The sequence below is a fragment of the Metopolophium dirhodum genome, chromosome 8, assembly GCF_019925205.1.
Source record: "Metopolophium dirhodum isolate CAU chromosome 8, ASM1992520v1, whole genome shotgun sequence".
In the NCBI taxonomy this organism is placed as follows: Eukaryota; Metazoa; Arthropoda; class Insecta; order Hemiptera; family Aphididae; genus Metopolophium; species Metopolophium dirhodum.
Window position 1 is genome coordinate 15909965 of NC_083567.1, and position 144179 is coordinate 16054143.

General features: G+C 29.6%; 2 protein-coding genes, 1 long non-coding RNA gene and 1 pseudogene across 5 annotated transcripts; 1 reads left to right on the plus strand and 3 right to left on the minus strand.

Annotated features, from left to right (window-relative positions):
• Positions 1-16962: 16962 nt before the first annotated feature.
• On the minus strand, positions 16963-68690 carry LOC132950115 (nuclear receptor-binding protein). The gene is made up of 10 exons (XM_061021346.1): positions 67697-68690; positions 24549-24773; positions 23717-23847; positions 22313-22407; positions 21752-21835; positions 21103-21387; positions 20578-20731; positions 19545-19752; positions 19152-19271; positions 16963-18422 (listed from the first exon to the last, which is right to left on the minus strand). Exons 1-10 carry the CDS (start codon positions 67859-67861, stop codon positions 18216-18218), a joined length of 1674 nt encoding a protein of 557 aa, XP_060877329.1. The 5' UTR covers positions 67862-68690; the 3' UTR covers positions 16963-18215.
• Positions 68691-75893: 7203 nt separating this feature from the next.
• On the plus strand, positions 75894-79570 carry LOC132951329 (cytochrome P450 9e2-like; annotated as a pseudogene).
• A 5043-nt stretch (positions 79571-84613) lies between these two features.
• LOC132950543 (uncharacterized) lies at positions 84614-111127 on the minus strand. 3 transcript variants are annotated; one of them, XR_009665218.1, is made up of 7 exons: positions 110930-111127; positions 108805-108888; positions 105076-105198; positions 86084-86162; positions 85505-85616; positions 85292-85413; positions 84614-85238 (listed from the first exon to the last, which is right to left on the minus strand). XR_009665218.1 is itself a non-coding variant. In XM_061022050.1 (6 exons), exons 1-5 carry the CDS (start codon positions 111002-111004, stop codon positions 85597-85599), a joined length of 381 nt encoding a protein of 126 aa, XP_060878033.1. In that variant the 5' UTR covers positions 111005-111127; the 3' UTR covers positions 84614-85238; positions 85292-85596. The 3 variants fall into 3 exon arrangements, 2 of the variants coding, with proteins under 2 accessions (XP_060878033.1, XP_060878032.1); XM_061022050.1 differs by having other exon boundaries at positions 85292-85616; XM_061022049.1 differs by lacking the exons at positions 84614-85238; positions 85292-85413; positions 85505-85616 and having other exon boundaries at positions 85947-86162.
• A 1694-nt stretch (positions 111128-112821) lies between these two features.
• On the minus strand, positions 112822-115534 carry LOC132950979 (uncharacterized). The gene is made up of 3 exons (XR_009665273.1): positions 115341-115534; positions 115162-115251; positions 112822-114622 (listed from the first exon to the last, which is right to left on the minus strand). It is a non-coding gene; the product is annotated as an uncharacterized LOC132950979 (long non-coding RNA).
• Between the last annotated feature and the right edge of the window lie 28645 nt (positions 115535-144179).

Here is a 144179-nt window from a genome sequence, read left to right on the forward strand (position 1 = left end):
AATATTTTAACTCTTTTTGAGAACTTTAGAAATTTTAAATTTTCGAATTTTTTTGTTGTTTTTTTAATAATTGTTGATAAAAAACTTTTGCTTCGTCAAAAACATTGAACATTTAATACAAAGTGTAACATTAGTTCTTATTACTGGAAGAAAAAAAAAGTTGAGGGTTCCTCATATGTTTTTTGTGAGTGTTTTAAGTTTTTTACAATTATTGTTCATATTTTTAAAATTAAGTTCATAATTCATATTCAATGGTATTATTTAATTAATTGGTCATTACAATAAAACAAACATTGACACTGACTATTACAGACACCATGTCATGTTTTGAATTTATTAAAGCTATTATTTTTGTAAAATAGAAAAATAAGATAAAACAAACTGATAATTTAGTTTTTAGATTCTGAGTGGAACGATGAATGTATTGATTTTAAAATGATGTGTTTTTTAAAAAATTTTTTTTTGTCTATGTACACAATAAGTATTCGAAATAATGCTTCGATTTTCAACTTCAGTATCTTGTTCGATTAGAAAGTGAATATTGTTGGCGGTTAAGCATTTAAAGTTCAAAAATTGACAAAAATCACGAAAATTAGCAAATTATTTTGAGTTAAGAAAAAACTTAGAATATTTTTTCGGTTATTTTGTTGAGATTGTATAATATTATTCGTGGGTACTTGAAACTTCTAAAGTATACTAATATATTATATCTATGATAGTATCATGGTTTTTTGTTGATGTATAACGCGTTATAAGTACCTAATGGATATTGTGATATGATTAATTTGGAATTTATTATAGGTCAATTATTTTTTTTAATACTATAGATAAGTACCTATAAAATGTCTTAAACCTAGACTGACATACCGTCTCCGCTCAGAATCGTTTTTCTTACACAATGATATTATATCATTGAATTCAAATTTAATCGCATCCATTATACAGTGATCCACTTGTAACCTACTGTACAGCAGAGCGACATCCACTAGCCTACCTTTTTTATTATTAATACTTCAATGTTGTACTGAATGACAAAAAAAAATGCATGTATAAATAATATTTTTTGTAAGTTAATTTGTTCAAGGTTTATTCGGTAATTACTTATTACAAATGTAAAGATTATCTAAATGATCTTTAATCTTAATGATATCTTACAAAATAATAAATAACTACCTAAACATATTTGGCAGTATTTGTGTATTATTTATGTTTTTATGTAAAAGGTTCATAATAATAATAATAATAATACTGCTGTATGCATAATACATAATAATAGTATTGGAAACATTCATAAACACAACATATTTGGAAAAATAATAATATTTTATTTGGTTAGATACTAAGTGTAAAATGTTTAAGTATATATTACACATTATACGTTTGTCTATTAGATTTAATAAAGATTTATAAAAGTATAGAATAAATATATTGAGTATTAATGTACAAAACTACAAAAGTATATGAGAACATAAAAAATTAATTGACACTATTGGCTTTAGCCAAATTACCAAAACACCAACTAATACTTCATATTCGACTTCATATTATAAATAAACACACAAAATTGTGTTTCTATAAAAAAAAAATATCTATGCATAATTAATTTTAAGATAAAAAAAAATCCTTAAAATTACATAATATAAATAAAATCACAAAATTCGAACTAGGATCAGACATACTGTACTAAATAAAATCATATAACTAAAAAAAAAATTGAAGGATGGTGTTGGCGCCCGCAGGCAAATGCAGTTTAGAAAACAAAAAAAAATTTAAAAAAAAATATTATTGTAGGAATGCACATTTCAAAGTCTATACAAAAACTTCAACTAGTCACATAACAAAAAAAAAAAATTGAAGGAGGGTGTTGGCACCCGAAGGCAAAAGAATTTTAGAAAATAAAAAAAAATTGAAATTAAAAACTTCAAACTAAAATGTCCAGAATCTTAAACAGAAAAAAACTATTCAAAATATTTAGTTCATTAACGATGGATTATTCAAAGTGCACCAGGTTATCAATGTTCAAAAAGTATATACAAAAAATTCAACTAGAGTTACATAACAAAAATAAAAACTGAAGGAGGGTGTTGGCACCCGCAAGCAAATGCATTTTAGAAAACAAAAAAAAATTTTTAAAAAAATTTACATTAGAAACACACATTACGAATTTCAAACTAAAATGTCCTAACCAAATCTTAAACAGAAAAAACTATTCAAAATATTTAGTTCATTGAAGAATGATTATTCATGGGGCACCAAGTTATCAATTTTCAAGTCAATACAAAATATTCAACTAGAGTTACAGTACTAAAAAAAAAAATTGAAGGGAGGGGTTGGCGCCCGCAGGCAAATCGATTTTAGAAAACAAAAAAGAAATTTGGAAAAAAATTTAGAAAAAACTATTCAAAATATTTAGTTCATTAAAGAATGATTATTCAAAGTGCACCAGGTTATCAATGTTCAAAAAGTATATACAAAAAATTCAACTAGTCAAATAACTAAAAAAAAATTGAAGGAGGGTGTTGGCGCCCGCAGGCAAAAGCATTTTAGAAAACAAAAAAAAATTAAAAAAAAAATATTATTGTAGGAATGAACATTTCAAAGTCTATACAAAAAATTCAACTAGTCACATAACAAAAAAAAAAATTGAAGGAGGGTGTTGGCGCCCGCAGGCAAATGCAGTTTAGAAAACAAAAAAAAATTAAAAAAAAATATTATTGTAGGAAGACACATTACAAAGTCTATACAAAAAATTCAACTAGAGTTACATAACAAAAAAAAAATTGAAAGAGGGTGTTGGCGCCCACAGGCAAATAGATTTTAGAAAACAAAAAAAAAATTTGGATAAAAATTTAGAAAAAACTATTCAAAATCTTTAGTTCATTAAAGAATTACTCAAAGGGTACCAGATTGTTTAAAAAATTTGGCTAGAGTTAAAATCATAAAACAAAAATTGAAGGGAGGTGTTGGCGCCCGCAGGCAAATCGATTTTAGAAAACAAAAAAAAAATTTGGAAAAAAATTTACATTAGAAACACATTACGAAGTTCAAACTAAAATGTCCTAACCAAATCTTAAACAGAAAAAACTATTCAAAATATTTAGTTCATTGAAGAATGATTATTCATGGGGCACCAAGTTATCAATTTTCAAGTCAATACAAAATATTCAACTAGAGTTACAGTACTAAAAAAAAAAAATTGAAGGGAGGGGTTGGCGCCCGCAGGCAAATCAATTTTAGAAAACAAAAAAGAAATTTGGAAAAAAATTTAGAAAAAACTATTCAAAATATTTAGTTCATTAAAGAATTACTCAAAGGGTACCAGATTTGCAATGTTTAAAAAATTTGGCTAGAGTTAAAATCATAAAAAAAAAATTGAAGGGAGGTGCTGGCGCCCGCAGGCAAATCGATTTTAGAAAACAAAAAAAAAATTTGGAAAAAAATTTAGAAAAAACTATTCAAAATCTTTAGTTCATTAAAGAATTACTCAAAGGGTACCAGATTGTTTAAAAAATTTGGCTAGAGTTAAAATCATAAAACAAAAATTGAAGGGAGGTGTTGGCGCCCGCAGGCAAATCGATTTTAGAAAACAAAAAAAAAATTTGGAAAAAAATTTACATTAGAAACACACATTACGAAGTTCAAACTAAAATGTCCTAACCAAATATTAAACAGAAAATACTATTCAAAATATTTAGTTCATTGAAGAATGATTATTCATGGGGCACCAAGTTATCAATTTTCAAGTCAATACAAAATATTCATCTAGAGTTACAGTACTAAAAAAAAAAAAAATTGAAGAGAGGTGTTGGCGCCCGCAGGCAAATGGATTTTAGAAAACAAAAAAAAAATTTGGAAAAAAATTTATAAAAAACTATTCAAAATATTTAGTTCATTAAAGAATTACTCAAAGGGTACCAGATTTTCAATGTTTAAAAAATTTGGATAGAGTTAAAATCATAAAAAAAAAATTTAAGGGAAGTGTTGGCGCCCGCAGGCAAATCGATTTTAGAAAACAAAAAAAAAATTTGGAAAAAAATTTAGAAAAAACTATTCAAAATATTTAGTTCATTAAAGAATTATTATTCATGGGGCACCAAATTATCAATTTTCAAGTCAATACAAAATATTCAACTAGAGTTACAGTACTAAAAAAAAAATTAAAGGGAGGTGTTGGCGCCTGCAGGTAAATTGATTTTAGAAAACAAAAAAAAAATTGGAAAAAATTTGACTGTAGGAACACGCTTTATGAGTACACGGGTACTCAGCGTACTCCCAGGTATAGCCGGTTAATCTTGAAAAATATTTATACAAAAAAATCTACTAGAGTTCAATGAATTGAAAAAAAAATTGTTTGAGAAATCTGTGTGAAATAACACTAAACAAAAGAATACGCTGGAAGCTAAATACTGCAATACATATTAACTACAATCCAAAAACTAGGTATTGTTTACATTATAATAATACGAACAGTTATTATGATCAGAGGTGTATCACCGTAATATATGTATTAGAAAATGTATAAAAACGAATGTAATTTATAAAGGATGCAAAAAAATTAAATCAGAAAAAGGTCCTGCACGGACTCTATTATGTGATTGTAATTTATGAAGGACACAAAATAATGTTTAATTTAAAATAATATTGTGTTTGGCTAGGTCTACAGTCAATATTAAATAACAAACTATAAAGTCTAAATGCAAATAAAAACATAGTCAGATATCTGTTTTAGTCTTTGTAAATATGTGCGGAAAAAAATTAGATATAGTACAATGTAAAAAAATGTGGAAAGAAAACCCTGAGAATTCTTTGACAGTAGGATAATAAAACACAAAACTATATATTAAATTAAAACTATTGATTTTATACATTTTCTATTTACAAAAGCTCATAAGTATTGAAAACCTTATAAAATCCTAAAAAAAATTATATTTTGTTATATTTTAAAATACATTTTATAATTTGTTGTGTTAAAAAAATCATTATTTAATGTTGGCTGTATTTAAGTTTTTAATAACTGTACTGGTACAACTCTAGCTGACAGTCTTTAAGACCGTGTTAAAAACTATAATAATTAGTTAACGTCTAATTTACTGTCCTATCCTAACTTAACCTAACATAACCAAATTAATAATATTTAAATATTTTCTTTCATTGTTATGTTTACAATATCGAATACCTTTATAGTTAGTAGGAAAACATCATCGCAAAGCTCTCGACTAGTGATTGTAGTCGTCTATCATCATCATAGCTTCAACTAATCTTAGGTTTACCAAACTAGCTTCTTATGACTAATTACATTAGGACACTTTGAATAAAAAGTTCCTGAGTTGCAGGTTGCCGAACTTATAAGTGATTGATTATCAAGTTGATCCTTAGATTGTTGACACCTTAGTTCCCCTCGAAGACCGCTGGTAAGTCTATTATGTCCTATCCATTATTTTATATCTATATTATCTATGATGGAGCCATACCCAGCTCACTCGTGTAAACAATTTGAAGCACATAAAAGCGATTAACGAGTCTGATAATATGAAATCCCAGACCTGTCCCCCATACTCTGATATTAAGAGCCCTGCCCACCTTCATATTCTCTATGCAAATAGTAAATTTAAGACAAATTTGTAAATCAATGCACAGTCTCTCTATTGTACTAATATTTGTGATTTCATTAATTTTCAGTATTTTGTATAATTAGATTGGGAAAACATAAGACAATATCATTTACAAGACTGTGACTAACACAATCATACTTTGATAAAAGTATATGATATAAGTACCTTCTATATTTGAATTCTTCGTTTTTTTTCCGGTACTTTATTGGTGGACGGCACTTTAACAACGGTCCCTCGATCTACTAAGGCAACCTTGAGGCATTTCCTTTTAGGAAATTAATTAAATTCTCAAACATAACTCTTAATTCAAGAGTTTGTAACTAATATAATATATGTTATGATATTTATGGACGACACTTGCACCATGGCCCCTCGATATAGTAATGTGGCGACCCGGCACATCTCTTTTAGATAAATGATAATTTTAAATATTTATGTTTTGTAGATAATTTGAAGAAAAATTTAAAATTTAAGAGAGACTGTGTGAATTAACAAAATTTGTGGTATGAAATGTTTATTTGAACACCTGTTATAATGTATTATAATGAACTTAAGTTAATTTTTTATAATGTACTAAGTAAACATTTGAACGTTTATTACAATATATGTATATTATACATAGATTTCAAGTATGATTTTTTTTAGTTTTTTTTTTGATAGTTTCCTACCTACTACAATACAAGACACTTTATTTTTATATTTTGAAGCAACATTATATGTTTTGAATTATTTAGATCTATATAAACTAAATTTCAGACCCATAGTTTAGTATTTAAAGTTTGTATGATCAAAGTCGTGGAACCAAATTTTATCAGACTCTACTAGAATGTTGTAGTTAAATTAAACTATAATATAGGTATGTGGAATAACAGTACCTAACCTTCTATTATAATTTGTTATGAATATAATATTTTAAGTAATAACTCAAATTTAGCACTTTTACGGTACTTAATACATTTTCCTAATATTTTAACAGAAATTATGGAGCTAAAAATATAGAAATACCTATATTATGTCACGGTCCATAGTTGATAGTTTTGTTTCATTTATAATTATAATGCTTTTTAATATACTTTTTTATAAATTAATATTTATTACAGTTGGCTCTTATGATTTGTTTGAACTATTAGTACGTATTTTTTTGGGGAGATCCCTATTATTACAACACCGTTACCAATATGCGTTTTTTTCTGGTTAGTTAATATAATTGCATGTTTTCATGATTTCTTCGTATTTATGCTTATTTTCTTAAAATGTTTTTATATTTTCGGTTCATCCGTTACCTACCTACCAAGTGTGTAAATAAAGAATTTTTTTTGTAAACCAATTTGAATTATTATTTATTAATTTAAGAAAATTTTAATAAAAACGTTTTCATTCCGTATTTTTTTGAATATTTTATTATTTTTAATATTTTTGAATATTTCAGTGCATATATTTGCCTGTTTTTAGTGCATACATGCAGGCAAATATTTAACACTTAAGAGGATGTCAGATTTTTAGCGCACCATTTATTTCTCTCTCCGACCCACGCACAATCATTTTAGTGCTTTCTTAATCGTACATTTGGTATGCTACGCGTGGGTCAAAGATGGAAAACAAATAGTGCGCTGACATCCCAACTTACACGAGTGAGCTGGGTATGGCTCCATCATAGATAATAAAGATATGGATAGGACATAATGGTCTTATCAGCGGTCTTCGTCCTTCGAGGGGAACAATTGAGGCCAAATAAAGTATACTCATATCGAGTATCTACTATCAATATAAAGGAGCCTCAATTGCCTTCCCCTCCGGGAACGCGGCCTCAAATGTATTTAACATAGGCGTGGACTATCCATGGTGTCAACAATCAGAGGATCAACTTGATAATCAAACACGGCAACCAAGTTCGGCAACCTGCAGCAACTCAGTATCTTTTTATTCAAAGTGTACTAATGAGTCATAAGATGGTTAGTTAGGTAAACCTATGGTTAGTTGAAGCTAGTGGCCTTTGCAATTCAAGATCTTATCCTACGTATTCGGCATTGTTAACATAACTATTCTACCTTTACACTTTTTCTTCCCCCGTCTCTCACAGCTATATACAGGTTCAGCCAATCTCATTCCACACCTCCATATGATCGGTATTCTGTCTATCCATCTCTTCTTCAGTCTTCTCGCCCCTCATTTCCCACCTAAATTAACTAACTTCTATAGCCACTCTCACTATCTCTTATCATACAGTGGCCGAACCACCTAAACCTATTCTCTCTTGTTTTCACTACAATATGTACACTACCCTACACTACCCTTAATTAATTAATTTCTTATTCTATCCTCTTTTGTACCTTAACACCTTACTTATTATTCTCATATCTGCTACCCTCACTCCACTTACCTACCCTAACATTACATTTATTTTTCATCTTTCCCTTTCATACACCAAACATTCTGAAATCCTGTTGACCCATTTCCTTATCTTCGCCATATTACACACTACCTAATTCCTATTCACCCAGTTTCTAGTTACCTACAAGTCATCGTACTTGATTATCGGTGAAAATATTTAAATATCATTGAGCGAATTCCCTACTCGAAAGAATTGCTTAAAAAAATATCATACCTCACCAATTTTCTAATTTTGAACACGACTTTATTGATAGCCCGAATAGTGTTATACCGGTATAGTTACAATACAAATATTGAAAATTTTCGGGCAATACATCCCCTGATCAATTAACTATAATAAAAAAAAAAACCTACTGAGAAATAAGAAAATACATACCCCGTGACGTAATCGAAATCTGCTACGAAACTTAGTCTTCAAAACACTGAAACGTTCACAAATTTCAATCTGCTAATGATATATTATTCCCAGTTTGAAAATGTTCACTGACGAATACCATTTCTGAAATAACACGCATCTTATGCAGTAAAATGTTCTACAATATTCTAATGACCTAGTTACAGTCTACAGATATTATATAAACCTACCAATAAATACCTAATATTAATTTTTATTACACAGAGTTCGTATTTTTAAATGTTGTATTTAAGGATTTATTAGTTTTATTTTTATACCTAACAAAAATTACATTTATTCACAAGTCAGTTATCAAGTAGAACTCGACTACGAGTAAGACAGCGTTTGGATTGTTCGGACTGGCGTATAATTTATTATTATTATACATTGCGCCTTTGGTGGGCAGTAGTAAACGTATATGCTTCTACGTTACTTAGTTAACAGATTTTCCGCGACAATAAATATTTAATTCAAGTCTAAAAAGTAAATGTAAGACCAAAATAATATAAAAACTTATGCATAAACATCGACTCTTCCAGTGAAACCTAGCTGTACTGCAGCACACGCTGTCGTCGAAGAAACAGCTATCTTCATCCGTCTACATCTCGCTCCATCTCCATCTCTCTCTACATCTCGCTAATTGAAACTTATCTAGTATACAATACTAGTACCTTTATGATCTATAATATATTCTGGTGTTCGATGAAAAAGATTGAAATAAGATAAAAATACATATTTTTTTGGTTTTGAATATGAAAGCTGTGAGATGATCGATATGAATTTTGTGAGAAATCTAGAGGTACTAGAAAACTGAGACGAGTGTGTTGAATGAAATAAATTAAAAAATTGATTAACACAACAATCGGTTAAAAATTAATTTAATTCAAATAATGAGATAACCCTTATTAGATCATTTAAACTGTCCAGAACAAGCCCCCAGTTGTTGGTCGCATGCCAATTTTAACCATATTATACTAGACCACAAGTTTATAGACATTCTATAATGTATTCTCCTGCCGGTGACACTGTTAGGGAAAATATATTTTTTTAGTAATTAAATTACGATACGAATTATAAATTACGTAGGTACTTGTCCAATACTCGACTACCAGAATTAAAATTAAAGAATGTGATATACCTAGGTAACCTATTGATCGATTCTAAAACAGAAACTTAACCTAGGCACAAATAATATCACAATATCAAATAGTGAAATGTGAAAATTTGAAGAAAATTTCCCTTAGGTATATCCCGTAAACCCCCCCAAAAAAACGTACGTTTGAGGTGTTCTCTAGGTATGATCTGTAATGTACTTACAAATCATATTAAATAACATTAATCATTATGTATTTTCTTATTTTGTTAGGTAGGTATAAAAACCTACCTTCCTACTTATAAAAGCATTACCTAATCATTGATTTAAAATTTTAAAAATTATTTTACTATAACAATAAATTAACAGTTGTAGGTAAAGTATTATAATTTAAGGTATTTTTCATAATATCCTAATTTTTGTACACCTATAACAACTGGATTTTAAAAACTACTCTACGTCTAGCGGGTATATAAGTTTGTCTGACAATAAATATTTACATTAGGTCTACCGCCTCAACAGAATAGAAGGACAAGACTTACGTAATTATTTATTCTTCCGGCGAAACGCGTTCCCTTCGAGTGTATAATATTGTCTAGTGTCAGAGCTGTGCATCTCCGCCAAGGAAAATGCAGCGCGCGTCTTCATATCTCCAATCCAAAAGTTCAGTCTGGAAGTATTGAGATTAATGACATTTATAAAAATAGGCACCTAGTTTAATAACCAGAATGGAACGAAATATGTGAGTACGTATTGGAATCGCTGTTCGTCTCAGACGATTGTCATTTGCCATAGATTATTTATAATTATAACCTCACCGTCCTAATCATAGAAAATATATATATGGTCCTAACCGATGGATGATGGATATTTTTACATTATCTTCAAAAAAACATTTATTTGTTTCTACTAGACGCAAATGCGGTAAATTTAATTCAAATTTATAATATAGATAACGGTTTTTTTTACTTGGTAACCATTCATTTATTACTTGGTTTATTAACAAATTCTAATTGATATAAAATAGTAATTGAATAAAAATAGTTTTATTGATCCCAATATTTAAAAATAATGTTTCAAATAAAATAATAAAAAAAATTTAAGAAATACCTATTAATTAATATGTATTACCTAAATAACAAAATAACTAAATAAATTCGTAGCTTAATAAAATGTCCAGAAAAATTAAAAGTCCAACTTAAACGAATATAAAATATAATTTAGATAGGTGTATAGGTAGTGTATTCGTTATATTTTGAGTTTCATTATAGCACATCAGTCAATCAGATGCTATTTAATATTTTAAAATAAAAAACTTCGACAGTAATTCCATATTGGCAAGTGTTGTTTTCTATAACTGAAGACCTAAGTTATAGTATCGAGCATAATGGGTACGTAAAAAAATAGAAATATAATTTAAAAAAATTACCTTTATTTAATTGTATTTAATTTTTTTTTAATAAGTTTTTATAATATTGACTTCAACCCATATAAATGTTCTTATTTCATTTTTTCAATTCGTTGATAATATATGAAACGAATTCTTTGCTTGGAAAGCAATCTTTAGAAAATTCAGAAAATGCAGTTTATTTTTAAATCCGTGGCCTAATTATAAATAATAATTTCTGATGCATTGATGCTGAAGAGTGAGAGAGGTGCACAATCAGCCGAACCGAAATCTAACATCTTAAACACTTAATATACACAATTTTTCACACACGCGTCATGGTATGAAAATAAAAAATATTTATAATTAATATTTATACCGATTTTCTACCGATTTATACCGATCTTCTATATTAATAATAATTATAAATATATAGCAATAACAAATCATTCTTGAGTAGCGGCCAACCGGGAAAGTTCCCAGTATCCCGCCGGCCCAGTCCACTCCTGGTTAATATTGTAACCGAAAAATCTAAATAATCTATTATAATTTATAAACACAGTTACTTTTTACAGATATTATAAGTTAAAATTTGGACGAAATTACATATTAAAACCAAAAATAACGATTTTAGTTATTTTGTTGTAATTTAAAAATAGTAAGTATTCGCGGATTTATGAAACTTTTAGAGTATATTTAATATTATTATAATTTATAGACACGATGACACTTTCAAATGTTATTATTTGGTCAAAAATGACTTTAACCTACTATTGTAGGTGCTAATGTCTAATAGTAAAATAAATTACTTTAATCTCAATATTATTTATTAGTTAACGATGTCTTTGCTCAGAATCGTTTTTCGTTTGTTCGTTTTGTATTTTAAAAATTTATACATAGATATATTATTATAACTAATAATTATAGTAGGTGTGTTTGTTTTATTTCATTAATTAATTTAATACTATACCAATAAATTATATATTAATTAATAATTTTTGAAACATTGTGTTCGAAAAAATAAAAATAAATGTGATTTTAATTAGTCTTGTAATGTACCTACCTATATGTAAAAAATAAATAAATATAATAATAACTATTGAACTTTTAGGGACATAATAGGTAACACATTCGTGTATGTAGTATTACACTATTTATATAGGTATATTTATATACCTATACGAGTATATGAGTAGGTATGTTATTCATAAGTGCGCACACGTCAGGTTAAGCAGTTGACCATTCCGTGAATATTACTTTTATGTGTGCATGGTTTTACGGCCCTAATCCCTATGATATAGAATATAGATATTAGGTGAACAATAGAAGTTAAGTATGTGACACTAAATTAATAGCTACCTATAACTTATAACGTTGTATTTGGAAAAAAAAATACCAGTTATTAATTAAAATTGTATCTTATGACTATTATCAGTTATAAGTTATAACATATATTTCTATAAATTAAACCAAAACATATATATATATTTATATATATTGAGTACCCTATAAAGGTATGCACCTATTAATTATAATTATTCTACAAACAGGGACAGGAAAAACGACGACGACGTTTATATCTCACGTATTTTATACATTTCTAGTCCGGAACTAAAATATGCGCCTACAACACTTGGATAGCACATTTTTCGTGACATTAAATATTTGTTTTAAGTCTTAAAAGTAAATTTAAGCCCCAAAAGAATATAAAAACAAACTTACTTTAATTATCGACTCCTTCGGCGGAATCCGTGACGTGTGTGAATTGCGACGCCCATGAGGAAACGCTCCAGAATACAGCCAGAACTTAGAATATCTTCTTTGCTTATTGAAATTTTAGAATTTTTAGTCGAATGTGTCTTCTGCAACGACTCTGAGATTTGCCATAGATAAATAAATAAATGATAGATATTATACTAGGTACATCAATATGATGAATCCACGGATATAATATAATGCAACTTTTTGTATCAAAGAGTTCCGTGTTAAGGAACAATTTGTTCATTGAAATTTGATATGACAATAAACCAAAATAGTTTATAATTTTGATTATAATAATATGATATGGGTATTATTTAAATTATTATTTTCGTTTATCAATTTAATTTTTGATTAAGGTGGTGAATAGATATCAGAAGCACAATAATATTTTTTTAAGAGCATAATATTGTATTTTATGAATTATTAAATAAAAATGTGATTACTGGATTTTAGAGGTACAGTAAATTCATCAAATACTATAATACCAACTAGATTTCTAAGACTCCGAGTCCATAATTCTAGATTCTGAGCGGATCGATGACTGTATTAATTTTACAATGATGTGTTCTTTATTTTTTAATATTTTTAATTATTTTTCTTGGTGGTCTGTGTAAACGATAAGTATTCGTAATAAAGATTCAATTTTCATATATAATATTATTTTATAGGCACTCAGTATATGTAATCATATGTTTGTTTTTAGTTTAGTTTAGTTGTAGGTATTTAGTAAATAATAATAGGTATACGAAATTGTTTTTTCGAATAGCAATTTATTGTTTGTATTAGTACCTACACCATAATAGGGAACTAAAATTTTGTAAATGATGTACAAATGTATTTTTGGTGTTTTAAGGCTGCTGTAAGATCAATTTATGAGAATCCTTGCATTAAATTGTTAGGATTATTTGATATGAATAATTATTTTATTACATATAGGTAAGTCGATCAGAAACTATATTTACACTGAATGTTAATAGTAAAAAGCTATTAAAATATCTATTATTTGTATTTATTTATTAATAATAATTAAGACTTAAATATTAGCAGTAATCTTGTTCCTTTCACAAAATGTTTTTTAATTATTTTTAATTTAATTTACATTTATACGTTTGGCATTTATCCCAAAGTTATCTCTGAATAATAATTCAATGATTCAATTTAATAGTTACATTATATGGATTATAAAAACTACAGTTTCCAGCTTCTACTACAACATTGTTTTATGTTTTTAATTTTTTTAATTCAGTCTGCACCTTGTGTCGGTGATTTTACACGTAATATAATAAAATTGATACTAGTGATGAGTAGGTACCTGATTGTTTAATCAAATTATTTACACGATTTCAATAAAAAAATATCTATGAAGTATAAACATCCGCATTTCTATTAACTATAAATTCATAATTGTATGAGCTATACATGTTACATATATTTTTCTAAAAAATTATTTAAAAAAACAAGAATAATTCCTATTTTACGCCTAATTTAAGTCTAAAAAGTAAATGTAAAATAGTAGGTAATAATATGAAAACAAACTTACTCGTAAACATCCACTCTTCCGGTGAAACGTAGCTAGAGTGCCGCCACCGCCGAAGAAACAGCCATCTTCATCCATCTCCATCTAATCATCTCACTCCGATGAACTGAAACTTGAAAGTATCGAAATACTTTATGAAAATAACCCGATCATAATGAAATTTGCGAGTTTTTATTAAAACTTACATTATAATATGTACGGTTTAACGAACTGTCTGTTTATATTAGTGGCTTATTGTTTTTTTGTTCACTGAAATCAAAATATACAATATATTATATTTATAATACAATAGTATTTGCTGAAATTATTAGAATTGTTAACCATCGCCGACGAATTTCGACAATTGACGATTGCCATAGATATTATAAAATATATTGTTTATTATGATAAATCCATAGAACTTATATATTATAGTATTATCAAGTACTATCAGTATTATCAGTACCTATACGGTATATTGATAATTCGTATGTTCTTTTACAGAAATCTTTGTCATCTGCAATGCACCTATTCTGGTTTTCTATTTCAATTATAGTTCGCATGCCAAATTTAACTATACAAACTGGTGACCAATACCTACCGTGGTTGAACCTTCCTATATTTTTTGATGTGAAAACATCTTATAAGACGTTCAGATCTTTCCGCATATCAGTGGAAATTTTTGAGCGTTACCTTTTTCGTACCGAGTGAATTTTCTATGGAGGTAATATTTTCGGAATTGTGAATTTTTTCCAAATTTTTCGAAAAACTCCGACAATTATTTTGCCACTAACAATTTAATTCGATGTGGTTTTTAATTAAATTTGTTCGTAACTTTTATATAATATATACGTCATAATAAAACTATATTTCTAAGCTCATATATTATGTTTTCACATCTTCTGAGGGTCGCTTGAGACACACACATTTTTTAGTATCAGAATTTAGTGAAGACGATGATCAAACTTAAATTTTACTACTAAAAATACTTAATAACAAATATTAACATGTATTTATCATTATCACAATATCACAAACACATTGTAATTTATAATTAGAGCATGTAATCAGACTAGTAATAACATGATGTATAAATATGCTGAAATATTACAGTGAAATATAAATTAAATAAAAAAAAAAAAGTTTCTAGACTAGGCTCTTTAGGAATTTTGATTTAAAATTAGATGTGCTCAAAACAAATTGAAATATAATGCAATTATTTCATGGGATTTTCGAAAAAATTGACTTTCTAAAAAGCCTAGATATCTTGTAAAAGAGTTCGTATAAAAAATTAAAATCAGGCATTCCGAGGTATGTGTAATTTACCACTGATTATTGGTCTAAAATACGTGTGCATCGATAGTTGGATCCCCTTAATTAATCAGTATATTTTGTAATACTTACTTATAATCTGTAATTTGTTTGAGTAAAAGTTATTAAATCATCGAAAATATGTCGAAACTGTAGTATTTTTCGACAATTAATTAAATAATAATATTATGTCCGCGTAAATGTATTAAGCACAAGTCGTTTTCCTCAGAACCTATAAACACTTTAAAAATACGAAAATCGTAATCCGCAGTGCTGTCTAGCGACGATCATGGCTGTTACGACTGTCATGGCTCGGATCCTTCGAAATATTGATTGCGATGCCCGTAGATGCCGCTGCCATTATCATCTGCTAAAATAAAAAAATAATTTGTCGAAAAGATTGCAACGTTGCAACAATAATCAAAATAATATAATACGATCTTAATTCTTAATGATGGAAAATTGTTTATTTCTATGTTGTTGGTGGCATCGTAATAGTTATTTTTAAATGATTTTCCCGTATAAGCTTACATCATGGTAACTGGTAAGTCAATTCAGTTTTCTTGAAAACTATTAGCACAATAATATTGTCGTTTTTGTTTTTCGATGGGAATCAAATTATAACCGATATTATGTTTTTCTAACCAATAATATGGATTGTGCAACATAATATTCAAACCTATTCAAGTCAATTCATGTGATAACATTGCAGTTAGTTTAGCCATAATCTATGTGAGGATGTTATGTTTCAGTTAGGCATCATGTATTTATGTGAAAGAAAGGTTAGAGCCGTATTTATAGGTATAAGTGCTGTCGGTGCCGAGACTACTATAAATTATTATCAATGATCTGTAATATGACTATATATCTACTTAAAAACGGACCAAATGCAAATTGTCAACACAGAAACAATACGCATTACAGATAAATTTGGCTGTGTCAAAGATTTATCATTAATTTTAATAATCCCAATGGTAAATATTAAAAACATTTATAATTTGAATTACTTTTTATTAATACTGTAAATAATATTAACTGTGTTCTATAATCTTATCCATAATCCATAGTACATTGTTGCCTCCAAGTTTTGCCAGTTAACGACCTACTAGGTTCCGTCCCCATGTTAGTTACTAACCAACAAAGTGCCACAGATTGATATATGGTTAGGTAACTGGGATATTTTAAAAGTTAGAACTTATCAGTACCGTTGAAATTTTATACCGATTGATCTTAAAATAAAAGTATAATATACTTTACAATAACAATTTGTTGCTTTAGGTTTTACTACTTTCATGTCTCTATTTTTATTTTTTATTTAGTACTATGCTATGCAAGTCCAATATGGATTTGAATAATTGAGTTTCTCATCTAACTCCAATATATATTCAAATGTATTGATTGATGACAACTGCTTAAAAAGAAGGGTAGGTTCTTCATGAAACTATGAATTTAAAAATATAAAATAATCACGATAGTAATTAATAACACACAAAATAATTTAGTTGTAAGTATCACAGTTTTTAATTCATCATTAATAATTTACACGTAATATTCATCATAATATTCAAAAATCATACGTAAAATATAATAAAGCCTAAATCTAATATATTTTCTCTCCTTTTTTTTTTTTTTAAATTAAAAATATATCACATTTTGAACGCAACACACCGTACATTTGTTAGGCGAATGACATAAATTGGTACATAGTAAACGTGTTAAAATAGTTCTACATGTACACAGTGTAAATAGCGGAAGGTCATACGACTTTTGAGACCATACATAATATAATATAATATATAATTAGCCGAAAAAGACAGGTAGGTAACTGAACAACAAGTTTGAGAGAGAAGATAATAATAATATGTTTAAATGATGAATGTGAACAATAATAATAAATAGAGCACATTGAATAAAAGCATCGATAATAATAATAATTAAAAAATAAAAATAAAAATAAATAAAATAATTATATAAAAAATTACATTGAGCGATTCTTTTGAAATCTTTATTTTTTTTTGTTTTTTTTTTTTTTGTTGGAATGAATATGATGTGATTAACAATAAAAATTGTACGACGGATATTTAATAATTGAATATAATATAGAGTATAATATAATAATATGTATTATATAAAACAAATAATGTAGGTGTCTTTTCCCATATTCTAATTAAACATTATTTTATTATTATCGTTACCTTTATTATTATTATTATTATTATTATTATTATTTTTATTATTATATTATTAATATTCAGTAAAAAATATTAAGCTTATCGTAATCGAATATATAATAATATACTCTCGTACATACATACAAATATATATATATTATATACTTATAACAATATTATGACTCAAGTCTACGTTCTTACGTTCTATTATAATATATATTTATATACATAAACACTATACATAAATATGTGTGTGTGTGGGTGTGTATGTTTAACACTCGACGAGTTTGTATGACGTATAATATGCAAGGGGAGATTGTTGTTGTTGTTGTTGTTTTATTGAATTCGCTTTTGTTTCTCGCACGTTTTGTTTGATTTGAATTGACGCGGATGACCGGTTGGAGGAAATAAGGTCGACGTTATCGTAACGATGACGCACTGCAATGTGTTTTTTATACTTTTTAAACTTGGAAGAAGCGAATATAAACGGTACGCGGTTCGTGGCCGCGGGGTCGACGCCGACGGTCGACGGGTTGGACGAAACCGAGTGACCAACTCGCGTTGGCCACGTAGCTATCATTAACTGCCGTCGCGTTTCACGGGCGACCGTATGACGCTGGGCCTGGACGACGACGACGACGACGACGGGGTGGCCGTCGAACGTTTCTGCGACGGCGGCGGCGATTCGACGTCCACCGGTACGGACGAGTGGTCGTAGTCTTCTTTAAAGTGCGGGCCCTCGGACAGTGTCTCTTCGATGATCACGAATATCTTGTCCTTGTCCGACTGTGAGAGAAAAACAAAAAAAAAAAACAGCCGATTAATCGTTTTGCATAACCGCGATTTCATAACCGCATGGTATTAACGACAATCCATCCTCGTGCAGTGACGCAGAACGGGAAAAAAGAGTAGATAAAACGAAATTATCATATTCAGTCCATAACATTGCAGCATGTTTACTGCAGTGGGGTATGTCATATAGTATATATACTTACACCACTTATTACAAGGATTTATTTTATTCTACCTTAAGCTAGATCCACTCTAACTTCTAGGTTCGATTAGATAAAGAAATAACGAGTGTGTTGCGATAAACCATCATCCTGTTAGTACTAGAAATTTGTGAAAATAATTCTCAAAACATTATTTTTTAAGTACGCGTTACAAACAATTTAGAAATCACCACAGAAATCTTTCTGCTTCAAATATGACCGATAAGACATGAATTAAACAAACTTGTTTACGAATTACTTATCGGAGCAACATTTTCTACACGCAATAAACAATAAATCATGAAAATTTAATTTTTACAATGGGCTATGAAAAAAATGTTTGGTATCGACATTACTCGGTCTGTATACTACCCAGCAAAAACATTTTTAAGTTGGTGTGGAAAAATCTGTTTTTTCCCTGAAAAGGATTGTTGGGTAAAAATTAGATCAGGTTGTTTGTCATCACTCATCCTCCTCTCCTCTAAGAATGGTCATCATTGGTTCCATGTTGAATCAAACTCACCTCATTGATGAAGCCGAAGTGCACCAACTCCTGAGAGAGAGACAGCGCCGTGTCCGCGTCCGTTATGGAACACGTCAGTTGACGATTCATCTTGTCGTCCATCCGCAGTAGAATTGTCATCTGTATGGAATAAAATTGTATTATTAACGTTTCACTCTTCAGTTCGAGACCAATTTTACTAAGTATTTTATTCTACGGAATATATTAATAATATATTATATGATGTAGGTATATTACGTAAATCGGTTTATATAACTAATAACACGGACCGTCGTTATATAAACCGATATTTTTAAAATGTCTATACCGAAAGGCGAGGATCCTATATACCTAACAATAAGTTCGTGCGTGGGGAGATTATAATATATTAATATTATATAATAATATACCGACCATAAAGTCATTTTGAGCATCGTCTCGCGGTTTGATGTTACACATCGTGTTGACGATACGTCTGACTTCGACGTCGATCGGGCCGGAGCTGCTCCTATCCGACGGGATGGACTGGTCCATTGAACCGGTCGGACTCTGCGGCTGGTACGTGGTAAGCCGCACAGGTCCAGGTTCCAGGGCGTATGCAGTCAACGGGTAAATGCCAAATCTGAATTTATGATAGAAAAAAAAACAGAGACGAACGTTACACATTATGTTAAATAGACGGCACACGATTGGGGGGGTCAAGAGTAAGAAGTATTGTTGTGTTTGTGGGTGGCAAGTGCTATGAAGTGGCTTTGGTTAACGAATTCAATACAATTTTACCCATAATTCATAATTTGCATATAATATAATATAATATACGTCAAGTGTTTAATCAGTTTCGACGTCTTTAAAATGTCGACTGTAATATTCGGTATAATATGACGAGATGAAAAATTAATTTTTGAAATACGATCCTCAACGGTTCAAGTTAAATATAAATATATTATAATATATAAAATATAAACAACCGCTTGATTCAATAAATATAAATTTAAATAAATAATATGGATCGTCTGTCGTGGAATGATCAATTATGTTGGCTAACGTTGTCGAAAATATTATTTACCGTTTAATAATAAAATGTTTAAATTAAACGGTAAATAATATTTTCGACGTCATGATTTAATGCATACATAAATTGTCATAACTAAGAAATATGCAATGCGAAATCGGTGAAATGTGCCAAGTTAAATTTCGTTATTTTAACCTTATCGACTTATCTTTATATTCTACGAAGCGGAATTTGTACATTAGTTAATATATATTTATATCAATTATACAATAATAATATAATATATAAATCAGAATAGAAAATATGCAAATGTGGCAAATCCTATAACTTCCTTATAGTCCTAAATCAATAATAATGTTTAATGGATACAATTATATTATAATATTCTTATCTCACTATAGAATAATATAAATAATAACGTTAGGTATAACTCACTTGACGTCTTCGACGAACTTTTCGAGCTTGTTGCTCTCCGGAACATCGGACATTTTGAACTGGACCGATCGAGTTTCGTCGTCGGGATGGAGTATCTCAGCAATTACTTTTTCCTGAGGGTACACCTCATCGGACAGTCGGTCGGCAAAATGTTCTAAAAACAGAATAAATAAGATTAAAATTAGTGCCAAGAAGGGGGTGCTTTTATTTAGGTCGAATAGAAAAAAATGTAATTTGGTTGTAAGACTATATAATATAATATTATACAGGCGATTCACCAAGCATATGCTCACCCCACTTTTTCTTCTACAATAATGCAGTTATTTAAATTCTGATTTTTTGAATTTCTATAAATGCGTATACTTAAAAACCATGATATTTTCAAATTCTTGAGATTTTTTGTACTACTTATAAGATATGTCCATATATTTTACAGAGCCCATTTTAACACGCAATCCTTTATTTTCACAACCCTCGAGCAAACCCCGAGTACGAGACAGACCTTCGGAACCTACGATCGCTTACCAGTCTTGACCAGAGCGTACGCCGCGAGTAGTTTCAACGCGTGCACCTCATACAGTACGGGGTGGAAGAGCAACGTCCGGGCCGACGGACGTCTCTCAAAATCGGCCGTTAGACACTGGTAGATCAGGTCCTTTTGCAGTGGATCATCCAGCGACTCAATCGTGCGGTTGATGTGATCCTGCGTGACTAGCGTGCCGCTGTCGCCGTTGCCCTGTATCTCCAGCGTTGCCATTTCCAACGCACACATGCCAAACGCGTAAATGTCGATGGCGGGTGTCACGAAATCTGCAATCGAACGGTGATACTTTTAATACATTTTAAAAAAAGTAGAGGAAGAGACGTAGCGGCTGTCAGATCCTACGAATTTTATAGAAAAATTAATATTTTGACATACATTTTATTAATTATATAAATTATTATTGTTTTTAAACTTTTGCCTCATATTATTATAGTGTTTCCAAGAGAGCGTAGACTTAATTACTAACAATTAGGTACGTTTTAAATGCCTTAAGGCTTTAACTATATATTGAAATAACAAAAATACAACGTACCTAAGAAATTATATAAACATAACAAAAAGAACCATCACGCAGTGTGCATACCTATGTATATATTATAAATATTATTGAGACAAATTCATTTCACTCACTTCCGCATTCGGGCGCGATGAAATGCATGTTTTTCATGTTTTCCCGGCAAGTCTTGATGTGCACATGAATGGTGTCCGGAGCAACTATAGTTTTTTTTTTTTTTTAAAAAAAAAATTTCTATTAGTACCCTCACAATCACAGTCGTGCGTCAGCCCGATCCGACCGCACGTACGTTTGACCCAACCGTGTCCGGTCCTGGACAACCCACGCGGTCCTTAACGCCGGAACAATGTATACACCGCGAACGCGTTTACAATCCTACACAGAAACATGGGGCGGCCCTAGCATCGTCATTGCCTAGGACCGTCAGCCGGCGACAAAGTACAGTGCGGAACGTTTCGGAACATTGGCACTGAAAACAAGTTTTTTTTTTCCGTTTTTGTTTTTAAACCATGCTTAATATCGTAACAATTATCATCACCTTCCATAATAATTGCATACCACGGTATATATATTATAGGTACGTTATAATGTCTAATGTTTTTTTTTTTTTAGATATATATATATATTTTTTGGTAATGTTCCCTTACATGGCATGTTTCGCTCGTGCGGTACTTTACCTGATCCTATTTTCACGAGTCCATTGTGTTGGATAAATATCGTGTCACAGGTCAGATTCCCATGGATGATGGGCGGTGAACATGAATGCAAGTAACTGAAAAACAAACCACAACTTTTGTTTTTTTTTTTTGGTTTTTTTTTTGCTTTCGGGCAGCGGTGGTCTTTCAGACACACACACACACACACCACGGCCGGATAGCACAATTTTTTTGCCCCACTTTTTCAGACGTTCGTTATTCTACACAGAAAAAAAAACACCAGCTATCGGCGGTTGTCCGGTCGGACCGGCGGCGCTCGGGACCACTATATAAATTATTCGTTCTCATAATTATAAATATAGCTGCTAGTGCGCAATACAATACATATTATAAATATATATATGTATATATATTTGTTTAAATATATACAATATACATAGATAATATATATGTTAGTACACGTAACACAATAAAAAGTACAATAAAAAAAATAGTAAAAAAAAAGTATATATTACATATTTATGTTTATTATTGATATTATTAATTAATATTTGTGCGCCAAAGCAGCGGCAGGCGAATGTGGACGAAAGATTTTTGTCGAAGTAGCCATCGTATTGTTGCCTGAACGTGCGACGAGGACGCAAAACCACAACGACTATAACACTCTCCGACAACACGCACGACCCGCGACTATATTATATATATTATATTAATATATACTACGACTGTACAAATTATACACCAGGTAGGTACACCATATATATTATATTATATTATTAGTAGTTGTAGAAGTGTAGTATACTACTATACTATATATACAGGTTGAGTGTGGTGGTGTCGACCGCGCCAGCGGTGTAAGTTTGGCGGATCGATTTTCCATATCGATTATAATTTCGGTTTGTTTTTCTCTTATCGTTTTTCGATTTTTAATCCTTCTGAAAAAATACAATTATACACACACACACAAATAATAATTGGGCGTGCGCGTAAGACAGGAGATTATTGCCATCAGTCGCGATCTCGCTGTCCCGGAGGCGGTCTTCCACATCTTCTCCTGAGTAGTGATCTTAAGTTCTGCAATCAACGGCGGCTATGGCTATGGCGACAGTGACTCTTCCAGTTGTACCGGTGTGATATGTTATTATAATATTATATTATGTTTATCGAGCATTTACCACCGTGTTATTATTATATACTATATATTATACTCACAGATATTTGTTATATTATTATATACATACAATACCTAGCTATATATATTTATTATATATATATATTCGCTATTCTATAGAACATAATATCATATACGCTTTGCGCTGCTAACGGAAGAGCGCAACGGTAACGCGGCGATTTAAAAAAAAAAAAAAAAGAAAGTAGAATGATCCTAATACCAACAGGATCGGAGTGTCCAGTGCAAGCACATACCTTAGGGCCGATAGGATTTGCGTGCACCATCGTTTCCACGCGGTCAGTGAAATCTTCTTCACGTTGCGTTTGGTACGCTTTAGGAACTGTTTCAACGAGCCAGAAGACATGTATTCTGTGATGAATATGACCTGCGCAAACACACAATAGACGTATACGTCGAGGTTAACGGACCGCATATATGTATAAGCAATATTCAATAATATATTATTATGCACAAGGTGATTTTTTGTAGGCACTAGTTTTTTTTACTTTTTTTTAGATAAAGTAACATGGTGTATGATGATATTTATGTGATATGCAGCCGTTACGTAGTTTTGCAATGTTATCATAGCTATACATTTGCACAATTATATACATTTTATCAACCAATCAGAATAACCGCGATTTGTGTGCAAAGTCCATCAAATATACGGAAAAAAATTTTACCTAACCATGTTACTTTATGATGGCTTGTTTATTTTGTTAAAAACATCTACCGAAAAAATATTTCAGACCGTCTATTATACGTCAACAAAATCACCCTGTGAGCACAATGTGAAACTACAAAGTATACGTTATTGAGGGGCGACACGGGAAGAGTATATAATATACAGTAGAAATTGTTTGATACAACATCAAAGGGGCCACATAGTTTGTAGCATTGACTTGACAGGTTGTACAAAACGGTACGAAAAAAAAACATAGGTACCTAGTTAATTCAATTGAGACTTAAGATTTTGTACGTATCAACCGATGTCATGCCTACTAAACAATTTCTACCGTATATCGTTAAGTTTTTTTTTAAACTTTGTAGGAGGCAAAGGGTGATTTTTGATCATATAGTAATTACGCGTGGTTTGTCGTTATGCGTGTCCGTCCAATACCGATGGAAGTTCACGATGTTGGGGTGCTGGAGTTGAGTGAGACTTTCAAACACCTGCCGGATCTTGTCTTCTTGGGCCTTGTAGTTTTTACGCTCCGAGAACTGCACCTCGTTCCACACCACTTCCACTCCCTCTTCAGTGTCCATGGCCAAGTACGCGCAGTCGATTCCGGGAACATCTCGTTGCTCCACCTACGAGAACAAAACAGAAAGTACCAGCTTTAATTAGTATTACTGTCATGATTCTATATAATGGACACAAACACGTGTTTATTATAATATTGTGTGTTTTATATTAAGCGCTTCCTATGTAATTATATTGTCCACAATGTCCAATGGCACTATTACAAATATCAAACATTACGAAAATCAGTCGTTTTTAAAAAGTCTTGAAATTTAAATACTTGTATCGTACCACGTCGAGCATGAATACGCTGTGTGGTTTGCGATAAAATAGCACGAGTTAGGTGCAAAGTAGGATACACGAAATCGATGTTGATAAATATCAATTGCAATGCTGCAGTCTGCAGAGTATATCATCTATAGACTTAATAGTTAATATAGGTACATGTTAGGCGTGACGCAATAGCCCTCGATGCATCCCCGCAGAGACTCTCCAACACGATATTATATAGTGTACAGCAATCGAAACGATCTACATAGACCGCGAAATTTAACAGCCACGGTATATTAACGACGTTCCACCAATTGTTACAAGACGTGTTCTGACGCAATTATAGTGACGTAAACGGGCAGAACACGTCTGTCGTTAATATTATTAATGCATATTACATTATGCTTATCCGAACTCTTTCTCGCGAGACACTTTTCGACTACTAGAGGGTATATGACACACACCTTATCTGTGTCTCACATGAACTCTAGTACTTAACGCTAAGTATATATATCTAGTCGTGTAATTCTTAGTGCCTGGCCGCAAAGTGTCCCATGTAAAAGAGTTTTAAAATAGGACAAAAGTCGTCGAGCTACTCCGATGAGAATATAGGTAGGTAGTCAGTAGTTGATATGGGCCATGCGCGTACCGATATTATGTTTTATGGTTGTACACGTATTGTGCAGTTGTTCAGGGAAAACGTGGAATGAATTTTCGGGAACGATCAATATTATACCATCTGTATTATATATTACAAGTTGGAGTCGTAAAACTACATCGAGAACGCAGCAGCACCGCTGCACCACAAATCACATCACAATGTCGGATTATGTGAAACTATAATGAATGTTACATCAAGGATTTTACAATTTATCAGCAATATCGTAAATAACCGAAAGATTACAACGAGTGGTAGTGGTATACTGTTGTAAGAGCATTTTTATATCATAATAATTGGCATACTCATAAAATTTAAATATCGTAAAAACATAACAATCAGAAGGACGAACAAATTCGAAAATTAATCTTCTCGATACATTATATCATAGTATATTAGTGTCTACACACACAAGTAGGTAGGTTTATTCTTTAGAGGACGTCACACCCGCATATTTTATTAACGTATAACAAACGTACAACATGGCAAATTTTGATCTGAAGAATCAATTTTGTGTTGTTCGTTTCATTATCAAAGCTTTAAAATAACACTTTAAATAAGTGAATTTACCTATTATCAAATATAAAGGTGTAACATTAGCTGTTTTTGTACGGTGGTATTTTACGATGTTTTAATATTTAATCGAGTAATGCTGAACGCAAATTTGGTATGCTGTACGTTTGTAAGTCAGAGACAACACATATACGAATACGGTGACCTCTTAAAACATTTATAAGAAATTAACTCTATTGGATCAATATTAAGTATAGCTAATATTAATAAATGAACACACACATTTTCAGTAAAATCTTCATTATTAATATCTAGAATGCAAAAAATATAATATACAAAAAACTGTTAAAAATATATTTTACAAAGACATTTGGGTCGTTTAAATAATAAAGACCCAGGACATATAAAAAAAATCTTTCAATTTGAGTTCCCATATAAAAAATATTTTGATAGAAACCTCATTTGCTTCCACGAATACTAAAATAAAATCGAAATGAAATGCACTCAAAATCATTCCGTATATAGTAGTGCACTTACTGCATTATTAATTATTTTATATTATATACGGCCGCAATTACGAAATTGTTCTCTACACCGTAGGAGCTGGCACAACGACACGTGTACCGTCTTGCACAATGACAATATTTACTTATACAACAGAGAAACACATCCGCTCATGGCAGTTAAATTTGGCGTAAGTCGATATTATATTATAACGCGGCGACTAATGACTGCGACGGAAAACACCTTTGGGATATGGATAGGGTAAAACTGTAAGGAAAAGTCATTATTAAGTACCTATTTAATATTATATAATTGGACGAACTCAACGAACACGCTATATATGTTTAAGGTATAAGTCATCTATTGGGCAATAGAAAAACTAAAAACCAACGAGGAAACTGCGTTTTACGATATTCCGGCATAATAATTGTGTGAGAACGACGATATAAATAACAACAAAAACGAATGCAATAATCGAAGGTACATTACGATTAGTTATTTTTCCGAACGCCTGAACGAAAATAAAACCGAATAACAACGATCACGAAAATAAATTACTTTGTTTTGAGATATATTAATGTATGAAACACACGATACTATAAGTAGTACACACTTTTTCATTTACATATTATTATCGTTGTACACCCCGTTATTAATATAAGGCTTCTAATACAAAGGACACAGATTATATTGGCCTAATAATAGTCTACATAGATGAACATTAAAAAACAGTTTACATTATACAATGTATTTACATTACTAATGTTATGTTACATTATTTACATTTGCTGGATTGTATATAATATCATTATAAATAATTTATATTCAAGAAATATAATAAATTAAGTGACGTAGATTATTATTGTGTCATCACTTGTCCATGTAGCTAGTTAGGAGGCATTTGTAGTGTGGTTCGGACTCGTTTTGATAATAACAAATATAAATACCGGATACGACGTATTATTATATGAATATTATATTTGTACATTTAAGTCTTAGTACCATTACGCGCCATTATTCTTGTACTGTCGGAAATAAGACGGCGAGGATGATTTGCGTCACATAAACGGAAACGCGACGCCAGTAATCACTCTCAATGAGTGTTATTATTTGACACATTTCGCGGCTATAAGCTTTTCGGCGCCGTATCGCATAACTCAACTCTACTCGAGACAAGTAGACACATCTCGACAAGTTTTCTACAAAACCCGAACTTAACGATGGCCACTGGTCACATCGAATACAAAGGAAGGAAAACTCGAGAACGTTAGTTGGTTCTGGAATGTAATAAATTTGTATAGGTATACTGATATGAGTCTACGTGGATAAAGATAAAAATTGGTTTAATATTATAATATCTATTATTGTAAAATTGTACAATGCCTGTATTATTGAAAAAAGTATCCAACTCTATATAGTTGTTGTTGTCAGAGGTATAATAATGGTTGTAAGAAAAATAAGTCGATAAAATTCTAAAATACGACTTGGAAGTATTTTGGGTACGGTTGTGGAGGTTTAACACGAATGTTCGATACTTCGATCGCTGATGAAAGAAGGCGGGGGCATGCACTAAATTCCCGCCGGCAAATAAAACCAATTATGCTAGATTTTCGCAACGTTCCGCAAACGTCCATTTTCGACTAAACAACAACTCTTGACGATAATCGTATTTTTAAAAACACGACCATTAAAAACGCACATAGGCACGACAATTGTTATTTGTTGTCGACACTACGTCACTTCGGACGTGTAATTTGAACAACAATAATATTATTACATTTTAACGCAGAAACAGCGTAAACAACAATATTTTATACAATATATAATGCGACTGGTTTCGAAAGCAACTAAATATGAGTGAATTTATAATTCTATACAACCGTGAACAGGATTCGGAAGTAGCAATAAGATATTATATTTCTTATATCCTACGCAGTATCTGTTACATGATTCGCCAATATATTTGTCGACAATCCAGTGTACGTTACGATTTTTCAAGACACGGTTCATGTGTGGGGGTTCCTGATCCAGGGTCGCGGTCAGTACCCTGGAGCTATTTTGAAAAAAGAACCAATCATAGGCTCCGTGATAACCTTCACTACATTACCGAAATATCGTTGAAATAGGCGAATAAAATGAACACGTTATGTAGTACCTACTACGTCCTGTCTACCTACCCAAAAAGTTTTTAAAAAATTGATAAAATAAATAAAATAATGAATGTATAATATTATTCTACTATACAGTATAGTAGTATACAACTGGCTATACGTGAAATAGGTATATTGATTATTTATTTTTTATTAGGTAGTAAGAGTTATGTCGTGGATATTTGTTTATGGTGAAAATTATACAGTTTTAACAAACGTTCAAAACATTAAAAACTACATAATTTTCTTTTAAGCGTTTTTTTCGGTCATGTTTTGTTCCCGCCAACCCCGAAACCCGACCTCGCATACGCCTTGTTGTTGTTTTTACTTTGATCCCCTATTATAACGTTTATATAAATATGTATATTGTGTGCATACACGGTCCACCGGAGTCGGCCTCGTCACGATGATAATATATATACGGAGACGCTTTAAAATTCGAAAATAGACGTGTGAGCAATTTATTTTTTGCACAAAGCGTAATCGGCCAAAAACTTTTTTCTCTTACATAAAATCGTATTTTTTTTATTTTTATTTTATCTAACAGCACGCGATATTAACAGAGCGTCGTGATGGCGGCCTTAGGGCACATCCACTGCTGTAGTATGACGTCGTCGTCGTCGTCGTTACTATAATAATCATAAGGTATATAGAATCATACAGACGAACCGCACGCGAATTTCAGTGACAAGGGCACACATCGGAGGCAAAGGCATGTTTACAAACGGAAAATAAAAATATTTTCGTTCGTCTAATCGAGCGCGCAAGTTCATCTTAAATACGCGCGACGACGACACACCTCATCATGTACTATAATTTATATTGTAAATATACAGATCAAAATACTTGCCAAATAGTTGTTGTGCCGGTAAACGACGTACGCAACTACTGAACCCAAAAGCCTAAGAAAACGGTAAAAATATTAAAATACATACTTGACTGCTGCAGATATAATATACATTAGTGATACGTAAAATCGCCATCGCATATGACGTATGGATATTTTAGAGAAAAGCGAATTTTTCACAGGTCGTTTAATGCGATTAAGCACTGCTGCGTGTGGGTACCTCTACTAGAATTTGATTTTTCAGAAATTAATATATACGTACGTTTAACCTCAACCCTGAAATCTCGATGCCAGCAAAGGACGGACGATTAACATATTTTGCCAAAAATAATTTTGGACAACGGGTATGCTTAAATAATCCACGACCATCCGAATGAATAAAAATATAATAGTATAAAATGTAAATAAAAAAAAGGAATGCGCGAGCGACGAGACTTGGCGATTTCGAGAAAAACTCGCTACACATACGCGTGTATAATATACAAAAAAGTCGTTCTCGGTAAAACACTTTAATTTATAATAATATTATCATTATCGCGCACCCACACATCCCATCGTAAAAATAATTTATTATACCTAGATTATATTAATAAACAATACAATAATTATTTTAAGTGCTGGCATATTCCAACTGTCGAGTTATCAATGGAAAAATTAAAATTATTGCTCCCGGTGCTCGTCGTGTACCGTGGTTGCAGTGTTTTACTGTCAAGGAGCGATTTCGAAGAACCTATAATATTATACTATAACATAATACCTCTAGTCTCTATAGTATAACGTTTTAAATATATTCACACATTATATTCTTGAACCATTGTTTTTCGCAGAACGAAAATAAATTAAATTTTTACCATTCTATCTAAAGTCGTGGTGTAAATATAGGGTTCTTGGATATTGTAGTTATGAGTCTTCTCATTCGTGTCTTCTCGACGGCAGTGGCGGCGATATCTCATTACACGACGTGCACACGAATTATTTGAAAAAAATGTTTTAATAAACTGACAGATTATTATGCGTTTGATCTCGACAACCTTCCCGCGCGGTTATTATAGCCGACACCCGTCGTAACCATCTAACCGATTCGTTCGTTCGGTATACGAAATACCATACCGATAAACGGGTTATAACAAAAATATAAAATGTTTGTCGTCATTACGCGTACTTTTTATTGCCGTGGCATAAATGGTAAAAAAAGATATGGCATCGCCCTAGTCGAAACGCAGGGAAATCTCAGAAAACTCTTCTGGCCGATAAACCGTCTCCTCCACTCGTATACACTCGGTCTACATCCGTATCAGACGCCAAGCAGGTACATTATAATTAAATTCTCGATTATAATAGTCTGTTCTTTCGTATAATAATATATTATGTAGGTACAGTGGAGCGCCGCTACTCGAAATTTATTTACGCGATATCAGGTCATTTATTGCACCGATATATAGACAACTCGTGGGTACGGGCTTTCTATAGTATAATAGTATTAAAACCGAGAACACGCCACTCTCGCATAAATTACACGCCATAACAGAATACCAACGCCTGTAAACTACACGATATTAGGTGTATACTATAAATATTAACAGATCTACTTTTGGTAATTAATTTCAAACGAAAAACGCGCCGAAACATTATCCGCTGACCGGCTACGACTACAGGTTAGAGGCGCTGAAAAACTCACGCGGGAGATGCAGAAAAGAAGCAGAAGAAACCTGACACGGCGGTTGACAAAAACTACCAACGGGCCTAACCACCTATGGGGAGCGTATAATGACTAATATTTTCTATTCTCGGTCGTTATTTTTTCATTTCCGTCTCGTAATATAACACACACACACACGCATGCTAACACGAGCAATACAACACCTTATCGTATATAATATTATATATATATATTACACGGTCGTAAATAACGCGGGAGAAGGGTAGATAGGACCTTATGTAGTATAATAATATGTAATATACTGGCTGCAGTTTTGTCAATACGCTAGTAAGCTGCTACGCCGTCGTCACCACAATAACAAATAATAACATTATAGGTATATTGTGTAATGTACGACTGCGATAAAATCGTGGTACCTAGTCATGTTTACCCAACGAAAGGGGTCGAAAAACTCTTTAAAATTACGTCGAGTTAGGTCTATAATACACTAAAATATTCATTATCAAAATGCAGTAAAAAAAACTTCCTAATCTGCAGAGCAGTTATTATTATTATTTATTATACATTTATATATTATTTTTTGTCACAAGGATTCTTCGCAATAGACTTCATCTAAATCGAACATGTTTCATTATCACAAGTTACATTATAGCGGTGTATATAATACAATTAAATTAATATAACATTTTTATTTTTTATAATGCTACTAATTAAATTTATGTTTGCGGATGTTTTATATTTTTATCCACTTAATTAGATAAAATACTATTATATACTATGCATATTGTAATATATTTGTTTAAAATGCACCTACGACTTTAAGATTGTTATTTGATTTTTATAATGCAGTATCATCATCGATTCGCCGTATTTGTCAGTGTGATAACTTCTCTGCACTATACAATATAATACCTGACCCATAAGCAATAACTCAATAAGCATCAAAATAAATTATCATCAAATATTATTATTTAAATTTTTTTCGATAACGTATAATATTATTAGACATGAACAATGTTCAAAATAATATGCTCATTCCATTTGTCGATAAATCACCGGAATATAATACAATACTCATTAAAAAATGACAAAAAAATCTGTTTTTGCCTTTTCTGACGTTTGACAGAGTTTTATAAATAGTAAAAGAAAGGCTACTCAATATACGGTACAAGCTTACACAATGTAATAATGAAAAAAAAATTATACAACCCGACATCGTTTAACGGAACAGATTGCTTATGTTCGACTGCGTGTTCAATTGACGTTTATTAACAATTTACGATCTTGTTTGTTATCAATTATAATATAATTATTTAAGAGCGGGATACGGGACGATGGCAACGGACGACGGACGACAAAAACCACAACCGTAAGGATTCAGAAAAATACTGTAATAATAATTTTATAATAATTCGTGTGGTTTATGTACAATAAATTAGATTATGCCACCACATAGTCGCTTTCTAGCCAATCAAACAGTAATGATATATACGTTTTGCAACCTAACCTAACCTAACTTACATTTTGTTCTGTATTATAACGCAATATATTTAAACATCTAACGGATTACACGGCGGTACATTGTTCGGTTGGAAAACTTTTCAGTCTCGGTCGAAATGAACAAAAATCCACAACTCCTCGAGATGGCAACCGACGATGGCTGCAGTTTTTTTCTTTCGTTTATTATCACTCCAACACAATAGGCTGGTTTCAAATCATATAATTGAATACAATATTATATATTTCATAATACGGCACTACATTTTTCCTACGTTTCCGATGAATCGTCGTTCTAAGGGAGGCTGCTGCCAGATCGACGATGACGACGTACTATAATAATATACAAACGAAAATGATTCACATTTCACGCGGTTCTAGGCGGCGTCATAAGTGCGGGCGCGACGGATGCGAATGAAGTCGTCGTATTCGTCGCGGTATATACGATTTATAAATGAAAAAAGGGGAAAAAACGTTATCTCAAATTACACAGAGCGCCACGCTGAGTAACGCGCGTATTTTTATAAAAATATAATACGCGTCCCGACAAAATACTGTATATTATATTATAATATATGTATACTAGGCGTATTGTAGGTATACATATATATACCTATACTTATCGTCACGGGCGGCAGACTAGGTTGCAGGTTGTGGTCGTGACACGCACTTATTGGCGCCAACAGTCTTGATATGTATAGAACATATATATTATATACCTACATCTATAATCGTAATATTATTACCAATAATATATGGCACATGCCGTATAAATAGTCTAAATATAGGTACCTCATCGCGATCATATTATTATTATCAGCATCGATTATATGCGCTTATCGAAGGATCGACAGTTAAACAACTTTATAACAACGTTTGAGAACGCAGTTTTAGTGACTCTTTTATATCGTCCACGTATAAATATACCTAATTTGCTTTTTAATTGTGAGCCAATAAAATAAATGCAATAAAATCGATCGCAGCTCGATGGGACTTGATCGACTATACACGTGTTTGTGGTACAACTATAAAAATGTACTATGGTCAAAAAAACTATATGTATTCAAAAATAAAAGTTTTAATAAAAAAAACCGCATGTTTCATCTATAAACTTTAAAAGTCGACAAATATAATATGTGTGTGTACATAAGTGTAGACGTGCTGCAAGCACTTAATATCGATATGTCCTGTTATGTAGCTTCATATACAATAAGGCATTTGTATTATATTATGGTAACCCATATATTACAATAACGGGTTAATGACGTAATCGGTTTAAAAAAAAAAAATGTTTAATGTTTGACGACAGTTGTAAATTAAAATCACAATAGCGTTAACATACAGATTTACCAGTTGATCAAATAATATTAAAATTAATTAAGTAATATTCGTACATTTTATATATATAAATCAAAACCAGTAAAATTTCATTAAATATTTCGTTTTCTAATCGCATTAACAATGCATTATTATAATATATTATACACATTCAAATTTTTCTGATACTGATAAATTGCAACGTGTGATTAAATTTTCCTGACTTCACCTATATAGAATATACATACTTCAAACTGTACAAGACTCGAACAACTTAATACATTTTAAACGATGAGTGTTCGCATAATCACATACAAACCAAATGCAAATATGCAGTACCGAGTGCATGCGCATGAAACTTTTAGGGGAGCTGAGGCAAAGATATTTTCGCAGTCCGCAGCATTAATTAAGAATAAAAAAAAAAACACGAAGGTAATATCTACAATAATAATTCTTACTGAAACTTAAAAATTTTTTTTTTGTAAAATCACAAAAACTGATTGATATTTTTATGAACGGGTTTTTTTGTTCATCATTTATGTGTAACATATTAGCATTTGTTTTTTTAGATTTTGCATAAATAGAAACCCATATTCTTAGATTTAAATTTAAATGTTTATAAACAATTTATGAAATCGAATTGATCACTGAATATTTTCATAAAAATAAACTGCTTCGGATCACGAAAATATAAAATTATAAAACTAATAGGTAGTTTACAAAATTAAAAAAAAATAGTGACATCTAGGTTCGTATATTTATCTTTTTATTGAGCAAAAATTTACCTATTGATGTATAAATTATGTTAAAATTATCTACGTAAAATGATCAATAAAATAAGTGTCTTGTGTGTTAAACAGACACTCTGTGCGACAGTACATTTAGTATACAATATTCATATGAGTATATGACTCAACTATCATTTTCAACGATAATTACGCACGCATAACAATATATACATAATATATGACTCACGTCACCATCTCTAATAATAACAATAATAATACTAGAATAATACAAAAACTAAGTGAATATAATTTTGATACTAATAGGCACAACGGAAATAACAAGTACAGCAACACTACTATACACGTGGAATAACTTTCCGGTGGACGACATCCAACTAGCGTGCGTGAGTCAGTATTATGCAGTAGTCAGCACAGTAGCATCGTGCTCACGCACACGACACACCACCAGCCATAAGCTATTTTAAATTAATAAATTAAAATAAAAAACCGTAAATTGTAGGTATTGGGACGCTTGCAATAAAGTTGTACAACAATATTTGTATTGATTTTTAAAAAATAATACTTCGTTCGATTTTATGCGATCTCCGACCGCGGTAGCAGTCTCGATATAAAATGTATTATATAAAACCCATGAGGCATATCTCATACGTCATCCGCACTTCAATGGGCCGGAAGTCGGGTCGCCTCCAACACCACATGTCTACGACGACGATTTTTATTTTAGCGTTCACTTTCAAACACGCGTGGACATAACATAATTCATAATATAATTGATATCCATCGGCGGATCGCAAAGAGCCACGCAGAAAGTCACATTCCTTTATAGCAATATTATTATTCCTTTTCTTACCGTAAAACATATATTGGAGGATAAAATCTACAATTATAGTTTTATTAATTATCGTGTTTCGAACTCTTATTGCCCTGTATATGCAGTAAAAACTAGAAATTATGACGTGCCTAACACGGTTTTCACACACGAACGGTTTCTCACACACATTCGCAGAACCAATACAATATTGTTTAGAAAACAATCATTAATATAGTATAACGTATATATCTCTTTGAGAGAGAGTATTTTTTATTACATGTATAATGCCAATTATACTTCAAAATTAATCGCATATTAAAACTATATTGCTAAGTAATTACGAGCGTCAAGGGACAACACTAATAGAATATAATATAAGTACTATAATTTTTTGCGTCGAGGTAGCTATAATACCGCGTAGACGACTATAGCTAGTATTAGTTACTGAGCGTGTTGAAATGATTTGATCGAAAAATAGTTTTTAAAAAAATTATGAAAGCACATTTGCATGTTTCGAACGAACATGGATACTAAATCGTTATTTTAATTTGAGTTATATCACGCGCATACAAGTTCAATGAATAATACACAGTTCTCAGATGTAGCGAAGATCTGATGATGCTGTTTTATAGTTATTATAATTAATGCGATAGGACAATGACAAATGACGATAAACACTCGTCCACGGTTAAGCGAAATCAAGTGCAATGAAGATAGCTTAAAAATAATATCAAATTCAAATTTAGTTACGTTCCACATAATTTTTATGGCAAATCGAAAGTTTGAAATTACAATTAAATAAAATATAACGGACAACGACGTATGACACGACCGCCGAGGTAGAAAAAGAACGTGGGATACAATGGCAATTTAATGACTACACGTTCGTATTGCATTTGGTGACGAACCGGTCCGGAGTAATACACTATAAACAACCATAAAATCTTAAGCCATCAATGATGAATGAGACCGCCGCCAACAGTTTCATTCAAAAATATCTTCGAAAATATCGTACGTAGGGGTCATACACAAGATGACGTGTGTCTCAAATCTCAAAATCATTGCAAGGACAGTTTTTTTGTTTTTATACTCTTTCGGCAGTGACATGCGTACTTAGTGGGCTACTCAGCGCTATGTCAAAGCGTTGCAATTGTGCATTATTGTTTTTATTTGTCTACGGAAAAACAAAAAAATGTCTCAACAAAAATATAAATATATATAATATTATATACACGTACTACAGTATATAATATAGGTACACACTTTTGTTATTATGGCACATTATGTACAATAACAAACGTGACGTAGGTTCTCGCGTTCGGCGTAGGTATATGTATTCGTTTCTCGGCTTTTTTCACTACACACCTATTTTATTTATTATTGCCATCTATTGTTTTTGTTTTTCGAAATTAGTGAGACTATTCAAAAACCTTAAAACAAACAGCGGCTTTATATTAATATTAACGATAATATTATCACATGATCACAGAAGCTGTCACAAAAACGTTATACAAGTTAGAAATTACGTATGGTCGAGTACGCCTGTATAATTTTCATTTTTCATACCCCATATAAAATGAATACCTATCTAATACTTGTGCCTTGACTAATATTACAAATCCAATAAATGTAATATGTTTGATTGGATACATATTTCTAGGTTAATATTAATATGTATAATCAATGGTTCTACGTTGTAGATCTTTATGAAGTACAACTTTATTGTAATCCCATTTTGTTATTTTAACAGAAAATCAAAAATCAAAAATAAATGTTTTATTGGGAAGACGAATTAACACCGGGAGCGCTGCCGACGCTTGTCGTACTGATTGTTAGGCGGGTTGCCCCCTATGTGGAGTCTGGATACTATTATCAGCTTGTATGTATTTTTCCGACATTTCGTATACGGTTTGCTTTAAGTTAGGTGTACTTGAATGTATTTGATAATATATTTTATAGAAACTGTACTTACCAGCGTATAAAGTTCCGAATCGAAATTATTTTATTAGAAAAAGTAAAATAACCAATTTATAACTATATCTATAAATCCCGAATAGGAAGGTACAAATTGTTTCCACCAGAGCGCGTTTTGTTAATCTGCTTCCCTAATAGCAAAAAATAATTCATAATATAATATACTTATATATTAGATACGATATTGAGCGTATAAAAGTAGACCCTCAGATTAAAAAAACGGGTTTTTCGGTTTTAAATTAGGTTAATATAGCTTGACTTGATTAATGGTATACCGGTTGTATTAATGTATTATAATCATATGATAAACAGCGTACATATTTAGAAGACGACATCGATTTGCTTAATTTGTGTGACTCGCAACCAATAATATATTTTTGTTTTATAAAACAAGATATCAACAATGAGATCAACAATTGGTTTTTATATATTTTTTTTACAAGTAGGGGGGGGGAGGGTAAAAGTCATAGATATTGCGAGAGTGAAAAAACTAATACATTAAGTAATCGATCAAAAAGAAAATAATAGTGTGGTTATATGCAATGTAGGACGTAGGTGCATGTATAAACATTGCATATATTTACCTACATGACATAGGATTATTGAGCCATTTGTATAAGTCCTTACTGTAACGGATGTTCATCTAATACGAACATTATTATAATCATTTAAATATTTGATCTTTGAGCGAAACAAACAAAATAGTATTTACTTATCTAATATTGGATGTGATTTTTGACGAGTGCACAATTACCAGGGGCGTCTTTTTAAATTATGGGTGGTAAATTTTCATGCTTAAACCTTACCACTAGTGTCATTTAAGTTTTCAATCTCTATAAAGAAGCAAATGTTTTGACCAGCCCAAATAACCAATAGGTAACTTAAAAAAATAATTCTCTACGACGAACTGTATTCATGATCAATAATCATTATGTAGCAAAGTATTAACTATTATATTATTCAAATCTGGATTTTCGAAAAACTAAAATAATATCTGAATATGATAAATCGTGAAATTTTTACCCGCACAATGAATCCAAAAATGAAATTCTCCTAGTCATATAACCATCAAATCGAGAAGGCGAAAAAAAATTCTCGCTCGAATTCAGAATCTTTCATTCCTTTGTAATACTCACACTCATACACGATGACTGGATCACAAGCGAAAATCTTACGATCAACAGGGCGTGTATTAGTACCATATTATGACGTCTACTAAATGCTACAGGGAAAACATTACTTATAAATGTTATTTTATATACTTTCTCCGACGTAGCAATGTCGGCGACAGAGGTCAATGTCGTAAAATCGAAAGAATAAAATCCACGGAAAATAATGCGCATAACATCACTCTGCACACTTCTCTAAACACCGTGGTGCGCCAACACCACTGCTATCCACGACTCCGACCTAGGACAAGCTTTCGTCGCGTTGCACAACAATTTATAAGTACATATTCTATACTAACCTATGCGTATACCTACCAACTATGCTAAATAAGGGGTGAGACACTCGACGGGTGTTATCGACCAGGCAGCGGCGGCGGCAGACCGGCAGCCAGACGACAGGCGCCCCCGGCCACCACATTTTGCGTGTGATTTCGTCTGGCACTCCCAATTCCCCCTCCGTATCATCTGCCTCACCCCCCCACTGAATCCATCCAAAGCACATGCAGACGAAGGGGTTATATCTTGGTAGTGGGAGTGGTGGCGGCGACGGAGTGTAACGGTTTTGGCCGGCGCATACACATACACACACACACGCAATGTATAATATACGCCAATGTATGTGCCGCAGACGACGCGTAACAATTGGCTCGAGGAGGATAGACGACGACGACGACGATGACGACAATGGGGAAGAGGGAAATAATTGATCGCAGTGTATTGTACTACATTATATACGTATTTGTAAAGTGTTGAATTCCAGAGATCTTTTTTGTATACAAAACCCGGACGAGAATTCGGTTTAACCGCGTCCAGGCGATGGGATTTACCGACGCGCTTCTGGTCTGTTCTACTCGACAATATTGTATATAATACAATAATAGTGACGAATATAATATGCTAATTATATCACTCACCGATTACGCACATCTTTATACGAAGAACAAACTGTTCTCAGCACGATGTTTAAGATATACTGGTTACCCGTCGCCCCTATATGACTTTCTTTACAAAGTGACTGTATAAAACAGTTGTAAAAATAACTACTATCGCCCTATCTCAACATTAAGAACTAATTTTATAATATTTTATACCTATATATTATATCCTTAGATCATATATATACATAATATGTCATATGATCTAAGTATACATCTATAATCGTAGGCTACAGTTCATTATGATTTATGATACTGCCATTTGGAGAGCTATAGATTATTTTTTTTCTGTCGTTTCATATGACACCTTATCAGAAGCCGATAAGTAACCACTATAATATCTAGTTCTCAAGCACAACAAATACATTATAGTATATTACTTGTATCTAAGACCTAGATTTATGGACGAAAGCAGTAGCCGTATGCGGGACTTTATTTCGGATAGGGATTTTTATATATTTACCTAAATAATATATGGTTTTCATTAATAACTAAAAAATAATAAGCTTCTTCAACCATCCATCTTCAACTTGTCTGCAAAGGCTACAAGACGCAGATATGATTTAGGTTAAAGTCTGGGTTATTTTAGCTTGTACACCAGTATGCACGTTTACACGTATTATTATTTATAATAAAAGATAATAGCCAATAGCCAATAGGTAAATACATATCTGAATAGTAATAATAATAATATTAATACGATGCACAACGCTTTACACTATATAATTAATATTGTAACAATATCATAATATATATCCACCGATATCAATTATAATTTATGACAACAAAAGAATTTTATACAATGATAATAATATTTTAATGTAGGTATACGTATTTTATCAAAATTGTGGCCAATGATCGTATTACAATAACTACAGCACCATAAGAATTCTTTCAATTTTTTTTCACATTTTCTACCTCTTATACATATTATATTAAATTATTTTATAAATTATAATATTATAATGAACGCATTTACGGTTTGATATTATAACTATTGAATTCATCGATATAACGACTATATAATGTTATCGTTTAATGATGACTAAGTATGTTAAAAACACAAGCAATGTTGTTTTTTACAATGTTCATAATCATACGAACTATAAAGTGTGTTGATGATTAAAATTTAAAGGTCTACTATACTTTGTTTACTTAATTTAAAGAATACTGTGTACCTATTATAGTATACACATACATTAAAATAATGTTTGAAATTAAACGGATGTTTTTTTAACTTAAGGGAATTTATTAGGCGTGGGATATGTAATCAAAATGTTGACACGCTGTAATTAGTAGTAATTAAAAGAAAAATGTTAAGTAGTAAATTTTTATACCTAATAAAGATAAATATTAAATAACATAATTTAGTGATAAATATGATTTTATATTTTTTTATAATACTCGTTGTGGTTAATATTTGTTTTAGTTTATTTTATTCAATGTATAATTGTGTTTAAACTTTGAATTCGAATTTCGAAATATAATATTATTTATTATTAGTTCTAAAATTCACACTAAACATCGTTCCACGATGCCATAATCAGAACCCACATAATACAAGTGAAAAAATCCTTTAGGTATTTATTATAAAAATACTTCAAATATTTTGGGGATGAAATGGTCGGATACAAAACTTTCTATATTATTAAGATGGTTAATTATTGGCACCAAACGACCAAACAATATATTGTGATTTATTAATATTGTTTCGATTTTCAATAAAGCGAAAAACCATTTCATTATTATTAACTCTTATAATACATATTAAAATATTAAATTCAAAAATTTGAACGCATAATAAGCAATTTATCCTCTTATATGTTTTTATCTACCTGCAATGTAACCTTACCCATTTAAGGTTCCCGGTGCCAGTTTTTCAAATTTTCCACAATTCTATAAAATTTTATATTTTAGTTGCCACTTCAATTATAAGACTTTTCCACTAATTTACCACCCGATACCTATTTAGGGGGGGGGGGGTTGATAGGATGTATTATATCGAAAAAAAGACTTTAAGGGAATAACTCTCAAGCTTTGTAGAATTGTCGGATTTTGATGGCTATTTTTTTATCTGAAAGAAGACTTCCTACAGCCCGCATCGATCTCTGATTTTGTATTTTATTTCAAATAACTAATAATATTAAAAAAATTGTAAAAAAATGCTTTTTATCTTGTATTTTTTTAGACATATTATAAAGTTTGAGAATAAAATATTGAAAAACAGAGATTGATGCGGGCAGTAGAATATTTCCCTCTAGCAATTAAAAATATTTTATGAAATTTGGTTGATTCTACAAGGTGGTATCGTCATTCTCACAAAGTATATTTTTGAGGACAAAATGGCATCGGCACCGGCGTCTTAATAGTATCAAAACTCAAAAGATGCACATTGGTATAATTAATTAACAATTACATAATATGATGAACTGGTTAAAATATTTTTTAAGGTAGTTCTTCTTCCTGCCCCAAATTAAGTTAACCCCAGTAGGTACATGTTGGCCGAGTCTCAATTCCACAACCGACTATAAATATTAAATACCGCTATAAAGAAGTCGTACAGACGAACCGGTTTCATTCCTAGTTAGCGTTTAGAAATTATGGGGGATTTCCCTAGAACCAAGAAAAGTATGTACCTATACAATATATTCGAGTGCCTTATTTTTTATTTGCAAAAACATTTAATGATCGGATAATCATAACGAAAACATAATACTATTGTAGTCCACACGTGCGAATATTGGAACATGTTAATGTCGAATCTGGGAAATAGTAATATTATGTTCATTATATACACAGAGTACAGACCGCAAAACTGAAGAGCTTCGAATATATAGTTTACAAATCATTACAGACATATTATTATAATAACAACTTTATACAGACATTGACGAATAGAAAAATAAAAAAAACACACACTAACAGTGAAACGACGTGAAATTGATATATTTCAATTACTTTTTATTGTTCACTTGTCATCTTGTACACAATACCGACATTCAACAACGAAAACGTCCATAATATTATATAATAATATGTTGGATATGGCAATAAAATCACCTGGATATATTTTAGAATCGTGTACATATAAAATAAAAATAAAAATGCACAGTTGCACGTGATAAACATAATTATTAATTTGGATTAAAATACTGAGGAACTGTGAAATAACTAAACTGTCTAAACCATACACTATAAGTACTAAACAAAACACATCGTGAATATTTTTTCCGGATTACTTATAGCCTACATGTTCAATGAAACATAATATGTACCCAACCTGTTGTCGACTTATTTAAAGAAAGAATGGCCAATATCAATGTATATTAGATAATTATAAAAATAAAATTATTATCAAAACCAAACCAGTTATAAACTAAGTGGATTCAATAATTATAGCAAAACAGAGTATAAGTTGTGCAAACTAAAAATTGTATATATTTGATTGCATACAAATGTAACACATTGGCATTATTTTTATATTAGGTTTATGCTTAACATTTTATAAGAACGATATAATAGAGTATAATATCATCATCATTAGCTAAATAATAGTTTTTATAATATTAATAGTTAATAAATTAAATAAAGTTAATTGTGTAAAATGTATATAATATAAATTGTTTATTTGTCCTGAAAATAATTACGATTGTGCAACACGTGTAACTTGAAAATTATATAAGTAATATGAGTAGTACGCTAGTACCTATAAAACATTTTCTTAATTTAAGATTAATGAACGAACTAATTAAAACGTACATAATATGGAAAATTGATATTATTAAACTCCGAGCCCTAATTAAAACCGAGCCAGATTAAATTTGCTGTATACAGCTAATAACCTAACCTGACAAGAACACTTCAAATTGTTCTCAATTAGATTTGGTGCAGCCATGTATCTTCCAACCTTTTATCATAAATTATATAAACACAAAATACACTACATATTCTTCTATTTATTAATATGATTGATAATTTTATATTGGGCCTTGTCCATATTCCAAACATTATTCCAGAGTTCTAATATTGTAATCGTTTGTTTACAGATATTGTTGTTTTATAATTATGCTAAAAATAGTAAGTTTTGTTATGCAAGCATACGATATCATGTTGTTTGAGTCTTATCATACAATACGAATGCACTTAATAATTATATTCTAATTTATATTGAGAGATATATTATTTAGTTCATTTGTAATAATTGTGAAAAATAATCAAAAACTTACAAAAAACAATACAATTTAACAAAACATTTTTTAATTTTACTTTTTTTTTTGTCATTAGAAATTTAATTAAAATTGACTTATGTGCAGTGGTTTGTGGCTAAGATTTTGTTTAATGAGTTAATAAAGTTGTGTTATTAAGTTAGTAAGTGTTGATTATTATTTAGATAGATAACATAAAGTTAAAAAAACTTAATTATTCCGAAGAAATATTATTGATTTTAGGTAATGAAACAAATAATAACAATATTATGATCCAACAATTTATTTAATAAATACAAAAAATAACTGCATTTAAAAAACAATTATTGAAATAATTAAAAACGTATAACATTAACACTATTTTAAAAATATCCAATTAGATTGCAATTATGTACGGTAAAGTTATATTTTAAGCTATTTAAATATTAAATTCTCAATGGAAATTTAAACTAAACTCTGTCCACCGATAGAACACACCCATTCTGCATATCCCCACACAATATCTTGTCATCTAGACCGGTTCCACACCGTGGTAGGGTGTCATGTGGGGATGCGCAGAAGAACCGATTTTCGTCGGGCCGCGGCGTGTTCTCTTGCCGAACAGAATATATTGTATTATTATAACTACTTATAAGTTATGTCGATACGATAACCGAACATGGTATAACAGTATAACATGATATTTAATACTAATATTTACCAGGATTGATCTGAATTTATATAACAACAATATTATAATTTAATAACTAATAATAGGCATTGATGGCGTGAACTTATAAAAGATAATCATGAACTAAATAGATGCAATTATAATATTGCTATCAGTTGGAAATTTAGAATTCGTATGAACATTTTATATTTAACCTTTCGAAACCATTTTTGTAATCATTACAATTGTCTTAAACTATTCGATTGTCAGCAGAAACTAGTATTGTAATATTTCTAAATAGGTTTATTGCTTTTTATCAATGTCACGTTTAACCTTAATTTACACAGAATACAGAAGTGGTCTTAATGACTCCATAATACATTATTAGACAAAGGTAAATTCCACTTTTTAATTTCTTTCTATTGTATAAAATATAAACACATTTATTTAATTGTCAACATGACGAAAAATAACCATTAAATCGAAAAAAGTGTAAGGTACAGAACCTGTAATATACTTTTATTTTAGTTGATATTGATAAAATATTTTTGCTTAAAAGGATGTCAGGCGTTAACGCACTATTTAAAACAAATAGTTTTCACTCTCTGGCCCACGCGCCACATAGTTAAAACGCAATCATGCAAAATCATTTATTTTTATGATTTTGAGTAATGATGTAGAGTAAAATCACCCATTACAAAAATTATAGAAAATAATATTTTTGAGGGTTCCACATAAAAATATAATATAATGGATCATTTGTCTAAAATATATTGTCTCAAAAAAATTTAATAAATTTAATACATTTAATACATTTAATACATTTAAATTTAACAAAATATTTTTTTTACCTATATATAATTAAAATTACAATACAATATAAAACCGATGTGTCTCTGCCTCAAAAATAGTATTCTGAATAATTTTTGTAAAATGTTTGTAATTTTACTCAAAAATGATTTTACGTGAATGTATTTTGTCTATGTTTCGAGTGGATTTGAGAGAGAAAACAGATATTGCATTAACATCTTCTTAATAATAAATCTAGTGAAATTACAACATTTTTTAATGTAACAAACTAATAGTGTAATACAAAAAAATGGTAATAGGTACTTAATGTCCATTTTACTAATATTGTAATAAATATTACACTATTCCGAGACAACAGTGACACTGAAACAAGATTAAATTCCATACATTTAAAATGAAAATGTTTAATTGACACGTGGTTTTAATTAAATAGAACTAAACTACAGGAATGAGTCTAGTTTCGAGAAGTACAATTTTTGGTAAGTACCAATGTTGCATCTAGGCATTTAATTTATAATATCTCACATTTAAGCACTTAAAACAAAATAACCATTAAATATGATTTTTAAATAAATCAATCATTTTTAATTTTAAAAGTAGGTATATTTACAATGTGCTGTGTACATATGTCATATACAAATGAATCATTACCTGCATTTTATTAAAAATGTAATTTGAATAGTTAGATTTTATATAATTACAATCAAAAAAATAAATATTAGATACCTTTTATCATTTGAAAATTAAAAAGTTTTGAAATAAAAATGAATACCTGCTGAAAACTTTATTGCAATTGGTAATCAAAATGATTGCACCGTACTATTAGAAAATTAAAACTATATAAAAATAGAACATTAGTTCGAACATTGTATTGCTGCTACATAATTATAGAGATTGATAAAGTTTGAGTTTGAGTTTGAGTTCAGATCAATAAGCAATTAAATTATATTAAATATAATCAATTGTTAATCTTTAATTTGGATGTTCAATCTAATGCGTATTTTATGGTAAGCATATAAAATAAATGTACATAATATGACTTTTATATTTTTGTTTTTCGTAGAAATATTTAATAGAAAGTTCAATTTTATATCTTTAAAAACCTATCTTTTTTTTAATAATAAGTACTCTAATTAAAAATGATTTATAGGTATACATTTAAAGAATTATTATTTAAAATAATAAAAACACGATGTACCATTAATGGTAAAAGAAGGCGAAGGACTAACTCGCAGCTGTTTCTATAGACGTCTGTGCCTGTCAATATAACTATTTAAAACTTTCACATTAGTCTGGTTTTGTTTAATCATCACCAAGCATTTGTTTTGTTTTTTCGAATATTCTATTACATTCTGATATTGTGTTCAATATATTTTTAACACAATCCTAAAAACCTACATATTATTAAATATTGTTGATAAAATCATGTTGAAGAGAGAAACTAACTTTACGACCTTAATATTTATCTTAGATACTTCCTATTGGTTTTCCTGACGACCTCGTCCTATTATCATTATGTACAATTTCTGCAGAATTAATACACAATTAAAAATATTTCAAAAGTTAAGGTTGTCCGTTTATAATATATTAATATTTCATAAGTTTATTATTTTTATAGGTACCTGTAGGCTATAATTATAAGTATTATTATTTTCACGACAAAATTTGAACGCCAAGGAAACATTTAACTACAATTACCTAGGTACACATAAGTTTAAAAAGTTTTAAATTATTACTAGTTACCTACGTCAATCACAAGTTTAGCGTATTTACCCTCAGCTCCGTTACACTGTGCCATGTGAATGAATCATTAATCAATTTTCAATGTCTACCTACAGCAGTCACAGTTCCGATGAAAGACAAGAGTGCATTGAAAACAAAATTGAATAATAGAATAAACCGTAATTATATACGCGAAGCATTAGGTGTCGGTGTTGTTGCAACAACCCTATTGCAGCACATAAATGAAGCTCTAAATAAATCTAATAATGGATACACAAATGATTTAAACAAAAAAATAAGGATCACGTAAATGTATTTCACAGAAAATAAAATTCACCCGAACAACAACAATGTATTCATTGATAATTTTTAAACGTCTCGCATAAAACACAATATGTGTATATTATATTAATAGTAGCTTATCTATTTTACTGTGTTAAAAAGTTCAAATAATGGGCAACGGCTAATTACGATTCGTAGGCATAGAGTTAAGTTTATCTAAAAGAAAATATTATCTTGTTTGGAAGATATATAAACTAGTGTGTCGATAGAAAATTATCAAACCAACAATATAGTTATTAGGTATACTCGTGAATCACTCGTTTAAAAAATGAAAATACGGGTAGATAATAACCCGGATAATAACAATATTAGGAGTTTTAAATTGTCTAACAAATAACAACTCACAAACCTTAACTATCTTTAATATTCGCACCTAATCCTGTAAAAAGTATATAATAATTCCAATATTTAACCGTCCATCTGTTGTCACGGGTGCTTTATCATTTGTTTTTAATTACGTCTCTTAAAATTATTTTTCTTTATACATACCGCGGTTGCCGTATATCATACAATTACATCATTGATTATTGGCATTTTTTATTCAATGACTTCAATTTTTTTATAGGGGAGTACCGAGTAACGTATTCATCCGGTTCGTCACAATACGATCGTCATCAAATTTTAAAGAACTCGATAGGGGTGGCGTCCAATGACCCCGCCGTCGTGTCGCCAGCCATTTCCCAATGATCGGAAACAGCTGGCGCAACACATAACCAGACATATACCACTAGTGTGCGCACGCTCATTCATTCACATATACACAAGCGCGCACGCGTGCAGTTTTATACTTATCATCTACGTAAAAATATATTTTATGTTTTTTTCTATTCGCCGGGTTGTATTAGATGCAATAATATATTTTTACAAATAAATAATTTAATATAAAATTAAACGAGACTTCACTGTCTAACGATGAACATTGCATATAATATAACATTATGAAACAAGAAATCATATAAAAACGTAAAATAGGAGAAAAGAACGAATTTATTTTAGGCAACACATTACTGCTACAAATTGCTACGAATAAATCATAATGATTAACTAAAAGTCGTATTTATATTTTCAATTCGTACAAATAATAAGAAATATTAATAAAATAAAATAAAATGCATATTATAATATATTATAATATAGTTATCCATAAATGTAGGCATACTAGTCCTACAGCATTAAAGTATACATGCAATAATTAGAATATGATGGACGATAATTTTGAGTAGATTAGAAATTCAAATTTTACAAAATGATTACGTACCTACGTTAAAATAGTTAGTTGGCATAGGAGTTATGTTGGCAAATTCCCAAAATTAAATCAACAGGTACCTTAATATATCCGTTAAGGTATATTTCCAGACTTCTTTTTTTTTTTTTAAATCTTAATTAGGTCATTTCATACAATTTTAGATTAGTAACGAAATATATAATTATGTAATGGTAAAAGATTTTTAAAAATCTATTGGTGTAAGTAAAATAAATTGCACTAGAATCTAAAATGTTAATTGATTATACAACCCTGTCTATAAATTTAGGCGAATTTACAATAATCACAGATTTCAATGTTTCTTATCAATTTAGAAAATAGGAAAAATCCAGGTACAATTTAATGGTGTTGTGTACATTTACATGGTCAATATTTAACTTAAGAAATATGACGTGAACTACCATGTAGTTGCACCATGTAGTTGTATGTATGTACGTTTTAATCAGTTTCTAGACGGACAATAGTTATAAGTGCATTGAGCATAAATATACCAATATATGTAAAAGCAAAGAATACAATTTTAAGTAAATTACTAAAGTACTAAAGTACTTGCGTGTTAAAAAATATATATTAATTATTAGGCATACTATATAATACATGTTAATTTTTCTTTTGCTCTGAAAATATATTAATATAATATTTAATGGGCTCTGGTACGTACGAGGTGCCTATAGTAGAGGTAGTAGGTAAGTACCTAACATATAAAGTGTATAAGTAAGTATAGTTGAGTTAAATCCTGCAAACATAAAACTTTTTTTTCACAAAAAAGTTATATCAAATTGTTATAACTTTGACAATTTATATGATAACAGCGAGGTAAAAGACTCATAAATATATCACATGTGGTGTTATCTTTAGATAACATTGTTTGTGACTGTATTTAGTGATTATAATTTAAAACTTAACGAAACACAAAAGTTAAAAAACTTGAATTGCCAGTTACATTGTTATACAACACATGAATAATAATTTCAATCTTCATGCTTCGTATGAAAGAAATCTGACGAAAAAAATTTAAAAAATACTTTTAGTTACCTACATGCAGTTTTCCGCAAATACGTATTTTTTTTGTTGCGCACACTAACTATCACTTTATTACATTATGTACACTTATAAATTATAATAATATAATACACACCCGTATACCTACAAATAAACTAAAAAATCTTTTGTTTGTAATTTTTATAATATAATTGCCATATTATACTATACTGTTATTGACCGTATCTATGATGACAATAAACGCAGTATTCTGCATATTTTGTGCGGCGTAAAACTTGCAACCCGCAAATGTATATATTGGAACCATTTGTTAGCCACAACTATTTCGATAAAATATACTATGTTTAAAACTGTATAACACAATGATTAATAGGTATTATCTATAAATGATTTACAGTTTGCGCCAGTTTACTGCCATTATCGTTGTATTAAGCTATATAACCATATGGGACATAGGTACTTGGCTTTATGTCCTACATTATACCAATAGGCGGTCGTGCACCTCTCAAGCCGCTACCGCCAGCACACCGTTAGCGACAGTTCAGCCTTCACACGATGCGTGCGAGTTAATTTAACACATATTGGTCCAAAGTCGTGCACACGTCGTAGTTTTTCCAGGCTTATGGTAAGAATATTAAGGAAAATAAGGATTTTTGATAAATCACTGATGAAAACGTGGAAAAATTCCCAGTACGGACGGCCATGAGCACAAACGTTGATCTTTCGGTGTATTTATATACGTAGACATTCAAATATAACTGTTTCGTATAATTTAGCGAATAGAATTAGAAAACGGTGGCCGGACTGAAATATTGCAGACGGTAAACGTAGTATAGATCAAGTGTTAAAATACAAAAAATGCACAAGCGCAAACAATGACTCGTTTTGATTATGGCTGCAACTATTAATAATTGCACCGTAAAAGACCAACTATAGAATATATTAATAATAGTAATTCGAAATTTAATAGTTTAATTATTTTATAAGACATTGTATTATATGATATGATAAAAAATACTTGAGGTATATTATGATAAATTACAATAAAAAGTACTGATTCTTTAAATAAACTGTTATTATTATATACGTCTAAACGGTCGTACTATTTATAGTCAAGCAGTACACCGAGTTTGTTACGTACCATTAAAAGTTATAACTATGCTCATTTATTAAATGATTTCCTTGTATAGTAATATAGTAGATACATATGTGTTTTAAGTATACAATTTATAATAAATTTAAAGACACAACGTATTTACAAAAAAAAAATCACTAATACATAATAATTATATCAATTACATACGTTAGGTGTTTAAGTTGTTTAACGGTAATTCGTCGTTCAATCAACACATCAAACATGGGAAATCTTCACGTTAAATTGACAAGAATTTCTAATCAACCATTTTACATAACTACATATTTTATAATTGATTATTCGTTACTTGGAAGTTTTTAATATTGGAAAAAAGTTATTCCAAGCAAATAATAATATGAGATTTAAAATAACTCACAGTTAAATATTACAACGAAGAAGACAAAAATATTATTTATGTCCTAACCTACATTGTAGGTACTCACACAATTTAATCTATTACATAACATTTTGTTATTAGTATTTTGTCTCATGTTTTTGAGACCATCTATTTTAATTTTTCTGCAGTTAACAAGTTTACGACTTTGTGAGATTTGTCAACACTCTAATCATTAATAATTGATTATAATAAAGGGAAGAAGATGTAACTCATGCATAAATATTTGAAATATAATGAACTCAATATTATTATTTTGGTTTAAAATAAAAAAACTTAAAACAAGGTATAGGTATACACTATTCCTTTACTATTATAATACATAATATGATGAATTATGAAGGATATATCAGTACATAATAATATATAATGTAAAGAACAAAATGAAACAAAAAAATTCATGTAATAGGCATTTGTTTATCATATCATTGACCTTTTGGCTTTAATGTAAGTATAAGTAATAACTCATAACACAATGGTAATATTGAAAACACTAAGAAATACGTACAGATAGCAATATATAATATGAATGTTATCTGTACCTTAGGAATAGGCTAAGTCAACTAGACAATTAGTCTTAAAATTGTAAAAAAAAATAACTTATTATGACTAAATTAATTTCTGAAACAACAAAATTACTATGGTATATTATAGGCGTGACCAACACTGTACACAGACCATATATTATTATCTGGTTGTAAGGATATAAATTGTATATAATATAGTGTGCATGGTATTATGTTGAACATATATGGACTCATATAATGTGACAATTGTCACGTTTATAATTCCAATAAAATGTATTGGCAAAGATCAATTAATAATAACAAAGATAACCTATGAATAAATAACCTATTTATTTTTGTTTTTTTAATATATTTGTTATTTTGTAGGTAAGCTGACCAAAACGGTCCCTATAATTTATATAGAAAGCCAAAAAATGCATTATTTAGCTAGTTGCTTTACAAGTGTTCAGATAATATAAAACAAGATGCAAGTTCCCGTGACATATTGTACTAATTACTAATTACTTATTAATTAATATTAATATGTATACGTATTCTACATATTATAGGTACTAATAATTATGCCTCTTAGGTATACATCGTATATTAAAAATAAAGAATAAAAAAAACTTTTTCACGCTCTCAACATTGTGACTGGTTATTTTATTAATCCAAACAAATCAAGGGATATTTTTACAGTTGGTATCTACTATACAAAGTAATATTCTATATATTCTACTGATTAAGGAATTTATAATTAAGGTTATTATTATAATAATAGGTTATAATACTTACCTATTAACGAAGTTAAAATCTTTTTTTTTTTTTGCGGCTTTATTTTTATAAATTACAATCTATACAATTTGTACAATAAGTAATATTTATAGTTTACAGACAGTTAAATGAGTTTATACACACACGAGGAGGAAAGTTTAAATCTGTGTAAAAATGTACACACCTGTATTCATTTTCAAATATGTAGGTAATAATAATATAATATACCTATGAATTTTTTTTGTTCCTACTGGATCGAACTCAACTTTCCCCGTAAGTGCGTTATCTTAATTTGTATGTACCACAATTTGGTTCAATTTATCAATTTTAATCGATTCTTTTTTAAATCTATTAAAAAATTATTTTTAATTTATATTGACAGATCATAGAAGTAAATAGCTCAGGAAATCTGAAATGTACCATCACTCAGTTTTCTTTCTTTACAAATAATGTTTAAAACAATTTAGCATTCATACATCCAACCAAACTAAATTCCTACCTCGATTCCTACTTAACATCGCGCTTGAAAATTAAAAAAAAACAGCTTATTGTAAAAACTTAAAAGTTGTTGAATAAACCAGATATAGATTAAATTGATTGATAATAGGTATCTCTCTTATATTTAAAGCTTTTAAACGTGATTAGATACCAAAATATTTAGCTACATTGGCAAGAATACAACAAAATACTATTTGTATATTGATTTATTTCAGTGGTGAAAGGAATTCTTTAAATTCATAAAAACATAATATTTATAAATACGTACAAGCCAAATTTTTTGAGTCATCAAAGGTTTAAGAATAAAAAAATCAAGATATTTTACCCATACCTCTATATCAATTAGTTACTATAGTTACTGCGATATTAATCATTATCAGTACTAAAATTAAATCAGTGAATATATTGAACAGCTATATAAATATTAAATACATAATTTAAAAAAATATAAAGAAAATATACGTTCCTAGAATTTATGATTTAAAGCATAATATTGATAGGTAAGAACCTAAGAATTAGTTATTATCTACTTAAGCGATACAATCTCGAACTTTTGATCATTTGAAAACGGTATTTAGAACTAAATTATTATTATTTTATACTTTTGTATGTATAGGTACTTTTATTAACTTTGTCATATTATTTTAGTTAAATAAATTCGAAACAAATATTCACAACACATACTTGCAGGTTTTTTTTTAAAACATAAAACTGGTTAACATTGGATGAGTCACGTAGACGTCGAGAATGTACCTAAGGATAATCGACATAACTTACTGCCTACTTACAACCATTATCCTTAGGGCCCACACGTTTGTTGTACAACTACAAGTTGTGTAAGTCTTTTGTCTAAAAATAGACATTACATAAAGTTTTGAAGTACACATTATTTTCTAAAAAATAAAAATTTCTATTGTTTATCAAACGCCAATTTACATCCTTGCAGAAGACGACGGATATTTTATTGGATGCAATAAAACTCAGCCTCCATACCGTTGTTTAAAATATATAACCGTATAGTTTAACACATGTTACACATTAAATAATTTTCTAATTGATATTGGGCATAATAATTGTTAGCTATTAATAATTAATAGACAATAATAATATATATTATAAAAATTTATTTGATAGTAGAATGTTCCAAAATATGTATACAATATGTACCAACATAGATTATAGAGAAACAGTTAAGATACAGAAAAAATAACAACATAATGTTTCCAATTAAATTAGTAGAAATAATGTCATTATACATAACTCATAAAAATCAAATTGTTGAACTAAAAGTAATTAACACACAACTTTCAAGTTTTTATTTCTGGATTAAAGATACCAAAAAACCAATGAACCATTAAATAAGACGTGTCTATAAGATCAACATGATTTTTTTTACAAAAATGATAGTAGGTACCTACTCATATTAAATTGGTAATTATACTATGCTATTAATTATAATGTGCATTTCGTCCTTTATATTTTGTTAAATTAAATATATAAATATAAATTGAGTGAGTATTCTATTTAAAAAAAACTGACTAAATTGACAACTATCAGGTTATATTTTGGTATTTTAAAATCTTATAGAAATATAATAATAATATTGAAGCTTAAAGGTGTAATGTTTATTTAGGTACTTAATTTCAAAGAATTATAAATTATAATTATTTGTGCTCCGATTGTGCATAACGTTGCTAATGTACAAATATATTTTAGTATGGTAGTTTGAATTATTTTACAGAGATTATGATATAAATAAAAATTGACAAATAATAATAATAAAATTAAAAAATAATAATAATAATAAATTGACATTAAGGGAACGCTACGCGGCCATTTGTTATCAAGTGCGTAACATGGGCAAATTTACGCTCAGCAGACCAGTTAAGCTCCATTATAGCTTAAAAATTAGAGAGAATCTTATTATCTTGTTATGAAACTTTATGGTAAAAACGTAATCTGTGTTTGTGTGGAGGATTTTTACGATAATTCAGTTTTTAAGTGAGTTATGAGCATTTTTAATTTACGTTATATTATATACGCATAACTTACTAAAAAAATTAACCATCGTAAAAAGCCCACATACAAACACAGATAATGTTCTTACTGTCAAGTTTCATGATTTCACTCTAATTTTTAAGCTAACGGAGCTAAACGTGATGTACTGAGCGTAAATTTGGTATGTCACGCACTTGTAAGTCGGAGACAACAAATATCTGTGTAACGTCCTGAGAAATTCTAAGTAAATAATAAAAACATTTAAAACAAAAAAAGTCAACGTTAGAGTTTTGCATGTATTATTGGTTATTTCCAATCTGTTGGTATAGTTGTTTAAAATATATATAGAAGGGTTTTTGTAAAACTGAGAGGAATTTCAAATGATTCAAACTTGAGCGAAGTTTGAACAGTTTGGTGTAAATAAAATGGTAAGGAGGCGGGAGGTAGTAGCGTGAGATATAATAATTATTAAAAATAGTTAAAATTTATAAAGTATCATAAGAAGACTTATTTATTTTATTGATATAAATTTTTTTAAATGATCAATAAAAACATACAAGAAGCCCTAGATAATATTATTTTTAAATTTGATTAGAGGGTATTCACTCAAAAAATTAGAGTGAGTTCATAAAATTGGTTTAACTGAACACAAAATTGCTATGATGTACGATTGTAAGAAGTCACGCGGGTGTGGTATTTATTAATAAGATAATATATTTGAATATTACCATAGTAATTATACTAGTAATTATTTACTTTAATAAATATTGGTCTAGTTTATCTAAAAAAACATACCTACTACATTGTATTTATAATTTAACTTATTTTATTATCATAAAACAACTATCCATAGTTTTCTCATTATTGATTCATATTTTATTAACATAATAATATTCTTTTTTTTTGAAAAAAATATAATCTGTAAATATTTACAATAAGAATTTGTCATAATATATATACATAATTAACAAGCATTTCAACTGATAAATAATTTTGATTTTTATATTTTTTTCTGCTGGATTACATCCCTAAACCAAATTCTTTTTATGTAGTGCGGTAATATAATAATAACTAATTAGTTAGGACAAAAATAATATACTTAAAAAACTCTTCACGTTCCATCAAAACTAGGTTTACAAAATTATCAAACTCACTACTTCTATTAGAAGAAAAACAATAAAGAAAAAACAAATAAATAAATATTAATAAAATAAACAATTATTCGAAATCCTGGGACACGACAAAGATGCGAACAACAAAATAACAATTTTTTAAAAAATGTCTGATTTGTACAAACTTATTTAGCAAAATATCCATATAATAATGCTGTTAAAAAAAATGTAATCATCTGCTAATAACTTTTGTCGGTAAAGCGTTTTATTGATCAATAAAAAAAAAAAATAATAATAATAATATAGTTGATGTGGAGTCAAATTTATTTATGACTTATATATTTCACATATTTTGGTTTCAAGACACATTTAACCGTAACGGTTTTAATGTTTATGGATGAACTTATATAAAATAGTACTTTTAGTCCCAAGGTCAAATCTCAATGCGTACATCCGTCAACTCGATTGGGTGCGTCAAATCACTGTACAATAATATACTACATTATAGTTACTGAGTTTAACATCCGCACACATAATATCATAATATAGTGTGAAAAATTGTCATAGGGCTAATAGTACCAAGAGAATACAACTGTATTTATATTTTATAACATAGATGACATATAAAATCACGACGTTCCAATGTATGTATATGTGATGATAACCGGGGATGTTATATTACCTACAGGTACATTTATTTTGGATAACATTGAATATTGAATCCAGAAACATTTTCTTTATTTTTTGTCCCACCACTGTCGATAAACATCGGTTCAGTGTTGTGTATATTCGTTCCTTTTGATGTACAAAATTTACCAGAGTTGTGTTGAAGAATAGTTCGTCCACACACTGCAATTACGAGTAATTTTGGTAGACTGCAAAAAATTAGTAGGATGAAAAGTAGAATCAATCCAAATAACCCAAAAAATCCTTATATGGGACTCAATTCAACATTTGGGACATTTTCAACTAATATTGATTACGATACGTAGATACGCGGGTAGGTAAATATTTAAATTAAGACGAATAAGTTGTGGTTCATACTTTATGCGCATATCTTTTGGGGATATATAATGGAAAACTTATAAAGACTAGCATAAAAAAATTCAAAAAGGTAGAATATATTAACGAGCTTACACATCATAGTTTTGAACAAGCGATTTTTCTATGGTTCTAAGGTTTAACTATACATTCTTTTTTCAAGTAGGTTCAATGTTCATATGTTACAGACTTACAGTGCTCCAAAAAATGTAGCTATTAGTTATTGTATAGCCGTATAGTTACTGTACAAAACTATAAACGTAACGTTATCAATCTTTCAATGTAAAATTAGATATAATTAGAGTAACAAATTAAAATTTTAAAATTACTTTAGAGTAATTATGATTATCTAAATTACAAAAAAAAAATTTAATAAAATATGAATACATAATATTATGTACCTTTATTTTCTGAAACTTATCTAATCACCTCATAAGGTTAGTTAATATTACAATGACCGTAAAATATGATATATGTATCCCTATATTATATGTCTATATATTATACAATCTTTTTCAAAGATATAGGTTAGGTTTGGTTAGTTTATACAACCTGTACCTTATAGTACATAATCAGAATATGAGATAAGTGGATATAAATATGATGACAGTGAAACACTAAATTGCTTGATGGGAGAAGCCCACCCAGTGGTTAGGTTAGGTTTTTAACTGTTTTAAAATATTAGGTATATATTAAATTGTGACTAACTTAATAAAAAAAAATCGAAAAAAATTCAGAAAAAACCAGAAATATTTTAGATATGTATTTTTTTTTAGTTAATTATTTTATTGGTATTATTAATGTAAAATATTATAATATAGGTACATTTCTAAAGAAAATAGATTTGATGTTTATGTGCTCGTTAAATTTAATATACATTGTTTTAAAATGTTGATACCTCGGTTGACACAATATTTGATTGTTTTGAGTAAGGTGGGTTGGTTACCCGAAGTATAGAACCCTCCTTGAATAGGGATGGGGAAGTAGTAATGACTAGCAAATTCCAGGAATGGACTTGCAAGTTCTAGCAAAATGTTAGCATGCATTTTGAACATCATTGTTATTATTTTTCAAATATTATAATTTTACAATAGGTACACTCGAGGTACCTACACCTGCACTTTAAAATTAAAGATTATTTAGAGCATAGGGTTATACAAGTACACAATACGTTTGGTTTTTATAATTTAAGTCTGAGGTTACTAACCTTTTTATTTGGGGGAAGGGGGAGGGGTCAGAGATATCCTAATATTTGAAAAATAAAATCATTTTATTTTTTATTTTACTATATACCTACTGAATTAAAAAAAAAAAGAGAATTTGAATTTAATTGATTTCTTCATATAATAGTAACTCAGATATACCTATCTATATATATATATCTAGTTAGGACCATGAAGTTCCTAATCAAAACATTTAAACATTTTATAATTGGTTAATTGTATTAATTTTTGAAACTATAATATTATATAATATATATCACTTACCTATAATATGCCTATTTATATTATTATCATACTATCCTTAAAATAGGTACCAAGATATTTTTACTTCTATTTTAATTTAAAATGTAATATGTACAAAAATATTTATAACCAAACTTTATAAACGTATATTATATTATATTATAAAAGTATCAGAATAAACTATTAATATAACATATAGGTAAGTGTAGTGTAACTAGTCCATAGAAGACAGGTACTAATATATTATCAGGCTTTGTGTGCAAGCGGACAGGACAACGCCCGCTGACAAGATATGTTCAACCCTATTCAATATTTCTGTGTCACCATACTTAAAAATATTAATATATAACGATCAATTTAATGTTTTACTGAATAAACTCTACTCAATGTTGTTCTAATTAAGTGATCAATGCAATGCATTTTTTTGTAGGATTCGGTAGGACTTTAATTTTTTTATGATACAGAAATACTATCAGTATTAACATAATAGTCCTTTGTTCTAGTTTTATTGGTTCCCTCGACGTCCTTGGGCGCCGGCTTTAGCTTTACAAATTCACCATAGCTATTTGTCGATGCCAGTTTTGTGATAATTATGCAATAATAGGTATGAGTATACAAACAGGATTTCACATTATAAAATAAATATTTTAATTTTTCCATAAAATATATATTAATTAACCATAATACACAATACTTTTTTCTATCGTTTATAAAATATATAAATTATAATATCAGGTACCCAATAAAGAAGGTGTATATTATATTCACTATTCATCGAACCTCTAATACGGAGCATAATACTATAATATATTTATATATAGAGACTATATAGGTAACAACTAACAACTAACAATAAATTAAGAACTAGTAAAATATAACCAAAAGTTAGTTAATATTAAATAGGATAATAATATGTAAAATAAAATAATTTACTTATAGGAATAACTGAATCCTTATGAGTTATGATTAATGAAATGTGAGTTTTAAAAAAAAACTATCAATAAAGGTGTGTCCTTGATGTAATCGAATTAAAACCTCATTAATTAAAGTAACAGCAAAACAGCGAAAATTCGCAAAATATAAATTAAATTTATGTAAGGATTTGTAATGGATTCTAGTCTTACATCCCAATGTGCAATATTTTCAAACCTTTCAAATCGATAAAAATCGTGTTATAAACTTTTCTATATAATATCGTAATTCTATACTAAAATAACATGAACAATTAATTATTTTATTAGTTTATGTAGAGTACGTATTATATTTATCTATAGCAAATTTGAACATTTGAACATTGTAAAATGTATAAAATATAAACTAATAAAATCGTATGGGTACGTGCGGATAAAAAAATTATTATGTAAAAAAAATAGAATACAAGAAATTACTATAATAAAAAATTTAGACAGTAATGTGATACTAGGAATAGCAAGAAGCTTTGGAAATACGTACTTCCAGAAGGATATAATAAAATGATATCAATATGGTTTAAGTAATCAATTTTTCCACTACACAAATCGGAGGTTATAACTGGTGGTGCCCACGTATATCGCGGTCTTCGCTTATATATAACGTAACCATATTATACATTTAATATGATAAACAAGGTTATGGTTATTACTATACCAATGCAGTTCTATCACGTTCTGACGAAATTTGACGAGCCCATACTCCAGGGAGCCAATGTCAAAATAATTTGTGATTCAAATTACGTCCTATGATTAGGCTAAGGGCATTTCAATTCATCAGTTTATGGTATTAATGAGTTTAACTGTTCTACTATGTCAATTGGTCAAATTTTAGAAGGTCGTTGATCCGAAATATCTTATTTAAAACTTTTGGGTAGTCTAGGGTCGATTCTACTTCATTAAATTCCACAGTTTTTTATTTAAATAATATGATATTGAACATATATAATTTCTCTAAAGGCACATAGGCATCCAAACCAACTACACAAAATATAATATTTTATTAATACAAACTTCATTGTTAGTTGTTCTTTTTTACATATAAACAAGTGACAAAGAAATATTTTAAATCTATTATTTAAATCAAATGGATTTGTTTTTGGGAAAGTTATTGAAGTTAAATATTTCAACAAATGAGTAATCTATTAGCACCAAAACTACTTAATGAAAAATACTTAGGTACTCCTAGTTTTTTTTTTCAAGCCATTAATAAAAATACGACTACTTAATTATGAATTTCAAAGTAAATTTTCGAACAACACACTGAAAAACATCAAATTAATCATTGTGTTGAAAGTATGAAAATATGACGTACCTATCATAAAAGTTATATTATACAATTATGTATATATCACTATAGAAATTAGTAGCTGATACAAAATTAAGAAAATACCAGACTAACCGCAGAATATCCTATGATAGTTTAATGTCGCGGTGAACATTGTTTTTTGATGCATAGTTGGAACTGTTTTTAAAGGGTCGGTATAACCTTATAAGTAGGTACAAATGTTATTCGTTGAATATACATAATAACTACCTATAAGTAATGTAACTTAAAATAGCAGTATAATTTGAATTGTCTACTTGATATAATAAAGTCGCTAATCGCATATGGCTCGGCATATGGTTAATAAACAGTTTGCTATTTTAAAAACTATAAATTAAACATATTTTGGAGTGAAAATATCGAACACGACAATAACCGAGTTACCTATACGTTATATAATAAAAGAAAATTATAATTTATAAAACGGTCTTCGGCATTTAATTAACCACGGCTGAAGGCTGTTATGGCATTTGAACACGATTTTAAAAAATGTACGCAGTAATTTCTCATTTTGTAGCATTTGAATATGTAAAATTAATTAAATTTTACAATTCCGGTACCAAAAAGAAAATGGTACCACACATAAAACCAAGGTCAAATACATAAAATATATAATCCAATGCGGTATTGTTAATAATAGACATGTTATGTAAAACGATGTCCACCAATTTTATGAAAATTAAAACTTCTAGTAAACATACAATTAGTAATTACAACAACCGTAATAATATAATGTTGTTAATATAATTAATAATAAAATATTTTACGTTTAATTTTGGGAAATAAACTGTACAGGAGGGAAACCTATTTAAAATTTAAATTAAATTATTTATCACTATTAAATGTGTTTAGACTTTACTTAACACTGATTTAAGAAATAAATATTCCACGTTTAATAAAATGCTGAAAAAACACTTTACATGCCTAAGTATGTAAATATGTAATGTTTTAAAAATAATACAATATCAGATTTTCAATGAACTATAATTTATAATTGTGTGTTTAAACTTTAAAGTAGATAGGTATACGAGTAATAAATGTATGTAGCTATAGTAGGTACGTTTTTCTTATATATTACATCGCATTTTGTATTAATAGTAAATATCCAGAATATAATATATTTTTTAAAAATAATTTCGAGTACTTTGTATATTTTACTTATAGCTCCATCGTTCAATATTTCAGTAAACAGTTGTTATAAAAATACAAGAGTTGATTAAACTGATCATATTGTACGAATAATTTATTAATTTATTTTCACTTTTAATAGTATTTAATTTAAGAACATTTCATAAAACCTACCTAGCCTTGATATTAACAGAACATATATAACTAATTGAAAAATTAAAAATTTTAGTACAACAATTTTATATAATGTATAAAATATTAATATAATATAATATAATATAATCTATAATATATTATATTATAATTACATAATTGTCTCCGGTATTTTCGAATTAAACTGATGTACGTTATGTAAAACTTAATTAATATTATTAAGATAAAATTCTGGCTAAATAGGTATGTGAACGTTTGCCAATTTAAACTGAGTTTAAACTGTTAATACAGTTTTTACCAGTATTAATACTGGTCGATTAAAACTAAACATACATTTTCAAAATAAATATTACATTGAATAAAATATAAGTATTGGAGTACTGGCCAGACAATCGCCATTTTTAGTTTTTGACAGTCTAATATTATAATTAGGTATATTAGGTATTAGGCTCGGTATTAGGTTTATGTACCTACTATACATTTTTCGAACATGTAATACAACTTCGGAGTTTCAATACAGATAAATGATAATATATTTTAACTTTTAAGCAACTTTTAAGTAAATTATACTACATAATATTACGAGACATAGGTAATCTATAAGTAAATCAATTAAACTATGATAAAAAAAACAAGTTTGTTAAGGTAAATTATGTTAATTCCTATTCAATTAGATTTGTAACAGCGATGATGTACTCACTAACAGGTAAAAATAAAATACTTAAGGCATATTTGATATTTTGCCGTTTCGAACGATATAGCTTAATAGCTTGACCAGACAACAGTATCGTCTTGTCAATCTTGAATGCCAAATGCCGGGCATTAAAAATAGTTGTTTTCGCCTAAATTAATGGATCGTAATAGGGAATGCAATGCGCGAACGCCAACGAGAGTAGTGGCGGAGAAGGGATAGAGGGTTGGCCATCAACCAAAAATATTTTATAAAATATAAGCTACAAATGAATTTTTTATTATTATGTTCACAATATGTTCTTCGACATTCTTAGTGAAATTACAATAGAAATTAGAAATATTAGTTAACCATTTCTTATATAATAGACCCAAATTTTAAATGTGATATTTGTGACATTTTATTGATACACAGTATTTAAATTTCAAAGGAAAGATAATCAGTTATACCTATTACCATAAATTGTAGAAACACACATAACATATGCAGCAATATGCTGGCAAACATAACTTAATTGGCACTATCCAAAGCCTAGCATTAGTCAAGAAACTCGAAGTATCAAAAGCAGATAAAGTCCCGCGATAAAATAAGATGTACAGATTTGCAACAACCGTATAACGGTTTTCTTACCTATAATAATATCTCATCTATAATAATATGCGCAGTGAGCACGTGCTGTGTGCAAAACAAATCTTCAGAAGACACGTCAAGATTTTAGAAGCTATATTTGATAACCTAGGTAACTAAACTATTTAAAGATCTCCAATTTAAGCCGTTTGTATATGAAAAAAATTAAAACGCATCAATAGGCACAGCCTCACAGGACTTATTTACGACACAGGTATACGTGTGATTTATGTGTAAAATTTTCGAGATAATTTAAATGTAACAAAATATATATTTCGTATAATTGTTTATGGTTTTAACATAAATACCTACGCTCAAACCAAATGTTCTAAGAATTTTCTCACCTAAAATATAATTTGAAATAACAGATATTTATTTAGGTTTTGTTTTGATATATTTAAAATTTGAACATTATTAGTACCCATCTTTAATCAAGTTATATAATTTGATATAAGTTAATCGAATAATGTATTGATTTTGTACAAGTATTTTATTTAGCAGATTATGTATAAATGTATAATAATATTATACAAGAATTTAAGAATATTTGGCAAGAAGTTTATATTTCTTATCGTAGAAGTACCTAAATATGCTAATATTCAAGTTCATCCTTTAAAATTGTTGTTTAAAACTATGATTAGAACTTTAAATTGTTAAATTCTTAGAAATCGTTTCTTTAGCAAAAAGTAGCATCTATGTACTTTACTAATCGACCTTTACATAGATCTCTTTTTAAGAAAAACAAATAATGTAAGAAACAAAATAATAATGCACGGAAAATGTATTTAAAATATTTGGTTAAAACCATGATAAAAGTTATAGAACTTCTACCATGGTTATAACTATGTAATATACATTTTTAAATAATTTTTATAATTTAGTCTTGTAAGCCAGGGGCATAGGGCATCACACCTAAATACCTAATATATTATTGATAATATTGATAATGTAGTGATGATTACCTACCTGAATACGTTTAATCTTAGGACAAAGTTCACTTTGCAAACGACCAGATTCTAAAATTAAACATTAATGTCAATAAATGAATTAGTTTCTTGAGGTAGACCTTACAGATAATTAAACCCAGAATAATACCAATAAACTATAATCTATATTTAAAATCGACAAGCAGAAAATCGTTCATTTAAAATCACAAATACATAAATTTAACGCAGTTTAAATGTATTAACTTTAGTTAGAATCGACTTGAACGATATTTATGTCCAATCTATTTTACCTGTTAGTGTGGTAAAGTACATAGTTTTTTGACAGGTTGTTCTTTGGACCTACCAACAAGACTTGATTCAGAAATGTCATAATGTACACTTATGAATTTATGACAAATGGCAAGCAAATAGGTGTGATTTCATATTGCCTATATTGATTCGAATTATGAATTAAGTATGACAAATTCAGCATTTTCCATATTTTTCGTTACATAGGTACATACTCGTGTACATAACTTTAAAAAAAATTATGATTTTAAATATTGAATAATTAAAATTTTTTTGAAATGTCAATAAGTACCTACCGTTTACTTATTTTATCTGGGCTTACAATAAAATAAAATGTTTAATGTATATATTATGTTGTACGTATATCTATGTATTATAATTAATATGTAGCCCGTACGAACTTATTCCCTTGTGTTTTCAAGTATTCCCAGAGCCCAGAATTAAGAATATAGTACCTACTATATTTTATTCATTTTATACGAATATAGATCGAGCTATAGATTATAATAATACATATAACCTATTTGATAAAAATTATCAAACAAAATGAGTTAAAAAAATTCGAGGAAAAATTAATACATTTTCAACAATTAATTAATTTAGGTAGGTAATAAAAGAATTTTTATTTGATATAGATACAAACTACAGTAGATCATACTTAATTATTATAAGGGGTAAAACTGTAAAAGTGTTTAGTTATTTTTTTTATATCAAGGTCAAGGCCAATTATTTATTGAATTAAGTAAATACAGAGGTAAATATCAAAATGTTAACACATACAGGCAATTGTCATATTTTAATCCTTTTTACACGTTTATTCATAGCTCAATATGTTATCAATTTGTATCTATTAAAATTGTATAAAATTGTATTCAAATCTGTACTTTAGTCATCACTTGTACCTACCTACTTTTAAATCGTGTATAAATTAATTTCAATAATCTATCTTACGTAGTCCATGCCTATTTCAATATACATTCCTATAAATAATATTATACTACACATTTATACACTTCATGCCAGCATGCATAATTTTATTAAATTCAAATAAGTACTTGGACAGTAAACTAACTTCACGAGAAAGAAAATTATTTACAATAATTTGTATTGAGTATGGATTCATTTTTTCCTTTTAGATAATAATGTCTTAATGATAATATTTGTATTAAAATGGTATAAGTAATAAGATAACTACCTACAACACACCTCAAAACGATTGTTCTTGTGCAAAAGTATCATGTATCATTATAACTCATAGAGTTTAAATAACTTGTTAATTAGACCGAAATACCACATAAATACGTTTTATACACAAACCTGGTTACCGAGTATGAGACTAATTTAAGTATCGAGTATCGTAAAATAAAAATAAGAATAAAAACAATATTCCAGCGATTATAGGTACCTACCTACGTGTATATATTATAATAAATTGATCATCCTCATAGCATGAACCTATCTACTTACATTACATATAATTAATGTATAACGATTTTAGTGTTGAAGGGAACTTTTGTTTGTATATACATGGATTGAAGCGGATTAAAGCGATTTAGGTTTATTATGCATCTCAGATCGTTTACCTGGAAGTGTGTCTTTAACGACAAAGAAGTAAACTCGGAAGTAAAGGTGTTTTATTTTATCCATAGCAACAGTGCTTAAATTGTAGGGAGGGGGGAGACGGAGAGACGGACTCCGTTCTTCTTATAAAAAAAATATTTATGCGTGCGCCTTCTAATTATAAACTATAATAATATAATCAATAAGACATTTAAATATTCAGGTGAGCACATTTTTTTTTTACACTTTTGCATCCCTCTTTTATTTTTTCCCAACTCAAGAACTGCCCAGTGCTTATCACACACGTTAACAACTAATACGCATCTATAATTTATTGTGTACGCAGCGGGTTATTATTTTAATAATTTATAAATTATTACCTAGATAATACGTAGTTTTTTTATAGTGAAACAAATGAATTGAGTCAAAGACGTTTAAATATAGGAATACCTAGCTAAAATTTAAATAATTTTCTGGTCACTGTAGCTTCCAGTTTACTTATAGATCACAACATCAATTAAAATATTTCTTGTCTAATTGTTCGAAAACAATATTTCGATAACAGACGCGATGGCAAGACGATAGCTGTTTTTAGGGACTAGGAAGCAAAGAATATTATCGACGTTCTAAATGACGGTCCAATCAGGTCCAATCTAACCAACAACGACGTGGACTCGGCGAGACAATGCTCGAAAATCATTATCGTCGGGTATTGATTATTGAATCAATATAAAATTTAATTTGTAATAAATTATTATAATATCCCATATTGATGTATCAACATAAAAGTACGGTTTATTATTATATTTATACGAAAATAATGACACAATGTGTCGGCAATTATATAATAGTGCGTAATGACAATATAATTTAGTCGTGGGCGGACGTTGCCGTCTAAGTGGTAGTCAGTGGCGGTCGAGGTGGTGGTGGAAGTGGCTGCTGCCGTGGCGGAAGAGGAGGAGAAGGCGGCGGCGGCGGCGGCGGCAGTTGGGCACGGTTCGATTTGGAACGCATGTTTAAAAAAAACCGGCTTATCACGCAATCGCTTATCACCGATTTACAACAGCCATCGACGGCGACGACTACTGTTACTTATTATAGGAGCTCATTCGAGCTGATTGATAATTACCGGCGACTGTCGCGACTGTCTGGACGATCGTAATTTATAGAAATAACAACAAAAATGTATCGTCCAGACATTATTACGTCAATTCCACCTCGTGGCGACCACAAGAACAACCAGACGATACCACCGATTGTCAACAACTTTGAATGAAAACATAATAGGTACATATAAACCGTTTAAACAAAATATGTAAAAAACCCTCACCACTTCACGTCTCTTAAGCCACCGACCACAGGGGCTTTCCTCCAGGATTTCGCTTTCCTCCTCGGAATCGTCGCCGCTCTCCAGCGAGGTCTTCTTGACCGCGACGGCTGTTGCTGCTGCTACCGCGGCGGCCGTCGGGTCCGGTCCGCGGCCACTGGCCGGCATTGCTCGGCAAGCTCAATCTGCCGCCGCGACCGCGACTGCTGTTCTCGCTCCTCGCACAACAGTAACAGTTACCACAGCGGTCGCACCCCGGACGGATACCGCGGTTCGGCGGCGGCATTACCGTCGTCGTCGTCGTTCGCCAGACGCTCGATCGATACGTGCCCAAGACGTGCGGTGGACGTTCGACGGGCAATAACGCGCTACGACAACCGTACGATTTCGGCAGACTCTTTTATCGTCCGGGGAGGAGGTGTGGTGTTTAGGGAGGGAGATTTTTCGAGGGATTTACAGGGACGGGGGGCCGCACCGATCGACCGGCGGCATCGTATTTTCGCCACGGAGGCGCGATCGAAACCGCAACAACCAAGTGGGGAGGAGGGAAACGAAAAAGTAAATTTCGTCGTCGCGCACTGGGTAACCGCACTCTTCACGCACACTCGAGCGACATAAAATAATAATAATAACTATAATATTATAGATAGGTAGTACGCGATTTTAACGCGAGTACGCGCGCGCGCAAAACGAACCGACGACCAGGAGGCGCGCGCACACACTCGGACGACGGCGTGCAGTATGATATAATAATAATAATATATTATTATGTATATCTATGCGATTCAAAACTTTAGGACAGGCGAGCGCGCGCGCACAATTATAAACGCTAACACGGTGCAGCGTACGAACTCACAGTGTCAACGAGTCGGACGCAAATGATCTACTGACGGCGGTACGGGGGAAACGTCGGGACAGTCAGCGGAAAACGCGATTGCGAGACGGCCGAGACTGTCGCTGCGCCTCTGCTGCCGCCTGCCACTGCTATGGTTTGGTGGCGGTGACGGCACCGGCAACGACGACGGCCGAACGGCAGACGACCGAGCGCGAAACGGCCCTCGACCCCTCCACCCGCGTCGCACGATAAGCACTGCGTAATCACGCCGTCGCCGTGTGGGCGTTCGCCGCGCGGATAACGATTGTCGTCGTCGCAGCCACACCGGAGGAGGGGGCCTTATCACGAAATAATTTAAACTTCGAATACTGTGACCAGCCGTGACAAACTTATAGATGGGTATGTCAGCAACTTTTTGATACGCATCGTGTTCGGCGACCACTCCACACCCAGTCTATTGGCAAGCTGGTTGGCCGTGTAATTTAACGGCCAATGAAATGAGGCGAACTACGACAGTGGCCGGGAAGAGTGGGATGCGCCAACCGGATCAAAACTCGTATAGTTCCTGCCATACCTATCAAGGCATCGTCTGTTTTGTCACGTGACCAACCTGACAAGATTTATAGATAATAGTATCTAAAAACTTATTATCTATAAACGTTGACAGTCTGCTTATCAACGCCGAACGTTATCAGCAGCCGCATATTATATTTTTAGATATTAAAGAAAGGATGGGCCGTGACTATATTAATAAAATAGAGGAAAGTGTGCCGGAATGGGGAAGACTGATTTTCATCATTGCCACTCATTCTAGCAGATGTCTTATCATAAATTGTACATACATATTATTATCTTTAATATCTAATCATAATAAAATATAATCTGATGTTAGTTATGAGCAGCAGCTGATGCAGCAGGCTGCAGCTGCAGCTGCTGTGGCGTAGAGTAATATTGGGAAAACAGTATAACACCGGAAGCGCTGTCGTACTGAATCTACTGATGGTTAGGCGGTTTCTCCCCTACGCGGAATTGAGAATTGGAATACTATTATAAGTTTTTATATTTATTTTCCCTCGTTTTGTTAACGGAATAAGATATACAGGTATATAGTAGGGATATGCGGGTATATCTTAGTCCGTGGTTTTTCTTTAAGTGAAGTGTATTTGAACGTATTTGAAAATATTATTAGAAATTGTACTTCTCAGTGTATAGTGTATACAGTTACCACTGTTACATGAAGCATATAAAGTTTCAATAACAAATTTAATTTATTAGAAAAAGTACAATAACCAATATAAAACTATATTTATGTCAGTGACTTCTATACTACACAATTATCTAGTAATTCCTATATACCTACTTATCCATGTTTGTTGTCCATGAAGCTCAAAATATGTGGACGGCGGCTATTTGGTCGGTTGTAAAAAAATTGCATTTATTATACAAAATATATTAGGACTAACATTTTAATGGTAAAATAAACTAATAAATGTAAATTTTTTTTTTCAAAACACAGATATAGAAATAATAAAACACAATAAAACATAATTCATAATTAATCTTATTTACCATATAAAATACCATACAATTTCCAACCGCTTCAAAGGCTTCAAATTTCATCTGAGGCGGGAGATCGCTACCCAGTACTATATTATAGAAATCTGTGATCTATACTATATTGTTTTGAATCAGAATAGGTACCTACAAATTGTCTCCACCAGATCGCGTTTTGTTAATTTGTTTTCACAATTTCAAATATGAGCAGGCAGTGTATAACACGACTGTACCGTGCACGAATAAATATGGTTGAGGAACCGGAACGGCCATCATAACAATGGCAATACTCGAGGCAAATAATATGAAAACTGGACCAAGTACTGACGGAGCAATGATTAACAAAACTATCCATCAGTCAATGATTTATATCTATACATATAAAAATGAATGTTTGTCTGTCTGTCCTTTATGCATTCCTTAACGGTTGGACCGATTTTGATGACAATTTTTGGCGTGTGTTCGAGTGGTTCCCGGTATGATTTAGGTCCAATCCGGGAAGGTGCTCAAATAGGGGTTTTGAGATTTATGATGGAATTTTTCGTTTATAAAATATGTGTGCTATTGGTTGTAGGAAAAATAATTAGTAGAAATTAATATTTATTATTTTATTGGTTAATTCGGCTTATCAGATACACGCATGCATCAAATCAAATTTTCGCACATTGCCTACCAAGGTGGCTGAGCTGCACTTACTACAGCGATTTACACCCAAAAAGAGATGAAAAATCGCAATTTTTTTTTTAGAGATGTCAGTTTTAACTGGCAACGGAGTGCACGGGATTAGCTAGTGTAGGTACATATTAAATGATAAATCCACACACTAGAGTGCATTGTTTGATCGTCGAATAATAATAATATGTAAGAACTTTTTTGCCTCAGGTTCAATCATTGTTAATATTATTCCGCAACCATACTATCTTTAATCGTAGTACCGTGTAACGATCGAAGAGCGCTCCAAATATGTTCAACGTCCGAATGATAGAAGTCACCACGCACAGATGGCGCCAGACATTTCACCGCGACGGCTGGCCTAATATTGTATTTTTATAATAGCAATTTTTTTATTGTACATTTATACAGTACTCCTTACGTATGATGTATATTATAAATTTCAGAAGATTTATTATAATCATTAATCTTAACTCTGATACCGGATAGTCTGTCGGAAAATCTTATTGAACTGTTTGGAAACTTGCCCGAAAGTCGAAATCGTACACGAACACACTTTTACACAGTTTCTACACAATTCTCACAATGTCAAATTATTATATTTTATAATATTATTGAGCGTATAAGTGATTTATCATTTGATTAGTTTCAACTGATCTACAAAGAAAATTATTTTAAAAAATCGTCAGTAGTAAAAAGTTAGTCACTGGTCGAACTGGTTTAAATAGTTAAAAAAAAACAACAAAAAAAGCGGGCAAGTGGGTAACACTTTGATGTACATTAGGTGCCGTGTGGGTCACTGTAATGGATGTATTAAATTGGAATTCAATGATATAAAATCATTGTAGAAAATAAAATAAAAACATAGCCTATATAGTATATTACTAAGTATATCTTATGATATTATTATTGCTATTAACCTATTAAAGTAATTTATTTTACTATTAATAATACAGAACGTTGAGTTCATGTTTTAATCCAAAAACATTGCATTTGAATTTTGAATATGTCATTGTGTGTATAAAATATAATAATATACATTAAAAGTTTTTAGTACCGACGAGGCCATGAATAATATTTTTGAATTATCTACAATAATATAACAAAATCATTATTCTTCGTTTAAGTGAGTCCAAATTTGCTTAAAATATCTTTTTTAAAAATGTTTGTTTATATTAATTGTAATATATTTTTAGATTTTTGGTTACAATATTAGCTACTTATCTGAAACCTTGATTTAAATTTCCAAGCTTATTGACCTAGCAAAAACTTTTTTCAATATTTATATAAAAAAAATATATATTCAAATTGTAAATGCTTATAAATAACTGAAATAAAGTCAAAATACATAATAATATATAACAATCGATAATATGATCAATTTCATATAATCTGTGGTATGATCAAATATATTGATAAATAGATTTATAATATAAGTATTATTATTATTATTATTAATTTATTTCTCAAGATAAGAATACTCGGCCTCACTGAGTATTCTCGTGTGGAGGCCCAGGAGTTATTATGTGTACATATTATTACTCTATGGTGTACATGAATATAATTATTACTAGTATATAAGTTACATGTTGTATCGTGTTTAAAAATTATAAATTATAAAATATTAAAAAAATATGTGTCTACTGACTAGTGAAACATTAAAATTAAACAAAAATTAAAATAAATTAAATATATAAACTTGAAAAACGCTAATAATTAGTGTATAAAAACATAAATAAAAAAATAGGATTTGTATAATAATATAAATTCAACTAACAGTTAAAAAAGGTATTTTATAGTAATAGGTCAGTGTTGAATTCATAAAGAAGCCATTTCTTAAAGTCTATCTTAAACCTATGTAGAGGTAATGCATGTAGGTGTTTTGGTATTAAGTTTAGTATTTTTGTCCCGACGAATTTGTATTGTTTTCTTGTGCCCATTTTATGAGGTCATTGCATTTTGTAATTATTATTTTTAGCAAACCCGGTATCAATATTATGACTCGGGGCTAATGGGACATCATGTTTTTTTAACAAAAGGCCTGCTGATTTCAAATATAGGTTTTTGATATTTAGAACATTGAAGTCTTCATACAGGTGTTTGGTATCGTATGTTTTTTCTTTACTTAAGGCGATCTTAATTAGTGTATTTTGACTAGTTTTAATTCTAGAGAGAGCGTTATCATAGTATCCTCCCCAGCCTATTCCATAAGAAATTATTGGTTCAAGTAGTGCCAAGTAAATTAACCTTAAGTATTTCTTATTTATAGTATGAACTATGATTATACACAACTAAAATTAGTTCTGAAAATACCACACAGAACCAAAGCCAATTTGAGTAAAAAAAATTGATCATCTACCAATATTTTGAAGAAAATTATAAGTGATGTATTTGGGAGCTAATTATTCGTTTATCACCTACCAATTTTTTTCCTTTATCTGTACAATTAGAAAATAATAGCTGCAAGTATAATGCATTATGCACTCATTCAGTTGGGGTCATTTAAAAATATTATTCCCAGGACGTGCTAGAAATTAAAAATCTTTAATGTTCTTAAGTGTTTTTGCAAATGCGTAGTTCTGATACCCGCAAACTATATGTGTCATATGTACGTACATACGATAATTATTTGCAAATACCAGAAAGACGGATGTAACCAATTACTGTCGTCCTTTTAATGGCTAGCTCACACTCTCTCTCACTTTTTTTACTGGTGATAACGCGAGGGAAGTTTATGTGCTCGGTTGGCAACTGAAAAATAATGTTCGCGTCCATTATTGAAAAACATGAAACAATTTGGCACATTAATCTTATATACATTTAGCGGAGTGGCCTGAAATTATAGGCAATTACAAATTAGTAAATTAAACATTAAAATATGTTTATGTTGATGTATTTATTATTTAGTAAATTATATAATTATTATGTATTTAAAATTAATTATTCAAGAAATAAACATATACATACCGTTCTTATATAAAGTTATAACGAATACATTTTACAGTTGTCAGTGCATATATTTAGGTACAGTCGCCAAATTGTATACTTTGAATATTCTAGATTCTGACCGGTTTTTGACAAACTCTAATATTCTGTTTTTGTATTATAGGTCAGAAAAGAATAATCGTAAAACCTTGAAATTTATATTAATAGGACGCTAACCATGCATTTGTTTTCAGGTTTTCTCCGGCTTACACTGCATGTACGAAACGGCAAAATATGTTCGTTCACTAGTTTCAATAGTGCGTGCTGTTGGTTTTGACGTTGGAGAGAATTGTGATATCAAACTTTTTGTTAGATGCTTTAGCTTAAATAAAATGCTAATTTTTCAATTTTTGAAACGATTGGTACAAAATTCAGAACTACTGTAGCAATGAAGTTGATGAACAATAAAGCATGACAATGAAGTAAAATATTTTTTACCTTTATACAAGTGGTCTACTCACGGGTGAGGAAGGGTAGGTGAGTAAGGGTATAATATCCTCTCTTCGGATTATTTTTGTCATATAAAATATATGATAAACTAATGAAAGTAGGTATATTTACCATATATGGTGATAATATTATCACTATATATAATATAACGTGTTAAATGAGAAAAGTCAAAACTGTTTTAATTATATTTTAGAAACATTAGTAATGTGCAATGGGTCCATCGTTATAATATTATTTAGAGAGGAAAAACTTCCAAATTTTAGAAAAATTAGAGATATACTAGAAAGCGTGTTATTCGAAAACATAAATCATAAATAGGTACATGATATTACAATCATCTAATGACATAATTTTATAAACGACTCAAACGCGGATAAATTATATGTGTTATTTAGATATAGTTTGGAGTCATATATAATTCTAAGAGTATTCTATTAGTTTTATATTAATAGTGCTTTGCAGGTTTATTTTGGAAATAATGCTTGTGACAATGTGACGCACACGCTGATTACAACGCGATCGAAATGATTTACTACCCCACTGAATATTATGCGTCGTGTAATTTATGAATAAAAAAAACCCATTGCAAATTGTTAATCATTTTGACATGTGTGTGACTATGATTATTAACTATAAAATAAAACTCAAAGACAAATAATAAAACACGTGTTACTAGTATACAGGACACGATAAGTTACTAGGTATATCACAATATATTAATCATAATAGTATATAGTGTGTGTGATTTGGGAACTGTTGTAGGTACTAGGTACCTACATTTTTATAACATCTGACCAAGGTTGTGTTGCCTTTTGAAAATTATTTAATAGTTGTTTATTAAGTATTTTTGTATTTTTATTAAGGTTATACAGGTCTCATACGATTACCAATATTTTGTTATTTCATTTGATATTTCAATATTTTGGTATTTTCAATAACAAGAACATAAGTGAAATGAAAACTATTTAAATTATATAAAACTATACGAGTATATGCGTAAACGTTTAATATTTATTCTGATTTCAATTTCATACTTATATTGATAATTTATTATTGTTAATACTAAAACCTATTGGCTGTGGTGAAGAGTGTGACCTACCAATGTGTATGCGTCCCATTATGGTAAACAGTGTGATTTAGTTCGTGACTCACTACGATTATTATATTATTTTTATGCAATTTCAATGCGGAAACTAGTTGTTGTTACTATAATTATCTATATTTCATTAGTACCTACATATTAGTTTTCAAGTTATAACAAATGAAAACATTCCTGCAGTATAAAACTTGAAGTTATTTTCTCAAATAAGTTTACTAAGAACTGTAAAAAGAAAAAAAATTGGCAAAATGTATTATGTTAACCAAAGACATTTTTGAAGAGTTTGACTTAATTTTTTATTTAAAATTGTTACACTGCACAAATTTTTTTTAAAAAACCTATATTATCAGGTATACATATATGCCATAACATTATTTGTTTTATCTATTTTGAAATGCATTCTCTAAATACTGAAATAACAATGAACATACTTTTCAAACCATACCGTGTAATGGATATACACACGTACGAAAAATGAAAGAAATCGAACGTGCCGCATACGAAGCCAGTACCGTTGTTCGGGAACTTGTTCAGAACGATGCTGGGGCTTGAAAGTGAAAACGAGACGTTTAATAAAATTTAAAACAGGTTCAAATAAAAAAAAAATGTGTAGGTTTTACCAGATGAGGATGACGTCATTGCAGATGATTCGAGATCCAGAACTCATAAACAATAACGTGCTCATCTGCACAGACTTTTCGTACTTCACGGACCACGAGTTACAAATGGACGCCAGTGCAGGCGGTTTTCCTCAAAATAATATGGGTTGCTGAGAATATTTCTGAGAACCTATCTACCTAAAGGTTGACTGTATTTAGTTGAAAATATAAAAAAGAGTGTATCATATAATTATGTTTCCAATATATTTTTTATTAATTTTAGACGATATCAAATTATAATTTGTCTGATATGAAAAAAAATTGTCCGACACTTTATAGTAGAAAAAAAGTTAAAATTCTATTTCTATGGTAGTTCCCTGTAACAAATAGTTGATATTTAGGGGGGTCTAAAAGTCAAAATTGTCCCGTATTTTTAAAAGTAATCGGGAAAAACAATAAAACAATTAGGGAAAAACTGGATACGCAAAACCAGTTTTTGACAAAATGGAATTTTTTTTTTGTAACTCAAAAAATAAATTTCAAACTTTGCGGACCAGAAGTGTTTACTGAATATTCATGTATGCAATTACTAAACATGAAATAATTTTCAAAATATTTCGGCTCTTTTTTGTTATATTTATAGGTATATTTTAAATGTTCTACGTTTTAAAAAAATATTTTCGATTTATTTTATGCTGGGTGATTTATAATTATTTACTAAACAATGATTCATTTATTACAATGCAAAATTTTTTTTTTAAATTTTAATACACCATAATATCGTAGATAAATGATTATGATAAATAATTTTTAATCGTCAAACATCCAAAGTGATTGTTATCACCTACCCGCCTACCGAATATTATAGGTATTTGTTGCTCCACAGACTGGACTCACCTGTGAACTTCTTGGCGGGCTCTCTACTACCGGCCAGAAGTGGAAGATCGTGAGACAATATATGAGCCCGGAAATCGGGGTTTACGCGTCCTGTAAACCAAAGATGTGCCACAGTCAGATTAAAAATGTAGCAAAAAGATGATTAACTATATCGATAGAAAATCCAAAACTACTGATCAGTTCGACGTGCACGATATCACAATTCAATATGCGACCGACGTAATAATTGGGACGTGCGCCTTCGGTTTGAAATTAGGTACTATAGGTATCCTATAGTATATTAGGTAGTCATACACTCATATGACAAACGAAGACAGTGAATTTCGAAAGTTTACAAAACTATTATTTAAATAAACGTTCAGACGAATGTTTGCCAACAAGTTGTCAATGATTTCACCAAAAATTTCGAATATTTTAAAAATAAAATTTTCTTATCGGAAATTATATGGAATACCTAATTATTATATTTTGTCATTTAAAGGTGAATCGAGTACAGAGTCACAGCGAAAAGAACAATGTGGATAAAAACGATGTGGAACAAACACTAATGTGAGCTAAGAAATAACTTGAACCAACTAATAACTCGTATTCTGAAGGTGAAGTGCATAATATTTAGGGTAACGCGTATTAGTGCTTAGTGTATAGACAATCATTGTGGTTGTTCACTTTGTGTTTAATCTTATATATAATTTTTTTTTTTGGCAGAGAAATGTACATAAATGGATATTATTTCAAATTCAATTTTAATATATTTTGCTGGTGCCAAACCGGTATCCGATACGTTAGATTTTTGTTTACACAAGTTAGCGATTAATAAACATGTACAAAACGATTGCGTGAATATAATATATTAACGTGAAGAGAGAAAAACGCAGTGGTGAATTCAGTAATGGTAATTTGATGGATCTCCATTACTCTGACATGGTTTTAACAGGTATTTACGTTTCTATATACCTATACTGAAAATCTATAACGTGTCATAAAATATTGTTCACTTAGATATAGATATAGGTACATATTTCCATTAAATAAAGTGATACATATTTTGATAAAATGTAATATTTTAAATTATATTTGACAAACATTGTGCAAGTGCAACGGTACTATTATTTTATTAAACTCATTGGCGGAAATTGAGAGGGGGCTGGCTTGAGGGGGCTTAGCCTCCCAAAAGTCTGTCAAGCCCTCTCCTTTTTTATTTTGGTAGGATCGAAGCCCCCCCCATCCGCTAATATATTTAAATAATGATAGCCCCCCCTCCCTGAAATTGTAATGGATTTCCGCATATGATTAAACTACTAAGACTTACCAAGTCCCGGACTCCTCATTTATTATCGAAAAAGGCCAACAAATAATAAAACCTACTTACAGCGTTAATCAAAATCACTAATCCAGATGTTTTTTATCCGCAAATGTTTTCTCCGGAAGAAAAAACAACATAACCTAGTGGCACTAAATTGTTGTTTGGGACGGACTTAGGTGGGTAGGTCTATAGCAGTCTATACCTCGGAGTGAGATAAATTATTTGTCGCATCCTCAACGAAACATCAGAACTTCGTTGTCTCTGTGCAAGGGCCAAAGATCATTCCAATTTTCCTACATGACTTCAATTTCGGAATCTACATCAATAGAAAGTCGAGTCTGTATGATGGACGTATTTTAATTAAAGAAATACGCGTTATCAATACCTACTTATTTTTTTTTTAATTTTTAATATTTAAATTATTTTTAAAATCGTATAAATTGAAAGACAAAAATACATATAAGGTACTATCTACCTTTATACAACATTATTTTAGGCTTAAGCAAACAATTTATTTATAATTTATTAAAGACAATATGATATATTATATACAATATACATTAAACATATATAACATAAGTACATAATAAATTTCATAGAATTGTCTTTCTTTCGATAAACTGTAGAATAATTTTGAATTTTAATACTTATAAAAAATAATACAGGTTTATCTAGTTTTTTATTACTAGATACCAATGTGATATTATATAATATGAATACATAAAATATAATATTATCTAGAAAATCTTGATTTTTTTATGAACGTTTTAAATTTGAACGACTGTAAATTTGTTTAACCTTGTCCAATATATAGTTTGCAATTTCTGGTAATAACGTCTATTAGTCAACAGCCTATATACAATGTTATAATCTATTCATATGGTATACATTCCACAGATTACAGAAAATTAATTTAAAAAAAAAAAATTGTCATAGAAAATTAGAGTAATGGACCCCCCCCCCCCCCACTCCATATATCTCAATCTCATAATCAACAAATAAATATAGGCATCCTACAGAATCGTTTTCTTCATACAATGTTATATAATTACAGCATACAATGTAAAAACAATAATACAAACAATGCTCTAAAAGTGCTTTAGAACACAGCAATACTCAAATAGATATGGTCTGAACTTTATATCTTTTATGAAAGTATATTGCTTTTGATATTTAATTTTAAAACTTTGATACAAAGTCACTCTTGCCGTATTTCGACTGAATTATTAAACTTGTTTCGAAAAAAAAAACAAATCCTGCATAGTTTATAATATTAGGTAGTAATACGTTGTCTCTGCTATAATAAACTTTGACGGAGTCCTACACCATCCCGGTTTTCAATCTTCTCTCAAATAGTTAGACGTCTACAATATGATTTATTATCATTATTTTAAAATGTATAACAATATATCTAGAATGCAGTCTTGCCGTCTTGGTACCCGAAGTTAAAACAATCGAGGCTAGAGTGCAAGACGAATGCTGAATTTACGTCTATATATATATACTATATAGTACATCTGTCTAGTCTCTAGTGTCTACTTATATTAAATTTCTAACGTTTGACATTGATTAAATGTTTTGAATATAAACAAAGTGGATAAGTCGTAAAATTTGAAATAATTTGACAAGAAAACGAGGAACCCTCAAATAAATATTCAACCTATAGTTCATCACTTCATCACTAACCCACTGTCACATATTATTGGAAGTGAAAGTTACTAGTGAAGTAGTACAAAAAATATCAGAAATTTGAAAAAATGAAGTTTAGGTATAGGTACTTAAAAATCAGAATTTTAAAAATGTATTGTTAAATGGAACAATGGGCATGTTTAAAAAATCACTCTGTAATCTGTATATATTTGTATATTAGTTATAATAAAATGTTCTCGGAAATATTATCTTCCTCTTCAACCATCAATAGTACCTAAAACGTTTAATCAGTCAAAAAATAACAAAGTTTATTAATTATTAAGCTGCTATCATCAAAAGAAATATCTATTAGAATTTAGATTATCACGTCTGAGATTACAATCGATTCAATCAAACTGTATTTTATTTCATTGTTACAATAAGTATGGTGGTTTTTGGCCTTCTGGATTCAGCATGTCGATAAAATGTTTGTTTTAATAGCAATCTAAAATTACTTTTACACATATGCTAGTGAAATTACAACAAAAAATACGTTGTGTTAATGTGTGATGATAAATTAAATTATAACATTTGAATAACTACTGTATGGTTAAAAATAACTTTACTTCATTGTTGAAATAGTAACTTCAATCTAGAAATTATTACTTTAAATTTTACTGAAAACTATTTAATATGGAAATATTGGTTTTACTACAGTAAATTATATTATATTAAAAGTAATATAATTGTTCTGATTATACTATTACACTAAGAAAATCTGCTTTATCATAGAAATTATACTAATTTAATATAATTGATTGATCATATAAGCCAATATCAATGAAAATAGTAAACTTTTCGGATCAATGTTATTATTTTATACTTAATATATAGGTATGACTGTATGAATGGTACAACGTAATTTTAACCTTAGATATTCTCCGAGTATTATGTGTACCTATATAGGAACTTCAATTATTTTGGTTAATAATTTTATTGTAATTTAGTATTTTATTGAATGATAATATTTATTATTTCATTAGTGTTTGGAATTATTGTAGAAATCTATTATCTATAATATAATATTGTATACAGTGTGTTTTGTCGGAGTTTTCGATTTGTGCATATTTATAATAACTTAATGGCCATACTCTCTCGGCGTTATGTATCTATGTTATACACTCATACTTCAGTTATACCACATCATACAAATTTGATTATTTCACACATACATTATTTAAAAGCATGCTCCGGTATCATGCTGTAAGTGTATATGCTAGCGTGCCTTTATACAGTGAATTATATTTTGACCAGACGAAAAAAAAGTCTCAAGATATGTGGAGTATTGAATATGCATTAGGTATAACAAATTATTTAATATCTAATTTTTTTTTGTGGTTTTTTACGATAGCCAAAAAGACCAAAAAACTCTGGTTTATTTTTATATTTATATTTTAAATATTGAGAGTAGTATCTATTACTGAATAATTATAATATTATGATTTATGATAGTGCGAATTTACAAATAATAGAAAACACATATCAACAAGCATGTAGGCAACGTATGAAGCCTGTACTATGTTTATTCAGGCGCATACAGACATTGCAGCTTATTATAATAATAATATTGTCTCGTCTAAGTATTTACAATACAATAATTTCTTGTTGAATTCACATACAAAATCGTTTGCTATGATGCCTAAATTAATGTTATGAAAAAATAAACATTTCAATTAATTATATTTTGGTTTTAGACGTCATCGATACGAAATAATATTATTTCCCATGTAACACGAGTACCTGGTGCGTTCGATAGAAATATTGTACACTATCGAATATCGCTTTATGTCTGTAATATCTCCAATATAATTATACAGCACCACATCTTATTAGTTATTACGTACCTATTACTTATTATGTACAATACGTATCACTCGGTATCAGTGCACACGAATCGTCTCTGTCGCCACTTGAATTATTCATTTTTGTCTATATGAGAAAAAAAGGTCACTCGAAATGGATATGTACCTACACTACAATAATTTCCGGAACGAGGTAGATGACCTTTTTTTTACAGGTATTTTTTCAGATGAATGTCATTAAAAAAAATTGACAACCGATAAAACAAAAAATTATACAGTTGTCGTAGATTGCTACAGAACCAACAAATCGGGAAATATATTATTTTCTGTAATATTTAGTCGACATTTAAAATTGAAATGCCAATTATTATATTATTACACCCAACTACCCAAGGTATGGAAATGTAATACAAGATTCATCTTAAGTTTTTACTTAAAATAAAAACAGTTTAACGTAAAGTTACATAAATTTGTTATGAGTGATTATTTTGATGATATTGGATATTTAAAATTTCTCATAATAATAATATGGATTTATCTTGTAACGGGTTTTATTATTATTCAACGAATATCGATTATAAAAACCTGAAAAATTCCACTGTTACTTAAATTGTCATTTTCGATTGGTTAGGTTAGGATACAATGCAGAATATTAGTATTCTAAAAAATTATACGTAGGGACTTGAAACTTTTCCACCATCACGTATGTTACTATTAACCGCTATAATAATGAAGTTTTCAAAGTATTTAAATTAATTTTAAGCTATTTATACAACTATCTTATTCACACACTTTTACCATGATACGTCAGTATTGACTAATTAAAAAAAACAATAACAAGTAATAGTAATATTATAAATATCACTAGTTTTCATATATTTTGCGATTTAATTTTTGGAATAAATTAAATAAACTGCGACCAATTATAAACTAACAGAAAAAATTGCGCAAATAACGAGCACCCAACAAATTTTAGAGGGAACAAATTCGGTAAGGGCTTGCAATTGTAGTTAGATGCAATTTGAGTGCGCCTGTGTGAAAATATAGGTATCTCGTACGAACGTTTAATTTTTCATTGGTTTATAAATAGTACTAAAATAATTATCTATTTATACATGTGGTTATGTGGTCATATTCGGATAATCCATACATGCCTAATTCATATTTGACTCGGGAACGTGTCAACTCTGTTACCTAGCTATTGCTTAAATTTGAACGTCGACGAAATTAAAATAAGTTAACGTCTGGTCTGAATTGGAAACTAATGTAAATTACAACACTTAAACAATTATTGACCATGTATAAAATTATATCAATATATATATATATATTTATCAAAAAGATGACGATTTAAACAGAAATCGAATATAAGCACTCGCGTAAATGCATTATATTATGTTTCATTATTTTAGTAGGTACGTACCTTGAAGTTTCGTTTACAAACCTAATACGTTATTATTATTTCGAACGCATCAATATCATATTAGTTTACTGTATAGTTATGACTATAATGTATGAGTACCTAATATATTAATATGCTGCAACGACAGCTAGCTATAATTATAACATATTAACCACGTTTTCGCAAGCATCCGTCCAACGTGTCCAACAAATTCGCGTTGGTAACTTGTTAGACATCTGATTTTGACTACTTTCAAAATTGATTGGACTTCATTTTCACTGAGGGGCCTATTGGAATTTTTTACAGGGTATATGCGTCAAGTCCACGCTGGCAATGCAACTTTTTGTGTCGGGACAATCAAATGTTGAAAGTAATTCTTGACAGTGGCCAACAAACGAAAAGAACATATTATAATATGTAAAAAAATTTAAAAAAATGTCTCAACAAACAGTTGCATACATATTATAGCTGCAGGTACCTACTACACACATATAGTTTGTCTCGACAGTATAGACCCTATACGTGTAAATTTTTTTTTTAAAATAATAATAACCGTGTACGGATCATATTCATATTTGCGCGCGTACGCCGCACTGCTATCGCCCGATATTTACAATGGATTTTGAAACACTATAACGAAGGACGTCGCTCGAACATTTGCCGGAGTACGAAATTAGTATAATGCTGAAATAACAATAAATAATAATGATATGCGCACACCTATTATATTAAGCATAATGTATAGTTACGTACAAAGTGAGTTCGATAAATTGGACTTGGTTGCAAGGTCTCACTTTCGACCGTGCTATATTGTAGAAGACGGGGATTTAGAATTTAAATTCTTCACGATATTTTTTTTCACAGAAGCGTGGAATTTGTCGTTACCTAAATTTTGAGCACTAAAGCTTTCATATTATAGTATCCGATTTTTATTTTTCATAATCCTATAAAATGTAATGATTTATAGTTACGGCCTTGAGCGGTGCTACACCTATATGTTTTAACATTGTTATAAATTATAGGAAACTAATATTACTATTTAACACATTAAGAGTTGGAGGTGTTTAGTGTTATATATTTTAAGTGTAAGCAAAATAACTGTGTCCCAATTCGTTTTTTTTTATCACGAGAAATAAACGTATACTTAATGGTTATTTTTCGTTACATTGTTTAAATTATAATCGTCCACCCACCCACAGGCATAATAATTAATTTACTATATCGGTGCCAGAAGTAAGCAAATAAAATATATATATCACAGGGCGATTCACCAAGCATGCTCACTCCATTTTTCTTCAATAATACATTTATTTAAAATCTGATTTTTAGAATTTTTAAATAAAGGTAAGTACCAAATTCTTGAGATTTTTTATACTACTTAGGGAGTGTAATGTGGAGATACAAACTTTTATTTTCCATATGAGAACCCCCTCTATCAATGCTTTATGATCCGGATTCATATTATAATCCGGATATGGATTTATCCGGATTTGGTGCTCAGCACTACAATCCACATTTTATATACATAGGTACAAAAATTTAAATATATTTATCATTATATTATAATAGAAATTAAACGTTATAACTCTTTAAAGATTCTTAAAAAAAAAATTATAACGTCAGCTTTGGCTACTACAAGAATAAAATATAGACAGACTTATAACATTTGTATAGGAATATTGCATTACATATTATATTAATTACATGATTTTAGTATATATTTTATTATTTAACTACCACGATTTTTTACATAATACTACATTATATAAGTATATAAACCTAGACAATTTGAAATATTGATATTTTAGTTATGTGAAAAACGTGTATTACAAATTTAAATTTTTTAATTTTTTATTTACTAGAATAATTACTCGTGGGACCCCCCTCCACACACACAAAGAACAACATGCGTATAGTGGCGACTATTACAAACTCTTGAAGAATAAAAAAATAATAATAATAATAATAATAATAATAATAATAATAATAATAATAATAATATACACGCTGTCATCAAATTTTTTTCCATTATATTATGCACGTGCTTTTAGTTTAGGCACCGCATGCTATCTACGACAAAACCAAATTAAAAAGCGGAAAAGAGGTATAGGTAGCCGTTTGCGCTGTACCTTTCCCTCCGATATTCCGTGGTGTCCAACCTTGTGTAGCCGTGTAGGTATACCTACGCCGTACGCCTAATATATAATAATATTATTATATACTTAACGACCGTTTTTTGTGCACCACTTTTGTTCGTTCTGAAACAAAACGAAAAATGTAGATATGTATATTGTATATGTATATAACTCACCAGGCATTGCACAGAAATTTGTAATTTGTGATGAGTTATCCTTATTGGTAAGTGCGCGTGGACAGTGCAGCAACGTATATTAACTGTCAAGGCCATAGTTTTTGCTACAGCTGTGTCGCACGCTGGAATACAATGTGTAATGTGTATTATAGATATTATTATAGATACAATATTATATTATTGTTTATTATGTTACTTAATTATGTATAATACATAATATTGTGTGTATTGCGATGCTCCACGTGCCTCTTGCGTATTTTGACGTCGTCGATGAAATTCGAATTGCCTATAAGTATATATGAATTTTACACTAGACGAAAGTTACCTAATGGAATATAAATAATTATTAAAGTGGAAAACATATTGTTTAAAAAACGATTTATTAGCGAGTGCGAAGAATAGACCGTGGCAGAATTATTATGACTATTACTTGTTATAGCTATTAATTATTAGTATTTATTACATAGACACGTGGGGGATTTGATTTTATAAACCCATCTACGATCGCATGCACGTACTTTCCCCGACACGAATTTGGGATTCTATCGATTGTCTAGACGTAGTTAAATGTAAATTTGATAAAAATACGACCATAAAGTGCCAGGCCAATCTATAGATTACCGTGTGACAGTTTTATTAATAGTAAGTGCAATTCTCAAGTGTATTGGCGATTAAGGCGTTTATTGAAGGGATGTCTAAAATTGTTATCATTCTTAAAAATTCTGAGTTATCTATAGTCGAAGTTATAATGTGATTTTTTTTGGTGGATACATTTCCAAAAAAAATGTATACCTTTTTTATGTGGCACTTCTTTGAAATCAAATACATATATAGACGGCACAGTCTCTCCATTATAGTTATCGAGCAAATTCTGAAAATTATCAAAACAACAATGAATTGTTTGGTTGCAACTTACAATCTTAACATGAGCATATTATATAAATTGGCTGTCAAAGATTTTTATAGCCACAAAAACAAAAATGTCTTATATTTTTAAATTTGAGTTTGGTTAATCCATTAATTATCTTTTTCAGTCTTCTTACATAATATAAAAGCGATTGTGCATGGTTTGTTAGTACTCGCTATTCTTCGGTACCACTTATGCAATTGGACTATTGGAACCATAAATTTTGCATACATATTCCTTGAGACCTGGGAAGTGTACATAGCTTCGTTTTTAAAGCTGTATAGTGTATAGGTTAGAGGCCAGAATTTCATTTTTGATCACAAAATTCAAATATTTTTCTGTTTATATATTATAGGGTTACAATAATTGGTTGTAGAAATAAAAGAGACTTTTATAGTTCTATGTATATACATAAAATCCAAATAATGATCGCTATGTCTCAAAAACCACAAAAGTGTGAACTTGACATTTTGAATTTGAATAGGTACCAGTAATAGTTGGATCACCGTCACCGGATTTAATAATCGATTTGGGTCATATCCGTATATTGTCTAATATCTTATTATGTTATTAAAAATCCAAATGAATTGAATCATAAATTATTGTGTTTTCAGTGTGAACGTCAGTGTGTAGATCATACACGGAGACGAAAATACGGCGGACATATAAATGTGGAAGAAAATACATAAAAAGGATATTATCGACAACGTGAAAACGACTCTGTATTATAAAACTATAAACGGCATTTATATCTTTGTATTTTTTGGTCGTAATAGGTACTCAATATCTACATACATACATAATATATATATACATACATACATACATATATTATACATAGTCATAATAATATAATATATAATATGATATAATAGATATAATCAATGGGATAATATATATTATTATAAAAAGTATATGACTCACTATAATTTTTTTTTACTACATGTGTGATGTGCTCTTTGTACGCTGACAATTGCAATTAAATTATAGTATAGTCGTAAGCAATTGATTATAATATGTGTAAATAATAGTAAGAAAACTTTCGTTATCCTTTATACAATATAAACGCATATTGTACTAAATAACGAGTGGACAAATGTTTCTTCGTTGTAAACCACGAAAATCGTGTGTAAAGGATTCAAACGTTTCAATTTTGTTTTTTTTTTTTTTTAAACCGATTACGCGTTTTGATTAATATTTTATGAAATAATAAACAACTACCAATATTGTTTTGTTTATTATATCATAATAACAACGCACAATTATATAAACACAATACGTTTTGTTACAATCACATGTCCACATATGGTATCGTGTACGATTCATATAACGCGTGAATGTATAATATTACCTGTATTATTATATTAGGTAAAAGGTAGATAAGTACTTAATATGTCTCGTGCATACAAAAACACGCACGCAAGCACATTACGAAAATTAATGAATAAAAAAAATGTAGAGATGCACATTAACTCCGGTATAATAATACATTATATCTAAAATAAACTACTTAACTGCGTGTGCAGGTTTATGTAGTTTAATAACAATTTATAGAAAAATATATATTATGTACATGACGTTTATAGACGCGTATCGACTATATAGAACGACAACTATAATCACACAAACTCCCCCCTATTCCGGTGCCGCATATAATATGCTCGGTGGACACAAGTTTGCAAAAGAGCTCAAACCTTAACAAATTGCTTAATATGTATTAATGTGAATTATGGAGTCCAGACATATGTATTCTAAATAAAAATAATAACATTTCTTTGTACTAACCATTTTTAAATTTTTTAAATTTTTAAGAATAATATTAAGTGTTCAAATTCTCAAAATAATATACAATCATTTTATATGAAAATATATGTTTTTTAGGGTTGTTTTTATAGGTGTACCTAAGTGGGCCTATTTTTTTTATTTTCCCGGTAGACATTTTTTACCCAGTCCGGCCCTGTGTATTCTGTACAACAGGTTTCAGAATTTTGCAACCCTTAAAACAGTGGTCTCAAACACTCGGCCCTCGAACCCTTTCGATGTGGCTCACAATAGTTCAACAAATTCGTAATATTTGTTCTTATTATTGAACGATAAATAACAATTTGTGGCATGTTTAGCTATAATATTACCTATGTTATAAAATAAAATTGGTATTTCTTAAATAATTGCCCTTATGATATTGTAATAATAATAAATGTTGTCTAATTTTATAATAGTATTTAATTCTCTAATTTAATTATGCAGACTAGGTTTTTGTCTTTGTTGCCATCATTTGGAAAAATTAATATTCTATCCCTTCTTATAGTAATAATCTCTATTATAATTTATAACATCGTCTTTCTATAATTGCATTAATACTTAATTGCTATATATTAGTCTTCTATCAATATCCACCTATCCACCCATCCAAATTAAACCATCGCTTGGGCTTTTTATTAAATGCCACTACAAACACACAGCATATGCGTATATAGTTGCAATTAATTTTAATATATTTATTGAATGTTATCAGTCTGTATGAATAGTTTATACTAATTATTCCCATCACGAATGCGGTTCTAATAGTCACTTAACAAATTTGTGATTTATACAATAAATAAATACAGTAACAACTTGTGTATAGCTACTCTAATTAATTAAATCCAATAATTCGTGTTCTGTGTCTGCAGATTTTATATTATATTTTAATAGTAGCTTAATTAACAAGCTCAAATAGTCAGCATTTATTATTTTATCACTATAGTTTGGCTCGAATAATCGAACAATTTATTATTATATTCATATTTAAAAGTGCGTACATTGTAATTATAGTGTAAACAATATATTTAGCATTTTAGTTCAGTTCTAACACTGTGCACTTTGTCTCATATAACTGTATATACATAGGCGCAAATTTAGTTAAAAATTGGGGGGGGGGGGGGGTTAGAAATATAAATTAAGGGGGCTGTAGCGTATCATGTTTTAATGAGTAATATTGAGGCAATTTACATGACAAGGACATTTGGACTGTGTCTAGGTGTGTGTAGTAAATTATCATTAGTGTGTGTGTTTTCGAGAATCACTATAATGCCGCGTCGGGCAACCGTTAGCGCACGCACATATTGTCAATACTTCGCGAAAAATGAAATATATTCTGGTTTGCATAATTATAAAGACTACTAAAAGCAGTAATAAATTAAACATACTTCCTGAAATTTGATTTTAATTTCGAAAAATGTTTTGAATTTACAGGATTTACACTAAGATCTTTAGGAATCACTTTTTTGATTTAAAACCAGATGCGCCCAAAATAAATACAAATGTAATGCAATTAGTTCGTATGATTTTTGAAAAAAATCCTTATTTTAAGGTGCTTAAAAATTGAAAATCGACTTCTAAAAACCTTAGATATTTTGTCAAAGATTTCATACATGTATAAATAATAAATTTGAATCAGACATTCCGAATTATGTGTAATTTACGACCACTTATTGGTCTAAAACGTATGAAAAATACGTATACTGCGATCACGCCTTAACACGTAAAAATCCGAGTTTAAGTTTGGAAATAATTTGGGGGCCTTCAGGAGATTTTACTGGTGGACAAAGCCCCCTAATCCCTCCCCCAATATACACATATGTACATAACTACATGACTATAATAGTAACTTCTGACGGTGGGCTTCTGCGCACGGCGGCTGCAACGGTATTGCTCTTAAACAAAGCGAAATATTTATTAATATACTAATAGTGATATTATTATTGTCTCTAAGTGTGTCGGACCGTCGGAGAAGAGAGAACTTAGAGGTCTAAGCGAAGTACAGTGGTATAGTTTTCGCAAGTTAAACTGCATAATATTTGGATTCGGGTGTCTAAAATTCTGTAGTAAATTTAAATGGGTTAAAACATCATATTTTAGTGTGCAGTTCTAAAGAATATTAGAAACTATTTTAGCATCTGGTCAATATTTATTCCATTGCCAATCGGTCATATTATTATTGTGAAATTTATATTTCGGTGTATTATAAATTTAGACGGGCATAAATAATACATTAAACAGCATGAACGTACAGAGATTGAGAGATGCGATCCGTTTAACTAAATCTTTATACAAATACAATAAATACATAGATTAACATTAACATACGCCATTATATTATATAATAGTTATATAAGAAAATATGGATTTTTCAATACGTATATAATTATCGCCATGACGGAATAACATCACGTGAGCCTAGAATGAAAAAGTTCTAATTTTATGAAATTGTTCTGGAGAGTAATTTTAAGGTTTGAGTTTAAATATTTTACTCCTTGTACAACATTTTTTATTCTTGGAGTTTTGGAGTTCTGAAGCATATAGCAACTTGCATAGTTTAATTCACAAAACTATAATAATAATTTGCTGTACTCCTTGGTATAAACATTAATAAAATACGAATTATAAATTGTCAAGTGTCAAGTCTGAAAAAGTTGTAAAATTTGAACCAGTTCATTCTAAAGTAAAAAAAAGTATTTAATTAGACATTTTTCATTTTTATCTATTATCATTATTATTATTTTTAGTAGAATCCTTTTCAGAATAATACTTTCTTATTGCTGCCAACCTTCTAACACGAAACAATGTAATAATTATGAAACATTGAGATTTGTATCTTATGATAGTAAAATTCTGTTGACATTTTATTTTATAGATTGTATTACTTTAAAGTTTAAACTAATTTAATTAAGTTTAAAGGGAAGTCGCTCAGTGCTGTATCAACGATACAAATAAGACTATAATTTTATCAATTTATAATATTAACGTATAATAAAATTGTACTATTGGTAGTGATTAATTTAATTGGAACCTTTTCATTGTTAATAATTTGGTTCCATTAACCGAGCGTTTTAAATTTGGTTAAATTGTGTTACAATTCAATTTTTAGCGATTTAGAACCTTTTACATTTAAAAAAATCATCAACAATGATTGTATAATCATGAATGTTGGCTTAAAAGATGCGTCCTTGCATTCTAAAACCAATTCTGTTAAAAAGTGACTTTTGAAAAAATGCGATTTAGAACCTTTTCCTTCGACACCTACGAACTTATTCATCATTCGATTGACTGCATGTTAAAGACAAACATTTTCAAAGCGTACAAGACTTCGTACGATATAGAAAATATGTCACATATTATGTATGTAACATGTGTACAGGGCGATTGAAGTATGTGAGTATGTGACATTATTCATGCCGTTTTCACGACGAATTATATCAATATATTATATGTTTCACTGAGAGCACTAACAAATCTGATGTAATTTTTTTATTCTTCCTGCGCGTTAAATTATGATACTCCGTAGTCCGTGACACACGGAAGGCTGCATGTGGCCGGATTGAAACGATTTGTCGTCATTTTTTGACATCGCTCGTTCAAAATATTATCGGTGGTGAGAGAGGGGGAAGGGGTGGACTAGACGAATATATAATATATATACGTCGAAACATGTTTTCAGGATTTTTGGAACGTAATGGTATATTATTACCATTTCTCTCTGTATAATTAATAGTATAATATAGGTACAATCTAACGGCCCAATATAGGGTTAGTATAAAAAGAAAAGAGCGCCTTAAAATGGACACATAGGAAAAACACACGCAAAGACTGATGGACCGTAATATTACAGCAAGCATCATGATTGACGAAAAAAAATTTTGGGAAAGCATAACAAATTTGTAGTTTATTAAAGAATGAAGTTTGAAAATACAATAATCTTATTGGAAATTTTACGTAAAAGTGCATGGTATAGTTTTCAAATTATTTTGAACAATATCAACCAAATAGGTCCATTTCAATGGCCCCCCCACTTTCGAAATTTGAACTTCTGACCACGCCAAACGTTTGTGCATCGTTTGTGCAGAAATGTGCACCAAGTCCAATCGTTTGTGCACAAAAACTGAAAGCTCTATCCCTAAAACAAAATGGGGGGGCCATTGAAACGGTAGCCCCCCCACATTGAATATTTGGATTTTTGAATGTGCCAAACGTTTGTTCATCGTTTGTGCAGAAATGTGCACCAGCTCCCGACGTTTGTGCACAAAAACTCCCAGCGCTATACAAAAAATAAAGTGGGGGGGGGGGCATTGAAACGAGACACCATACTTTTGGAAAATTGAAATTTTTAAGGTGCCAAACGTTTGTGCATCGTTTGTGCAGAAATGTGCACCAAGTCCCGACGTTTGAGCACAAAAACTCCCAGCGCTATCCAAAAAACAAAGTGAGGGGTATTAACACGAGGGTCCCCCTTTTTGTGAAATTTTAAATATTTGTCATATTAATAAATATTGTTTACGTACCTAATAGGTTTAATAGAATTTTACTATTGCCATATAAACGTCTAGAAATAGTAGGGCAGTAGGTTCATAATATATTATATTTAAATATTGTATTATAATAATATGAATAATATAATAATATTATGTTTTAAATATTCCTAGGTTATTTAAAAATTAAATACCAGCGTTTCTAAAATACAAATACCAAAATCTTAATTTAAAATATCTAAAAACATAACTACCGCTTATAAATTATAACCACAGGTTAGCAATACTAACTTAAAAATAAAAAGTTATAAATTTATATAATAATTGCTTAAGTCGTATACAACCGAACGCAACTTAACCTAATAACTATTAGTTGTTACATCTTATAATACGTACCTATTTTGGGTATAACATTTAATTTTACACTTTTAATTTAATTCTGAATTGAAAATGTATCCCTCAGACAGTTTTTTACTGTTACTAAAATAAACATTATTATTTATATGTAATATTATACCCACTCAGCACTCAATATTTTTATAATTGGCAAGAAAACATACATTTGCACCAATAAACACATTATCTTTCTTGAATTACTGTTAGAAGCAATCATAATAAAATATACAGCAAGTTTATAATTTAAGTTAATTTTTTTTAAAAATATTAAAAATATTATCGATTTCTTGTGTTAAATTAACAAAATTGTTTTAATACTATTAAACAAACAAATCTGAATTCTTTCAGTACACACTATACCAGTGGTCGGCAACCGGCGGCCCGCTTTAAATTCTACGACAACGACATTTAATCGAATATTATATCAAAAAAATCATATTGTATAAAATATATAATTGAACGTTTCTATCAGTCATATTTTATAATGGTAGATATACATTGACAGTTACCGATAAGATACCTAGAGTATATACGACTAGTGTATTTGGATTATAATATTAATTTTCTATTCTGTTCAGTAAAGTAAAACGTTGCGTTTTTCAACTACTCGCCAATCCATTTAATATTGATTATGAAGACGTTGATGTTGAGCTTCAAATGGAAATAATAGATTTGCAGTCATAAGATATCTTAAAAGACTCATTCAAAGCATCTCCATTACTTTTTTTCGTTGAACTTCCGGCATCATTTTCAAAAATTAAAAATATAGCTGCAAAATACTTCAGTATGTTTGGATCCACTTACGTGTGTGAACAAGCCTTTTCTCATATGAAAAAAATTAAAAATCCATACCGTTCACGTTTAATTAATGACCATCTCCACCATGTACTTCGAGCCAGCACAAAAAATTTTAATGTGGAAATTTAAAAAATAATAAACAATATCCAACAACAAAAATCAAATTAAGCCTAAAGCAGTTGTAATTTCCATACTTTTATATTATTAAAAACTGTAATTTTTATGCTCTATTATTTTAAAGTTTTAAACAGTTATTTTTTTCTTTTTACCTTCTTCAAAAGGTTGCCGACTATACTATATTAATAACTATCAGGCACATCATTAGAACTGTTTTTCAGGGTGTTCTGAGTGGTTCAGATACATTTTGTACATGAACAATGCCACAACAGACTGTTTTTTTCATAAGCTACAGTGATTGCTTAGATAAATAATTTATTTAAATATTTAAAAAATTTTGAAAAAAATTAACTGTAGGAATACACATGTCAAAGTACAAACTAAAATGCCCAAAATCTTGAACAGAAAAAACTATTTAAAATATTTATTTCATTAAACAAGGATTATTCAAGAGGTACTAGATTGTCAATGTTTAAAATATTTGGCTAGAGGTTAAATCCTAAAAAAAAAATTGAAGGAGGGTGTTGGCACCTGCAGGCAAATGCATTTAAGGAAACCAAAAAAATTTTGTATAAATTTAACTGTAGGAATACACATTACAAAGTACAGACTAAAATGCCCATATTCTTAAACAAAAAAAACCATTTAAAATATTTAGTTCATTAAAGATAAGGATTATTCAAGGGTACCCAATTGTCAATGTTTAAAAAATTTGGCTAGAGGTTAAATCATAAAAAAAAATTGAAGGAGGGTGTGGGCGCCCGCAAGCAAATGCTTTATAGGAAACCAAAAAAAAATTTTGAAAAAAATTTACTTTAGGAATACACTTTACAAAGTACAAACTAAAATGCCCAGAATCTTAAACAGAAAAAACTATTCAAAATATTTAGTTCGTTAAAGAATGATTATTCATAGGGCACCAAGTTATCAATTTTCAAGTCAATACAAAATATTCAACTATAGTTACATTACTAAAAAAAAAAATTGAAGCAGGGTGTTGGCACCCGCAGGCAAATGCATTTTAGGAAACCAAAAAAAAATTTTGAATAAATTTATTTGTATGATTACACATTACAAAGTACAAACTAAAATGCCCAGAATCTTAAACAGAAAAAACTATTCAAAATATTTAGTTCGTTAAAGAATGATTATTCATAGGGCACCATGTTATCAATTTTCAAGTCAATACAAAATATTCAACTAGAGTAACAGTACTAAAAAAAAAAAATTGAAGGGAGGGGTTGGCGCCCGAAGGCAAATCGATTTTAGAAAACAAAAAAAAAATTAGGAAAAAAATTTAGAAAAAACTATTCAAAATATTTAGTTCATTAAAGAATGATTATTCATGGTGCCCCATAAGTTATCAATTTTCAAGTCAATACAAAATATTCAACTATAGTTACATTACTAAAAAAAAAAATTGAAGCAGGGTGTTGGCACCCGCAGGCAAATGCATTTTAGGAAACCAAAAAAAAATTTTGAATAAATTTATTTGTATGATTACACATTACAAAGTACAAACTAAAATGCCCAGAATCTTAAACAGAAAAAACTATTCAAAATATTTAGTTCGTTAAAGAATGATTATTCATAGGGCACCAAGTTATCAATTTTCAAGTCAATACAAAATATTCAACTAGAGTAACAGTACTAAAAAAAAAAAAATTGAAGGGAGGGGTTGGCGCCCGAAGGCAAATCGATTTTAGAAAACAAAAAAAAAATTAGGAAAAAAATTTAGAAAAAACTATTCAAAATATTTAGTTCATTAAAGAATGATTATTCATGGTGCCCCATAAGTTATCAATTTTCAAGTCAATACAAAATATTCAACTAGAGTTACAGTACTAAAAAAAAAAATTGAAGGGAGGGGTTGGCGCCCGCAGGCAAATAGATTTTACTGTATGAATACTCATTATAAAGTACAAACTAAAATGCCCAGATTCTTAAACAGAAAAAAATATTTAAAATATTAATTTCATTAAACAAGGATTATTCAAGTGGTACTATATTGTCAATGTTTAAAATATTTGGCTAGAGGCTAAATCCTAAAAAAAAAATTGAAGGAGGGTGTGAGCGCCCGCAGGCAAATGCTTTATAGGAAACCAAAAAAAAATTTTGAAAAAAATTTACTGTAAGAATACACGTAACAAAGTACAAACTAAAATGCCCAGAATCTTAAACAGAAAATACTATTCAAAATATTTATTTCATTAAACAAGGATTATTTAAGAGGTACTAGATTGTCAATGTTTAAAATATTTGGCTAGAGGTTGAATCCTAAAAAAAAAAATTGAAAGAGGGTGTTGGCACCCGCAGGCAAAAGCATTTTAGAAAACAAAAAAAAATTAAAAAAAAAATATTATTGTAGGAATACACATTACAAAGTCTATACAAAAAATTCAACTAGTCACATAACTAAAAAAAATTGAAGGAGGGTGTTGGCGCCTGCAGGCAAATCATTTTAGAAAACAAACAAAAATTTAAAAAAAATATTATTGTAGGAATGCACATTTCAGTCTATACAAAAAATTCAACTAGAGTTACATAACAAAAAAAAAATTGAAAGAGGGTGTTGGCGCCCGCAGGCAAATGCATTTTAGAAAACAAAAAAAAATTGAAATTAAAAACTTCAAACTAAAATGTCCAGAATCTTAAACAGAAAAAAACTATTCAAAATATTTAGTTCATTAATGATGGATTATTCAAAGTGCACCAGATTTTCAATGTTCAAAAAGTATATACAAAAAATTCAACTAGTCACATAACAAAAAAAAAAATTGAAGGAGGGTGTTGGCGCCCGCAGGCAAATCGATTCTAGAAAACAAAAAAAAAATTTGGAAAAAAATTTAGAAAAAACTATTCAAAATATTAAGTTCATTATAGAATGATTATTCATGGGGCACCAAGCTATCAATTTTCAAGTCAATACAAAATATTCAACTAGAGTTACAGTACTAAAAAAAAAAAATTGAAGGGAGGGGTTGGCGCCCGCAGGCAAATAGATTTTACTGTATGAATACTCATTACAAAGTACAAACTAAAATGCCCAGAATCTGAAACAGAAAAAACTATTCAAAATATTTAGTTCATTAAAGAATTACTCAAAGGGTACCAGATTTTCAATGTTTAAAAAATTTTGCTAGAGTTAAAATCATAAAAAAAAAATTGAAGGAGGGTGTGAGCGCCCGCAGGCAAATGCTTTATAGGAAACCAAAAAAAAATTTTGAAAAAAATTTACTGTAAGAATACACGTAACAAAGTACAAACTAAAATGCCCAGAATCTTAAACAGAAAATACTATTCAAAATATTTAATTCATTAAACAAGGATTATTTAAGAGGTACTAGATTGTCAATGTTTAAAATATTTGGCTAGAGGTTGAATCCTAAAAAAAAAAATTGAAAGAGGGTGTTGGCACCCGCAGGCAAAAGCATTTTAGAAAACAAAAAAAAATTAAAAAAAAAATATTATTGTAGGAATACACATTACAAAGTCTATACAAAAAATTCAACTAGTCACATAACTAAAAAAAATTGAAGGAGGGTGTTGGCGCCTGCAGGCAAATCATTTTAGAAAACAAACAAAAATTTAAAAAAAATATTATTGTAGGAATGCACATTTCAGTCTATACAAAAAATTCAACTAGAGTTACATAACAAAAAAAAAATTGAAAGAGGGTGTTGGCGCCCGCAGGCAAATGCATTTTAGAAAACAAAAAAAAATTGAAATTAAAAACTTCAAACTAAAATGTCCAGAATCTTAAACAGAAAAAAACTATTCAAAATATTTAGTTCATTAATGATGGATTATTCAAAGTGCACCAGATTTTCAATGTTCAAAAAGTATATACAAAAAATTCAACTAGTCACATAACAAAAAAAAAAATTAAAGGAGGGTGTTGGCGCCCGCAGGCAAATCGATTCTAGAAAACAAAAAAAAAATTTGGAAAAAAATTTAGAAAAAACTATTCAAAATATTAAGTTCATTATAGAATGATTATTCATGGGGCACCAAGCTATCAATTTTCAAGTCAATACAAAATATTCAACTAGAGTTACAGTACTAAAAAAAAAAAATTGAAGGGAGGGGTTGGCGCCCGCAGGCAAATAGATTTTACTGTATGAATACTCATTACAAAGTACAAACTAAAATGCCCAGAATCTGAAACAGAAAAAACTATTCAAAATATTTAGTTCATTAAAGAATTACTCAAAGGGTACCAGATTTTCAATGTTTAAAAAATTTTGCTAGAGTTAAAATCATAAAAAAAAAATTGAAGGAGGGTGTGGGCGCCCGCAGGCAAATGCTTTATAGGAAACCAAAAAAAAAAAATTTTGAAAAAAATGTACTGTAGGAATACACGTAACAAAGTACAAACTAAAATGCCCAGAATCTTAAACAGAAAATACTTTTCAAAATATTTATTTCATTACACAAGGATTATTTAAGAAGTACTAGATTGTCAATGTTTAAAATATTTGGCTAGAGGTTGAATCCTAAAAAAAAAAATTGAAAGAGGGTATTGGCGCCCGCAGGCAAATGCATTTTAAAAAACCAAAAAAAATTTTGAAAAAAATTAACTGTAGGAATACACGTAACAAAGTACAAACTAAAATGCCCAGAATCTTAAACAGAAAAAACTATTTAAAATATTAATTTCATAAAACAAGGATTATCCAAGAGGTACCTGTCATTGTTTAAAAAATTTGGCTAGAGGTCAAATCATAAAAAAAAAATTGAAGGAGGGTGTGGGCGCCCGCAGGCAAATAGATTTTACTGTATGAATACTCATTATAAAGTACAAACTAAAATGCCCAGAATCTTAAACAGAAAAAACTATTCAAAATATTTAGTTCATTAAAGAATTACTCAAAGGGTAGCAGATTTTCAATGTTTAAATAATTTGGCTAGAGTTAAAATCATAAAAAAAAAATTGAAGGAAGGTGTTGGCGCCCGCAGGCAAATCGATTTTAGAAAACAAAAAAAAAAATTTCAAAAAAATTTAGAAAAAACTATTCAAAATATTTAGTTCATTAAAGAATGATTATTCATGGTGCCCCATAAGTTATCAATTTTCAAGTCAATACAAAATATTCAACTAGAGTTACAGTACTAAAAAAAAAAAATTGAAGGGAGGGGTTGGCGCCCGCAGGCAAATAGATTTTACTGTATGAATACTCATTATAAAGTACAAACTAAAATGCCCAGATTCTTAAACAGAAAATACTATTCAAAATATTTATTTCATTAAACAAGGATTATTTAAGAGGTACTAGATTGTCATTGTTTAAAATATTTGGCTAGAGGCTAAATCCTAAAAAAAAAAATTGAAGGAGGGTGAGGGCGCCCGCAGGCAAATGCTTTATAGGAAACCAAAAAAAAAAATTTTGAAAAAAAATTACTGTAGGAATACACGTAACAAAGTACAAACTAAAATGCCCAGAATCTTAAACAGAAAAAACTATTCAAAAAATTTATTTCATTAAACAAGGATTATTCAAGTGGTACTATATTGTCAATGTTTAAAATATTTGGCTAGAGGCTAAATCCTAAAAAAAAAATTGAAGGAGGGTATGGGCGCCCGCAGGCAAATGCTTTATAGGAAACCAAAAAAAAATTTTGAAAAAAATTTACTGTAGGAATACACGTAACAAAACACAAACTAAAATGCCCAGAATCTTAAACAGAAAAAACTATTCAAAATATTTAGTTCATTAGAGAATTACTCAAAGGGTAGCAGATTTTCAATGTTTAAATAATTTGGCTAGAGTTAAAATCATAAAAAAAAAATTGAAGGAAGGTGTTGGCGCCCGCAGGCAAATCGATTTTAGAAAACAAAAAAAAAAATTTCAAAAAAATTTAGAAAAAACTATTCAAAATATTTAGTTCATTAAAGAATGATTATTCATGAGGCACCAAGTTATCAATTTTCAAGTCAATACAAAATATTTAACTAGAGTTACAGTACTAAAAAAAAAAAAAAATTGAAGGGAGGGTGTCGGCGCCTGCAGGCAAATGCCTTTTAGAAAACAAAAAAAAATTTGGAAAAAATTTAATTGTAGGAATACACGTAACAAAGTACAAACTAAAATGCCCAGAATCTTAAACAGAAAATACTATTCAAAATACTTATTTCATTAAACAAGGATTATTTAAGAGGTACTAGATTGTCAATGTTTAAAATATTTGGCTAGAGGTTGAATCCTAAAAAAAAAAATTGAAAGAGGGTGTTGGCGCCCGCAGGCAAAAGCATTTTAGAAAACAAAAAAAAAAATATTATTGTAGGAATACACATTACAAAGTCTATACAAAAATTCAACTAGTCACATAACTAAAAAAAATTGAAGGAGGGTGTTGGCGCCTGCAGGCAAATCATTTTAGAAAACAAAAAAAAAATTTTAAAAAAATATTATTGTAGGAATACAAATTTCAGTCTATACAAAAAATTCAACTAGAGTTACATAACAAAAATAAAAATTGAAAGAGGGTGTTGGCGCCCGCAGGCAAATCGATTCTAGAAAACAAAAAAAAAATTTGGAAAAAAATTTAGAAAAAACTATTCAAAATATTTAGTTCATTAAAGAATGATTATTCATGGGGCACCAAGTTATCAATTTTCAAGTCAATACAAAATATTCAACTAGAGTTACAGTACTAAAAAAAAAAAAAATTGAAGGGAGGGGTTGGCGCCCGCAGACAAATAGATTTTACTATATGAATACTCATTATAAAGTACAAACTAAAATGCCCAGAATCTTAAACAGAAAAAACTATTCAAAATATTTAGTTCATTAAAGAATTACTCAAAGGGTACCAGATTTTCAATGTTTAAAAAATTTGCTAGAGTTAAAATCATAAAAAAAAAATTGAAGGGAGGTGTTGGCGCCCGCTGGCAAATCGATTTTAGAAAACAAAAAAAAAATTAGGAAAAAAATTTAGAAAAAACTATTCAAAATATTTAGTTCATTAAAGAATGATTATTCATGGGGCACCAAGTTATCAATTTTCAAGTCAATACAAAATATTCAACTACAGTTACAGTACTAAAAAAAAAATTGAAGGGAGGTGTTGACGCCTGCAGGCAAATTGATTTTAGAAAACAAAAAAAAAAATTTGGAAAAAATTTGACTGTAGGAACACGCTTTATGAGTACACGGGTACTCAGCGTACTCCCAGGTATAGCCAGTTAATCTTGAAAAATATTTATACAAAAAAATCTACTAGAGTTCAATGAATTGAAAAAAAAATTGTTTGAGAAATCTGTGTGAATTAACACTAAACAAAAGAATACGCTGGAAGCTAAATACTGCAATACATATTAACTACAATCCAAAAACTAGGTATTGTTTACATTATAATAATACGAACAGTTATTATGATCAGAGGTGTATCACCGTAATATATGTATTAGAAAATGTATAAAAAACGAATGTAATTTATAAAGGATGCAAAAAAATTAAATCAGAAAAAGGTCCTGCACGGACTCTATTATGTGATTGTAATTTATGAAGGACACAAAATAATGTTTAATTTAAAATAATATTGTGTTTGGCTAGGTCTACAGTCAATATTAAATAACAAACTATAGTCTAAATTCAAATAAAAACATAGTCAGATATCTGTTTTAGTCTTTGTAAATATGTGCGGACAAAAATTAGATATAGTACAATGTAAAAAAATGTGGAAAGAAAACCCTGAGAATTCTTTGACAGTAGGATAATAAAACACAAAACTATATATTAAATTAAAACTATTGATTTTATACATTTTCTATTTACAAAAGCTCATAAGTATTGAAAACCTTATAAAATCCTAAAAAAAATTATATTTTGTTATATTTTAAAATACATTTTATAATTTGTTGTGTTAAAAAAATCATTATTTAATGTTGGCTGTATTTAAGTTTTTAATAACTATACTGGTACAACTCTAGCTGACAGTCTTTAAGACCGTGTTAAAAACTATAATAATTAGTTAACGTCTAATTTACTGTCCTATCCTAACCTAACCTAACATAACCAAATTAATAATATTTAAATATTTTCTTTCATTGTTATGTTTACAATATCGAATACCTTTATAGTTAGTAGGAAAACATCATCGCAAAGCTCTCGACTAGTGATTGTAGTCGTCTATCATCATCATAGCTTCAACTAATCTTAGGTTTACCAAACTAGCTTCTTATGACTAATTACATTAGGACACTTTGAATAAAAAGTTCCTGAGTTGCAGGTTGCCGAACTTATAAGTGATTGATTATCAAGTTGATCCTTAGATTGTTGACACCTTAGTTCCCCTCGAAGACCGCTGGTAAGACTATTATGTCCTATCCATTATGTTATATCTATATTATCTATGATGGAGCCATACCCAGCTCACTCGTGTAAACAATTTGAAGCACATAAAAGCGATTAACGAGTCTGATAATATGAAATCCCAGACCTGTCCCCCATACTCTGATATTAAGAGCCCAGCCCACCTTCATATTCTCTATGCAAAAAGTAAATTTAAGACAAATTTGTAAATCAATGCACAGTCTCTCTATTGTACTAATATTTGTGATTTCATTAATTTTCAGTATTTTGTATAATTAGATTGGGAAAACATAAGACAATATCATTTACAAGACTGTGACTAACACAATCATACTTTGATAAAAGTATATGATATAAGTACCTTCTATATTTGAATTCTTCGTTTTTTTCCCGGTACTTTATTGGTGGATGGCACTTTAACAACGGTCCCTCGATCTACTAAGGCAACCTTGAGGCATTTCCTTTTAGGAAATTAATTAAATTCTCAAACATAACTCTTAATTCAAGAGTTTGTAACTAATATAATATATGTTATGATATTTATGGACGACACTTGCACCATGGCCCCTCGATATAGTAATGTGGCGACCCGGCACATCTCTTTTAGATAAATGATAATTTTAAACATTTATGTTTTGTAGATAATTTGAAGAAAAATTTAAAATTGAAGAGAGACTGTGTGAATTAACAAAATTTGTGGTATGAAATGTTTATTTGAACACCTGTTATAATGTATTATAATGAACTTAAGTTAATTTTTTATAATGTACTAAGTAAACATTTGAACGTTTATTACAATATATGTATATTATACATAGATTTCAAGTATGATTTTTTTTAGTTTTTTTTTTTGATAGTTACCTACCTACTACAATACAAGACACTTTATTTTTATATTTTGAAGCAACATTATATGTTTTGGATTATTTAGATCTATATAAACTAAATTTCAGACCCATAGTTTAGTATTTAAAGTTTGTATGATCAAAGTCGTGGAACCAAATTTTATCAGACTCTACTAGAATGTTGTAGTTAAATTAAACTATAATATAGGTATGTGGAATAACAGTACCTAACCTTCTATTATAATTTGTTATGAATATAATATTTTATGTAATAACTCAAATTTAGCACTTTTACGGTACTTAATACATTTTCCTAATATTTTAACAGAAATTATGGAGCTAAAAATATAGAAATACCTATATTATGTCACGGTCCATAGTTGATAGTTTTGTTTCATTTATAATTATAATGCTTTTTAATATACTTTTTTATAAATTAATATTTATTACAGTTGGCTTTTATGATTTGTTTGAACTATTAGTACGTATTTTTTTGGGGAGATCCCTATTATTACAACACCGTTACCAATATGCGTTTTTTTCTGGTTAGTTAATATAATTGCATGTTTTCATGATTTCTTTGTATTTATGCTTATTTTCTTAAAATGTTTTTATATTTTCGGTTCATCCGTTACCTACCTACCAAGTGTGTAAATAAAGAATTTTTTTTGTAAACCAATTTGAATTATTATTTATTAGTTTAAAAAAATTTTAATAAAAACGTTTTCATTCAGTATTTTTTTGAATATTTTATTATTTTTAATATTTTTGAATATTTCAGTGCATATATTTGCCTGTTTTTAGTGCATACATGCAGGCAAATATTTAACACTTAAGAGGATGTCAGATTTTTAGCGCACCATTTATTTCTCTCTCCGACCCACGCACAATCATTTTAGTGTTTTCTTAATCGTACATTTGGTATGCTACGCGTGGGTCAAAGATGGAAAACAAATAGTGCGCTGACATCCCAACTTACACGAGTGAGCTGGGTATGGCTCCATCATAGATAATAAAGATATGGATAGGACATAATGGTCTTATCAGCGGTCTTCGTCCTTCGAGGGGAATAATTGAGGCCAAATAAAGTATACTCATATCGAGTATCGACTATCAATATAAAGGAGCCTCAATTGCCTTCCCCTCCGGGAACGCGGCCTCAAATGTATTTAACATAGGCGTGGACTATCCATGGTGTCAACAATCAGAGGATCAACTTGATAATCAAACACGGCAACCAAGTTCGGCAACCTGCAGCAACTCAGGATCTTTTTATTCATAGTGTACTAATGAGTCATAAGAAGGTTAGTTAGGTAAACCTATGGTTAGTTGAAGCTAGTGGCCTTTGCAATTCAAGATCTTATCCTACGTATTCGGCATTGTTAACATAACTATTCTACCTTTACACTTTTTCTTCCCCCGTCTCTCACAGCTATATACAGGTTCAGCCACTCTCATTCCACACCTCCATATGATCGGTATTCTGTCTATCCATCTCTTCTTCAGTCTTCTCGCCCCTCATTTCCCACCTAAATTAACTAACTTCTATAGCCACTCTCACTATCTCTTATCATACAGTGGCCGAACCACCTAAACCTATTCTCTCTTGTTTTCACTACAATATGTACACTACCCTACACTACCCTTAATTAATTAATTTCTTATTCTATCCTCTTTTGTACCTTAACACCTTACTTATTATTCTCATATCTGCTACCCTCACTCCACTTACCTACCCTAACATTACATTTATTTTTCATCTTTCCCTTTCATACACCAAACATTCTGAAATCCTGTTGACCCATTTCCTTATCTTCGCCATATTACACACTACCTAATTCCTATTCACCCAGTTTCTAGTTACCTACAAGTCATCGTACTTGATTATCGGTGAAAATATTTAAATATCATTGAGCGAATTCCCTACTCGAAAGAATTGCTTAAAAAAATATCATACCTCACCAATTTTCTAATTTTGAACACGACTTTATTGATAGCCCGAATAGTGTTATACCGGTATAGTTACAATACATATATTGAAAATTTTCGGGCAATACATCCCCTGATCAATTAACTATAATAAAAAAAAAAACCTACTGAGAAATAAGAAAATACATACCCCGTGACGGAATCGAAATCTGCTACGAAACTTAGTCTTCAAAACACTGAAACGTTCACACATTTCAATCTGCTTATGATATATTATTCCCAGTTTGAAAATGTTCACTGACGAATACCATTTCTGAAATAACACGCATCTTATGCAGTAAAATGTTCTACAATATTCTAATGACCTAGTTACAGTCTACAGATATTATATAAACCTACCAATAAATACCTAATATTAATTTTTATTACACAGAGTTCGTATTTTTAAATGTTGTATTTAAGGATTTATTAGTTTTATTTTTATACCTAACAAAAATTACATTTATTCACAAGTCAGTTATCAAGTAGAACTCGACTATGAGTAAGACAGCGTTTGGATTGTTCGGACTGGCGTATAATTTATTATTATTATACATTGCGCCTTTGGTAGGCAGTAGTAAACGTATATGCTTCTACGTTACTTAGTTAACAGATTTTCCGCGACAATAAATATTTAATTCAAGTCTAAAAAGTAAATGAAAGACCAAAATAATATAAAAACAAACTTATGCATAAACATCGACTCTGCCAGTGAAACCTAGCTGTACTGCAGCACACGCTGTCGTCAAAGAAACAGCTATCTTCATCCGTCTACATCTCGCTCCATCTCCATCTCTCTCTACATCTCGCTAATTGAAACTTATCTAGTATACAATACTAGTACCTTTATGATTTATAATATATTCTGGTGTTCGATGAAAAAGATTGAAACAAGATAAAAATACATATTTTTTTGGTTTTGAATATGAAAGCTGTGAGATGATCGATATGAATTTTGTGAGAAATCTAGAGGTACTAGAAAACTGAGACGAGTGTGTTGAATGAAATAAATTAAAAAATTGATTAACACAACAATCGGTTAAAAATTAATTTAATTCAAATAATGAGATAAACCTTATTAGATCATTTAAATTGTCCAGAACAGGCCCCCAGTTGTTGGTCGCATGCCAATTTTTACCATATACTAGACCACAAGTTTATAGACATTCTATAATGTATTCTCCTGCCGGTGACACTGTTGGGGAAAATATATTTTTTTAGTAATTAAATTACGATACGAATTATAAATTACGTAGGTACTTGTCCAATACTCGACTACCAGAATTAAAATTAAAGAATGTGATATACCTAGGTAACCTATTGATCGATTCTAAAACAGAAACTTAACCTAGGCACAAATAATATCACAATATCAAATAGTGAAATGTGAAAATTTGAAGAAAATTTCCCTTAGGTATATCCCGTAAAACCCCCCCAAAAAAACGTACGTTTGAGGTGTTCTCTAGGTATGATCTGCAATGTACTTACAAATCATATTAAATAACATTAATCATTATGTATTTTCTTATTTTGTTAGGTAGGTATAAAAACCTACCTTCCTACTTATAAAAGCATTACCTAATCATTGATTTAAAATTTTAAAAATTATTATACTATAACAATAAATTAACAGTTGTAGGCAAAGTATTATAATTTAAGGTATTTTTCATAATATCCTAATTTTTGTACACCTATAACAACTGGATTTTAATAACTACTCTACGTCTAGCGGGTATATAAGTTTGTCTGACAATAAATATTTACATTAGGTCTACCGCGTCAACAGAGTAGTAGGACAAAACTTACGTAATTATTTATTCTTCCGGCGAAACGCGGTCCCTTTGAGTGTATAATATAATGTTTCAAATAAAATAATAAAAACAATTTAAGAAATACCTATTAATTAATATGTATTACCTAAATAACAAAATAACTAAATAAATTCGTGTTTTTTTTTAAACATTTTCACCCCCCCCCCCCCCCCCCCCCCCCCTACGAAATTGTGTTACTCCTCCATAGAGTGGTGCGCCCCTTAGGTTAAGAGCTCTTGAAATAGTGCATGTTAAAAAATCAACCATATCCTCCCAATTCCACCCCTTGACAAAATCATTTGACTCATTTAGCTACTTTATGAATTAAAACCGATACATTGAACGTACAAAACTGTACCTACCTACATAATAGTTATCAACCTATTAACCCATCAATAATATTATATTTTTTATTGTGTACACTAATCGATTGGTATATACAAAATAACTTTAAGTTATAAATAGGACGTGGATTTAAATGCATTAAAAACAAGAAAAATGCCTTAAAAATACGATTTAATGCACTTATATTACAAAGCTTAATAAAATGGCCAGAAAAATTAAAAGTCCAATTTAAACTAATATAATATAGAATTTAGATAAGTGTATAGTAGGTAGTGTATTCGTTATATTTTGAGTTTCATTATAGCACATCAGTCGATCAGATGCTATTTAATATTTTAAAATAAAAAAATTCGACAGTAATTCCATATTGGCAAGTGTTGTTTTCCATAACTGAAGACTGAAGTTATAGTATCGAACATAATGGGTACGTAAAAAAATAGAAATATAAGAAAAAAAATTACCTTTATTTAATTGTATTTAATTTTTTTCAAATAAGTTTTTATAAAATTGACTTTATCCCATATAATTAATATTCTAATTTCATTTTTCAATTCGTTGATAATATATGAAACGAATTCTTTGCTTGGAAAGCAATGTTTTAGAAAACTCAGAAAATGCAGTTTATATTTAAATATTATAAATAATAATTTCTGATGCATTGATGCGGAAGAGTGAGGGGGTGGACAATCAGCCGAACCGAAATCTAACATCTTAAACACTTAATATAAACAATTTTTCACACACGCGTCATGGTATGAAAATAAAAAAATATTCATAATTCATATGCATACGATTTTCTACCGAAAAAATAAATTACTTTAATCTCAATATTATTTAATAGTTAACGATATCTTTGCTCAGAATCGTTTTTCGTTTGTTCGTTTTGTATTTTAATAATTTATACGTGGATATATTATTATTATCATAATAATTATAGTAGTTGTGTTTGTTTTTTTTCATTAATTTATTTAGTACTATACCAATAAATTATATATTAATTAATAATTTTTAAAACATTATGTTCAAAAAAATAAAAAAAAAATGTGATTTTAATTAGAGTCTTGTAATGTACCTACCTATATTTAAAAAATAAATAAATATAATAATAACTGTTGGACTTTTAGGGACATAATAGGTAACACATTCGTGTATGTAGTATTACACTATTTATATAGGTATATTTATATACCTATACGAGTATATGAGTAGGTATATTATTCATAAGTGCGCACACGTCAGGATAGGCAGTTGACCATTCCGTGAATATACTTTTATGTGTACATGGTTATACATCCCTAATCCCTATGATATAGAATATAGATATTAGGTGAACAATAGAAGTTAAGCATGTGACACTAAATTAATAGTTACTTATAACTTATAACGTTGTATTTGGAAAAAAAATTACCAGTTATTAATTAAAATTGTATCTTATGCGACTATTATCAGTTATAAGTCATAACATATATTTCTATAAATTAAACCAAAATATTTATATATTTTTATTAAGTACCCTGTAAAGGTATGCACCTTTATAATTATTCTACAAACAGGGACTGGAAAAACGACGACGGCGTTTATATCTCGCGTATTTTATATATTTCTAGTCCGGAACTTAAATATGCGCCTACAACACTTGGATAGCACATTTTTGTGACATTAAATATTTGTTTTAAGGCTTAAAAGTAAATTTAAGCCCCAAAAGAATATAAAAATAAACTTACTTTAATTATCGACTCCTTCGGCGGAATCCGTGACGTGTGTGAACTGCGACGCCCATGAGGAAACGCTCCAGAATACAGCCAGAACTTAGAATATTGTGATTTATGAAAAATAAAATTATACGAAACGCAGTAAGTTTTTTGCTCATATCTTCTTTGCTTATTAAAATTTTAGAATTTTTAATCGACTGTGTCTTCTGCAACGACTTTGAGATTTGCCATAGAGTAAATAAATAAATGATAAATATTATACTAGGTACGTCAATATGATGAATCCACGGATATAATATAATACAACTTTTTATATCAAAGAGTTCTGTGTTAAGGAACAATTTGTTCATTGAAATTTGATATGACAATAAACCAAAATAGTTTATAATTTTGAATTTGAATTATAATAATATGATATAGGAATTATTTAAATTATTATTTTCGTTTATCAATTTAATTATTGATTAAGGTGGTGAATAGATATCAGAAGCACAAGAATATTTTTATAAGAGCATATTGTATTTTATGAATTATTAAATAAAAATGTGATTACTGGATTTTAGAGTTAACATAAAGCCATAAGCCCATAAACGTATACAGTAAATTCATCAAATACTATAATACCAACTATATTTTTACAATGATGTGTGTGTTTTTTTTTTTTAATATTTTTAATTATTTTTTCTTGTGGTTAGACTATAAGTATTATTAAACGATAAGTATTCGTAATAAAGATTCAATTTTCATATATAATATTATATTATAGGCACTCAGTATGTAATCATATGTTTATTTTTAGTTTAATTTAATTGTAGGTATTTAGTAAATAATAATATGTATACGAAATTGTGTTTTCACTTTTCGAATAGGAATTTATTGTTTGTATTAATACCTACACCATAATAGGGAACTAAAATTTTGTAAATGATGTACAAATGTATTTTTGTTAGGATTATTTGATATGAATAATTATTTTATTACATATTGGTAAGTCGATCAGAAACTATATTTACACTGAATGTTAATAGTAAAAAGCTATTAAAAAATCTATTATTTGTATTTATTTGTTAATAATAATTAAGACTTAAATATTAGCAGTAATCTTGTTCCTTTCACAAAATGTTTTTTAATTATTTTTAATTTAATTTACATTTATCCCAAAGTTATCTCTGAATAATCATTTAATGATGAATTTAATAGTTACATTCTCGGTTACATTAGTTGGTTTATAAATTAAAATAAACTACAGTTTCCAGCTTCTACTACAACATTATTTTATATTTTATTTTATGTTTTTAATTTTTTAAACGCAGTCTGCACCTTGTGTTGGTGATTTTACACGTAATATAATAAAATTGATACTAGTGATGAGTAGGTAAGTACCTTAATGTTTAATCAAATTATTTACACGATTATTAACTAAAAAAATATCTATGAAGTACAAACATCCGCATTTCCATTAACTATAATTATTCATAATTGTATGAGCTATACATGTTACATATATTTTTCGAAAAAACTATTTAAAAAAACAAGAATAATTCCTATTTGATGTCACACGGGTTGAACTAGCAACTGACTGCTACGACAACTGTGCAATTTTTTTTAAGCATAATACGGTTTGAAAACGTCCAGAAAAGAGTTTGTTTTAAGACTGTCTGTCTTAATAACAACTAATTTAATTTAGAGTGTATTGTTATATTATATTATAATGAAATTAATAATTATAGTAAAATATATAATTGCAAGACATTTAATACCTATATCTATAGCCATCTAGGGTATAAACTACACTAAAAAAGGTGTAAGTATGCTAATAAAATATATGAGGTGTATAATATATTTATGTATATAAAAATATAAAATATAAAGATTAATAACATTGTATTGTTTTAAATACTTCGCGCAAACCTAAGGTGATACCCAGCGTATAGTATAACATGCAAAAAGGTGCGTATTAAACTTGGCGTGGTGAAACGAAGACGGTCTCGCGTATTTTATACATTGCGCTATTGGGATTAAACCTATAAATGCTTCTACGTCACCTAGTTAACAGATTGTCCGTGGCAATAAATATTTAATTTGAGTCTAAAAAGTAAATGTAAAATAGTATGTAATAATATGAAAACAAACTTACTCGTAAACATCTACTCTTCCGGTGAAACGTAGCTAGAGTGCCGCCATCGCCGAAGAAACAGCTATCTTCATCCATCTTTATCTAATCATCTCACTCCGATGAGCTGAAACTTGAAAGTATCGAAATATTTTATGAAAAAAACCTGATCAAACGAAATTTGCGAATTTATAATAATTTATAATACAATAGTATTGCTGAAATTATTAGAATTGTTAACAGTCGCCGATGAATTTCGACAATTGACGATTGCCATAGATATCATAAGATATATTATTTACTATGATAAATCCAAAGAACTTATATATTATTATATAAGTACTCAGTATACCTTTACGGTATATTTATAAATCGTATTTACAGAAATCTTTGTTATCTGCAATGCACCTATTCTGGTTTTCTATTTCAATTATAGTTCGCATGCCAAATTTAACTATACAAACTTGTCCGAAAGTTACAGACATTCTAATACATTCTCCCGGCAGTGTCAATAGACACAGTGTTTGAGAAGTTATATTTTTTTGGTACCTAATTAATTTACAATATGAATTATTATAAGTTACCTATGTAGGTACTTGTCCAAAACTCGACTACCTGCAAATCATTGGATTTTATGGTATAGCCTTACGAAGTTCACGATTTTCGGTGTTTTACGCACCCGTACAACGCTTAAAGTTTACCGAGCTTAAGTTTTACAAATTAATTTTTTTTTTTAATCTAGGTAAATCAACGTTTTAAAATTGATGATGCAAAAATAATTCTGACTCCCACCCATGGTGGTTTTACATAACAAGTCGAGGGATGTTTTTGATTTTAATTGTTCGAGCAAGCGCAGTGTGGTACACCGTGTACATATGAAAATACCAAAAATTTCAATTAGTTATAATACATATCGCACTGCTGAAGAATAGTGACACAACTCAAAAAACACAACCGTTGGTAATCAACTATTTAAGGTTTACAAAAGACATAACAATTCATATTTGTATTAGATTTTTATGATGTTTTGATAGAATAATGTTAACAACATTGTTTTTAATAATACTTAGTGGATGATAGTTTGGATGTATTATTATTGATGTTATCAACAAATGTTTGAAAACATTTTGACTTGTGTCATGACTGAAATAATCATTTTTTTTCCATATGTGTCTCTTTTGAGTAGTACATAAACATGTAAATTAAAATTATAAATTATATTAATTACAATAAGGCCATTTTTAAAACTGAACCATGCATTTATGTTAGGTAATTAAAAAATTAATTAACAACAGTAATACAGTTAACATATTGTTTTATTTAAACAGTATCATTAAATAAAATAAACATTTATAAACTCATAAAAGAATCAAATAAAAATAATAACATACCTATTATATAAAAAAGGCAACTTGCAATAAGACAATTTAATTTTCTGGTTAAAGAATGATTATTAAGAAATAAAGTTAAGACTGTAAGCTATTATAAAAATCATGGTATATGTTTGGTATGTAGTTATCGTCACACAGTGACATCAGATCCCGTTTCTTATTGACTGAAATTTTGTTTTTTTTGTGTATAAGCTTGTTTTAATGTGTAATTGGTAAGTGATGGGTTTCTGCCATGAGTTCCACTATGGTATAAATTAATTTTTTTGAATTCTGTATCTGAATAACTGGTTTTGTATAAAATTGTATTTGGTTGTGCTTTTTCTACTCTCAACACTTTGATATCATTTCAAATTACTTTTTATCCATCATAATTTATAGAAAAATTTTTCTTATTATATTCTGTAATGTTTTTTATATCATAAAAATCAGAATACCCTAATTCTTTAACCTTAAATGGGTTTCCTGTTTTTTTGGCAGTTTGAATTAATGTTACATATTGTGTTGGCAAGTAAATAGGCCCAGATTTTAAGGATTTTTTAATTTGTTTCTCTATGACAGTATGTGCAGTGTCTCCTTCATTTTGAGTATGGCCAACTACTAAAAACTTGTAAGTAATCGAATTAATATCTATATTTGTAATGGCGTACAAGTATAATGATGTTATAAATTTATTTTTGTTTTGTCCAGCACAGTTATCCGAGTAAAAAATTACTTCAGTTTTTCCATTGTTATATTCAGATTTTAAGAATTTTATTATAGATGTTCCAATTTCATTAACTCCTTTTTTTGCTTCACCTTCATTCCAAACATAACAAAATTATTGTTTTCTCACAATATCAGATATAGTAAAATTGTAAGTGGATAATTTAGATTTATAATAGAATACAGATACTTCACCTCTAGGGGTTGGAAGTACAGCCTGAAGGTCATAGCATGCTAATAATATGTTACTTCTATTTATATCATTTAAAGCCAAATGTTTATCATTTTCTTTTTCTGTTCTACTTAGATTTTTTTCTGACAAATGTAGCTAATAATTTTCATCTTTAAGTACTTTTTCATCGTCATCCGCATTTTTGTATGATTCACAAAGAGAAAATTGGTCTTTTTTGGGAACAAAAAAAGAAATATTAAACTCTGTATTAAAAATTCTTGAGTACATGGTTAAATTAGCTATTTTTTCTTGAATATATTGTTCTTCTTTCTTGAGAGATGAATAATCTCTATGTAAGTCAGCCAAAGATTTTCCACCTTCAATATACTCTCTAGTTGTTTGTGCTCTTAAATAATGGCTTTTGATACGAGGTATAGAGTTTATGTGGTCTCGAACACTTTGTTTAATTGCAAAGTCAAGTTTTTTATGGTTTTTATGTTTTCCACGTTTATTTTCCTTAATAAATCCATAGTTGTTTAGTCTTGAAATAACTGTTCGAATTGGTCTATCACTAATAGCAAGTGTATTTTTGAAAAATAATTTACCGACTATGTTTAATATTATTTATACAAAAGTTATATGAATAATTTAAGTCTCTAGTTACTGTATGAGGATACCTATATTTAGGTACATTGCCAAGTTCAATGCATTTAGATAAAAAATCTCTTTGTCTATCTACATTTCCTAACTGCCAGTAAGAATTGAATAGTTGTTGTCTACTTATTTTACTTATAGACAATGAGCATTTTAGTCTACAGATATTTCCACAAGCTAATTTTATTTCTTTAGCATTTATTAATTTTTTTTTATTAGCTGTATGATACGACTGGCCCATATTTCTCTTTTTTTTCATGCTTCTTTTAGTGAACCAAAACTTTTCCTTTTTTTACTTTTAAGAAGTACAACTTCATCTTCAATTTGATCAGAATTAGAATTAAAATGTAGAATATTATTTTCAATAATATTAGTAAACTCAGGTGTTTGATCAGCAATGTTAGTTAACGAAGTTACTCCATCATTATTTGTTGCATTGTTGAATATAATAATGTTATCATTATTATGATTTTCAAAATGTTGAAATACTTCAGAACATTGATTAGGAATATCATTTTGAAATACATTGCCGGATTCATAGTTGTCAATTTCCCCAATCAAAATATTATTATTTGAAGTTATTGAATTAATATTAATTTGACTTCCCATGATATGATTTTCTATAACTCCGTCATTAATTTGACCAAAAATTGTATTACCTTCATCTGAAATGTTCCATAGATCTGATTGATCTTTTCCCACTAATTTTCATGGAGTAAGTGTATGGTAAGATTTAGGTGATGAATCGCTCATATAAACATTTTGGGGGTCTTGTAACCATGCTTCTACCTTTTCAACCTAAAAGTAGTAAGATTTTTATTATTAATACCTACTCATATTATGTAATATTAACCATTATTTATTAAGTTTAAAATGTATTATTGGGAGAAGTCCCTCTCAAATAATAACCAGTCTCCTCAAATTGCATACAATTTAAAAAACATTGCTGACAACCATGTACAGTAATGTGTATGGTAGTTGTTTATCTTTTTAGATTTTTAAGAATTTTTTCTTTGCTCAAGTGACTTAAAGTTTTAGTATATACCTACCTACAGAGCCTTTATATATAACTATTATAAAATTATTATCTAGGCTCTGTATACCTACATATTATATAATACATGTAAATAATTACATAATTTACATTTACATAAACACATGTTAATATGTTATTTATTTTAAATAAATTACATTTAAAATTGTACAAAAAACAGAAGAAGTATTTGAATATTGAATCCAACTTAATTTTTAAAAAATATAAGGGGCTCATAATAGTTTATTATAATACATAATTACATAAATAATAATTAATTGTATACATCAGAAAATGTACTTACAGTGTTTGGAAGCTCATAGTTAATTATAAATTTATTTTCTGATGCTAATTTCTCTGATCGCATTTGTTTGACGTTGATACTATTATACTCCTGCAGATCAATTATAATTATAAAAATGTGTTACTTTTTGTATATTTAATTTAGTGAGTGATTAAAATAATATCATAGATATAACTTACTTGTTGGCTACTTTCTCCAAGTTTAACCATAAGTTTGGCTCTACTACTCTTCGTGTTGAATTATGTAGTTAATATTAAAAGACTTATTAAATTACACAAAATATGTACTTCAATCAATGATCAAATAAATTATAATACAACAATACAACATAGACATTAAGACAAGCAAGCATATTATTATCAAAAATATAATGTTATTATACCTAATCGAACAACTGAAAATGTATGATACAATAGGTACCTACTAGACTTTTTATTTGCTGATATTTGTTACTGATAATATTATGTGTTTATAAATGATAATACAAAATCTATGATAATATAAATTGAGTAATGTGAATTTAGCATGTTATATATTATTATCCCTCATAATATTATTGTAATAATAATAGTATATCTAATTTGTGCTATTTATAGAATTTTAAAATTAAATTCTCTAATTGAAGATAAGTATACATATACGTCTTATACCTACTATATTATTATCCAAGTCACTACAAAAAAAAGCACTAGCTTCCACACTATAAAGGTTGAATAAAAATTATATAACTATAATACAATGTGTCGTTTTACTGTACATAATATTGTGTCAAATGAATCAGGAATAGTGTCACAACTCAAAAAATAAAAATGATTTTGAGTTGTGACACTATTCTTGCACGAAAGTAATGAAAACGTTCGGCAAGAATAATGACATATTACAGTTTTTAAGTCAGTTCGAGTGAAATAGGTAACATATTTTAATCACATAAACTAAAATAAAGAGCGGAGCACTTTATATTAGAATCAATGAAAACACGAAAATCAACAATTTTGAGTTATGTCACTATTCTTTCAGCAGTGCGATATAACTTAAAAATAAGACTGACCGCCAAGTTCAGACTTGACTGTCGTTTTCAGTTAAAAACTAATGATTTCCGGCAATTATTTTTTGCAATATCGTTCTTAATTCGTTGTTACTTGTAATATATACATATGCCTATTTTAAAAATATTATTCGTGGGTAATTGAAACGTCTAAAATATATTATCATATACAAATACGATAATAAACAAATAATAATAATTCAACTTAACCGGCTACGGTATTAATAATATTTAATAATATCAATATAAATATAGTATACAATATCCTAGGCTGACAAATCGTCTCCACTTAAAATCGTTTTTCGTATACTATGATATTATATCATTGAATTCAAATTTAACACTATCCATAACAGTCACCCACTTGTAACCTACTGTTCAGCAGAGTCACTTCCAATTTTTTTTTTTTAGATTCTGACTTCTGAGGGAAGCGATGAATGTATTGATTTTACAATGATGTGTGTTGTTTTTTTATTTTTTTTTTGTGTCTGTCATCACCTTTTAGGACAGTAAAAGTGCTTGAATTTTCTTTAACAGTATTTTTTCTGATAGGAAAGTGAATCTAGTTGGTACTATGGGGGGTCAAAAGTAAATTTTCCCAGTAGTTTTCAAAAGCGACGTGAAAAACAAAGAAAAAACGGGAATTTTTTACGCAAAGTCCGTTTTCGAGAAAATCGATTTTGGTTTTTGGTGCAACTCTAAACCAAATGACCGTAGGTACATTAAATTTTGACTGAATGCTTATATTAGCATTTTCTATACACCAAAACATTTTCCAAATATTTTGACTTATTTTGAGCTGTTTACGGACATTTTCAGTTTCCATTTTATTTTAGTTTTTTTTCTATAAATATCAATAAAATGTTATTTGTTTGTTAAAAACGCTTGAAAATTTAATAGAAGGCTCCTAGGTTATTGTTTCAAAGGCAGATGAAAAAAATTAAAAATCCTTAGTCACGGTTTTTATTTATAAGCATTTAAAGTTCAAATTTTGACAAAATACAGAAAAATCACGAAAATTAGCAAATTATTTTGAGTTGAGAATTCATAAAATTTTTTTTTTTAAATCTAAGATATGCAAATGTAATATAAGATTACTGATAAGTTTGTCTACGTTTATCAAAAAAAAAATGTCTACAAGAAACTTAAATTAAATTTTTATGAGCGTCTGAAATTTATATTTTTACAACATTTGATATTCACTCGATTTCTCATGTAACAATTTTCTTATTTTGTTGTAATTAAAAAACGAATGACTGTAGATACTTAAAAATTTCACTGAATGTTTATATTAGCATTTTCTATACACGATAAAATTTTGAAAATATTTTGACTCTTTTTGAGCTGTTTACGGATGTTGTCAGTTTTCAATTTTTTTAGTTTTTTTTTCTATAAATATCAATAAAATTTTATTTGCTGGGTAAAAAAGCGTGAAAATTTAATATAAGGCTGCTGATATATCGTTCTAATAGCAGTTAAAATATATTAAAAATACATAGGCTCAATTTTTATTTATAAGCATTTAAAGTTCAAATTTTGACAACATTTATCAAATTTATAATTTAATTATTATTTTGTAGTTAAAAATTTATAAAATGTTCAACTTTTGTAGCTAAGGATTAAAAATTTAAAACAAGGTTCCACGTAAATAGGTTATATATAAATTACTTTATTCACTATAATATCATCAAATATAGTTGGTAATATCATAGGCTGACGGACCGTTTTCGCTCAGAATTGTTTTTCTTATACAATGATATATCATTGAATTCAAATTTAACACCATCCATTACAGTGACCCACTTGTAACCTACTGTACAGCAGAGCAACATCCACTTACCCACCTTTTTTTAATTGACCTCCCTTTATTTAATTCCTGATAAACGAGTTTTGGATAAGTAACTACCTACATAATAGGTACCTGTCCTACCTATATTAATTAAAAACTATTTTTAACACGACGTATTTACTTATTATTTTTGTCTTTTATTTTATCTAATTTTGTATGATTAAAATATGTTAAAATTAAGTACCTATAAATAATATAGAACTCAATTTTATTTTAACAATAAATACTTTTATTAATACAGTGTTGACTTTGTAGATGGGTAGTAATAAATTAATTGTACATTCAGGATTACATGCATTCAGGTGAATAATTATAATATTGCAATGATATATGTAAGATGTAAGATGTACTGTTCATTCATCAATACGATGCTGGTTGGACTTGAGGACTTCCCATGTTCAGCGACCGGCGTCGACCCGTTTTGTGGCACAGCGGAAACTTCGTACAGCTGACTGTTCGACAAAGACACTGTAATATTATTTGAAAAATATTATTTCTACTTAATCGTAATAACTGGGTATAATGAGTTTAATATTATATTATATTATAATAAATATTAAGTACCTATATTATAAGCTTCTAATAATTGGGACGTCATTTTTGTAGATATTGATCCGGACAAAATTATGCTGGCCCAGCGCTATGCCACTTTTTTATTTATTTATCAATTCTTGATAAATTAAAAATATTTGAAGATTTTATTTGTCATACGTTTACATGGCAATAGTAAAAATCTATTAAACCTATTAGGTATGTAAACAACATTTATTAATATGACAAATATTTAAAATTTCAAGAAAGGGGAACCCTCGTGTTAATACCCCTCACTTTGTTTTTTGGATAGCGCTGGGAGTTTTTGTGCACAAACGTCGGGACCTGGTGCAAATTTCTGCACAAACGATGCACAAACGTTTGGCACCTTAAAAATTTCAATTTTCCAAAAAGGGGTTGTATCGTTTCAATGCCCCCCCCCCCCCGCACTTTATTTTTTGGATAGCGCTGGGAGTTTTGTGCACAAACGTCGGGACCTGGTGCACATTTCTGCACAAACGATGCACAAACGTTTGGCACCTTAAAAATTTCAATTTTCCAAAAAGGGGTTGTATCGTTTCAATGCCCCCCCCCCCCCACTTTATTTTTTGGATAGCGCTGGGAGTTTTTGTGCACAAACGTCGGGACCTGGTGCACATTTCTGCAAAAATGATGCACAAACGTTTGGCACATTCAAAAATCCAAATATTCAATGTGGGGGGGATACCGTTTCAATGGCCCCCCCCATTTTGTTTTAGGGATAGAGCTTTCAGTTTTGTGCACAAACGATTGGACTTGGTGCACATTTCTGCACAAACGATGCACAAACGTTTGGCGTGGTCAGAAGTTCAAATTTCGAAAGTGGGGGGGCCATTGAAATGGACCTCAACCAAATTATAGCCAATTTAACTAGAAATTATTGTAGCGTATTTTCAACATTTCATTAGATAATATTTCACGCGGCCTGCATTATAATGTACTATCCGATACCTATGACAACCAATACACAAAAGAAAAACATTGTAAAACTAATATATTGCCGAAATAATAAGGTATCAACGAAAAAATGAGTGACATCCCAACAATAACATTCCGCCATACCCCGTGTAAAAAAAATGCTAGGTACAAAAAAAAACAGTTCTAAAAGTTGTGATATAACTGTATATGTATCTAAATTCTAAGTTTTTGAACTATAGATATCATTTATGTTAAAATAATCTGCTAAAAAATTGAATTTAGCTTGTTTTATTATCAATTTTTAGCAGATTATATTAATATAAATGATATACAGTATGTTCCAAAAGTCCCGTATCACCCTTATAGTATCTCCATGGAAAATCAATATATTTAAATGCGGTTTTTTTTTACAGTAATAAGTATAAACATTCTGATTGAATAGCATAAGTTTCAATTTTTTTTTCAAAAATTCAAAAATAACCAAAATATTTTTTTAGGCAATTAATTTTTTTAAATTTCCGAGATGTTTTGTTGATAATATTTTTTAAAACAGTTCAAAAAAAAAAATATTAAAATTTAAGTTAGAGCTAATTATTATTTTGAATTTCTAAGAATAATAGTTATGTCATTTTTAAATGTTTAACAAAATAGGTACAAAACAAATAGTTATATCACCTCCGACACTATCAACGTTGCGGTTTGAATATTGGTTGTCAGAGTGCTCCTCGTTCGAGTCATCGTCGTGAATACATGCCTGTGGAAGTCCGTCAGCACTCGGCGTGGTGTGTGGGAGGCCTACCAGGTCTTCAAGTGCTGCATTTCACTGCGTTAGTCCATCAGCACCTCGAGTGTGTGAGAGACTGCACATGTCGTCCAGTTCAGCTGTTCTTTCCACCAATGCTTACTGCCCGTTAGATTTCAGTAGTTTAAGTTTAATTTTAAGGTTTGACCAAGACATGTGAGCTCAGTGATCATTGCACCATACCGATTCGATCACAGAGACCTCCGCCCCTTATAATTAAATTGCACCTTCCTATCTGCCGTATGTCATCATCACTCGTCCTCGTTGTAATTGTCGTTGTGCACATAACATTGCCTATCCACTCATTTTTTAAGGCGTAGGAAGTGTCCACAAGGCGTCAACCAAGTATTATTATTGTTCTCGGACATATTAGAGTGTTCCTTCGGGATACAATGGACCAGTTCCACCTGGTCGCTGAAACAACCCTCACACAATTATAAACATCAAACATTTTTTAAATGTCAAACAAAAATAAATTATGTATGTACTAATACTAATTTACCCTGCAAAAATATCTGAGCGGATTTCACATAACAGCCCCCAAACTTACGTTTATGGTCATAGTCTCAAATAGGAGGGGGGGAGAAGTCTTTTAAGGCTAAAAAATATCCTACATTTTTTTTAGACTTATTCAATGTTATTATAGTAGGAAAATCATCGTTCCGTGTCAGTTTGAGAAGTATTCTTACTTACATAAAATATTTTTTACACATTATTGAATGGCCTGCCTGTAGTCTGTACACATATTTTTACATTCCTATTTAAAAATAATAAATTCAAAACAATATACGACGAATACGACCAGTAATATAAAGAGCTGAAACATTATGGCCATAAAGAAAAAGTGATGAAAGAAAACTCTTAGTTCCGGAGAGGCAAACATTGCGGAAGATGTTTGGGACCTGTAAATGACATGCTATAGGTGAGTTGAGAATAAGGAAAAATATTATGAATTAAAAACGCTCTACCATAGTAATAATATATCTTTTATCCATACATTATAGAAAACGTACTACCCGCCAGGGGCCCAGTATTGTTCGATAGGTGTGGGCCCGGGGCCACGGGCCATAGTCCCCTCTTACTCCGGGCTCGACAATAGGTATCGTGAAAAACGTATTTTTCATTCAGAAACACTTTATACTTTAGAGGTATAAATTCTATTTAATCAAAATTCACTGACTAAGAATTATGGAACATTTTGAAGCATTTGTAATATTATTAAATTAAACACAGCTTTGTATAAAATATAAGTCATTATAACTCATAACGTTTTAATAAAAATAAAAATAATATTTTTTTGTACGCTATTCATATTCCATATAATTTAAATTATACTGTATTATTATATTTAATTTACACTATTTGGATTATTTAGTTACGTGGAAAAATTATGCGAATGGAATATTTTTGGAAGGGGTTTATAGCATAGCATTTCTCTTTGGAGAAAAAAAAAAGAGCGTGAATAATTGTATGTGTGCACTGCACAATATTTAAAACCACACCTGGGACAAAAAGAGAACAAAGAGAACGACTGCTTGTCAAATTTTACATTGAAGTCGACATAAGTAGTATAGTTTATTAACTTGCTGGTTTTTTTTTGTTTATTCCGCCTAATTTGTATTTAAATAAAAAATCATCATAAGTAAACATATAAGTTATATAGGTTATAGGTACCAATAAATAAACGTACATGTATATTCTTCCCACCATTTCCGACTACTCGAATGCTGACAAAATATAATTAGCTTCGCTGGGTTCAATTTGAATATCGTCCATCCGCCTCATGACTATGCCCCAGTGCTCCAAAATTTGAATCTACCATCTCTGGCCGATCACCGTAATGCTCGTGACTTAACCTTCCTTCGGAATATCATATGTGCTAAAATGTCTTTCTCTCCTTCAACACATTAGTTTTAAAGTTCCTACTTACGCGCCCGTAACATTTCTCCGTTCACTGTACCATTATGCACCATTGATTACCTGAATAATGAACCTCTCACTCGATAGTCGATGTATGAGACAGGCCAATCAAGAGTGTACCATTTCTTCGCCTACTCTAATTGATTATGTTGTTTTCACCAAATTATGAACTGTTTTTCTTCCTTTATCTTGTATTCCTATAATATTTTATATATTTTTGTATATTATTGTTAATCGTAAATACCAATATTACTGCGTACTATAATAAATATTGTCTTAAGATATTATTTTACCCGCCAATATTAAATAAATAAATAAACAATAATATGTCGGCTTATCGTTGTGATTTGTGTTGTATTACTTGTACTATTGATTGAGTTAACATATATTTAATTAATGGTCGTGTACTTACTATATTATAAGTTACGACCTTGATAAACGTGTGAACCAGAAGAAGACTGGGCAGGTATGCTGTAGTGATGTGATGTGATGTCGTAGCACAGCGAGCAAGCTCATTATATGAGATAACTGGCCGCTTGGACCGTTGAACATATTTTGACAATATTACTAACACATTCATTAATTTTAAATAATATACCTAACCGTTTTAAATTGCGATTATTGAGACAATAGGAATAAGTGGGTAATACGACAAATTAATGATCAAACCATATACAGTTTATAATAATATTTTGTAGAAGGTATGTATTACTTATAAGCTAATTAAGGATACATCCATCATCTATTTCTTAATTAATCCGTGATAAATGTGAGACATTATGTCACTTTATAGAATTTCCCGAGAAGAACTTCTATAATAGTGCCCTATTGCCCTAATAATCAATGCTGCATAGACTTTTATAGATAATATAATAATAGCACATCAAGAAAATATATCGATATTATATTAAACGAATTTCATAATAAAATTACGAGATATTTTTTAAAATATCAATTTATGGTACATTCACTAAATATATACTTTAAAATCAAAATATATTACAAATCCTTGAAAAACTATTTTAAACTTTGGAAGCAACTATTTAATTAAAACAAAGTTTTAGTTTTTATTATAATAATATACTTCATGTTATTTAGTAATATTAAAAATTCTTTGAATGTTTTATCTGTATCATGCCCCCTGTAAATTATGCAAGTTGAGATGGCTTTAAAAAAAAAACTATTTTTTTTACACTGGATAAAATATTGGTATGCAGTCAGCATGCGGTAGTTAGGTACTGAGAAACAATTCCTTAGTCCACATAGCTTATAACTTATAAAATGTAGACATTTAGCATAACATTTCATAACCATGTGGTTTTTCAAAATGATATGAATATAATCTAAAACTATATTATATTTAAGCTTATGTATATAATATATACTATATACTGTAAGTGTACCTATACTATATACCTTGTTGATGTTCACCGTCCGACAGTAACTCAAATAATTTTATGATTCAAGTTAACAAATTGTTAATTTATATGGACTCAATTTTAGATGATTAAATATAATTAAAAACGCAGTAACATAACACTATGTTGTTTTAAAAATATCAAAATAATTAGAACTGAAGGACGAAGTGATAGGTAGGTTAAGTAGGTACGTAATAATCAGAAGGTCACTAACTTACTATAATTAACCTTAAATTGAAAAAAGTTATGGTATAACATAATATAAGGTAATTAAAATAGGAAATGCAAATAGAAATTAATTAATAGTTATACTCATTAAAAACCAAAAAAGGAAGCCAATTAAGAATCTTAATTTAATTAAATGGGACGAATAAATAAAATAATTTAGGCACAATAATATGTGTCTAAGTATAATATGAGTAGGTAATATTATGACTATTGGTTTAATAATATATGTAGTAGGTACACATAAATCATTGATATGACCAAGTACTAATAGTACAAAGGTAATAATCGATCTACCTACGTCACTGTAGTATAAACATATCATACTAAAATTTATAAAATACACATATATACATATATATACAATATACATATATAAATAATAAGCCTATATTAAATTTTAAGTCCATAGTAAGTTATATAGGATAGTCAATTAGTATTTTTAAATTTTTAACCTGCTAATTTAATGAACATAGTAAAAAAGTATAAAGTTAATTGAGTAACATATTAAGTTGAATTTAATTGAATTTAAAAAAAAAATTATTATAATCTTGGGAAATCGTTGACGATTAAATGAAAAAGACAACTAATAGAAGAAACTATTTGCTTCTCCAGATCACACCCATAATATAATATCGAAATAAATATAAAAATTAATATCGCGCATAAATAATTTAATGTGTGTTGACTGATTACAATAAAATCTATAGTTTTTTAATGGGCATTATAGTATAAAAATTATGGTGTTTTTGTGTAAACATTAAATATGATTTTTCAGCTAGGTATATTATTAATATTCATATTTAGTTGAAGTAAAAAGAAAGGATTTTGAATTCGACTATTATATTCTTATGATTCCTTTGAAATAATTTTTGTGACAATAATAAATGTGTATCCGGTAATTTTCATATTTAATATTTGAAAGTTCGACAACAAACGTCACATTTATCTCGTATTTCAATATTATAATACATACATAAATACATATACAGGTTAGCTATATACACTTTCGAAAATATAACTATATCGATAACACACTTACCACTATAACGCATTAGCGCTTTCATTTTTTAGCAGCATGAACATATTATTATTATTATTATATTTTATGTTTGTATTTGTATTATAATTTATAATAACCATTCGAACATGATTCAATATGCATTTTATGAAGTTTGTGTACACATAATAATTATGATAGGTACCATCCGTGAAATGTGACGTGTAGGTATTATTTGATATGTACGACAGCTGACGGTCTACACATTTTTAAAAAGGGAAACTCTTGGTAATAATAGTATGTATAATATCCAGCTATAATATTAACGGCACCGACGGGCGCTAACCATCATAATTGAGCTCAAATGCCGGCTGGACTTTACTCCTGCAGGATACTAATGGGCATAGGACAATGGCTGGGTGGGAGCACTTGAGAGCATTGAATTGCTCACCTTGGCGCGAGATTTAGTGTTATTATAGCTTAATATAATATGTTTTGTGATTTAGACATAATAATACGCGTTGGGAAAAAGATAACGATAGCGGTGCGTAGCTGCAGTTTGCTATAGTGTTAATCCTTCGTTTTAAACGTTTTAAGCAATCGCAAAATAACAAAACATTTGGTTAAAAATGTTTGAAATTTATTTAATTTTTTTTTTTTTCATAATCAACAATTAATAAACTTACAATTCAGTAAGGTTAGCGAGTTTAACACAATACCGAATTTACCTCTTATAGTCTTATAAAAAGGTAAGATAATAATCTAGGGCATCTCAGATTTTTTAATCGATATATTTGAAGCAAGAATTATGACAATTTTTAAACGGTACATTTTAAAATGATCATAACTCAATAATATCAATAAAATCCTCCGAGATGCCTTAGACAATATTCACCCCTTTAAATTTTATACGAGCAAATTCACTCTAACAAAGTCATCTAAACTACTTTCATACTTATACCGCGTTTAATCCTTACTTTAACTATGTAGTTACACGCATAATATCATGGTGTCATATTAGTATATTACTAATATAATTATATTATACAATTTATAGTAAGTAGGTACAACGTACAAATGTATAGAAAATATGCGATTATAAATTATTAGGTACAGTATTACAGTTTTCATTTGAAGAGAATTATATAATGATGATTGATCGCTCGGAAAACGCAGAATATACAAACACAATGCTTGTTATAATAATATTTTATTCAAGGCGTTCGTAACATAGGGTTTTTGTGAGTATAACAAACGGCGTAGGTATCGTGAGGATGAAAAAGTTGTGTGAGAATTACAAAAAAAAATAAACATCTGTTTGACAGGCAGAGCATATTATGATGATTTGTATGGTTCAAAATTTAAGCTGAAAATGCGCTCCGATAGTCTCAGGTCTAATAATAAATACCGCTTACGTATATTATTATGAAAACGTATTCCGTACAATATCGTTGTAATTATTATTAAAAATGCACTTCCAAACAATACAAAACCAGCTACTTACAAAGAACATATTCTATTCGTTCTTGTCTCACGACATTCGTTTATAATCCGATGGTGGCTATTATACCTACGACTTACGATGATATTTGTAACATGTACACACAGAGTTTCATAAACACCACGAGTGTACCTAATATGAATCATAATTTATAATATCGTTATTATACCTGCTATAACACACACTATAACACATCACAATCGCATGTTTCCATATTGGACGTACACAATAATACATTTGGCAACGATTATATGTTTCGCGTGTGATCGACTCATAAGTTGTATTGTTGCTCCGTTTGATTCACTGCAAGATCTACGCTGCGATGTACTGAGTAAAAAAAACGAAAAGAAGAAATTGATTCGAACTGACCTTCTGTTTCTGAACATTTCCTGTAAGTACTTGGGAAACAGACACTCTATAGTCCATATATAGGTACTTACCATAGGCGTGTGCAGACTCATGTAGCAGATGTGACTGATGGTTACCATTTTTTCACCACCCATATCTCCAAGCTGCAATCCCCACCACCAAAAAGTATACACACTAAAAAATTCATACTCCAACAGAAAATTAAAATTCATTATATAAATTAAATTATACGCATCTCCCGAGTTCTGAAATGCGTTGTCGTCGTCGTGATAACAATATGTAAGTACTTACCAATTCCAGCGATTAGATGGAAAAGACTTTGGGGACAATCTTTTATGCTCCATTTTTAGGTGCCCACCTAAAAATAAAAATAATTTAGGTGTTGCCATAGCCCTCTATACAAGACACACCCGTGTGCTGCACGTCTATGAATTATTTACACCATATATTATAATATGTACGTGCGTCCACGGACGAGTATTTAAATACCTATATACTATAATTCTTCAGAGGTTAAGTTTAAAATCGAGTCGAATACTCAAATATAACACATTGTATGCCTACATATTATATAACGTTCCAAACCTAATAATTGTAATGTCTTACGAGCGTATTTTTGATTATTAATAATTACCACGGTGCTGTGACATTGGGATGTTGCTCGAGATTGAGTTCAACGGACCCACAGGGCCATACGATAAGCTGTGTATGAGTATAACACACTTACACACGTATAGGCAGACAGGTATATACCAATATAATGTATACAATGTACACACTGCCATTACGAAATGCAATTCAAACGAGGAAATGGCTCAAGGGCGAGATATTTCCTCAATAAGAAGTCTTCTCGTATATTAATATTATATTGTATTTATCGGATTCAATTATGCGTAATAGTCACAATATAATAATATAATAAATATTATAATTATAGGTAGCACTAATAAAAAATTTAATAGCCAAAAAATTATATCTTCATAGCGTGCTTATACATGCGAAAAATTCGTAATACTATTGTTTGTCTTCCATTTGCTTATTAGTTATTACTTTATTAGTTATTGCCTATACTATAATGGTATTTCACCACCGCTTCCAATAGTTTTTTAATCATACACGTAAACGTATATGATTATGTGAATTAAACGAAGGATAAGCTCCACGATTCACGAAGAATAGGCGCAAATATTCGCAATGAAACGGCGATACAACATAGGTATCCTAACCTCCTACAGAACTGCGCTAAAAGTGTGTTAGACGAAGACAGAAAATAACCGCATCGATCCCCTTCCATTTTCTTGGAGCACACAGAATGTTTCCTATGAATATATAAGTTTGCGTGGACTGGTGGTATTATGTTTTTATACCTACGCGTATTAACTATTAAATATTATAATAACATTAATATATTATTTTGAAGTAGTTAAAAATTCATAATTGTTATCAGAATATTAAAAAGTATAAAATATATTTAGAATGAAAAATTGCCCCCCCCCCCCTCGTGCCATGAAAATATTTAAATTCCTGGTGACCCCCTTGTATACTATTATCATATCTTGTTGACTAACTGCGCCTTAATGGCTTTTAAAATATTTTCGACTTCTGAATTTATAGTATATTAATTATATTGTCTATTGATTATACAAAACATATGAATAGACAAAAATAACCGCAGTTAATTTCACTACAGAATACGAATAATAATTATTCTAGTTTATATATTAATATACACTATACAGTACGTATATAGTATAACAAATGTCATGAACCAATCAATAATGTATAGTATTGTATTATTATAATTATATACATTTGAGTATATCCAACGATCGGTTCTTTTCTTCACTCAGTGAATAGTTGCAACTTTTCAAGAGGCACACGACACTGTAATTTCGAATTTTGACTGTCGACTGACGCCATTAAAATATATATATATATATAGTAATAGTTACTCAGGCTTATTTTTTCCCTTTGGGCGTCCAATTGTTTAGATATAACTGCATAATATATATACATTCATTAAGTTGCCGTTTAGATGAGGAATTCATCGCTTCGTTCAAGCGACTGCAGTCTGAACACATACCACAATTTACTCACCGACCAGCGATCGGATTAAAATCAAAAAACCATATGTTTAACAGCGTCGAACTTTCGAAATGGATCGTATTTATTGAGCAGGTGTCTACTCGTTTCACTGGTACATATTATTATATTGATATACCAGCTATACCCACATACCTACATGGCTACATCAAACGATACACAATTTTAAGATAATTTAAAATTACGAACGAACATTCATATTATATCTGGTTTTCACGATATATCTTGACACATGTATAATTGTTCAAGATCAACGATACAATTATCTCGTTATATTTTTATGTCATTAGAATCTGGAGTGACATATCGATTGGACCAAATAAGCCAGATTGTTAATTATTGTTATATTATTCAGTTTTAAAGATTTCAAGGTCATAATAACTGTTAATAAGAAAAAAAAGAATTTAATTATTCACACGAATAGACGCATATACCTACGTAGCTACTCGGCTTCGGCATTCGGCACATAAATCTAGACCAGGAGTCGACAACCCACGGTCTTCATAGCAATTTTATATTTTTATGTGGCTGACGAGTAAAATTTATAATTTGTATATAAAAATAAACTGTATGTATAAAAACCATGAACTAAGATATTGTGGACGGGAAATTGCGGATGAAAACATTGTTTATGTTAACCTACCTTGTTAAATTAATATTAGTATACCTACTACCTACTTAACAGTTGTGAACTCAAATAAACTAAATTTGATACGACTATACACTTTTGTTTAAAATAAAAAAAGGTATATTCAAATTGTATATTTATTATTTGGCCCTTGACATTAAAAAAGCTGCTGACCCCGTTAACTTGACTATAAAATAATAAATTGAAGCGGTATGTGTCAAATGCCAATGTTGTCTTATAGGTATTATACATATTATATTAAATTTAAAATGTATTTAGATTATTTTTGTTAATATTAATTGTTAACTCATTTCTAAAAAGTAATTGTTTAAAAACCGGGAATTATATTATATTAAATCAAGTTCCATAGTAGCTCTTCACTTAAATTATTAAAACTACCATTGTATATAAATAAATGTATAATTAAATAAATGTATTATAATTTTAGATGGTACGTTAGATACCACTACTTAAAAATATCATTGTACTATGTAGATGAACATATTATACGGGCCCAGATTCGTTTTTTGTGAATAGCGAAAACATTACGCAACAAAATACTGGTCAAGAGAAGCCGTCGAGAATAAGGCAGGTAATTAATTTACAGCAACCGACTTTTACGACATTGTCCTTAATTCACTCGTATACAATGATAAACTAATTGTGTTGGCACACAATTTTCCAATTAATTTTTATTAAATTATACTTTATGTTAATATGACATCACGACACTATGTCATGACTCATGAGATTGTTTATTATGCATGTACAGCATGGTAAATTCATAACACAAAAATGTAAGATATTTTAAATACAAACAAATATGTTATTCGCAAGGCTGGGCAAGTTAATGATTTTTTTTTTTTTAACTCAGTTAAGTTAATATGCACCAATAACAAAAAGTTAAAAGTTAAAAGTTAATTTAACTATATAGGTGAACTCAGTTAAGTTAAAAGTTGATGCACACTTTTCGTTAACTTTTTATTAAGTTAAAAAAAAGTTAATTTTTTTATACAACGCTAGTGTACTTAATGTTTTTCCAACCCAAAACTAAATTATAGACTATAGTGTTTATACTTTATACAGTATTTCCATATAAGTTAGATTTCAATGATATCACGGTAAATATTTTTCGATATGAAAATAAAATAAACTGAAATAGTGAAATATGATAAAATTAAAATAAAATAAATTAACTTAACTTACCTCTTAAAATGAAAAATGAATTCGTTTATTTCACATTAATTAAAAAAGAAATTTAGTAAGTTAACAGTTAAGTTAATGAAAAGCCAAAAATAACTAGTTAAGTTAAAAAGTTAAAATTAAATTAACTTAACTTTAACTTTTTAACTCGTTAATGCCCTTGGTTATTCGTATACAATATACATGTACAAATTTACTATGTTCATCGACGAGTATATTATACATTGATACTCGACTACGGTATATATTATATATTAGGTAACCTCGGTCCACGTTGTATAAAGCCAGATTCACAGCTATATTGTGCGTGTCATGTCGTGTGAATGCGTGGTAACTATACGGTTACAACTGGTAACTATATTGGTTTACAAGTTGAGCTTTAATCAACTCTTGGTATACTCGGTTGTAACTTGGTTATTACATAACACCAAAAAAGTAACGATTAGATCGACACGACACGACACACGGCGTAGCTGTGAATGCGCCTTAAAAGAACGTTTCACCACATATAATGGAAAACTTTGGCTGTACAATATCGTTTTTATTATTTTGATATCACTTATACGAAAAAAATTCTTATTATGTTTCAAAATCCATTATTATTTGTGTTTTTCAAGCTTTAATAACTTTTTTTGAAGTTCCGATAACGAAAAAATAAAAAAGATGTTGCACAGTCAAAGTTTTCCTTTTTATGTGGTGAAAATGTCGTTTCTTAGTTATGACTGTAGCGTTCTCAGTTCTTTCCCGCGCAAAACAGTTTTTGTTATGTTGTACATTTGTAAGACGGAGAGACACATGCGGGTGCAACGTCCTCTCAATGCGGTACAATCTCGTCAGCTGGTAACCGCGATTATTTCCACGTCGTCACTTGTCAGTCAGCATTTGGATGGAAACGTGGCCTTTTTCTCCACGTCCGTCGTCCTGTTGATTCTCGTGATGCAACCGGCGAGGTATGCGGCTAACCGAGGTTTCTTTAACTCACCGAGTTTCTATATATATACTGAATACTTAACTTACCGACAATTTCCAACGATGATGCGTCGTTTATGGTCGTCTGTGGCCGTAGCCAGTCAGTAGAGTATATTTTAATAAAAATACTGGACGGTGTATAGGTACAATAATACGCACGTGATTCGGGATTGAAAATCGATTTCAGACGATGCAGCGCCTCAAAAATACAGTCGATATAACTCGAATTTCTTTCTCGCCTTAAAAAGTGCCTTATTAACTATTAAGTTGTGTTTGAGGTATATGACTATAAAAATATAGAAAACTAGAAAGTCAAATTTATTTGTCTTCCCTTGAGATTCTAGTTATCGAGACTCTATACTATACTAATTAAATATTATATTTCCCAAAATATTGCCCGGTTTGTGATAGAAAAAAACACTCACTCCGTGTAATCACGTGTCGTCGAAATCAGGATATATAAAAAAAGTTAAATTCTTGCACATGCGCAAAATAAATTAGTTGAAAAATCGGAAGTCGTAGGAATTTAAGATCCAATAGTTCAGTCTCGTGTCCCGAAAATAGAATTCAAAAATATGTACAGGGAACTGCGAGTAATATAAGTATTTTAGTTATATAGAGTGACCCCTGCAGGTTTTTTGGACATACCACAGCATATAGATCTCGGGAAACTCGACATTGGACACTTTTGGGTTGGAAGACTTGTGATCAAAAACATGTATATTGTAATTTTAATTGAATTTAGTTTTTCATATTTTGTTAAAAATAAGACACATTGAAGAAATTTCGGGGGGGGGGGGGGGGGGTAAAGACCCCTCGACCCCCTCAGATACGGCCTTGACGTGTAATAACTTGAAACACAGTTGTACTAATAATATTTAATAGTATTAGAATTAGATAAAACGAACTGGTTCGATACTTCGATGTACCTCCTATCAATTCATACGAACGCGGTAAAGGACTTGAATAGGAGTAAATACGGAATATAGGTACATCTAACTAGATTACGTACACAGCTCCATAGATGTACTTACTATAGCTACTCGATCTCAGTGTACAATATTTCGTTTTCATAGTTATTGTTATTGCCTTTATTAATCTATTTTTTTTAGTTGCAATCGACTCGAATGCTCATCTTGCGATCGACCTGTTGCACGCCACCCCCGGAATGCCGCCGCCGACGACGCGTTATGACGACCGACCGGATTTCTGCAGTGTTCGAACGCACATCACGCAAACACGTAAGACACTAAGACATATTGTATTGTGGACCTAACCTATAACAGGTATACATATTATGGACACGCACAAGCGGCGGACGATCGGACCTCTTAATAGCGTGCGGCGGCACAACCGGCTATTCGCGATAAAAACCGTTATCATCCTCTGCTCCGGTGGGTCGTCTTCGAAATTTTTTTTCTGTCCGAACCGGATTCACGGACAACAGCGCATTATGTTACGTTATATAATATTATCACGAGCCGATCGTCAAGTGAACGATAAATTATTACTCGTTCCCGCCATTTCTGCGATCGTCTGTGAAACATCGTCCCCTACGACTGTATGACCGCGAGATGTAATATTATTGTTATATATTATGTATAGAAAATATAATGTTCTATATTTTCGTCGTGTAGTTGTATATATATTTAAAAATGGATAGCGTTTGGTACGATATTATGATAATATGTAATAACAAAATACCGAATAATAATATTATGACGTAGAAGATAATCTGCCGAGACGTATTTAGTAGTGGTGATCGCCTATAGGTGGACACTTTACCATTTAGACATTTTGATTCAAAACTATATAATATTATGGCTGTTGAAACTTTGAAAGTGGATAGTTTTTTCGTGCATTTAGGGCCGTTCTCACAATGTCTCGGTTAGAGTTAACCGACACTTAACCGGCCGAATTCTGCCAGTAATAAAATCCGTTATCAGTCGGTTAACGTTAACCGTCACTTTAACGGACATTGTAAGAACGGCCCTATGACAAATAACAGAAGAAAAATAATATAGGTACTAGAAGTCCAATTTTTATTTTGAAAAAATATTTGAATTCCTTATTCTCTTGTCTAGGTTATGTATATGATATGGATTTTCGATTTTTTTTGTATTGTTTAATTATTAGTATATTACTAAATCAATTTCCTTTTCTTTTTTTCAAAATTCACCTTTACTTTAGTGTTAAGGGGGCTGCAGCCGGTTTTGTCAAAAGTCAAAACTAATGTAGATTTGACCAATCTAAACATTAATTTTGTTTGTTATAATATTTTTCAATATATTTAAATTCCGTATCATAAAATAAATTTTGAGGGGGTTGGAGGGGGCTCCAGCCGATGAAAAAAAGTGACTTTTAGACTAATAAGCTAGACAAAACTGGAAGAATTTGGTTTGACGGATTTTAATTTTGAAAACGGATTATGATTAATCAACAAGTTTACTAAGGAATGATTGAGGCGATTTTGAATATTCCAATTATTGTTAGTGTCATAATGAATAGTATAAATATCATATTTTTTCGATATTTTTATTCTTGGATACCACGGCTGAAAAAAAATAATGTTCAAAATCACCTCGATCACTCCCATATCCGTTTTCAAAATTAAAATCTGTCAAACCAAATTTTTCCAGTTTTGTTTAGCTTATTGGTCTAAAAGTCACTTTTTTTTCATCGGCTGCAGCCCCCTTTTTAAGAATAAATTGAAAATCCATTTCTTATATAACCTAGAAAAATAGAACAAGGAAATCAAGTTTTTTTAAAATTTAAAATTGAATTTCTGGAAGTATATTTTTTTCTTCGGCATATTAGGTCTAAATGCACAAAAAACGACCAGCTTTTAACCCTTATTATGATCCGAGCTTATTTTCTAATCGTCAGAAATTAACTTTACCATATACAGGCCATATAATAGGTTTATTAGATTTATTTACGTACATTTAATTATTTATTTATAGGGTATTAATTAAATAAAAAAATAAAATCCTCGACAAAATATCTAACGCTCTTATTGTAACGAGATGTAATATTATAAATAGGTAGAAAATTTAATATTCTATTTTTTCATGCAGCATATTTTTAAAAATGGATAACGTTCGGTACTATATTATAATAATAAAATACCAAATAATAATAATGACTTATTATCAGAAACGTATTTCGGAGGGATAATCGACTTTCAGGAGGGCACTTTATCATGTAAACATTTTGATTTAAAATTAAAACTTTAAACTAGAATATAATGTATTATATATTATGCAGTCATTTTTAACGCTTATTATGATCATAGATCAGAGCTTATTTTCTTATCGTTAGAAATTCGTTTTTCTATAAACAGGCGCCTATAATATTATATTAAACATTGGATTTATTTAGGTACGTATACATTTAATTATTTCTATCCTTGCTAAGTTATATGCTGATTGCTGATTATTGAAATTTAGTAAATTACAGTTTATTTTCCTTTATTGGATGAGATTTGTGTACTTAATTTTATCATAATAATATTATGTCATTGTCGTGTATAAAATTATTTGTTACGATTTATGTTACTGAGGTGATTTTTTAATCATAGTTAGCGTACTCTGCAAGATTCAAGCAATAAATAATAATGCTATATTGCATGGGTACATGAATATATTATGGTGAAGTATAAAGCATGCTAAGGCTAACATTCATTTTGTGCTTAAATTACAAAATTATTGAATTCTGATTTATGTGCTAAACAACAACGGATTACTTCATTTAATATGATGTAACAATTGAACAATGCATGGTTTAATAGGGATTTTACATTTCTATAAGTTTATATCAATACAATAAAATATAAAGCGACGATAATCCACTGGAATTATATAATATAATAATAAAGGTACTTCATATTAGATATTACTTTATATATAATTTTAAAAATCGTCATACCATGCGTTACTCTACTATATTATCGAGGTTTCACTTGGATTTTATTAATCTATCTTCATAGACAGCATGTACAATGTACATTATATACGATACCATGTATGTAAATGCTATAAATTCAAAATTACGTGCCAATATACTGGGCATTATAGACGGTGGCGTATTTAGGAATTTTTCATGCTATAGGGAGGGAGGTTCACATAATTTTCACATCACAAAGCTGTGGGTTACATTAATAATAATTTTTTATAACCCCGTGAAAAAAAAACAAATTTAACATAATTATGGGCAAATTGAGGAAAGGGTGGTAAATACTCTTTGGACCCAACCTCCCCTTAAATACACTACCCCTTGAAATAACTATTTGCTTTTGTGAGAACAAGAAAGTGAACTAATGTTAAATAAAATAAAACCCACATCATATCATTGTAATATCAATACATTCATCGCTCAGCTCAAAAATTAAAATATATGTTGTCATTTAAAAGAGTGAAAAACTAAAAAAAATTCAATTTTTTCCAAAAATATAATTTTGAAACGACTTGAAATTACGTAAGTTAAATATTTTCTGAAACGTTAGTGTTTTCTAAAATAATGAGTGTTATATATGTTAAAATATATATCACCGAATTTCCATATACACACTCTTTACACGTTTTAGAAATATTATCTCGTTATATATATATATATATTATATTATACGCACTATGGTTTTCATAATATATATTTTTAACTTTTATGCATCGGCTGTCAGAGCATCTGTAAATTTGATGGCAGGCCAGTAATACGCAGAAAAAATATATTAAGTCGATAACAAATTAATAAAACGTTGTAAATAAGTTTCACAAAAAAAATATTTTATTAGATGTTGACAAAATGTTTTAAATATATTTTACATATAATTAGAAAAGATTTTAATAAAATATTTTAAATACGTTTATTATATTATAAACATTTTTTATAAGACTATTTTCAAACATTTAAAAAATATAATGAAATAAGACATAACTTCGAAGTGATTGATACTTATATTAATGTGAATGCAGACATTTATACATTTATAATGACTAATGAGTAACATATTGATAGCTATCGATACATAATAATTTGTTATAAACAATTATGTATTATGCGAGTGCACATCACTCTGTCATATTAAATTTAAATCAAGAATAATAGTATTTCTGATGAAGCCACATTACTCCGCAAATATTTACGCCATGTTTGTCTAAATTTTATTACGTAGTAATAATAATATAATATTATGTAGCATAATATAATTTAAAAAAATAAATCAATCGCAGTTACAAATGTCGATCCGAATGTTCTTATGTAATTTAAAATGCGTTAGGATTTGTTGGTATATATTTTATAACAAAATAAAAGCCGGTAATTTGAACGCTCTATACTTATCAACTTATTCTCAACGTGTTTTTTGATGGAAATCATTACAAGATCGTTACAGTTGTGCTTATTAAAATAAGAACATTATTCATACGTACCAAGCCGATTTGATTGATTTATTTCTATTTAAGGAGCTGTCAAATTTGCTTTGCGTATTTTCGTTAAAGTCGATGCCTACTTTCAATAGTGAAACGTTGTAGTAACTGAAATTGCGAATCAATTCATGTAATTTGCAATAATTCAAATAGCGTTGCTCTTATATGTGAGAAGCTTATTCCAAAATAATTGTTATTGCAATATTAATTTAATATTTTACTCGTACATAATATACAGTATTTAGGTCAACCATCACCATTATACTTCATCGTTTTAAAACAGGTCAAAATTTCGTTAAAGCCTATACCTGATTTAAATGAAATAATTATATTAATGCGTCATGCGTGTAAATAAAGTCTCTTATGTTGTACTTTTATCTTAAATTACCAGACTCTATGTCACCTAAGGCAGTGCAGGCGCCACGCCAAATTTTAACATTGAATCACAAAGTTATTAATTGTGACCTATAAAACAATGCCCCTCCCCCCACGGTACCCTTGTATAAATATAACATACATTTGAGAGACTAATTTTAAGAGAACTTGACGCTTCGGTCGATATGTACATAATAATATAACATTGATAACGCTACCTACAGGCTACAGATATACAATATGCATATTACAATAGACATAACTATATCACAACAGACTGCTGAAAATAAGTTAATTTCATCGTGGAGCATTAAAAATTAATACAATATTATATCTCGTTGGCGTGGATGAATAATTGTAAGAAAACCCTATAGTATAACAACTATGGAAACAGAAGTATAGTGTGCGTTTTTATTTACTGCACATGATATTTTTCTATATTGCTCTCGGAATAACACTCGCTAATTCTCTTTAATAAAATTGGTGTAAAAGTGAAATCAGCTGAAGTGACGTGGCGGGGTAAGCATTGCAGCCGGGTTTGAAGTCATACAAAAAGCCTATCTATAACGCCGTGTGATCAAAATTGTGTTATTGCAATGGTCATAGGTATACTCGTAAAAGTTACCGGGAAAATCAACCCAATAACAATACAAACGCCGGGACAAACAAAAATAAAAAACGATCATTGAAAAAACATTTTATTCTTTTGGAATTTTGACGAAACTTTCCGAAACGAACACGAATGAAACGGAGTAGACATAATGGCTTTGTGTTATTCGAATGCATGCTCGTATAGGTACTTATATGAGATGCCGATAAAATGAACTGAATAATGATACAAACGCCGGGACGAGCAAAAATCAAAAACTATGATGGAAAAATGTTTTTGTTATTTTTAGAATTTTGACGAAAATTTTCGAAACGAACTCGTACAGATTGTTTAATGACCATATATTATAATACCATAATAATTGTTATAATATATCGGCCAGACGAGATTGAAATAGAAAAACGAACGATGACGCATGACTTTTCGATAACGATTAAAAACGAAATAATCTTTTAGGCAGACACGTTGAATGCCGCGTGCAGGTTTCCCATCAGTTTTCGGTACAAACGACTATAGCCTTATCGCCAGTCTTGTAAAAGATAATTTTTAAAAGTATTCAAGTACTGATACAACTACTTATTTTGATAAGTATTTAAAATGAGTAATTGAATACTCAGTAAAAAAAATATTTGGGTACAAATTTAATACAATGCTTTCAAATATTTTATAAAACATCTTCTTTTTTTTACTAAATTTTAAAAGAATTAAAAGATTTCCATGATTTACGTTACTTTTATAAAATATTGAACGTTTGTATTATTTGATGGAACTATAAAATACTCATCTGTTTTCTTTATCTAAGTATTTTAATTTTCTGTTTAAAAAATTCACAGTAAAAATTATATTATTATATAATATTATATTCTTATTTTAGATTCTGAGCGGAGCGATGAATGTATTGGTTTTACAATGATGTGTGTTTTATTTTTTTTGTGTCTGTGTACGCGATAAGTAGTCGGAATAATGCTTCGATTTTTAACTTCAGTATCTTGTGAAAGTGAATATTGTTGGTGAATTTGGGAGGTAAAAATTTAAAATTCCCAGTAATTTTCAAAAGCACCGTGAATAAAACAAAAAAAACAATTAATGAAAACCGGGAAAATTATACAAAATTGATTTTCGACAAAATCCATTTTGATTTGTTTTGAACTGTTTACGGACATTTTCAGTTTCAATTTTTTCCAAACTTTGAGAAAGTATTTAAAATACATATTTGAGCACTTAAAAAGTATTTGAATACTTTTACTCAAGTACTTTATGAGACCGCTTATCGATCAGTATAATATTAGAAGCATTATAGGTATATACACATAAATTTGGGAAGTACCTACCTAATGCGAAAGCCCTCTCCCTCAGCTCCTTAAAACGAAAAAAAAGTAAGTACGTACACACGAAAATTTTACAATAAATTATAAAGTATAAAATATTGAATTACCTATGACATATTTATTTTATATTTTGACATTCTATCTGATTTATTTCGGATATAATATTATCTCGAGAGAGATTTCGAACGTTAGAAAAACGCGAATCGCGTATGCAATATCACCATCGGAATATTTTCTATACGTTTCGACAACGAATGTTAAAATGAACTAAGTTATAAAATATATGAAGTGCAATTGTTTTGCGAACTTATAAAATGTTGAATAAATCTGACGTTTGTCGAGTGGTGGGTATGCTGTTAATATTAAAGTTGCAATATTTGAACTAAATTACTAAATATTCAATATTATACGACGATAATAACATCATAAAATAAATTATAATACACGTCCAAATCAAAATGTAAAATGGAATACCAAACGAGGAATGCTTGGATTAAAAAAAAATAATATATTTTACAAGTGGCACATAAAAAATGTTAAAAAAATATTCACGAATATATAAATATTAAATATGCATTAAGTTAATTAGATATGGTAAAGTGTAATAACATGAAGTATTAAGTTCCGCATAACACAATTATATTATTAATTATACTCATAATTAATGCGTGTTGCTGTCAATAATGGAATAAATCGGCGTACACAAGGTGGCGTGTCGCGTGTGGGTCCCCTGGCCTTTTTTTACTAGGAAATTTTCAAAATAATGTTGACAAATATAACTGTTGTTAATTTTCATAAAAAAATTAAGTAATTTCACATCTTATAGTCAGTATTAATGCTCGATTAAAATACCTAAAACTTTAGACAGTGTTTGGTCTATATATAGTCCCTACTACTTAATTGATAATATTATATGGTACATAAGAATCAAAATAATATAGACAGCAAATGTTCTATCTCCGATCTCGCCAGTGACGATTTTAAATGATGTAATTTCATATTTAAGTATTTACCACCACCATCCCACAATATACTCAAATATACACATTATTTACGAATAACAGAGTTATGGTGTAAATAAAATGTGACCGAAAGAGGTCGGGCCGTGGCCAGACCTCATAGCATATAGACTTCGGCGCCACTGACGCCACCCCTTTGAAAAGTTGATGTAGCAGCGTCAAAATTGAGGCTTTCGGCCCATTACAACTACCGATCGCACGTCATCACTAGTTACTTTGTACGCTGTCAACTATCACATTTTCTTATTTAATTTATTCTGTTATATTATAATCGTCTGGTAATTATAAATAATATTGAGTTTTGTAATTTAATTTTAGAATTTTTTTTTTTTTAATGGAGTGTTTTACATAATACGTAGGTGCACATATTCGTATTACTTTATAAAGTATAATTATTAGTTAGTGGTTGTTTTACAGACTCATAAATTGATAGGATTACTTATGTAAAAGTTAAAACTAAAAACTACCTACACTTCTACCATGAATAACCGCATAAAAATAGGTGGGACTAGGTTAACACTTTGGGGGCCCTATTTTTTCTTAAAACATTATAATTACTACTTAAAGCACCTTTTTTTGGACATGGTTTTTTCTACTGATCCCCAGCCCCCCAAACAAAAATTGTATAAATATTTAAAAGTAGTAGAACATTTCAAATTTAAGTGTTGCCTATTTTCTTTATGAGGGTAAGATTGAAAAAAAATTACGTCACTGTGTGAATCACGTAATAATTATAGGTACGTACCAACATTACGTACTCATTTTCATTCTTGATGACGTACCTATAGCACGCGCATTACGTAGGTATATTTCCAAGTGTTGACAGGGAAAAATAAGGCTGTAACAATATTATTCCCAGACATATTATTTTAACAAGTAACAATTCATTGCGTTTAAATTTTTTGTTAATATGGACATTTTACGAATGCTTATACAATGTCATTATATAATGAATGGCATTTCCTCGAAATTAATGTGAACATGATAAGTTGCAGCAGAAATAACATCGATTTCAATGTGCTCAAGAGACGAGAATTTTCTTTAGTGGTTAATAATTGGTAGCTATTATACATTTTCTATTATTCTAGGAAAATGCTAATTTTAAATAAGTATAGTAGATAGATATAACATCAGAAATTCAGAAAAGTCATATTATAATTGAGTTCAACAATTACAACGAAGTGTTTAAGTAGAAGTGTAAACGACAGAACATAATTATTTGCAGTATTTGTTCAAGAGCCTGGAATTGGAATACACAGAATAATAACTCTAAATGTATTAATTATGCGGAAAATGTGATTTTCAGTTTTCCGAATAAAAATATACATTATATAAACCTTATGTAATACATATTTTATTAATTCGAATTGAACAAAACCGACTTCTATTTTCCTTTCATCGTCAAAGTATAATTATATTAAATATTACGATACACTATGAAAAAATCAATAAATAGCACTTATTCGTTCATAGGCCATCTGAGTATCTTATACATTTAGTATAATATAATATTATGTTCATAGTTTACGGATATACCGATGTACATATAATAATATTTAACTCATTGGTTGATATTACGAATTAAATATTGTTTAGGATTATAATAGCTAATACAACGTGTGTCAGTGTGAACATAAACGTAGCGTGTTAGATATGATATTGTTTTAAAATACTGAAACAGAAATATTAAGGTTACCAAGTAAGATGATTATCTCAGACTATTAACATATGCATATCTATTATAAAAAAAACCTTCAGTATAACCGTAAAATATCTTAATATGTTTTAATATAGTATTATAGCGATATTATAACGATATATAATTTTATTTATCTGTATAATTGTCACAAAACTGAGTAAAAATAGTAATTTCACTAGAAATTTAATTATTTAATATTTGTGTTCATAGTTTTTTTTTTTTTTTAAAAAACGGACCGTTGGCGTTTTCATTACCAGTGCACCCTCTCTTATGTGCTTGCGCGTGATGAGCCAAAAATGTGTTCATACGTGTGTCGAAGATTGTTGGACCCGTCACGTTAGTAAATTGACGGTCCGGTAAATTATTATTCGGATAAGCCATGCATTTTGTGCAACCGAACAATAACCATGGTTAGTTAAAAAAAAAAAAACCATTTCACTTTTTTAGAACCGTCTGCAGTATAGTCAAATCGTTGTGTGCCATAAGACGCAATAATAGGCATTTTAACATTGCTAAAGCGAATGCGTATGGTCGTCTTCGGTCATTATTGCCATCTGGTCATATTATTCTGGACGACGAGAAATCCTATGGCCACTTAAAGGTTTTCCCCATACGTCTCCTGCAATCGCATTTGTCCAACTATTCCCGAAGCAAACTACTCGTACACATACACCACGCGACGTGCATAGATGAATACAGATTGTAAATATATACATTTTTCAATAAAAAAAGTTGTGGGTTAAGAGTGTTTATGATAAAAAAATCATAACTAATATCTGATTTTGTCAGTTACTGTTTATTATGTTTTTTTTTTCACCTAAACTTTATCTTATTGAAGTATTTTACTAATGCTATTTCATTATAGAAGTATTTTTAAAAAAAATTATTTCGTACAATGTCTATTTTTATCGCGTGAAATATTTTTTTTTAATAGATTGTCCCTCTAATGGGAGTACAATAATTGTAATATATATATTTTTTAAATCTAGTTTTATTTAATTACTTGTGAAATTGTAGGTTCAATATACAACATAATAATATATTGTAGGTATCTACAATGTCTAACGGTTAACGGTGCTATGTTACTTCATTATTGATTGAAACTTGAAAGTATATATAATCAAACGTAAAAAGTTTAAATCGTGTTAGAAGGCACTAAGGCGGTCTCTACTACCTACAGGCTACAATATTACTCATTCGTTATACGCCTTCTCCGACTGGAATTGTTATCTTAGTTGTTACCCTCAGCATTTTGTAAAGACCCGCCGTCGTGGCGTCGTAACTCCGTACCCACTAATTACTGAATTATAAACTAGTATTTATTACTCTCACTCATCAGTCATCGTCACATGGTTTTGTTTCAAATTGTTTTCTTTGATTATAATAATATAATAATTAGGTGTTAAATTGAATAAACTTACGCGACTGCACAGGTATATCAGCAAACATTTCGTAATATCCGATGACTGATAGAGTTAATATAACTTAAAATTATAAGGTGACCATAAAACCTATGAAATTAAAATATGTATTGAATATTTTATTGATAGCTTTACCTAGGAAGTTTTGGTTGTTTTAATCACTTCAAATAATAACTTAATGGAATAGGTATACTTAATAATCAATAATAATACTAAATTAATGCAAACGTCAATTTATTTTCGAGCACCGTTTAAAACGACATCTTCGTTGATGTTTCGTGAAAAAATATGTATTAAAAACATTTAAATTCAAAATCAGATTTTTTTTAACAGAATCACAAAGAGGTATATTGTATAATATGGACTAAAAATTAATTTTTTAATCGAAAATTTGTTGGTACGTATGCGAAAAACTAATCATATTATATTTTGTTTTTAATTTATGTTGTAAAATACGCGACGCACCGTTGTCCGTTGATCATCGCTGGATGTGTTAATCACAAAATGTACAGTATTATTAGATAGGAAATTACAAGGAAGTGGTACAAAAAAATATGCGTTGCCTGGTATAGTGGGACCGTTAAAACAATAGCAGCTATTTGTTGGTGTCATATTATATATAG

What these genes read in the sequence shown, in the direction of transcription:
- LOC132950115 (XM_061021346.1), bottom strand. Translation starts at nt 67,861, where the DNA reads ATGCCGGCCAGTGGCCGCGGACCGGACCCGACGGCCGCCGCGGTAGCA. An exon ending in CGCATAACGACAAACCACGC is followed by an intron (nt 23,848 to 24,548) that starts GTAATTACTATA and finishes GTGTTTGCGCAG; the next exon opens with GTCATATTCATCACAGAATA. An exon ending in ATGCTCAAAATGACTTTATG is followed by an intron (nt 19,272 to 19,544) that starts GTCGGTATATTA and finishes TATTCCATACAG; the next exon opens with ATGACAATTCTACTGCGGAT.
- LOC132950543 (XM_061022049.1), bottom strand. Translation starts at nt 111,004, where the DNA reads ATGGATGAAGATAGCTGTTTCTTCGGCGATGGCGGCACTCTAGCTACG. An exon ending in GGAAGAGTAGATGTTTACGA is followed by an intron (nt 108,889 to 110,929) that starts GTAAGTTTGTTT and finishes CAATATTCTAAG; the next exon opens with TTCTGGCTGTATTCTGGAGC. An exon ending in CGAAGGAGTCGATAATTAAA is followed by an intron (nt 105,199 to 108,804) that starts GTAAGTTTATTT and finishes GTGTTATTTCAG; the next exon opens with AAATGGTATTCGTCAGTGAA.